This window comes from Cervus elaphus, chromosome 16, assembly GCF_910594005.1.
Source record: "Cervus elaphus chromosome 16, mCerEla1.1, whole genome shotgun sequence".
In the NCBI taxonomy this organism is placed as follows: domain Eukaryota; kingdom Metazoa; phylum Chordata; class Mammalia; order Artiodactyla; family Cervidae; genus Cervus; species Cervus elaphus.
The window spans coordinates 12,012,671-12,113,843 of NC_057830.1; the positions used below are offsets into that span (position 1 = coordinate 12,012,671).

A 101,173-nucleotide genomic window follows, 5' to 3' on the forward strand; every position below is an offset into this window, starting at 1 on the left:
GAAATCTACCCAATAGAAAAATAACAGTAGAAGGCAAATCACAGAGTAAATCAACTATCCTCAAAACACTGAGAAAATGTTCAATCTTATTTTATTTAAAGAAATGTAAGCATAAGTTACAAAAAAAAAAAAGAGAACAACTTCAACTATTATACTGGAAATTATTAAAATGCTCACGCTCAGTATTGTTGAAATTGAAAGAAAAAGACTGTCATCTAGCTGGAGGATTGTATAGTGATAATTCAGGAAGGTAGCTGGTCAGTGTACTAAAAGCATTGAAAGTATATCCTTTGATTTAGAAATTCTATTTATAGGAGTTATATATAAGGAAATCACTTAAAAAAAAAAAAAAGAAATCACTTGAGCTGGATGCTCACAAAATTTAACTATAGGATTATAAAAATACTGTATTTTATAATGAAAAACAGAAATAAACCAAATGTCCAACCTTGGAATAATAGTTAAGTAAGTTGTAACTTCATATAACAGAATATTATTTCATCATCAGAAGTGATGTTACACATGAATATTTGTTGATATTGAAGTTGTTTGATACACTCTGAGAAAAACAAAGCTTTAACCAATACAACAGTATGATCTTGTTTTCATTTAAAGTAGTTATCTGTCTCTTTATATCTCTTTCATCTACTCATCTACCTTCTTACCTACATGAAAAAGACTGGAATAATATTTATCATGAGTTAATGTTAGTTACCACTAATGGTGTTTTTTCATTTTCTTTATTTGTATATTATTGCTTATTTTTTCAAAAAATAAATATGCTTTTGCAATAATAAAGCAAATGCTATTTTAAAATAAAAGTTATGTACATATTTTTCTGTTTTGTGCAAAGTATAACAAAGGTTTACTATTTATTAAATAAAATGACTTACAAATCAAACAGAAGATGAACTATGCCATAGAAAAATGACTTATACATGATTCCCAAAATAAGAACTATAAAATGATCTAGAAACAAGGAAAATGCAATCTCATTAGTAATTTAAAAATAAAATGAGATCATCTTTATTTATAATCAAGTAGACAAAAGCCTTCTAAAAAACAGAGAATTAATTCTCTATGTATGACAGCATATGTTTAGGGCTATGACATCCCCTGTACAATGCAGAGATGGGAACAATGTTTCTAGAGAATATGACAACACATAACAAAAGCCTCAATTTTGTGCATGCCATTTGGCTGGGATATTCTCTTTCTCAGAATTTCTATAAGGAAATATTTATGGCATGTGCAAATGAGGATGACCAATGCAGTATTGTTTGTAATAGTGAAAATTGAAGAAAACTCAAATGTTTTCAGTTCAAAAACCCAAATGTTTTAAAAATAGGAAAATAACTAAATTATGGTACATCCAAAGAAAGGAATATTATTCAGAAATTAAATTGTACTCTTAGAAATACAGTGAATGACATAGAACAGGTTTATAATATCCTGCAGACTGGAAGGAGGGCGCCTTTCCTGCTCAATTGTGATACTAGCAAATGCATTCTTTTGGCACTATGCGCAGTCCCTGGAACTCGTCATATTTAATATTCTGCCACTTAATATCACTTGCGGGTGCTTTACTGATGCCGGTCCTGTCCGTTGGTGACAACAGCCCTGTAAATGTCTCTCCTGATCTCTCTTTTTTAATTTATACACTGATTTTACAATGGAAAAAGAAATCTGTATTTACAAAAGAAAACAATACTGGTAAATCCTGGGCCCTTGTCCCTGAGATACAGAACCTTGGGATGAGCACCAAGGAAGTAAGACAGTGATCTTGACATAGCCTAAAAATGCATTTAGAGCTCAAAATATACACATTCCATCAGTTGGATTTTTTTTTTATAAAATCAACAATGCTAAAATATACTTTTTTGTTATTCAATGAAAAGAATTGGGTAGGAAATCAGTAGTAGAAGGGATATACTATATGCTTTGAAACCAGATGCAAATTATAAATCACCTCTGCAGAGTCATCGAGCTTCAGTTGTTTCCTCTGGAATCATTAGAAGCACCTTGCTATGGTGACTGAGAGTTCAACCTCTTGTCACAACCTAGGATCTGCTGCTCTGTGTGGTTAGGCCAGTTATACAACCTCTCTGTGCCTATGTCCTCACCTAAAAAAGGGCATAATGACACTACGAACATCACAGGGATGTTGTGTTTTAAGTTAATACATTTACTTTAATTGAAATAAATATATATATTTAGAGACTTAGAATATACGTGGTAAGTATTCAAGAAATGCTAGCTGATAGTATTGCTGAGGTTTCTAGCTGCTATTTTAGTTTTCAGTTCCTTTAAATATTTAATAAAATTGGATGGGTTCTGTAATAGTTACTTGCTTGTCCACTTATTCACTATATTAGCCGATATATCTATGATTATTTTTGCTTTGAGATCTTGAACACTAGCGCCTAAAGGGCACACAGACTGAGAATCTGTGAGGCTGGGGAAGCCATGAGGAAGAGACAGGAAAGTAAGGGCAGTTATCCTGCAGTGGGGAGGGAAGCAAAGCAAGCTCAAAGCGGCAGACAACAGAACAGGCCAGTGGAAACCTGGCTCTTAAGGGCAACACGATCTCAGCTGCACCAGCCCCATGGCAGGTCCTCCAAGTAACTCTCACTACCCTGACTCTGCTTTTCTTTTCTTTGTTTCAAATTTATTTTTATTTATTTCATTTGGCTATGCCATATTTCAGCTGCAGCAAAAGGGATTTTTAGTTATGGCATGTGGGATCTAGTGCCCTGACCAGGTATTGAACCTGGGGGCTCTGCATTGGGAGCTTGGAGTCCAGCCACTGGACCAGCAGGGAAGTCCCCCTGCTTTTCAATAGAGTAGCTTTTCTGATTGGCCTGACTTCATGTCTTTCTTTTATAATAAAACTCTGACAGCTGAGGAAAAAGATGTCTTTGAAGTTTTCAGAGCCTATATGACATACATGTGTCATGCCATGAATGTCTACAGGAAAGTTCCAGACTTGATGGTGGTCCACTCCAAGTTTTCTGCTTTGCTGGCCTCTTGACCTTCTGTCTTAGACTCATATTGCAACCTCATTCCTCATCTAGCTCTTTGATGACTGTCTCAAATCACTATTTGAATCTAAGGCACCTCTCAAGGTCTCAGTCCTAACTCCTGACTTCCTTATTTGTAAATCTGAATTGTGAGTCAGCTTGTATTGTCATAGCCCATGGAATCTTATCTGGCCTGAAATGGGAGAAAGATGAGAGAAGAGATAGCAATAGAGTTTGAACAGTGGGTGGTTGCTTTGAAGGGGAGGTGGTGTGCGCAGGAGGGTTTTAAGAAAGTAAAATTGATAGGGTTTTCATGGGTGAAAGAGGGAAAACTGTGTTTTTGTCTTGGTTACCTGGAGTGACTATGAACAAGGCATGGCAGATTTTCTAGCAAAGATGACAAAGTTGTTGTGTGCAGGTGCAATTGGAGATATCAGGTAGAGCCCTCTGGAGGACGGACCGAAAGTACCAGAAAATCTACTTTCAAGAATTCAGACCATTTCTCCACTGTCTTTACTACCAATTAGGTTGAATGAAAGTAAACTGGCCATAGAGTAGACTGCTATTTTCTCTTTCCCGTTTATTTGATTTTCAGGAGAATCTGTGTTATATAATATCAGGAAGAGACGCATATCATCCATGTTGGCCTCAGATAAAGATATATTGTGTATACTCCACTGGGAAATCTTGTGCACCAAGAATCTGAGTTTTAGATGGTTTTGTTTTGTCTTGTTTTTTTCTTTTAAGAATCATAAGATGTAACAAGACAGGTGAATAGTCATGCAGAAAGTTGGTGAATAGTTCTATATTAATCCTACTACCTATCAAATTGGTTTCTAGAAGGGAAAAAAAATGTCAGAATTAACAAAAGTAGTTTGAAATAACTCAGTCACAAGACCATCTTGTGAATTCCCATGTTATAAACTGTGAAATAGTCTGTGGCAATAACATTAATGAATGACAACTTTGAAATGGGTAATTTCAAAAGCAGGTGCAGAAGAAAATAGTAATAGTGATATACTCTGCAAAAGGTATATATGTAACAGTCCACAATGTTACTTAGAAAATTATTATTTCTGCCAAGGTGTTTGTTGTATAGGTGAAATAAAAGGAAAAAATAGCCAAATAACCAAAAAGGAACCAAGTCCTAAATAAAGAAAGATGAGGCAAAGAAAAAGATACCAATAAAATTTTCAAAAAAAGGTAAATAGACACAAAAGACATTTTCAGAAAAAAAAAACCTGTAAGAATAAAGTAAGCAGATTAAATTCATGACATGTGCGCACAAAGGAAAACTTCTAAAGAAGAAACAAGGAAAAAGAGAACTAAAAATCACAGTAAGAATATAACCTTGCTGATTATCACTTTATTCCTTGGAAACCCTCTATCAATAAAGTAAACCACAACTTTGTCGAATACAAACAAATATAAAAGTGTGCATTAAACTCGAGAAAGAAATTGAATAAGAAACCAACACCCATCTTTGGGTGAGGAGACAATGAGCGGTTTTTCCTTCTTTGGAGTATTCTGTGCTTGAGCTAAATATCTTACGGGAAGATACACTACTTTCCTAATGGACAGGAATGAACTCTATTAAAAATGAAGCTCTCAACCGCAGTTCATATTAAAATTTAATACAGCAGAGCCTTATTCTGCTGCCAGCTAATTCAGGGACTGAGCAGGATGGCATTCTTTCTGGTACAATTGTAATACAAACTCTCCCCGTGAGGAAGAGTAGTTACCTCCGGTTATCTGACATGTTTTCTCGCCTGCCTTTCGCTTCACCCAATTTCCACCCACTCCAGGAGTTCTGCCCAGTCTTTTTTTTTTTTTTTTTTTTTCTGAGAAGCAAGCAGCATAGTACCCACGTCTGCTACTGTTCTTTGCTATCTGGGTCTCCTGGGGGCTCAGGCATTGCACTCCTCGGGCTCCCAGAGTCTGAGAAGAGACTGGCGATTTCTCTTCGCCCATCTTGGACCTCAGATCCCCCCACTGCCCTCCGCCCGCTCACACATGCGTTCCAGGATTCGGTGGATGCTGCTGAAACTGGGTCTGTCTGCAGGCACCTTGCTCCAACACAGACGCATGAGATTGTACAGTTCCAGGGGGCAGTCCTCGGGGCAGGAGAGGATGTTGCCATCCCGCACGTAGTAGATGACCTCCTCGTGGGCCATCCCGTAGTAGGGCTGCAGGCCGTAGGAGAAGATCTCCCAAAGGACCACCCCGTAGGCCCACACGTCAGACTCCGTGGTGTAGCGGTTGTAGAAGATGGACTCGGGGGGCATCCAACGGATGGGTATGGCGTCGTTTTCATTGGCTTTGTAGTAGTCCGCCGAGTAGATGTTTCTAGAAAGGCCGAAGTCGGCGATTTTCACCACCATGTTCTCACCCACCAGGCAGTTCCTGGTGGCCAAATCGCGGTGGACGAACTTGCGCTCGGAGAGGTAGGCCATGCCCGCGGCCACCTGCCTGGCGATGCACAGCTGCTCCGCGCAGGAGAGCGGCGGGGGGCCGGGGCTGGAGGCCTGTGACCCGGGGGATAGGTCGCTGGGACTGAGGCCACGGCCGGGGTGCGGGGCCATGCTGCGGAGGAACTCATTTAGGTCCCCGTAGGCCATGTATTCGAAGAGCAAGCACATGGGCTTCCCCACCGCGCACACTCCTGCAACCAAAATAGGCCCCTTGTTAGAGGTGTGTTTCTAAAGTACACATTGGAAAACATTGTCCAAAAGCAAATGACCGGATCAGAAGAAGTGGGGCCTTGGTTTTCTATTGACAGCATCATAGTCGAACCCTGACCCCCCCTTTTTTTGTGTAAACATCTACTTCTCTTTTAAGATTCAGTTGATTTATCCCTCCTCTGAGGGGGCCTCTGTTCCTGACCTTTCCTGGATCAGATTCCTTCCATCATTCTTTATCCTTAATCCTGCATCCTACCTACCAGCCTGTTATAATTATCCATTCAGCTGAGGCTTTTCCCCCCAACATTTTAGCCCTTTAAAAATAGAGATTATATCTTAAGTCTTCTTTCAATTCCACATGCCTACCACGTTTCTGGTGAGCAAGTAGTCCATAAATATTAAGCAAATGAATTTATGAATGGATGTTTGCTTTGAGTATGTAATACAATTGCTCTGTTTTTCTGCTTCCTTTCTGAAGAAGGATGATAAGGAAACTATTTTGTGAAATTTTAAAAAGAGGAGAAAAACAGTCAAAGATCTTAGATGAAATATTCCGGTTACTGCAGTTAAACATTTAGGTAAATTTACAAATGTTTATTTTCCAGAAAGAAAAAAAAAAGTTAATATAAATAGAACCTTGGATTTAGTATAAGAAAGGCATTTGTTGATTCTAAAATTTTTCTGTATTTGAGAGGGAAACTGGACAACTTGAAATATTAGATGGTTACAATTTCACACCAGCATTAAAAATAGCTTATTAACTCCATTATTTTTTCAGGCAAAAATTAGAAGTCTCTGTTCAAAAAGGAAAGGAAATGAGAATACTATTATCTTGGCTTGCTTCTTTTGGGGTTAGCTTTTAATTCCAGGGACTTTACTGATTGGTATATTTATATGAACTATATAAAATAAATGAACAATTAAAATATAAAATTGGTAAAAGAAAGTTAATGAAGTGACAAAACATTTCTCTGAGAAATTTTTTTTTTTTTTTTTTGCAAATAACCTCATGTGTGACTGACAAGTGACGGGTAACAGCAGCCTGGCCTCACCTAAGCAGCACTCCACGTGACAGGCTCCCCCCGGGCCATGCATCTGGGCTCCACGCCCTTCGCTTCACCTGCCCCGTTTAGGTTCTTCCTTGTAAACCGCATACTTCTCTTGCTGTTCAGTCACTAAATTGTATTCGACTCTTTGCGACCCCAAGGACTGTAGCCCACCAGGCTCCTCTGTCCATGGGATTCTCTAGGCAAGAATACTGGAGTGGGTTGCCATGTCCTTCTCCTGAGAAAATTTTTAAAACTCCAATTTTTTGAACTTAGGTGATTTAAGGAAATATTCTACTCCCTGGTACAGAAAATATTCTATGGAGAGGAACAGAGACATCTCTCTGATTGAGGAATGAAAGAAAAAACAGAAGTGAAGGTTAAAGGAGAAAGAACTTGCCAGTCTCTGTTTTCTGATGCATACATTTCTCCACTTGTACCTACGAGTTTCATACCTAAGAGTTTCACAATATTAGGATTATCAAATTCTGCCATGAGGGCTGCCTCCCTCTGAAAGTCTGCTTGCATATCTGCTGAGGCTTCTTCTTTGAGCATCTTCACTGCCACCATTGTGAAAGGTTCATAGGGAAGTAAGCCTGGAGCCCTGAGAGACACAGTTATTGAGCAAGAAATCAAAGATCAGGAGTATTACACATAGTCACATGATAACTACCCATGTTTGTACACATCCCCCCACTCATGCAGCCTTTCCCAGAGCCACAGAACCAAAGAAAGATGCCAACGGCAGGTCACACTTAAAACTTCTTGACTCCAATTAAAAATTACTAGTGTTATTTTCAACACAGATTAAGGTTGAAGATGCATTATTTACAAATAACAGGAAATCAGAAGTGCCCAGATGATCATTACCATTGTAATCCCTTAATATCTGGCTAGAATCTAAATTCCTAGAAGGCAGGAACCGTGACTTTTTCATCTTTATATTTAAAGGTCTCAAAGTGTGCCTTTCAGTTTTTTGCATTCATGCTAAGTAGTTTCAGTCGTGTCCAATTTTTTGCGACCCAATGGATTGTAGCCCTCCAGGCTCCCCTGTCCATGGGATTCTTCAGGCAGGAATACTGGGGTGGGTTGCCATGCCCTCCTCCAGGGGATCTTCCTGACCCAAGGATTGAACCTGCGTCTCTTAGTCTCCTGCATTGGCAAGTAGGTTCTTTATCACTAGCGCCACCTGGGGAGCCCTTCTTTTTTTTTTTTTTTTGGTTCCCAATATTTGTGTGAGATTTTCATTAATCATGTAACCTCCATACTAGGGCCATTATGTATAGAGGTAATGTTGTGTCCTGCCCAAGAGCAACAGGCCAAAGTGAACAATCGGTGATTAAAACCAAGTCTACATTCTGTAGCCTAGCTGTGTTTCTGTGGAGCTATGTGAAGAGAAGTTATTTTATTCCAACTCACACAAAGACATTAATTGGGTTAGCATTTGCCTTAATACATACTCCTTTCTTGAGCACATTGTTATCTGCCATTTTTACGTTATTTTTTTCCTTTTCTGTCTTGCCATTCTGTGAACATCTATTTGATATCTACGCATGTCAGGCTGAGTTCTTAAACTGAAACATTAGTTCAAAGAAAATTTTAAATGAAGTGAAGACTATAGCAATTGAAAATGGAAGCGATTTTAGAAATATTACTAAAAGCAATGCAAGAAATTGATTTAAAATGTCTGACAAAAGTCTCTTCTGAAAAATATTCAATTTTACAAATTGCTTATCATCAGAACACTTTATAAAGATTCTCTCCATATATATAACCCTATTTTCCAGCAAAGAGGGAAAATTATCAAGACTCAAACTACAGTACCCAAAACAATAAGGTGAATAAGGTGAATAAGGTGAAGATTTAGCTAATTTGATAATAAATATTATACATAATTACATAGACATCACAATGTGTTTTAGTGGATAAATTTTTTTTTGATGTGGGCAACTTTACCTTGCTTGAAAGACCCTTCCAAATGCTCCCTCTCCAATATCTCTCACATATTCAATGTTATTCCTGGGATACTCCAGACTGAGCAATTTGGGATTCAAAAGGAGTGGCATCCTCTGGTACATCGGGTTGGGATGAAGTCTGTCTAGCAAGAGCTCAGAAGGAAGCGTAGTGAGGGTTACTGCTGCTGATTCTCTGCAGGTAAGACAGGTAAGATCAGTAATGAGCTGAGGACCAGGTGAGGGCTTTGTACTCAGGTTTGACAGAGACATAGGTGTTTAGGAGGAAGCAAAACAAATTATGCTAAGTTTATGAAAGATCCTTCTGTTTTAGAGCAACAAATAATTTTGGATTGGAGTCTAAAGACACTTTTTTTTTTTCTTCAGGAATTTTGTCACCATCCAATCTGGTAGTGGCAGTGGGGCTGAGGGGGCTAACGGGGAGCAGGAACAACCATATTTTTCCAAATTGTGGTTTAGATTCTATCTGCTGCAAGAAACTAACCACAGGACAAGGGATCCTATGCAAAAAGTCATTGACATTTTTAAAGATCATGATGGGGGTGCTTAACTTTAAAACACAGCAGTGGGTGTCGTAGGAGACTGTATATATCCTTCCTCCCATCTCCAGCTTCAATGTGAAATAAATAAAAATTTTAAACTGTTAAGTGATCAACTTAAACTAGAATCTCACCTTTTCTTATTTTTCCATTGTTTTCGTCTTCGGCAGCAATAAAGAGTTGTTATGGTAAGAAGCACAAATATGGCAAAGCTGGACATGATGGAGATTATTACAGTCATAGAGTACGTCGGTGAGACAGAGAAGGAGGGCGAGGAGGAGGAAGGCGCATTTGGAATGTCCACACTCGGCTTTGAGGACGTCATTGGCGGGAATGCTGTAAGTCAACAACAGTGTTTTCATTCATTCTTAAACTTTTAAGAAGCAACTTTTGTATTCAAGCAATCAGTAAAGTAAATTTAAGACCATGTGTTTATGTATCAGGTTCTCCCTGGTTTTATATCTATAAAGTGCAATTGTAAGAATCCAGTGAGGTCCAGTTGTAAGTAAATCCAGCTTATGTGTGTTAGCCATTCAGTCATGGCCAACTCTTTGTAACCCTACAAACTGTAGTTCCCCTGACTCCTCTGTCCTTGGGATTCTCCAGGCAAGAATACTGGATTGGGTTGCCATTACCTTCTCCAAGGGATCTCCCCAACCTAGGAATCAAACCCAGGTCTCCTGCATTGCAGGGAGATTTTTTACTGTCTGAGTTATTCAGCTTATAGACTCATAGAATTTTAAAGATGAGACACAGAGAAAGAACATGTTTTTTCCAAGAAAAATGCAGATCCTGAGCTAGTGTTCTTTACACGCATCATATTGTTTATGACCTGACAGCAATCATGGAAATTGTTATTAAGTAAAATATTTTTATGAAATTAAAGTCAGGATTGTCTGAGCTTTTATATGTATGTATTGTTGATTTACAAAAACAAATGGAAGAATGTGGCAAATGGAAATAATAGGACTCAATGAGAAAGCTGGTTCATCTAACAGTCAAACTCATTTCAAACTCCTTTTAAAAAGGTCAGTGCAATGTACAAATAAGGTAAAATCTGTATTACTGCTGGGAACCAAAAATATGTGTGTTAGTCACTCAGTCGTGTCCAACTCTTTGCGACTCCATGGACTGTACCCCACCCCACCAGGCTCCTCTGTCCATGGGATTCTCCAGGCAAGAATACTGTAGTGGGTTGCCATTCCCCTTCTCCAGTGGATCTTCCCCACCCAGGGATCGAACCTGGGTCTCCCGAGCATTGCAGGCAAATTCTTTAACATGTGAACCACTGGGAAAACCCCTGATATCATACTAACTCTCACTAAATCTCTTTTCCATCTGAGCCACCAGGGAAACCAAGAGATGTCATACTAAATCTCTCTGTTCGTGGGGTGCAAAGTCCACTGTATATCTGTTAAAACCACACTATGAATTATATTTTAAATCCTTTCGTTTGATTGTCTAAGGACAACATGTATAGAAAATATCTTCATAATCAACAAGAATGTCTTAATAGTAAAGAATGAACTTTGTACCCTAAAAAGAGGGAGAAACTTTATTTTCAAATATTTGTGGGATACCACAAAGACATAATCTTTTTTGTCTTTTTTGTCAGATCATAATTACTAAGATTATGAATCCAAGTGAATTTCAAAAGAAGAAATCATGCAGATCTATTCTTGGATCAAAATGCAATTAATAGTAGATTAAATAAAATCCAATAGGACATTAAACAAAAGAAAAAAATTGATAACCTTTCAATCAAAGAGTAGAAATTAATCATAGTTACAGATTACAAAATAACTTCCTAACAGTGTTTATGAGATTTGGTCAAAGATGTGCTCAGTGATAAACTCATAGCATTATCTCCTTCCATTAGATTAAAAGAATGAAAGTGAATGAGCTGAACAGTTAATTCAAGATGGAAAAGAAACAAAATCGGCAGAAAACAAAGAAAAACAGGTAATAAAGTAACAGCCATGTACAAGCAGAAATTAATAAGTTAGATAGACACAAATGATAGACTTAGAAATAGGTCAATAATCTTATAAATATTTATAAAGTAGTCTAATCAGTGACATCTTAATTTTAAAAGAAAAATAAAGGCACAAACATACGAAATTAGGAATGATAAAGTCATTTTAACAATAGATTCAAATGTCAATAAAAATGAAGTAATATGTAACTATGGAGTTACATTTAAAAAATCTTGAGGGAAATGATGGAAACATATTAATTACCAAATTGAAGAATTAAAAAATCTGAAAATAGTCATAACCAGGAAATTTAAGTCATTATAGTATTATGATTACATTCTTTCAGTCTTAGAAGAGATACAATTTCTACAGTTTTATAATATGTTCCAGTAAAAGAAAAATCTTTCAGGTTGTTTTAGGAAGTTATAATACTTATATCACAACCTGACAATGTTAGCATAGAAGAAAAGTGCAGACATAGATTATAGAACATAGATTTAAAAGATCCTAAATGAAATATTAACAATTAACTGCAATATAGTAAAACACACACACACACACACACACAATGATTTCATAGAAGGAGCTATATTAATATAACACGTCACAAAGTCAAAGGAAAACTTTCCTTGCTGTCAATGCTTGAAGCCATTTGAAATAGGATACTTGTAAAAGCAGAGATTATAAGGGATGCCCATGTATGACTTTTAGTCTAGTTGTGGACACAGTGATTTTGCCCTGAGCACCAACAGCTAAATAAGTGGATTTTAAAGCCTATGGAGACTGAGTTTGGTCACCCCTGTGACTCCAGCAGGCACCTGGAACTAGAAGGAACTCAGCACAGCAATAAAATATCTGTGCAGGACCAATGATAGCATTTCTCATCAAGCGTCACAGCAGTGATGGATATTACAGACTTCCCAGGTTCCTCTGTGATGGTTTGAAAGCTGCTGTGACTTTCTTTGGACTGAGACATTCAAAGATTTAAAAAATCAACCCAAGATGAGTGGGAGTGAAGTGTGACTGAAAGTTGCTCGGTTATGTCTGACTCTTGGCGACCCCATGAACTATACAGTCCATGGAATTTTCCGGGCCAGAATACTGGAGTGGGTAGCCTTTCCTTCTCCAGGGGATCTTCCCAACCCAGTGGTCTAACCCAGGTGTCCCACATTGCAGGCAGATTCTTTACCAGCTGAGCCACCAGATGAGTGGGAAGGGGGATTTAAATTGGAGAGCTAATCTTTCTGCTAATAAGAAAGCAGGAACAATCATTAAAAGAGAGAGGGGACTATTATTGTATCTGCATTTCACCAGAGCCATTCATACCATATTTAACATGTGAAGGAATGTAATTAAATTTATTAAATTGGCAGTGCAACCCTATTAGTATATATAAAGGGTGATTTGTTTATCAATACTATCAGAAAATGAGAATAAGCCATGATGATTTAGTAAGTTTTTTTTTCAAAATGAAAAATTGGCACAGGTTCAACAAGAATTTTATGCATTTAATTGTTTATGGGTTTAATTGTTTCTTCTTTCAGGAGAGTTTTACTTTCTCAGCTCTTGTTTATTGTTTCTGATCGATTTGCCCTCATCTTCCCTAGAGCAATATCAATTATCTCTTTGGGTCCACATTATCAATTTGCGTCTCCAGTTTCTTTCCTTTTAATCTTTTTCTTCTCTCTGCGATTTTATCTTTTTATCCTTTGCCTTTGAACATCAGAGGAGTCTTATTCACTCATTCATCCACATATTAATGGACTTATTAAATGAATATTGATTGTTAAGTGTCAAGGACACTGTGGTGGACATGACAACTCTCTATGTTAAAGTACTTAGAAGCAATTAGAAAACAAATAATTACAATAAAATATAAAGAGTGTTACAAGAGTGGTGAGAACAAGGATGCTTGTGAGAATCCAGGGGTATTCTTGGGCTCAAGTCCAGGTTTCAGCATTCTAGCTAGGTTTTCTAGAGTAACTTTAGGTTAAATATTAAGAGTGAGTAGGTGTAACTGGTGGAAGGTATATGTGTGGGTGTGGCCATGGAGGAAGGGGGTGGGGGAAGTCAGGAGAGAGAATATTTCACAAAGAAGGAATAACATGTGCCAGAGCCTGAATCAAGCAGTCCCCCTGCTTTTCTAAAAGGGTACCTACAAGTTTCATTCTTGAGTTGGGGAAGGTCTGTAGATAAGACTGCAGAATTCTTTCCTAGAGATTTTGAGATGACTCCTTTAAAACCATTTGATTTGACCCTGTAAAGTATATACTGAAAACTAGCTGTTTTAAAAGACACCTATCTTCCAAAAGAAGGATCAGTTGTCACAAAGGAAGAGCATGAATTGGCTCAATGAAGAGAGACTGTACTTTAAGAGAAACTATACTTCTGTCCTAGACATCATGAAATATGGATGTAAATACACATGCATGAATCCAGTTACATACACATAAGGTTTCAAGGGCACAAAACACTTTTTCCTCTATAAAGAATTAGGTGATATAAAAATCATGAATGTGAAATCAAAAGGTGATAATTTAAATTGGCTTATTTTATAGCCATAGAAGGGACAATGCTGCTCAATAACTTTGGGATGGAAATAGGATTTATATCATTCATTAAATATGGTGCTCTCCATGGCCTAATTAGGAGCTATAAACTGGGATCTCTAATGATCTGCCTTTGTATTCTACCCTGAATGAGTATAGTGAAAAGCCTTTAAGAGAGAGACTGTACTTTGTCCTAGACATCATCATGAAATATGGGTGTAAATACGCATGCATGAATCCAGTTACATACATATAAGGTTTCAAGGGCACAAACAAAAATACTTACTTGTTAGGTTTTCTTTTTTATAATCTGAAGGGGAAAGGATAAAAATTTGTTTTAGGAACATCCAGATAGCTCCTATGTTCTGTGAGAGAGTGCTAAGAAATGCAGGTTCTCTTTCAGCTTTTTAATATACAACGGGAAAACATTTTTTGCATTCAAATGTGAAAGGATTGCGTCTTTGGAATGAATCCAGCTGTTAGGGCTAACCACATAGTTCCTTACAAATGAAGTTCATTAAAGCAACATGCAGCCATTCAGCTTTGTTTCGTGAGATCAGCATTTTCAAACATGTGGCTTATTTTTGCATGCTGAAAAATCTGCTTCCTTGGCTAAGAAAGAGGACTTTATTTCTTTATTCCACTTCTCTGACAAAATATGAGATGTTTCTTAGCCATTGCTTTGCACATTCCAAAAAATGGTATAAGCTGTCATCAGATCTGCTTAAGAAGTAAGGTAAGATCTTCAACAGCTCTGAAAAGTACTGTTTAATTTCTTTTAGAACAAATGGAATAAATCCTTATGCTAACTGGTGCAATTAGGATAGCAGTAGGATTCTGTTATTAGGTATGGAAGGAAGGCAGAAAAAAAAAAGTAGAAATGCCTAGAAATGTTAGGAGATTTAAATTCACACCTTAGTTTCCTCAAAATAGTAAATTTCTCTGAACCTCCAGCGTCTCACGAGAACTCTGTTACCTAAGTATGGCAGTCTGGTGCAGGCCATGGGGTCCCAGTGCATGCTAGGGAGTTTGTTGCAGTCTGGCGTGGAGAACAGAAGCATCCCAAATCTGTAGAGTCCCCTGTGGGTCTTTTCTTCCACCACCAGCCATTCTTTTGCACAGAAGAGCTCCTTTACTGCCAAGCAGTATTCTCTAAAATGATTTAGGGAGAACAAAATTTAATGAATCATAGCACGCTGAAGCCAAATTGGAGCCTACATCCTGTATTTTCAGAGCATCGTTGTAGTACACTGTCTGCTCTTGCAGAAGTGTCTTTGTATGGATCCTTTTGTAAATAACATGAGACTTGATGAAATATACAGTATATTATCCTGTGAGATGAAATACTATCTTGTTTTTAAAATATCACTAATGCTACTGGCGGAAAGAACTTTCAAGTTCAAAAGGTAAAAAAGATTAGAAATCCCCGGTATGTTTTCTCTCAACTTCATATTAAAATTACCACAAAGGTTCAGAAACAGGTTATACAGAACTTTAAAAGCACACACACTGAAGTCATGGATCAAGCAGTCTCCAGCCTGAGAGGTTTTTCTATAATCTCAGGGCTGATGGGCAGGGCTTGAGGAACACAGTCAGTGTTTCTGTGTGCTTTGGTCTCTGAAACAGAATACCCTCACCTTCATGGAGGGTTATAGAAGAGCTTGGGGGTCCATACCCTGCCCTGTGCTTGGAGAAGCTGAGTCCTGCCCCACTGCTGTGCTTTCATCTGAGAGAGCTAGAGTGATGTCTATGTGAAAATGGAGCTGTACCTGTCATCTCTATGTGGTACTATGAGTGGACACTCTGGAGAAGGAAATGACTACCCACTCCAGTACCCTTGCCTGGAGAATTACATGGACAGAAGAGCCTGGAGGGCTACAGTCCATGGGATCTCAAAGAGTCAGACACGACTAAGAGACTAACTCACACACATGAGTGAAGAGGCTGCCGAAAGACTAGGTAGACTAGTTGGATTATGTAGAATTTTGTGGATTAATATTTGTTCAAGTTTATCTTATAGAAAATAAGATAGACTACACAGGAGAAACCAGGTTAGTTCCAAATTAAGATATTTGGGATGCATAATAAGAGGATATTAAAGATTAAAGAAATTAAGGATAATAGCAATGTTATTCATTCAATATTTGAAGTATAGAGTAGGAAAGTGTGTGTCCATACGTGTGTATGTGTACCTACATATACATATGTGCTTTTCAATACTCATGCCTACACTCCCACTTTTCTAGGCAACCACTTACCAATATGGGCCAAATGAACATGTGTAAAATGACTGGGCTGTGCATACAGATGTGATGGGATACAATGAGGGTCATGAGTGTAACAATGAGTTGTAGATTCTTAATGTGTCTGCAAGGGAAGGGGAAGCAATAGGGCTTTCAGCCTTCTGAGAAGCTGAACTGTAGAAATTATTGCTTGGCTTGCTTCTAACTATGCTTGGTTCCATCCTTGAGTCACATAAGCACACCTTTTTGCATTCAGATGTTATAATTGAACTGTGCAAAAGCAACATGGGACATATGAGAAAACTAGCCCCACATTATGTGAAGAAAGCAAATACCTGGGAAAGTTGTTTTTTATTATAAGTTAAAAACACACTAGAGAATTAAAAAATGTTTTTTGTTTTCATTGACCTGAAGCCTTTCACTGAAGCATGGCCTTTACAGAAGAGTTTTTCAACAGGAAAAAAATCAAAATGAAAAGGAAATAGACTGAAAACTAGGTTAAGTTAAACATGACAGTGACTGAAGAAAATGAAGACTACAAAAAAGTGAAAACAACTTTGTTCCACTGAAACATGTGAAATCTCCATTGAAAAAGAAAGACTTGGCAAGATATTGAACAAATGATAGAGGAAAACTTTAGAAGTTCTAAACTGAATGCAGAAAGAAAGAATGAAAGATAAAAATGGTGGGTAAGGTGATAAGGAGAGGAAGAATCAAGCAAGAAATTCAAAGTACAAATTAACAATGTATCCCAACAAGAAAGTAGAACACATAAAGAAGATAGAAAAATAATCAGAGATACACTATAAGAAAATATTCTTTAAAAGGATATAAATCTGATGAGGAAAATATATTAGCCATTATTTTTATATTACTTATAAGAAAGAAATCTCCTCCCAGGTGAATTTTACAAGTATTTTGGGTCTCAGGAATTAAAGACATAATCTTACTATTATCTGGCAAGAGAAAAATATTCCCACAAAGGAACAAAATTCAGGATTGCCTTATATGGTCTTCATTATAGCACAGCCCCCGCAACTGGTCAGTATGCAAGAATTTTAAGGAAAACTGAAGGTAGCACAAGACTTAAGTTGCAAACACACGTATATGTAATATTATAAAAAATAGTTTTTTACATGTAATATGTAAAACCTCTGTTCTGGCTGAACAAGAGGTGAATTAAAGTTGAGAACTTAACAACGACAAGATTTTTCTATGGAACAAATGACAGATCAGGGAGAACAAATAACAGAGAACTCTTCCAGGTACTTGCAATGTACGTGACTGTGCAGTTATATCAAAGCTAACTAACACTAACCTGGTTTATAATTCCACAAAAAGTTTCAAAAAGCAAGAATGGAGGATTCAGTACAGTTACCCTAACTAATTAGGATTACCTATAGCACTCTTTTTAAATTTACTTTTGGCACTTCTTAAATATGACTTTTGGCACTTCTGGTGCACTTTTCCCCTTTCCTATGACACTTAATACCTTCTAAGGTAATATATAAATGGTTTATTTATCATGTATCTTGCTCACTGACTTCTGCTGCTGCAATATACACCCCATGGACAAATGCCCTAGAATAGTGCTTAGAGCTCAGCAGGAGCTCAACAAATGTTTACTGAATAAATGAAGTTCCTTATCATCCATCGAAAGAGGCACAAGTGATCAAGTTATTATTTATGATTAGAAAACCGTGACGAATAGTATGTGTTTAAAAGTCTTACAAATAAGTAGCAGTAAAATATAACATGGTTGGAGACTTTTGAACCACCCTGAAATATCAAGGCAAACAGAAACTATTATAAAAGATATAATACAAATGCAAGGGGACAAAATGAGAATATCTGAAGAGCAACCTTACTAGTTATTTACAATGAGCTGAATTTTAATCCTAATGTTATTGGAACAAAAAGCAGACGTTACCAGGACTGCAGGAAAATTAAGAGATAATTACGCTATTCTAATAAATTTGACATCTCAATGAAAGAGATTTTTTTTTTCTTAAAAGGAACAAATTTTTTTTTCTAAAAAAAATTTAAATTATCTTCAATCCTGAGAAAGGACATCTGTGGCCTATGCATGTAAACTGGTCTAGGGTGTAAATGTTGAAAAGTTACTCAATAAATTTATTTTGTGCTAGAGTACGAAGGACACTTCAGTTTAATTCTGGTTGTTCACCAAGAGATATCTAGATGTCATACCTGATTAAAACATACTCTTAACTGAAGAAATAACAAATTATATTAGTCTTAAAATGTCTCCAAACCTTCAAAATCCGCAGTAAGTTGAAGAATGGAGCACTGTGTTTTAATAACCTCCCCATAGTCCTTGTATGCTAAATAGAGCACTTAAAAACTATTTCAGTATTTAAAAAAAAAAAAACTATTTCAGTATTTAAATAGTTCCTGGTTTTACTGAAACAGATGGAAATGTTCTATGTTGATAGTCTTCCTGTTTCCTTGAAAAGTAAACAGCATCTATCCAGTTCTAATATATGCCATGGATGCAGTTTATCTTTTAATCTTGTCAACTCTATTTTGCAAATGAGGAAACTGAATTTAGCCCAGATCATATACATCTAGAAAGTAGTATAAACAGTATTTGAACTTTATTCTAATTAGCTCAAAATTCATATTGATTCCTATCTTTGCTATATAAAAAGTAAATAGAGGCAAAGATAGTTCTATTGAACTTGGATTTATAAATTTCAATGCTTACAGGGTATGGGGGATTTAAGGAAATATTTATAACTACTTCCACCCCTCCATGAGACCAGAGTGTCAGTACTTAAATTAGGATATTGAGTGGAATGTATCTTAATATTCTGAAATGCTCACCAAGATCTCATGTTTATTGGCAAATAATGTTGAAACACTTTATATAGTCTATTTTCTCTATCTTAGTTTACCAATGAAATCCATGTTAGTTTGGGATTTTGTTTTTTACTTCCTAGAAAGCTGGGATATCTATGAATATGAAAATAATGTAAACAATAACAAATAGAATATTATACCTTTTGTGACATTTTCTAGCTCAGTGTTAAAGCATTAGTTGCTCAGTCGTGTCCGACTCTTTGTGACCCCATGGACTGTAGCCCGCCAGGCTACTGTTTCCATGGAATTCTCCAGGCAAGAATACTGGAATGGGTTGCCATTCCCTTCTCCAGGGGATCTTCCTGACCCAGGGGTCAAACCCAGGTCTCCTGCATTGCAGGTGGATTCTTTGCCATCTGAGCCACCAGGGAAGCCCCATGTATAATAATGTATCATCCATCAGGGATTTACAGGGTAAGAATTTTGTCCAGTTAATTACCTTGTAGTCTGCACAAAAGCCAGCTTTTGCCTTTACTCCTGTACCTGACAACTTCCTCTTTTGAAAACTTTCCCTGTTTGCAGACAAACAGAATTTCCCCATTTATTTATTTTTTAATTTTACCTGCAAATGGGTATAGGAGTAGGTACCACCCCAGGGTTGCATTCTTGGAAGATGTGGTTACAGAGCAAAGCTTCAGCAGCTGGCCGGCAGAATGGGCTCACTGCTTTCAGTTCATTCCAGGCAGTATGAACCAGTAGTTCTTGGGCCTCCTCAGGGTCTGCGTAGGAGTTGTTGAAGAAAACAAGAGCGTCTTTTGCCAGGACAGCATTACACACCTCCCCTCTGTACTGGGCGCAGTAGCCTTTGTTATCTTTTTGTGGCTTGCTGAAAGAAGCAGTGAACAACATTCCAGATCACATGCTGTTCTGAGCATTCAATCTGCCTTTTTGTTTATTTTCCATTTCCACATCTGCATCACAGAAATAGAAGATTGTACTGGCAAATTGGTTGAAATGTTCCATCTGAATATTGTCATTTCCAGCAGCAGTTATATTACCTCTAGCTACTCCAGAGGTTATGATGAAGATCCAAATTGATAACCATGTGGAAAGCTTTAGAAACTCAAGGCCAGAATGTGTGGGAGTATTTTTTATTATTTTCATCATAAATAAAATTTGACTCCACATTTCTTACAAACAAGCTGACGTAGCAATAAATACATCTACAAAACACATTCATCATGATGATTAATAAGTGACTAAGTGTAGTAACTGGTCTGATCCAAAAACTTGCAGCTTTATAAACATGAAAAGTGAAAAGTGAAAGTCACTCAATTGTTTCTCTTTGTGACCCCATGGACTGTACCCTGCCACACTCCTCTGTCCATGGGATTCTCCAGACAAGAATACTGGAGCAGGTTGCCATTCCCTTCTCCAGGGAATCTTCCCAACCCAGGGTTTGAACCCAGATCTCCTGCATTACAGGCAGACTCTTTACCAACTGAGCCTCTAGGGAAGCAAAGCGTTGGTTGCTCAGTCATGTCCAGTTCTTTGGGACCCCATGGACTGTAGTCCTCCAGGCTCCTCTGTCCATTGAATTCTCCCATAGTTTATTTAAATGTTATGATAGGTAAGCATTTGAATTTTGTGGCACACATCTTCAATACTCAGATCCTACCACCCACACATGTTCCCAACAGTCCATTAAAGAATAAGAAGAAAGGCACATAGGGAGAAGAAAGCATTGGACTCTCAGATGAGAGTCTCTATGACTCTCAGAGGAGCTAAGTAACATCTTCAGTTTTGCTATTTTCTCGCCACATGTCTTAGGGAAAGTCATCTGTTCACTTTAGATGCCATACTCTGTAAAGTGATGTAAATACTTATCCTGAACCCAGGTTATTGTGTATTCATGGGTAATAAAAGTACTGGCATAAAAATAAGATTAAAAGCTTATAATGATTGAAAAGGACAACAAGGAAAATGAAGATACTGCTGGTACTCTCTCCACATATCCACTGTTCCCTTAACACAGTGCTGAGAATTATAGCTCCTCTACTCACTTGACAAATATTTATTGAGCACTTATTATGTGCAGGCACTGTAATAGTCTCAATATATCTTTATGCCTTCCATAAGATACTGTTAACAGGGATGGAAAATTCAAGTTGCTTTATCATTTAGATCATCTGTTGGAATTTAGCATTTCATTATCTTTATATAAAAGATTTCAAGAAGAAATTAAACAACTGGAATTTGTTTAATTGAAGTGTTTTAACTGCTAACAGACCTCATCTGAATTTGAAAAATTGATTAGAAATTATCATTGACTTGTCTTTGAAGCAAATTTATTAAATGAGATACAACTCATTCAGGTAAAGCAATGAACTTCCATGAAATACTATATTTTAAAATGATGTTTTCTAATATAGAATAATTTTCTAATTCATATGAGCATTTTACTAATTAGTTAACATGAATTTTATTGTATTACTTGTAGTTTATTGGGGGTTTTAAAAATGAAGGTTTTGAATAAGGGAACACAAAACTCCCAAGAAAACGTGGGCCCTATAAGGTTGAGAAAACACCAGAAATAGCTCATGACTCAACTTCTGAGGAAACCCAAGGTAGGATGACACTAAGAAAGTTCGAGAGAAGCAAGGATACTGTGCTTTAAGAAACTGAGTAATAATACCTAATAACTGGAAGTAACTCAAACTGTTTTACAAAATGGTCATACATATTGATAATCCTTCCTTAAAAAGAGAGGAAGAGTGACTGTTTTCACTTAGAAAAAAATATATCATGTAAAAGTTAAATATTTCTCCTGGTCTGTCTGAGTTGAGAATTAATCATCTGTGTTTCATTGTCATATGATAACTATTAAATAATATTTCTTTAGTTTTCCACTAATATTTTTAAATAAAAAGTTCATGATTTTGTTCTTTAATTACATAAGCAAAAACCATTTTTTGAAAAAAACATTGGAAACTTAGAAAAATTACACAAAGGAAAAGTTAATGAAAGTAGCCTTAGAGATAAGGGTTATTAATAATGAATTAACCAATTCTTTTCTCTGAATTTCTGTTGCTTTTCTTTTAAAAAGCCCTAGAGAAATCTTTAGAACAACCTCAGTGTGAATTAATAGTACTGAGTCCTCATTGATTTGTGAGCATTAGCTACATAATGCAAAAGAAAAAAAAGAAAAAGCAGAATAGGCTTTTAATAGAAGGAGAAGATCTTGGTTTTAATTTTGGTTTGTCTTCATACCAGCTTGACGATAAGTAGCCTGTGAAAACCGTTTGCATCCTGGAAAAAACCATACGAAGTGTATGGTTCTTGCTTATTTTCTGTGTCTTGCTGATGTTTTGGGAGCATTAAAGACAGCTTTCGTAGATTATCATTGCTTGATTGGCCCACAAGGCAAGGGATATTTAGCATCAAATATATACAAATGTGTGTGTGTGTGTGTATCCTATGTAATATATCTCCCTTATTTTGGCAACTTATAAACCTCAAATTTTATGTGATGATCAAATTTCAGAGGCCAGATATGGAAGCCAATTGGGCCATTTTTTCCCCTTCAACCTCCTAACCTTATCACTTAAAAATTTATTTTAAGGAGCTCACAGCAAAACCTGGGGAAACAGATGAATGCAAAAAATTTCCACTGGTGCCTTCTGACTTTTGCAAGTGATGAGTCCCCTTTCTGTCCCACTGAAGTCATGTTTCTCCACATGTAGCTCTTGAGACTGCAGATGGAGTAACAGCAGAGGCCTGTTGCTCATTCAGCAATGGGACAGAGGTTGCAGGGATCTGTTCACAGAGTGCTGGTTATTTCGGAATAATCTGCCAAACTTCCTCCAAAAATTCTAGTTAATATGGCACTTGCAGTCAGTCCCTCTCTTGCCTCCTGACAAACTCAACCTGACTGACCTCTCTTTCTGTATAGTTTCTTTTTTGGAATCAACAACTGATGTTTGATCCCAGCCTTTCCCAGCCTTTCCAGTTTCTCTTGTAACAGACAGCTCTCCTTGGTCAAAAGAAACATTTGAAGGATTCTTACTGCATCTTCACTTTTATTTTCTCTCTGCTTTAGCATGTCTGAATCCCTTTCAGTAGAATACAGTTGACCCTTGAGCAATACAGGTTTGAATTACTTGGATTCCACTTATACGCAGTTCTTTTCAATAAATACTACACTTCTATACCATCCCATGCGTGGTTAGATGAATCCAAGGATGAAAAATGTGGATATGGAGGAACCACATAAATATAGCACCAAATATAAGATACTTATTGGTGCCCCTGACCACTGAATTGTTCAAGGGTCCACTGTTTTAAAATGTGATGCTCCAGTTTCTATGAGAGAGACATCTACTCCCTTTGAACACGTAATACGTTGTCCAAGGGCACATTCAGATGACCAGCCATGCCATGGTTGGTGGGGACAACCCCACCACCTCAGTGGAAATGCCACACCTTCTTTTCCTGCCCTCCCATGTGAGAACTGTACCTCTCCTTCGATAGTGACACTCTTTTGTTATACAGTAACTGCCCGGCCTCTCACTGTACTTATGTGATGGTCAAGGCTGTACATCGCTCTCAGTCTCCAAAGCAAACTGGAATTGTTTTTATCCTTTAACGTCTAGTGTCTTTGTGTATGATTGTGTGGCTCAGAGGTAAAGAATCTGCCTGCAATGCAGGAGCGGCAGGAGACGTGAGTTGGGTCCCTGGGTCAGGAAGACACCCTGGAAGAGGGCATGGCAACCCACTCCAGTATTCTTGCCTAGAGAACACCATGGATGGAGGAGCCTGGCGGGCTACAGTCCATAGGGTTGTGAAGGGTTGGACACTTGGCACACACACATGCACATTCTCTAAGACGGGAGTCAGCAAATAGAACCCACAGGTCAGATTTGGCGCTCTGCCTCTTTTTATATCACCTGTGAGTTATTTATTTTTTTGAATGGTCAAAGAAATCAAAAGGAGTGAAAATTATATGAAATTCAAATTTCGGTGTCCAGAAGTAAAGTTTTACTGGAACACAGCCCAGTTCATCCATTTCCAAGTTGTCTATGGTTGCTTTTGTGCTGCCATAGCAGAGCTGAGTAGCTGCAACAGTGACTGTTTGGCCCACAAATCCCTATACTTACTGTCTTGTCCTTTGCAGAAAACCAAAGGTCCTTGAGTTATCACAAGCGAAAAATGGTATGGGAGTTTCTTTAGTTAGCATTTATTTGACTATAATCAGTTAAAGATTTTCATTTGCATATAGCTCTATGTGAATGATTTCTGTCCTTGAGCCCTTAGGGTTTCTGCATGCTTCCATCATTATGTGGTTCTGTAATATGTGTAGGGGTGTGAGTGTGTGTGTGTGTGTGTGTGTGTGTGTGTGTGATGTCCGACTCTTTGCAGCCATTTGACTGTAGCCCACCTGGGTCTTCTGTCCATGTGATTTTCTGGGCAAGAGTCCTGGAGTGGGTTGCCATTTCCTTCCCTAGAGGATCTTCCAGACCCAGCGTGTGTATGTTTATGTCCCCTAGTAAAATGTCAATTCCTTGGGTGCAGAGAATTAATAAAATTTCTTTTGTTTCTCTACTTTCCAATATAGCACCAGAATTAGTGTTGTTTTTTTTTAATAGCATAATAGTATTTATTTATATTTGGCCACATCAGGTCTTAGTTGTGGCATGTGGGATCTTCATTGCATCGTGTGCAATCTTTCATTGTGGTGCCCGAAACTCTCTAGTTGTGTCACGTGGGTTCCAGAGCACGTGGGCTCAATAGTTGCAGCATGTGGGTTTAATTGCTCTGCGGCATGTGGGATCTTAGTTCTCCAACCAGAAATCAAACTTGTGTCTCTTGCATTGCAAGGTGGGTTTTTAACCACTGGACCACAAGGGAAGTTTCCTAGGGTGAGTGGCTTAAAGATGCATAGAGAAGACAGGCGTGCTGAAGGGATGAATGAGTGAAAGATGACATCTCTTCTATGGGTGACCTGCATTTCAATTTACATTTTTCCATGTATATGCCATATATCTCTTCAGTAAATATTCAGCTTCTCTGTTGTATCCTTCAGGTCAGTATGCTGTCTCTTAGAACTGTGATAGCCACCTAATTCTCAAATAGGTGAAGCCACCTAATTCTCAAATACCTGATAAATTTATTTACCAGGTAAACAAATGCATCAAAGCTATATGAATTGGGAAAAAGATTGAGAACACACTAAATTTTCTTAGGCTATGAATTATTATTTATACTATGAATTATTTCATTCCATGGAATTACAATCAATGGCTTGAGTTGTAGGTCCTGTTTAGTTGCTCTGTTAACTGGGTTAGCATTATAGTTATGAATGTGTGTTTTTGACTCTGACTATCCGAGCCCAGATTGAGGTTCTGTAGTTAGCTATGTGGTCTGGACAGCTCTTTGTGCCTCAGGTTCCTCATATAAAGAAAGAGGAATGATAGTTCTTGTCCTACAAAGTTGCTGAAATGTTAGTATAAGAAAAGTGGTACTCAAAATGTCTGCAGAACTTAACTATTATTATTATTTTAGTTAACCATTTTGATGAGGGCTTTCCAGGTGGCACAGTGGTAAAGAATCCACCTGCCAATGCAGGGGACTCAAGAGACGCAGGTTCTATCCCTGGACTGGGAAGATCCACTGAAGTAGGAGATGGCAACTTGCTCCAGTATTCTTTCCTGAAAAATTCCATGGACAGAGGAGCCTTGTAGGCTAGAATCCATGGAGTGGAGTACAATCCAAAGAGTAGGACATCACTGAGCAACTGCATACACGCATCCATTCTGAATCTTGATTTCATCATTTGTAAAACTAGGTTAAAATAGTTACCACACATCATAGAATTTTTATGAAAGTGAATTTATGCAAATAAAACATTGTAAATTTCGGAATGTTATAAGGTCTTACTTTCTTATCTGCAGGATAAAGCTGTGAGGGAGAGTTTGGGAGTCAGTGCTGTGTCTCTTTTCCAAGCCTATCATTTACTTGATGTGTGAGTCACTTGGAGTCTCCAGTTCCAAGTAACTCTCTTAATTTCTTTTCCATACAATAGGGATAATAACAGTACCTATTTCATAGGGATGTCCCAAGGATAAATTTTTTTAATGTATATAAAACTCCTAGCATAGTGCCTGACACATAGTAAGTATTCAATAGATACTACCTATCTTCATCATCATCTTTTTGTGAAAGTATTTAAAGGATTAGAAATTAGAGAGTTTCTGAAAGATTACAGTGCTCAACAAATAATAGATAAAAAATGGCATGTCAAACAAAGCAAAACAAAACATTGGTGCAATAACAATACCTTACCTCCATTCTAGTACCAGGAAAGGAAGTTTCCACAGGAAATCAAAGTAAAAGAGAAAAGAAACAAAGGTTAGTACATTTTCATCTCAAGGCTTATAAGAGATAATTTTGATACCTCTAGCTCTAAGGTTCTGAAAAGTTCTCTGCATCTGCCGGGAGGCCAGATCCTACATTAGCAGGCATATTTGGAGAAGGAAAGTAAGAAAATATTAAATGTCTCTAGGAACTGAATTCTTTTTAAGAGGAGTCAACCATGGCATCATTAGGCTAGGCAGGATCGTAGTCTGATTTTCCCTCTGTTGGCTACCCAGGGACTTTTCAACAGGAAAGCAAGGAGTGGAGGGCTGAACAGGAAAAGGAAAGAGGGGATGGGTGGTGGAGCTGTTATTTTCGCAGACCCACTGGCCTCACGTGGTCATACCGGGTCTCACAATCAGAAGGGCTCCATCCTTAGTTTAGTGTTTTGCTGTGATCATCTTGAAACACTTAATAATTTTCTAACAAGGGGCCCCACATTTTCTGGATAGAACAGATGGAAGAAACATGAGGAAATTCTTAAAGAGAAAATGGTATACAGTTCAGAAGGGGTAAATACAGAATCTAATAGCAGCTGGACAAGGAAACCTGTTGAAACATGAAAAGACCAAGGTTTTGTATATGAAAAAGCCCTCAATTTAAGAAGTAAAAGAGAGGATTCTATACCATGGAGATGAACCAACACCAAAGAGAATCCAGCCATAGAACTTGGGAAGAGATAATAAACTTAGATAGGCTTCTATTTCAATGGCAAGTGAGAGGACAAAAAAATCAAGGTTGTTTAAAGGTGCTCAGTCTTTTCAAGAATATTAAGAGAATCAAAGGATGATTCACTAGACTTCTGTGTGTCTTCTCTCCAGTCACGTTTTCTTTCTTGGGGGCGGGGGGTGGAGCAGGGAAGGGCTTCAAGAACCTGGCAATTATAAACAAGTGCTTTTATCTCAAAACTAGTTATTTGTAAAATTCTAAAAATTTCCAACAGTCATCAGTATTTGTAGTATCTTTTCAATTATCTGGAAAAGCCAATAAAACTTTGGCTGTCTTCTAAAACACACAGCCAATCTAAAATGAAAAAGCTGCGTGATTATAAAAAGAATGCTTACCTCTTGGTACTAGTTGTGGGACAGCTGGTAGCAATTTAGTGCAGCTACTGGCTGTTACTCATTTATTCTTTTCTCTTTTATTAAAAGCAAACACCTTTAATCAGTTGGAAACCAGATGTAACCACCATGAAATGCTGAGGGGTGGGGTCTGTTTTGTTGATAAAAACACTCTCTGCCTATGGTGGGTGAAGCACTGGGTGGTAGAGAGAGTTGTGTGCTCCTGCCACATTATCCCAGGTCTCACAATTGTGGAGAACATTGCAAGGGACCCAGCAGTGTGGCTATGAGACATGACAGAGAATGTGAAACATGATGGTGTGTTCAATTAGCTATGGTTATTATGAAACAGAGTCCAAAGTTATATTTGCTCTGTAATAATGTGAATCATCAGCTCAGAATATAGAAAATAAAAATATGAAATGAATGGATAAAGATGTCTCATATATATATATATATATATATATATATATATATATATATATACACACACACATATATAATGGAATAATAGCCATAAAAAAGACTGAAATAATGCCATTTTGCAGCAACATGGATGAACCTAGAGATTATCCTACTAACTGATTAAGTCAGATAAAGACAAATATCATATGGTACTTATATGTGGAATCTAAATTCTGATACAAAGGAACTTATTTACAGAACAGAAATAGAATCTTTTGCACATGGTTATCTGGTTTTCCCAACACCATGCATGGAAAAAACTGTCTTTTCCCCATTGTATATTCTTGGCTCTTTTGTCATAAATTAATTGACCATATATGTGTGAGTTTATTTCTGGGCTCTTGATTCATTTCCACTTGTCTAGGTGTCTGGTTAATGCCAGTTCCATGCTGTTTTGGTTACCATAGCTTTGTAATATAGTTTGAAACCAGGACGTGTGTTGCCTTCAGTGTGTGCTTTCTTAGTTACTTGACTATTGGGGATCTTTTTTGATTCCATACAGTTTTAGAATTGTTTGTTATATTTTTGTGAAAAAATGTCATAGGAATTTTAATAGGAGTATATGAAATCCACAGATAGCTTTGGGTGGCGTAGACATTTTAACAATATTAATTCTTCTCATCTGTGAACACAGGATGTTATGTTAAGTCACTTTAGTTGTGTCTAACTCTTTACGACCCCATGGACTATAACTTGCCAGGCTCCTTTGTCCTTGGGATTCTCCAGGCAAGAATACTGGAGTGAGTTGCCATTTCCTCCTCAAGGGGAATACAGGATATCTTCTATTTATTTGTATATTTAATTTCTGTCATCAGTGCCTTGTAATTTTCAGTGTACAGATCTTTCTATTCCCAAGTTAAATTTATTACTAAGTACTTTTTTTGTTTCTGGTGCTATTGTAAATGGGATAGTTTTCTTTATTTCTTCTTCAGATGTCAGTATATCAAAAAAACAACTGATTTCCATATGTTGATTTTATATGTAGAACTTACTTAATTCATTGATTAGTTCTAACAGATTTTGGTGGAGTTTTTAGGATTTTCTATGTATAAGATTGTGTCATCTGCAAATAGGGACAATTTTACTTCTTCCATTCCAATTTGGATACCTTTTATTTCTTTTAATTGACTGATTGCTTGGGCTAGGACTTCCAGTACTATGTTGAATACAAATGGTGAGAATGGGCACTCTTGTCATGTTCCTGATCTTAGAGGAAAAGTGTGTAATGTTTTGCTATTGAGTATGATATTGGCTGTGGGTTTGTTATATGTGGCCCTTACTGGGTTGGAGTGCATTGCTTATATCCAATTTGCTGAGAGTTTTTATTTTTAATGTATATTGAATTTTGTTAAATGCTTTTTCCACACCTACTGAGAGGATCATATTTTTATCCTTAAAAATATGGATATATGTACATACATATATATATATATGTACACACATTATATATGTACATACATACATATATAATGGAATAATACTCAGCCATAAAAAAGACTGAAATAATGCGATTTTGCAACAACATGGATGAACCTAGATTATCATACCAACTGAATTAAGTCAGATAAAGACAAATATTAACTGATTTGTGTATGTTGAACCATTCTTGCATCCCAGAGATAAATCCCACTTGATCATGAAGCATGATTCTGTTAATGTCAGTACATTTAAATTTGGTTTGCTAGGATTTTATTGAGAATTTTTTCAACTATATCCATCAGGAATATTGGTCTTTAGTTTTCTTGTATTGCCCTTATCTGGCATTGGTATCAGGGTAATAAAGACTGCTGTTAATGCTTCTTTAAATGTTTGATAGAATTAATACCTGTGTCTATTTTGATGGCCTTTGGCTCTTCCAGGGCTATGCTCATTACAGGGATCATAGAATGTCTTGCTGGTCTCTGTCACAGGGCTGAGGGTTCTGAGGAAAAAGAGAAGGCATCTTGCCAATAACATGGCATCCTGGTGAGTTTAAATGGCAACTTGAGCCTTTCGAGGTGGTGACTGAAGGGGAAATGGAACTTCCTGGTTCATAGGGAGAGGATCCAAAAGTTTTTCTGGCTCCTTTTGATGACTAGCAGCAAATGTAAATGAGTCAGGAAAAGTGTATCAAGTTTCTCAAATAATACATATGAATCTGGGCATATGCATGGAAGAGTTTTGGGAAAATGAAGGATGATCTTTATTTTTGTTGTTGTTGTCTTTCAAACATTAGAAATATCATTAGACATAATCCTGAGCCCTAGAACAGATTTTTCCATTTCCAGTTTTCCTGCTGGGATGAGTAAATAAACAGATGGAGTAAAAGCTTCAAAGTGAAACACAGAGAATGTGACAAAAAGTACCGTTGACTGCAAAACACCAGGGGAGGATGGGGGTGGCTGAAATGGGAGAAAGGAGAGTTTGAGGTAAGGAAGTGTGCCAGAGTGTCAAGGGGAAGCATCAGGCTCTGGACCTCTGAGGCTAATGGAGAAAAGAAAGAAAGTGAAGTCATTCAGTTGTGTCTGACTCTTTGCGACCCCATGGACTGTAGCCTACCAGGGTCCTGTAGCCAGGGTCTTGCCTGGCTTCTCCAGGCAAGAATAGTGGAGTGGGTTGCCATTTCCTTCTCCAAGGGATCTTCCCAACTCAGGGATCGAACCCGGGTCTCCCTCACTGCGGGCAGACGCTTTACCATCTGAGTCACCAGGGAAGCCCTAATGAGGCTAATGGAGAGAGATGCCAAAAACAGAAATGGAGAGAGCAGGTGTCATAGCTAAGCTCTGAGAGATCTGGGAAGTGTAAGACCATGCTTTGACGTGATTCTGAATTAATGTGGTTCCGTGCATCCCTTTTATACCAGAGTGGCCTCACTTTCCTGGAATATTGGTTCCCTATTTCCTGAAATAGGGAGCACCCCAGAGTTGAGATGTAGTTTCCTCAATAATGACAAGGGGAGACTTATGAGGCATCTAGCAACTTTGACTGGAAAGAACAGGTTCAGTTCAGTTCAGTCGCTCAGTCATGTCTGACTCTTTGAGACCCCATGGATGGACTGCAGCACACCAGACCTCACTGTCCATCACCAACTCCCGGAGTTTACCCAAACTCATGTCCATTAAGTCAGTGAAGCCATTCAACAATCTCAGCCTCTGTCATCCCCTTCTCCTCCTGCCCTCAATCTTTCCCAACATCAGGGTCTTTTCAAATGAGTCAGCTCTTCGCATCAGGTGGCCAAAGTACTGGAGTTTCAGCTTCAACATCAGTCCTTCCAATGAACACTCAGGACTGATCTCCTTTAGGATGGACTGGTTGGATCTCCTTGCAGTCCAAGGGACTCTCAAGAGTCTTCTCCAACACCACAGTTCAAAAGCATCCATTCTTTGGTGCTCAGCTTTCTTTATAGTCCAACTCTCACATCTATACATGACTACTGGAAAAACCATAGTCTCGACTAGATGGACCTTTATTGGCAAAGTAATGTCTCTGCTTTTTATATGCTGTCTAGATTGGTCATAACTTCCTTTCCAAGGAGTAAGCGTCTTTTAATTTCATGGCTGCAGTCACCATCTGCAGTGATTTTGGAGCCCCCAGAAAATAAATTCTGCCACTGTTTCCATGTTTTCCCATCTATTTGCCATGAAGTGATGGGACTGCATGCCATGATCTTAGTTTTCTGAATGTTGAGCTTTAAGACAACTTTTCGCTCTTCTCTTTCACTTTCATCAAGAGGCTCTTTAGTTCTTTTTTACTTTCTGCCATAAGGGTGGTTTCATCTGCATATCTGAGGGTATTGATATTTCTCCCAGAAAGCTTGATTCCCGCTTGTGCTTCACCCAGTCCAGCATTTCTCATGATGTACTCTACATATAAGTTAAATAAGCATGGTGACGATATACATCCTTGACATACTCCTTCTTCTATTTGGAACAAGTCTGTTGTTCCATGTCCAGTTCAAACTGTTGCTTCCTGACCTACATATAGGTTTCTCAAGAGGCAGGTCAGGTGGTCTGGTATTTCCATCTCTTTCAAAATTTTCCACAGTTTATTGTGATCCACACAGTTAAAGGCTTTGGCATAGTCAATACAGCAGAAATAAATGTTTTTCTGAAACTCTCTTGCTTTTTCAATGATCCAGTGGATGTTGGCAATTTGATCTCTGGTTCCTCTGCCTTTTCTAAAAACAGCTTGAACATCTGGAATTTCATGGTTCATGTATTGTTGAAGCCTGGCTTGGAGAATTTTGAGCATTACTTTACTAGCGTGTGAGATGAGTGCAATTGTGCGGTAGTTTGAGCATTCTTTGGCATTGCCTTTCTTTGGGATTCGAATGAAAACTGACCTTTTCCAGTCCTGTGGCCTCTGCTGAGTTTTCCAAATTTGCTGGCATATTGAGTACAGCACTTTCACAGCATCATCTTTCATGATTTGAAATAGCTCAACAGGTATTCCATCACCTCTACTAGCTTTGTTCGTAGTGATGTTTCCTAAGGCCCACTTGACTTCACATTCCAGGATGTCTGGCTCTAGGTGAGTGATCACACCGTCGTGATTATCTGGGTCATGAAGATTTTTTTTTTGTACAGTTCTTCTGTGTATTCTTGCCACCTCTTCTTAATATCTTCTGCTTCTGTCAGGTCCATACCATTTCTGTCCTTTATTGTGCCCATCTTTGCATGAAATGTTTCCTTGGTATCTCTAATTTTCTTGAAGAGATCTCGAGTCTTTCCCATTCTGTTGTTTTCCTCTATTTCTTTGCACTGATCACTGAGGAAGGCTTTCTTATCTCTCCTCGATATTCTTTGGAATTCTGCATTCAAATGGGTATATCTTTCCTTTTCTCCATTGCATTTCGCTTCTTTTATTTTCACAGCTATTTGTAAAGCCTCCTCAGACAAATATTTTGCTTTTTTGCATTTCTTTTACTTGTGGATGGTCTTGATCCCTGCCTCCTGTACAGTGTCATGAACCTCTGTCTGTAGTTCATCAGGCACTCTGTCTATCAGATCTAGTCCCTTAAATCTATTTCTCACTTCCACTGTATAATTGTAAGGGATTTAATTTAGGTTATACCTGAATGGTCTAGTGGTTTTCCCTGCTTTCTTCAATTTAAGTCTGAATTTGGCAATAAGGAGTTCTTGATCTGACCCATAGTCAGCTCCCAGTCTTGTTTTTGCTGACTGTATAGAGCTTCTCCATCTTTAGCTGCAAATAATATTATCAATCTGATTTCAGTGTTGACCATCTGGTGATGTCCATGTGAACAGGTTAAGGAGAGAAATAAAAATGGCAGGTGTCTCATGGGGTTCAGATGTCTTATTCCATTGCACTCATGAGATACCCTTTTAAAATGTGCATGAGGAAATTTTAGGAAAAGTAGAGGAGCTTCAAGTCTCATAGTAAGTGTGATGCAACAGGAAAAACAGATCAGGGGATGAACGAAAGGGTCTTGTGGCTTTTTATGAATTAGCTATGTAAGGGAGTCTTATTCAAAAATGGTACCTCATACTTTCCAAACCCATTGACTAAAGTCAAATCATTGCTGGTTTCATTCTACATAAAATTACAGAAAGGTGAAGATAGGGGAATTAAGGTACACATTTTATAGGTTCCTTTCTCTGGACCAAAATCCTAGAAGAGAGGTATATTGATAAATTACACAAAGATAAATCAGGAGTTTTTCCTACTTCTTATTTGGAACTCCAGAAGCAGAGACTCTTATAAGGGCCCTTTAACCTGACATGAGATCGGCCACATTAGTGCGAAAATAGTAGTATGACACAGTTGGGTAGACAGCAGGACTGAGTCAGTGGTCTAAATCTTCTTTGGATTTTTTATAACATGAAAATGATTCCGAAGTTGCTACAGTCCTCAAGAGGGATAAGGAAGGAGCTGACTTGAGGTTTAGCATGTATGGCATTGCAGAGAGAGCCAAGGTGACTAGGGGAAAAGGTTGCATAATAGACTCTAGAGAGGGAATTGATGAAGGATTTGACCAAGATGTAGAGGATTGTACTGCTACAGGAAGAGCCTCAATGGGGCTGAGCCAGACAGGGAGGTCCTCTGGGTTCCAACCAAGCCAAGAGATGAGATCACTAGTTCTCCAGCTGTAGACTTTACCAAAGACCAGGGTGGTCCAGAGGACACCACTGCATAAATCCAAGACTCCTTCTCTCTTTCCATGTAAGGAAGAGATAGAAGGAGGAAGGAGGGGAAGAGACATGGCAGGGAATTGATCTTTGAATGCCTGAATAATGACCAGAAATGAAACTTTCTTCATATTAGCAACATTTATTTTCTCCTCCAACCAGTGGATATGTAGGTTAAGCTAGGTTAGATCAGTTTATTTTCTTGGATTTGAGTATTCATATGTAATTATTTCTCTCCGTCTCTCTGCACATACATATGTTATCAACATATAGATATAGTTATATAAATATATATTTACTGAACACTGGCTCCTGATCAACTATCAAATAAAACATAAGATAGTGAGACTAGAATCATTCCAAGTAATTTAAAGGCATCAAAAATGTAATCATTTTGTTATCTCTTGAACCTTCTCATGTTCTTTTGTTTTATCTGTTATTGTTTGTCCTAGACATTTTCCTTAAAATCTCAGACACATCTAAACTCCTTGTACCACATTCAGACACTTTCAAACCTTATCTTTTCTCTCCTGACCTGCCATCTATGTAATAGTTTTCATGCGTCTCTCCTCTTCTCTCTTCACCAATTGTTGCTGTTGTTGTCCAGAACTTCATAACTCTTCCAGACTCCTGGAATAACCTAACTGCATGCCATGCCCCTCATCTTTTGACACCTGACATCTGTTGATTTGATAAAGAATATATCTGACCATATTCACTTGTCTCCTCTAAAAAAATTAAATGACTTCCCATTGATTAAAGAGTACAGTCAGCCTACTCAGCCTCTTCATAATACAGCTAGATCTCACGTTTCAAACCTTTCTTCCTCTCCTCTACCTCATCGCAGTCTCCATCATGACTTGCTATTTTCTGGACTCACTTTGACCTTGTCATCTCTAACTCTAATGGTACCTCTTTTCGAAGGATTCCCTTAAACTCTCTTTTTTCCTGCTGTTGTACTTTGTGCTTCTGCATAGAACATAGTCTGTGTCATGATGTCTGTGACTAATGGGCTTCCTTTTTAGATTGAGAGTCCCTGGAAGACTTGGACTCCATTATTGATCCCATTCATAAATTAAGTTTGCATCCTTTACCTAATGCAATGGACTGAACCTAGTGTATTTAATAAATGCATGTAAGAGTGCTTCATGGACAACAAATGGTATGTGAAGAGTAATCAGTTTATTATTATTTGTTAAATTGAGTTGAATTTACTTTTAAGAGTCTCACCCTTCTCTGGGAATATGACTTCCCATCAGTGGAAATTCTTGAATAATTGATGTGATATCTCAAGATACAGATATATTCTTGGAGGAGAAGGCAGAAAGAATCTGGTTTTGAAATCTCTTTCCTTCGTGGGCATGCCTCAGAGGGCCAGCCTTGTTCAATGCTCCCTATGTATTTCTCTGTGTCCTTATTCACCTCATGCTAAAAATCACAAGCATTACTAGAAATTTCCTCATCAAGGAAGATCAAAGAAGTGACACTGTAATAAGAAATATCAGACTCTGGGGAACTGGCTCTGGATACAGGTTCTACCAGTGCTTACCTTACATGTGAGGCCAAGCATCTCTCTGCTGACCCTTGGACGGTAGGCATGCTATGAATATTATCATGCCTGGCATTTCCTGATACAGGGATTATTTCCATCTCTAGGAATTCCACAGATGTTCTCAGAAGCCTTTGGGACATTTAAGTTTTAAAAATAAACCTTTATAACTCAACACAAATATCCTAGAAATCCATGTGTCAGCCCTTTTCCTTGAAAATATCTGTGGATCCTGCTATCACTTGCATGAAACAAGAAGGGGAAAGGCCACGAGGTAGATAATATATTTATAAGTAAAAATGCCCTAAAATATAGTCAATTAGAAATTGGCACAAGCATGTTAAATGTCTGCCAACTTACTCTTTGGGAGCCTTGGAAAACTTGATTAACCCCCAGAAAGAAAGAGGAGGAAGAGAAAAAAGAGGAGGGGAAGGAAAGAAAAAGAAAGGGAGGGAGGGAAGAAGGAAGGAAGGAGGGGAGGAAAGAAGTAGGGAGAGAGGGAGAGAGGGGAGAATAAAAAAAAGAAAGGGAAGAAAAGAACATGAAAGAGAAAGATATTGAAAGAAATGAACTCCTGGAAGCTGTTTCATATCACTTAGGCAGGCATTTAAGAATTTAATTTTTGAAGCAATGAATTTCCCAAAATCAATTATTTTGGTCAACCTTTGGAGGAAGAAATATCCCAAGTGGGCCTGGAGTAAGAGATTTAAAAGAAAAAAAGGTGTTCCCTAGTGAAGGATGCTGTGGAATAGTACCGACTTTCTCTTCTCCTCAGTCAGTCAGTTCAGTTGCTCAGTCATGTCCAACTCTTTGCGACCCCGTGGACTGCAGCACTCTAGGCTTCCCTGTCCATCACCAACTCCCAGAGCTTGCTCAAACTCATGTCTATCGAGTCAGAGATGCCATCAAACCATCTCATCCTCTGTCGTTCCCTTCTCCTCTCCTGAAACAGTGCAGTTGTGAACAGCCATCCTACCTGCTATGCTGATGGTGGCTGCAGCCTTTGCAGTGCTGAATTTCTCTCCATGCTTATTAGTAGCTATGCATGTGTAGAGTCCTGGCTTGGTGATAAACAGCTGCAGTCTTGAGTCAATTACTCTGTCTTTCACACTTTCTTGAATAGACCCAGAAGAAACCTGGTGGAGTCGGCGGGGGAAAGAAGATAGAATTAGGTCAAGAATTTCTAATATGCTGTGTAAAGTAGACTGGAAAGAAAAAGGATTAGGATTAGGATCAAAAGGCATATGGTAGATTGCAAAAATTGCCAACAACTTTTGTCTCCCAACGCCCATGACCTTACAATGTGACTTTGTTGCTCTTCCTTTCGGAGGTGGCTTCTTTCTTCATGCTTTGAGTCTTGATTGGCTTGTGACATGTTTTCAAAAGATACAGACACTTGCAATGTTCTTGCACACTGTGGCTTGCTTTCTTATTTCACTTAGAACCTGTGACCTCCTGTGAACAAGCCAGAGTGGGCCTGATAGAGGTTGAGGCACTTATGGCCCAGTTATACTCACTGATCCAGCTGGCAGCCAATAATAACCCCCAGATATATGAATAAGGCCATTCTACACCCACTAGCTCCTACTCAACCTGCCAATCACAGGAGCTAGATCAGTAAGATCAGGCAATCCTCGCCCAAATCAGCAAAACCACCCAGTCGAGCCACAGACTTGTGAGCATTAATAAATGGCTCTTGTTTTAAGTGATCAGGCTTGGGACGTCTGTGATGTGACAGTAGATAACTAACATGAGCTAGAAAAGATACCCTGTGTGTATCCTCCAAGATACATCTCTATGTCTTAAAGTTAGAGACAGTCAATCATGACGGGTAATAGAGTTTTGGACTTATTTTCATAATTCTTTTCCAGTTCCCCCCCTAAATGCACAACAAGTAGTGGATGGTTAACAAGAAAAAAACAGTTATGAAGTCAGTCCTGTTTCTGCATCATGACCTATATCAGAAAATCAAGTATCCTGGAAGAGCCAGGCTACCAATGCCATATTAGCACATAATTGACAGGTTAATATACCTAAATGCTCTTGAGTCATCAGCATGCCAACTCTAAGAAAGACAGCTCCCAGTACATTCTTTTGGGTTGCAGAGTTCCAATTTACACACTAGTGTGTCTGACCCCCAAAGTCTGTGCTTTTAATCTTTATGTTTTACTGCCTTGCCTAGTCCTAAAACTGCATAGTCATTAGAAAAGAAGAGCAGTAACAACAAAACCTCAAATCAACCATAAACAAAATAAACATCTGACTTAAATGTCATTGTTAAGGTGGTGACATTTCTTAAACTGGTGATTCTTTCTTCACTGCTTTCTTAAGCATTCTGCCATTTTTTCAATTTTTTTTTCTTCATCATCATTGCTTATCTGAGGGGGAAATTGCTAGTTTGAGAGAATTGTGAATGGACTGACAATCAAGGAATCAGCTAATGGTTTACCTTGAGCAGGAGTAGGAGTGGGTACCTTGGTGGCCTTGAAAAAGATCTTTCTGTCTAGTAGTAGAGAAGGAAACTAGGAGTAAGAAACTTGGAGCCAAGATATTTTACTGTTTCTCATTTAGATCTGCAAGGGGGAGGGAAGCCCTGAGGTGAGACCAACTTTCCATGCTTCTGCTGCCAGGTAGCTGGGTGGCCCCAGAAGCAAGCACTCTCTGTTGCAGTTAGGCAGTGAAAGTTTGTCCAGTTAGCTCCTGTCTTTTTGTTCTTTATCTGCACTATGAGTCTCCATTCTTTTAGAAACACTGGTTTATGTGAGCATCAATTTACCTTAACTGGGTAAACTTCCCAGGTCAGATCAAGTATTGTGGCATTTTCCCCAGATAAGCAGCCTAGACTCTATGAGAAATTGACAAGGCAGAGAGGAAAATATATTTGAGAGACACACATGCAGTTGGGAATTCTGAATGCATCATTATCATATTTATCAGAGATTCAAGTTCCTATGGATTTGAATGTCCAAGTTAGATGGAAAGGACTGAACAATTTGAAATACAATTTGAAAAGATTATTGGGGGATAGTTGATTTATAACATTGTATTAGTTTCAGGTGTATAGGAAAGTGATTCCGTTATACATATTCATAGATCCATTTTTTCCAGATTCTTTCCCATAAAGGTTATTGCAGAATATTGAGTAGAGTTCACTGTGCTCTATAGTAGATCTTTGTTGGTGAAATACAATTTTGGACTCTCCCCAGATTTTAATACAAAGCAACAATGAGAAAAAAGCTAAAGACCTCAAATCTCTGTCAGTTAGTATGTTTTATGCTCTGAGGATATTTTGTTTTTAAATATAATCCCTTCCCAGTTTATATATGTGAAATCTGTAGAACAGTTACCTTCCTCCTTTGCAAGTTTGTTTCTTCTTTCAAGAAGTAGGTCTGTACAGTGGATGCCTAAGAGACAACTCAGAAATGAGTAATCCCCTCAATGCTGACTAAACTTGCACTATTTTCATGTTCACACCTAAGAAAGTCACTCCTCAAGGTCACTGAAAACATTCTTGGGAGGAAAGCGAAATGAGCTTTAAGCCGCCTGACCTCTGTCCTCCTGGACATCATCCAGGTGCTGACATAGTCCAGTGGGTAGACCGTCAAGTTCCAAGGCTCATTGCCTGATGATGATGTGGTTCCTAAGTGCTTTTCCTCCTGTTTCCAGAGGCCTGGCTTGATTCAGTTTGTGACTCATGCACAGCAGGCCTTGTTAGTCATCATTTGAATTTGTTTTTCTTTCTTCATGGAGCAATCTGACCAACAGTTTAGTATTTTTCATGACCTAAAATTCAGAACATCCCTTTGCCCTGCATTTTGATCATTTTGCCTTTCAGATTTAAAAGCTCAAAAGGATGAGTTCAGATTATGCCTGGGAGCTTTAAGCAAGGTATGCTGAGGCAACGGTAAGGACTTCATTGAGGTGACTTTATCTGGTATTACAGTAAATATGTTTTTTCTCCAAGTCACCCAGGCATACTGACCTGAAAGCACTGGATAAACAGTTCTCTGTTCTGTGTGTGGGGGTGAGACTGTGACGTCAGATGAGGCCATCGAACAGGCACTCTATTAAATAGGCATATTAGTTTACACCTGATAAAATGTATGTAAAAGTCTTCTGAAGGAGACAACATAGGTGGAAAACTTTTTACATATCATTAATAATGCTGTTTGGAGAGAATTTACCCCCAGTTATGGATAATCCTATAACTTCATCATAATTTGGCCTCTGAATGGTATTCTGGCTTCTATGACCTTGTCATGCAGCAAACAGTCCCAGTTGGCTAGAACTATCTCACGGAATTTTAGGATATGGCCTAATATGGTCCATGTCTAGGGAGTTGTAAAAATGTCTGTTTATGCATCATAGAAAAAGGAACAGGCTGGCTGAGAAAATTTCCCATTCTGTTTCTGATCAACATAGCCATGAATATTGACCTCTTTCAGTCTGGCTGCTGAGACAGTCCACATAACATATTCCACTTGATATATGTAATTATCTTGGGTTTACACAGTCAGTAAGAAAAGATGATTCCATAGCTCATGTCCTTTAAACCAAAAAACTGCCTCTTAAAAATATGTATAAAATATAAGTGAGCTTCCCTTTAAGGAAATTCAAAAACCACAATCTTCAACACAGATTTGGCTGTTCATTTTGAAAACTCTTCTAATAAATTTAAATGATTGAACTTTTAACATGTTTTAGGAGTTATAAATATATCTTTTGGACAAAGCAAGAGAGATGTGCAAATTTTTTATTTGAATGCCAAAATAATAGAGTTGGATTTAACTTTAAGTAAATCTGGTTATCAAAATATGAGGATATTTTCTTTTAGAAAAGTAATCTCTGCTGTAGCCATAAGTAGTAATAAGTAATAATACCAAAGTATTATTTCCAATGTTGTAAAACAAAAGGGATATTACTGCTCACTCTGAGTTCATCTAAGACTACAAATTTTCATGAAAGATGAGTGATGTCTCCATAGGAAGAAAGCAAAAGAATTTTTTATCACTTTGGCGCAATTTCCTTGCCTTTCTCTTATTCTTTGGCTGTAAGCATTCAGGGTTTAAGTTTACTGGCATGTTCATGTATGAGGATGAAGGAGCATTCACACCTTTTAAAGTACTTATTATACTTTAATACTTTAGTGTGTTAGTGAAGTTAGTTCACTGCCTTATAGTTAGTTAAAGGACACAGTTCGAATTCTGTCTTATTCTGTGCCAAATTGCTCCCGGCTCTGCATTTGTCTTAATCCTGCCCACCCAAAATGATCCCAGGTCTGTGGACTCTTCCCTGTTCTCAATAGACTTCTCTGGCTGGCTACTTGTCCGACATTAAGTACCTAAGATTGCCTCCATTTCCTGTGATTTGCATCAGCACAGGGCAGTCATCTCAATTTCTAGTTGGACTTGGATAGTAGCACCAAGAACAAAACTTGGCTGTAAGAGCAAACCCTCTCTGACCATGAGAACTGCAGATGTCCTTTTGCTTTCTTTCTGGAGGAAAGTCACTGTTCATTTATTTTATTCCTGTTTTAGAATCTCCAGCAAAGAATCTATTTTGCTTTCTGGTTTTTTTTTTTGTGTGTGTGTGAATCACATCTTAAAAGATGAAGTTGGAGTCTCAGTAAGACCAAAACTAACTCAAACCATCTGGCTTTTAAAAATTACTCCTCAACTCCAACAGAGAATAATCATATATCTTCCAGTTCTAAAGCCCTACAAGCCTTTTGAAGAGTGAGACAAATTAGTAAAGTCATATTGTCAGTTCCCCAGTTTTCTTAGGGCATCTCTTTATACTACTTTAAAAGGCTTAAGACAGCTCCTACAGCTTCATAGAAAAGCCACAAAATGTACTGTCAAATAAGATTTGAGTTGTAAATGATACCTGAAGTTTAATTAGAGAACTAAAGAAGAACAAGATTACAAGTTACTTTAACAAGTTTAAGCCAATCAAAGATTAGTAGTAGCCCTTGGTCCCTAGCAGAAACAAACAAAAATTCTCTGGAGAAAAGAACCTTTATCTAGACCTCAAATTAACCTCTGACATTTTTTTTTTTCTCAAAACAATGAACAGCAGGTAGTCAAAGATAACTAGGCACACAAGGAAACAAAACACAATGAAAGAAAGTCAGCAGTAAAACAGACAGCAGAAACAGACCTACAGAGGCATTCCATTTCATCCAAATGAAGTCAAATGTATCCATGACCTATGTAAGCCTGTAGGATCTACAATCCCTATACACACCCCTTACCTCTTTCCTCTAGCCACACTGACCTACTTGCTGTTCCTCTGACATTCCAGGTGTACGCTTATCTCAGAGACTGTGCCTGGTTGTAATCCCCCTGTTATCTACACAGCCTCCTCCTTCAGCTCTTTGCTTAAATATCTTCATCTTAATAAAGCTTCTCTGACCACTTTATTGAAAACAGAGTCTTCCTCCTGAGGTTGTACTTTCTCACTTTCCCGCTTTATTTTTCTCCATGGCATTGGACACTATTCACACAGGGTATAGATTCTACTGTCTGCTTATTTTATTGTTTGTTTTTTTCCAGTGTTAGTGTAAGAAACTTGAGGATAGGAAACTTTACTTGTTCTGGTTGCGCCTGTATGTACAATGTCTAGAATAATGCCTGATGCCCAGGAGATGCTCAGTATTTGTAGAATGAATAAGTGAATGCTTTTATGTAAACTGCTTAGAACAGGGCCTAGTCATAGCAATCACATACTATATACTAGCTACTATTACCAGTATTAGAAATGAAAATAAAATGTTGCACTAACAGACACGTATTCTAATTCTGGATTGCTTTTCATCAAAGTAGGCTCTAGCAGTGAACTAATCCTTCAGCTGATGATTTTTGTGTGGGCAGGAATTATTACCACTTCTCTTTTACACAAAAGTGTAAAGAATAAACTTGGTTTTCTACTATTCCCTATGATATAAGGAAAAAAGTAAACCTATGGAGTTCAGTTTCTAGACAGTGACTTCTAGAATGAAAATATTGGAAGATTTTGAAAAATGGAGACGCAGGTGAGACCTATGACAGAGATCATGGTAACTCTACAAATATGTTCTCAGCCCTCAAATTCAACACTGGTGGGTCTTCCCCAGACAAGTCCCCATACAGATGGAACTCACAGCAATTCCGTTTTCAATCCAGGTGATGGTGGGGACAGGGATGCCTGTGGCTGTACAGCGCAGGGTCACAAAGGAGCCAAAGGTGACATTGTGGGATTCAGGAGCCCGCAGGATTCTGGCAAAAACTGTTAGGAAAAGAGAAGTGGTGAGCGACTCTCCCACTGGGAATGGTCAAGCTGGAGTAGTCTTGAAGAAATGCAAATGAGATCATGGTCTCCTGTGAAGGATCCTCCACGTGCCTTCTATCTTAAGGATAATACCAAATGCTGTGCCCTGGCTTCTCAGCCATTTATGCTGTGACCCTATGCTTCACACCACTCCAGGGTACACCAAGCTTGCTCCCAACTTAGATGATGCCCATGCCATCCCTCATTCTAGAGCACTCACTCACCCCGTACATCTTGTGGCAGTTTTCTTATATCATCTAAGTCTCCATTTAAGTGATACTTTCAGAGAAAGGCCCTCTTTGACTGCCCACTGTAAAGTCTAACCTTTCTCCCATTCACTTTTTCATCATACTATTTCATTGTCTTTATAGACCTCACCACGATCTGAAGTTATTTATTTTTATCTATTGTCTGTCTCCCTGCAGTAGATTGTGAGTCATCAGCAACCAAAAACCTTGCCTGTTTTATTCAGTACCTAGGAGAGTGCCTACCAAAGTAATAATATTTAGTTGAATTAATGAAGTAATTAATTAATGTTTTACATCTTCAACTATATCATGGTAGAATGACAGACAAAATCTGTTAAACTTTTATGAAAATGAGATGAGCATGCAGGGTCAAAATGAAAAGGAATATTTTAGACAAAGATGGACAGGATAGGGAATAATTTTATTCTTTTCTAAGGCTGAATGCCCTTCCTCAGCGATCAATGCAAAGAAATAGAGGAAGACAATAGAATGGGAAAGACTAGAGATCTATTCAAGAAAATTAGAGATACCAAGGAAACATTTCATGCAAAGATGGGCACAATAAAGGACAGAAACGGTATGGATCTAACAGAAGCAGAAGATATTAAGAAGAGGTGGCAAAAATACATAAAACTGAACAAAAAAGATCTTCAAGACCTAGATAATCACAATGGTGTGATCACTCACCTAGAGCCAGACATCCTGGAATGTGAAGTCAAGTGGGCCTTAGGAAACATCACTACGAACAAAGCTAGTAGAGGTGATAGAATACCAGTTGAGCTATTTCAAATCCTGAAAGATGATGCTGTGAAAGTGCTGCACTCAATATGCTAGCAAATTTGGAAAACTCAGCAGAGGCCACAGGACTGGAAAAGGTCAGTTTTCATTCGAATCCCAAAGAAAGGCAATGCCAAAGAATGCTCAAACTACCACACAATTGCACGCATCTCACACGCTAGTAAAGTACTGCTTAAAATTCTCCAAGTCAGGCTTTAGCAATATGTGAACTGTGAACTTCCAGATGTTCAACCTGGTTTTAGAAAAGGCAGAGGAACCAGGGATCAAATTGCCAACATCCGCTGGATCATCGAAAAAGCAAGAGAGTTCCAGAAAAACATCTATTTCTGCTTTATTAACTATGCCAAAGCCTTTGACTGTGTGGATTACAATAAACTGGAAAATTCTAAAAGAGATGGAAATACCAGACCACCTGACCTGCCTCTTGAGAAACCTGTATGCAGGTCAGGAAGCAACAGTTAGAACTGGACATGGAACAATAGACTGGTTCCAAATAGGAAAAGGAGTATGTCAAGGCTGTATATTGTCACCCTGCTTATTTAACTTATATGCAGAGTACATCATGAGAAATGCTGGACTGGATGAAGCACAAGCTGGAATCAAGATTGCCGGGAGAAATATCAATACCCTCAGATATGCAAATGACACCACCCTTATGGCAGAAAGTAAAAAAGAACTAAAGAGCCTCTTGATGAAAGTGAAAGAAAAGAGTGAAAAAGTTGGCTTAAAGCTCAACATTCAGAAAACTAAGATCATGGCATCCAGTCCCATCTCTTCATGGCAAATAGATGGGGAAACAGTGGAAACAGTGGCTGACTTTATTTTTCTGGGCTCCAAAATCATTGCAGATGGTGATTGCAGCCATGAAATTAAAAGACGCTTACTCCTTGGAAGGAAAGTTATGACCAACCTAGACAGCTTATTAAAAAGCAGAGACATTACTTTGCCAACAAAGGTCCATCTAGTCAAGGCTATGGTTTTTCCAGTGGTCATGTGTGGATGTGAGAGGTGGACTATAAAGAAAGCTGGACGCCAAAGAATTGATGCTTTTGAACTGCAGTGTTGGAGAAGACTCTTGAGAGCCCTTTGGACTGCAAGGAGATGCAACCAGTCCATCCTAAAGATCAGTCCTGGGTGTTCATTGGAAGGACTGATGTTGAAGCTGAGACTCCAGTGCTTTGGCCACCTGATGTGAAGAGTTGACTCATGTGAAAAGACCCTGATGCTGGGAAAGATGGAGGGCAGGAAGAGAAGGGGACGGCAGAGGATGAGATGGTTGGATGGCATCACCAACTCGATGGACATGGGTTTGGGTGAACTCCAGGAATTGGTGATGGACAGGGTGGCCTGGCGTGCTGTGGTTCATGGGTTTGCAGAGAGTCGGACACGACTGAGTGACTGAACTGAACTGAGCTGAAGGTTGAATGCCCACTAACTAGATAAGAGGAAGAAGTTCTTTCGGTGTGAAAAGAATTTTACCTTTGATTAAAGAGTGGAGATGAGGTTCAGAATGTACAATAAATTGAGGAATATTAGAAGCACAGAATCACTCATCTTGAGAGACTTCAGAAATCAGCTAATTTCTGCTCTTATTAAATAGATGTAGAAATAAAATCCCAGTTAATTAGTTTCTCCAAAGTAATAAAACTTATGAGTGAGAAACCGGAACTCAAGTCTTCTGACTTCAAATCCAGTGTTCTCTAGATCATTATGTAATCCTTTTAATTACCCATTGATTGCAAATATAAAGGGGTTTTTTTGCACTGGCCTTTTGTTTTCTAGGACTTAAGTACAAGACATAATATTAGACTATGAAATTCCCATTAATACAATGCTTTGATGCTTAGTTCTAAAAGTGTAAAATTTGTGGCTTTTGTATTCTAAAGGAAGGTACATACTTTAGTATATACTAAACAGAAGATGTACAGGACAAAGAAAGATCAAATTCAACTGTATTAAAAGTTGGTCTGAGTTTTGAATAGCTCTTTAAAAGGATTGCATAATTCGAAGAGATATGGGAGGACATAATTTGTTTGACAATTGCATGCTTTATGCAGGTTCTAATTTCAGATTTGCCTGCTCAGATTAACTCACTTTCCTGTCTTTTGATATGGAGGACCCTGAGAGATGAAGTCTGAAAGAGCATGCTAGAAATACAAACATTGAACCCAGAATGCCAGGAGAAAGAGAAAGCAAGGAAGGTGCCAACTTCAATGCAAAAGTGCCAACTTTGGCACCTTCAATGCAAAGGTGCCAACTTCAATTAAAACATTAAAAAGAGTGGATTTAATGTTTAAAATGAAGCTGAATCTTTCCCTTGTGCCCCACGTGAAAACGAAATTGAGCCTGATTTTAAGTACAGGGGTCTAATTACTAATATACAAAAGAAGAGAGGGTTGAGGAACATGTTATACAGCATTATGAGAGGACTTCCCTGGTGGTTCAGTGGTTAGGACTTGGTATTCCCAATACAGGGGGCACAGATACCTTCCCTGGTCGAGGAAGATCCTGCAAATCCCATGTCGTGTGACGCAGCCATAAATAAAGTAAATAGAAAGAGTATTTAGTTCTCTTAAAAAAGCCATTATGAAGATACAATTCAATCATATCCCAAATATGGACAGTTGAACAGGGCAAGATATTTTGTTTCCCAAAAAAACAAATAACACTGGAAGGGAAAAAAAAATGAGGGGACTATTATAGATTGAGAAGGACTTAAGAAGCATAGCCCCGATTGTAATGTGTGGATCCTTGTTTGGATTCTTATTCAACAGATCAGATATAAAAAGACATTTTAGAGACAACCTGATAAAAATTGCACAATCCTGGTAGTAAATGGTATTAAGAAATGAGTGCTAATTGGGGATAGATGGTAATGTGACTGTGTTAAAAATCCTTAAAAGTACATGTGCACTGATTGAATTTATGTCTGAGATTTGCTTTAAAATAAACTAGCAGCCATAAAATGGTACTTGCTTAGATAAAATGGTAGACTATTGATCACTGTTGCAGTTGGATAATGGTACTGTGATTACTGTGTCTACTTTTTTAGAAGATTAAAAAACTTTTTAACATTAAAATTTTTTAAAGCTGCAGTGGAGCCTGCCCCACACCTCCAGAGAAACATGTCAGGGGACACATACTTCTTCTGCCATTGAAATAATGTAAGTTACTAGAAAACCTAAAACCTGAAGAAGGGTAGGGTTCTGGGGAGAAACCCTGGACACAGACCTCAGTCCTGAGAGTTCAGAAATAACCACAACAGCTTTTCTTTTTTAATTGGAGGATAATTGCTTTACAGTGTTGTGGTGCTCTCTGCCACGCATCAACAAGAATCAGTTATAATTATATATATATATATGTATATGTATATATATATATATATATCTCCCCTCCCTCCTGGGGCTTCCCAAGTGGCTCAGTGGTAAAGCACCCACTTGCCAATGCAGGAGCCACAGTGAATTCAGTCCCTGAATCAGGAAGATCCCCTGGAGGAGGAAATGGCAACCCACTCCAGCATTCTTGCCTGGAAAATTCCATGGACAGAGGAGCTGGGCAGACTATAATCCATGGGGTCACAAAGAGTCAGACAAGCCTGCGTGACTGGTCACACACATGGTCCCCCCCTCCTGAGTCCTCCTTCCCCCTACCATCCCTCTCCGTTGTCACAGGGCGCAGGGCCGGGCTTCCTGTGTTACACAGCAGCTTCCTGCTAGCTATCCGTTTTCCATGCGATCGTGTGTATATGTCAGTGCTACTTTCTCACTTTGTCTGAGCCTCCCCTTCCGCTGCTGTATCCTCAGTCCATTCTGTATATCTGAGTCTCCTTTTCTTTTTTTTTTTTTATTTTTTTAATATTTTTATTAGTTGGAGGCTAATTACTTTACAACATTTCAGTGGGTTTTTTCATACATTGATATGAATCAGCCATAGATTTACACTTATTCCCCATCCCGATCCCCCCTCCCACCTCCCTCTCCACCCGACTCCTCTGGGTCTTCCCAGTGCACCAGGCCCGAGTACTTGTCTCATGCATCCCACCTGGGCTGGTGACCTGTTTCACCATAGATAGTATACATGCTGTTCTTTTGAAACATCCCACCCTCACATTCTCCCACAGAGTTCAAAAGTCTGTTCTGTATTTCTGTGTCTCTTTTTCTGTTTTGCATATAGGGCTATCGTTACCATCTTTCTAAATTCCATATATATGTGTTAGTATGCTGTAATGTTCTTTATCTTTCTGGCTTACTTCACTCTGTATAATGGGCTCCAGTTTCATCCATCTCATTAGGACTGATTCAAATGAATTCTTTTTAACGGCTGAGTAATATTCCATGGTGTATATGTACCACAGCTTCCTTATCCATTCATCTGCTGATGGGCATCTAGGTTGCTTCCATGTCCTGGCTATTATAAACAGTGCTGCGATGAACATTGGGGTGCACGTGTCTCTTTCAGATCTGGTTTCCTCAGTGTGTATGCCCAAAAGTGGGATTGCTGGGTCATATGGCAATTCTATTTCCAGTTTTTTAAGGAATCTCCACACTGTTTTCCATAGTGGCTGTACTAGTTTGCATTCCCACCAACAGTGTAAGAGGGTTCCCTTTTCTCCACACCCTCTCCAGCATTTATTGCTTGTAGTCTTTTGGATAGCAGCCATCCTGACCGGCGTGTAATGGTACCTCATTGTGGTTTTGATTTGCATTTCTCTAATAATGAGTGATGTTGAGCACCTTTTTGTGTGTTTGTGAGTCTCCTTTTCTATAAATAGGTTCATCAGTACTGTTTTTCTAGATTCCATATATATGAGTTAATATATGATATTTATTTTTCTCTTTCTAACTTACTTCACTCTGTATAACAGGGTCTAGTTTCATCCACCTCACTACAACTGACTCAAATGTGTTTCTTCTTATGGCTGAGTAATATTCTATTTTATATAAATATATATATATACAACTTCTTATTCATCTGTTGATGGACACCTAGGTTGCTTCCATGCCCTGCCTATTGTAAATAGTGCTGCAGGGAACACTGGGGTACTTGTATCTTTTAGAATCGTGGTTTTCTCAGGGTATATGCCCAGTAACCACAACAGTTTTAGATCAGAGCTCTGTGACAGATGATTACAAGTTAAAACAAAATGTAGGCTTGAATTTTTTTTTTTTTTGCTAGGAGGCAGTATTTACAACCTGAAAAATTCCATAGCAAGAGGAGTAGCAGTCATCATGGTGGTCAGTAGGGTCAGTTTCAAGAACGAGTCACCTGTATACTCTCCCAGGGTTCTATGCTTAGAGGGCCCCATGCTTGGTTTATTTTTCTTCTGCCTGTGTCTTTAAAAATTATAAGTGGTTTTTGAATGAGGGGCCCTGTATTGTCGTTTGCAACCAGTCCACAAATTATGGAGCCAGTTCTGAGAGCCTGGTAGTCAGGGCTAAAACTGCTTGCTTAAAATAGGGAGTGAAGACTGCACTTCTGCTGGAGTTCCAGAAACACAAGGCTGTAAGGTGAAATGGAAAATTTAAAAATTGCAACTATGCTGGATAGGTTTATAGGAAGTGTCAATCAAGACTAGATGACAGAGGCTATACCCACTAGAAAGTCTAAATATCCCAAGAGGACAAGCCAGCTGGGAGGCCATGTACATTGCCTTCAGAGTGACAACAGTGTACTCCATCTGAGCACCTGATTGAGATTCCTCCCAGCTTAGTCCTAATTCACAGGTTGTGGACCCCTGACAACTAATACAGAGTGACGGGCATCTGAACGAGAGTCCACCCAGGGATTCTCTTCCTTTCTGATGTTTTCACAAAGATAATGGAGACTTAGATTACACAACATAATTGAGTCCACATTCATCATTTGGCTGAAATAGCTCTTGTAGAGCTTAGGGCTAAACTTGTGTGTCCAGAATTTTGTGAGTGTGAGACTGCTGTGATTATCATTTTATAGGTTCCATTGCCTCTGAGAATCTGGAAAGAAAAAAGGCAGGATCCTTGAGAGATTCAGAGTAGGATTATTTCAATTCCATGAATGCTGGGAAAGAGTGGACAGCAGCTGCTAAAGATGACACTAGTCAGTGTACCCTTGAACCTGAGTGAGAAGCTTCTGACTGAAGATGAGAAGCATAAGAAACTGGAAAAGTATGAAATTTAGATTTTTTTCTGCTTTAATTTTCAAAGGCAAGAATTTTCATCTGGGACTTTAGTTTCTTCCTGGAAATTTAGTAATAAGGGAAGGTTTATTTATTTATTTATTTATTTTGTAATTTATTGCTTTTGCTTTTATTTTTGGCTGGCATTACATTATTTGGAATATCATTCAGGCTCATTGCAAAACCTCTGAAGACCTATATTGCACAACACAGCTAAGAATTATGTGAGATGGTAAATAAAACAGTCCATTATCATTCTAGAGGTCAACATAGCCTTGGAGCTCATTTAATTAATGTGCTGCCTACCCCATATCAGAAACTTCTGGTCCAGTGAGGCACAGGAGGGTACAGAAAAGACCACTGCTGGTACTGCAAGTGGCTTCATGAATGTAGGATTGTGTTGACAAACTGTTGGTCTCCCTCTCCACGGGGACAGATAGACCTTGGTTGACCATGGGTTTCATTGTTAAGCCTTATGGGATAAGAGGAGGGGAAAAGGCCAGGAAATAAAGGGAAACTGGTCTCTCCTCTACTCCCACCGTCTTGCCAAAAGATAAAATAGAATGAAAGTGAAGTCGCTCAGTCGTGTCCGACTCTTTGCGACGCCATGGACTGTAGCCTACAAGGCTCCTCCGTCCATGGGATTTTCCAGGTAAGAGTACTGGAGTGGGTTAACATTTCCTTCTCCAAGGGATCTTCCCAAGCCTGGGATCCTACCCGGGTCTCCCGCATTACAGGGAGATGCTTTATCATCTGAGCTACCAAGGAAGTCCAAGGAAGCCCCTGAAAGTCATTCAGTCGTGTCCGACTCTTTGAGACCCCATGGACTATACAGTCCATGGAATTCTCCAGGCCAGAATACTGGAGTGGGTAGCCTTTCTCTTCTCCAGGGGATCTTCCCAACCCAGGGGTCGAACCCAGGTCTCCTGCATTGCATGTGGATTCTTTACCAGCTGAGCCACAAGGGAAGCCCAAGAATACTGGAGTGGGTAGCCTATCCCTTCTCCAGCGAATCTTCCCAACCCAGGGGTTGAACCAGGGTCTCCTGCATTGCAGGCAGATTCTTTACCAACTGAGCCATCAGGGAAGCCCATATAAAATAGAAACTTGCCTCTTTTTTCAGTATTGAAGGATAGCTTTCGCGTTTCTTCCGAGTTTACCTCTCAAAGAAGACGGCAAACAGCTTTTGGGTTTTGACCCAACTGTCTTCTTCTCATAATGTTGTCTTGACCCATCCCCCTCACACCACATCATAATTTGTTTTGTTTTGTTTTTTTCTGTTTTACAGTCTTTTTGCTTTTATTTTAGCTTTTAAAAAATATTTATTTTTAATTGATTGATGATTGGTTTACAATATTGGTTTGATTTCTGTCATACATCAACATGAATTAACCATAGGTGTACATATATCCCCTCCCTCTTGAATCTCCCTCCCACCTCCTGCCCATTCCCATCCCTCTAGGTTATCACAGAGCCCCAGTTTGAGTTCCCTGAGACATATAACAAATTCCCCTTACCTGTCTCTTTACATATGTTAATGTATATGTATCCATGCTACTCTCTCCATTTATCTCACCCTCTCCCTCTTCTCCCCAACCCTTGTCCATAAGTCTGTTCTCTATGTCTGCATCTCAATTGCATAATTTGTGTTTTGGCTGTCTCTTCTCATGGAATGTAAGCATCAGAAGGGTGGAGCTTGCTTTATTCATTAACACAAGCTGATTGATAGATAATTGACTGATTGATTCATTGATCAATCGATCCTGAACTCTGTATGGTACATGCTGCTGCTGCTAAGTCGCTTCAGTCGTGTCCGACTCTGTGCGACCCCATAGATGGCAGCCCACTGGGCTCCTCTGTCCCTGGGATTCTCCAGGCAAGAACAATGGAGTGGGTTGCCATTTCCTTCTCAAGTGCATGAAAGTGAAAAGTGAAAGTGAAATCGCTCAGTCGTGCCCGACTCTTAGCGACCCGAAGGACTGCAGCCTACCAGGCTCCTCCATCCTTGGGATTTTTCAGGCAAGAGTGGGTTGCTGTTGCCTTCTCCGTGTGGTACATGGTGAGCACTCAATAGATATTTGTTGAATGAATGAATAAATGAGTGATTCCTCTGATTAGCAAGATTGGGAAAAGGGACTTGTCTACGTGATGGATATCTCAGTCTTCTTTGGGCCATCTTTCTTCCAGCTATCCAGGGAACAAAAAGGGTATGGGGTTAATGTCCTACAGGTAAGCTCCCCAGGTCGGGGTTTCTCCATCCTACAACTCCAGGTGAAAGGTGGAGGGTGTGGGGAGGAATTAGAAGTTACATGAATCTAATTTTTGGATGAAGGGAGAGAAAGCTTTCTTTTTCAACCTAGCTTTATCAGCAATAAAGCTGATATTTTTATACCCATCAGTATTTGTTACCAGTTCCAAGCATAAAAAGTAATGGGACGGGGAAAGAAATTTCACCACATTTATCAAACATAAAAAACAAAAAGCCAGTTGCCATTAAAAATAAATGTCAAACTGCTCCATGGATAACAATACACCTGTAATAATAAACTTAAACATGGTTCAATAATAAACTCCCATTGCTTAAGCAGTAGCCACTAGCTGAAAATTCATTTTAAGTCATCCATTTTAAAAGTAATGTGATAGGTTTCATATCAAATAAATGCCCCCCTGAATATCCCTATTTCACCTTTTCTTTAAATGAAAGACAATATAAAAATGCTTTGTTACACAAACAAGCTGTTTAGTAGAAAGGGCATGGAATTACTTGGTCATTTGGAAAATGCTGATAATTGTTTGGATATGGATTTTTAAAGAAAAAATTATTCAACTCTTCTTTCTATAGATAGTCTCATCTTTCTATAGATAGTCTTATCATCATTCTCCAATTTCACTGAGCTTTTTCCCACTTGCTTTCCTGTGGGCAAGCACATTACTATTCATCTGCAACATGTAAAATAGACATGGGCAATCTATTTATCCCTGGGTTTTCTTTCATGGTGTCTAGTCCTGAGTTTGGGGCTTTACTTTCTCCTGGATAAGTTTACTTTAATAACTCCAGGTTGCAAATCCTGTATTCAAAATTGGACTTAAGCAGCCAGTGATTCCAAGTCCTTTATAACATAACCATATTGTATTCTCATTTCCTTTATCTCTCTGTTTCTTTTTTTCCTCCCTCCCTCTGTCTTGCCCTCCCTCCTTCTACCCTGCTTCCTCTTTCTTGTTCCATTTTTCAAAATACTTTCAGGTATATAATAAATTTTATCTTTGGTTGTCATTTTAAGGGGTAATCTGAATTTGTAATAAGGAGATGGAACATTATTCACTCTGAAATTTCACTGGTGGTGTAATGGAAAGCCTAACAGGCAGGGGACCCGAATTAAATCTTGAAATTAATAAGCAGTTTGGCTTGAAATGAATTGCTTCTCTTTTCTTGGAAAGGGAGTGGGACCAGAAGAATATTTAAGTCCCTTGTAAATTGTATTTCTGAGTAATTACTTCAAAGGATGTAATGAGCTTGCATGGATTTGCATGGTTTTTCTTTTTTTTTCATTCTTTTCTTTCTTTCTTATTTTTCTAGCCTCTCTTAAAGAGATCTTTTGTTACTTGATTCAAACCAGCACTGAGAAGAGTAAGTTGAAAATAAACAAAAACTGAAACTAAAAATAAACAAAAAAACCTCTCAGAATCATATAGATGCAGGTGAAATGATTTTATCTAGATTTAGTTATAAGCAGCATGATGTTTAAATAGGAAAACATCTCAGATACCTTATTTGAAATACTTAGATAAGGAGGGGCTGTTTCAAAAAATACCAGCCTAGGGTTTATTCCTAAAGCCAAACTGTATTATATGAGAACTTGTGAATTTCGTCCAAAATATACAAAAGTTAGAACAGTTTGATTGATTTGGTTTGGTTTGGAGCAGTTATATAATACTTGTCCACTTGAAGTAATAACAATAAAAATCTAAGCTGGCACCTTGACATTTTTACAAGTCTCCAAAGGTTGTAACTCCCTCACCTCCTGTCCCCCCACCCCTAAGGCTTTTGGTCAGAGGAACTTTCTGTTCTAGTCTGTGTGACATTTATATTCTCATGCTGATTTATGTCATTTCATTTTGTTTGCATTTTCAGAGTCTAGGATATAAAGTTTATTTCTGTTCATTCAAGCTTCATACATGTAAATCCTCAATAACTGTATTATATATAAGGCAGCCCATCTAATAACACTGTTAAATGCTGAATTAATATTCCCCATACATCGTTTGTTATTTCCTTATAAAATCATGGCACTCAGAGTTGTTTGTAAGGTCAGAGAAATAAACAGTTGAATAAAACCATATGTTTATAAAAGAAGCAGTGCAGAAAGAAAAAAAAATACCTTTCGTATCTTGCTCAGGTTCACTCTCTTCTATTAATAGGAACAAGACAAACAAACACACAAACAAAAACAACACGTCATGAAAAGGAAAATCTTTGAGCACAGAAATGTTACTGTACAAGATGAATCAGAATCTGCTTGTTTCTTATTTCAATAAGAAACAAATGCAATGAAGGGAAACCACTGACCTTTTAAAAGCAAACTATTAAAGGACATAAACTTTCAAACTATTGCGTTTAGTCAGGCAGTACCACACAGAAAATGAACTACAGCATACCCAACAACATAGCTCATTCATGCATTTTAATTTCATCGTTGACAATTACCCCTTCTTTCAAGGCAACAAACTGCCTACTATTCTGATAATAGTAGTAGTGATTGTGTTTCTCCTTGTTAGTATGGCTTCTCCTCTTATGAGGCCCTGCTGTGAAGGCAGTGATGTTGAATCTGGGATCTCAGCTATCATTTCTATGGCAATAGACTCCTGTTGTGGTAAACAGAGGATTAGGCGGTTTCTGCAGAACAGAGCCTACAACCAAAAGAGATTCTCTCCTCTGTATTGATTCCCAGAGGCTGCCCAGAGAGCAGAGAGGAGCTCATCGTTATCTTTCAGGGAAAAAGAACAGTAAAGCAAGCTACAAAGAAAAATATAAAAATGTCTAAATTGGGTATATGGAATTGAGAATTTTTCAATTTTTAAAAATCATAGAAAAGAGACAACCACCAAATTAATTGTTCCAAAGTGTTTAATACAGCAAAATCAAAGATAGATCCCATACGAAGTTCTATCTTTCTATCATGAAGATATATTTTGTGTCAATTTAGACTTTTTTTTTTTAAATTGATGTGTAGTTAGAATAGACCTTTCTTTGATTTAGTGATAAGCTGAGTGCAATATTTGTTTATAGTATAAAATAGCAATGCTCTTGTTAATCTACTTTTAGAAATAAGAATACATTGGTATGGTTCCTTACAGGTTATGGGTATTTTCACACATGTTGTACATTATCTCATTTAATGCTAGCTGTTTCCCTGTGATGATACATACCTGATATTATTCAGCCCATTTTTCAGACAAGGAATCTGAAACTCACAGATTTGCTACAGATGCAAAGCCAGAAATGCCTCTCCAGCTTTCAGACACAAAGTTTTCTGTTCTACCTAGCATCACAGTGAGAAAGCTTCATTTTTATACTTAATGCCCAATACTCTTAAATTTAGGTGAACTTATAATTTCCCAGTTAGATTTTACTCTATCGGTCAAGTCCATGACACATTCTTATTTTATTTTTTTTTTAAATATCAAGGTCATATTGGATAAAAATGAGATTTTTCCATACTAAAAACTGGTCCATCTGGACACTAGAAAACTGCAGAGAGTCCCTGCTTAGAGCAAAGACCTTAATCAGAAGAAATAAATGAAGGTCCATAGTTGGACCAGATTGGGCCTGAAAAATTATACCTGAATGTCTTTGGGCTGAGCATGTCTCTCTAGTTCCTTAGCACAATTGCACTTATTTCTAAGCTTGCAGGGGTTGGTGGTAGGGGGAAACAACCGTTTTTTTGGAACCAGCAAAATAACGATGAGTGCCTGAGATGGGCAGGGGACTTAGATGGGAACATTAAGTATCTGTGCTATTTGACTGCTGTATCTCCAAAATTTTGCTCCACTAAAGTTGAAGGACCTCAGTAGGTTTTGAGAACCTTATTTACTCATCATCTCTTACACTACTCTTTTTAGGGTTCTAGAGCAAAGTGCAGGTAGACCCTCAGCCTCTTTGAAATTTTACACCAATGGTCTTTTACTCGACTGGACTATATTTTGAAGTAGATTCTGAGGGCAATGCTGAGTTTTCCTTTGCTGCCTTTCACTTTGTTGCTGTTACTGTTATTATTGCTCATTTTGCTTGAATTGTTTGGAATTGGAAGCAGCCTTAAATGAATGCGCCCATTTCCTCCACTGCAGATATATAGAACCAACTCAGGGAATCACAGAAGCTCTAAGATTTGCCATTTTCCTGAAAGGAAGTCTGGAAGTCCCACCAGAAATTAAACTTTCATATATCGATTCTCAAAATTTCTTTTTACACACAAATTCAAACATGCATCTTATGTGTTGTTCTGGTCGTGTCCAACTCTTTTGTGACCCCGTGGACTGTAGCCTGCTAGGCTCCCCTATCCATGGGATTTCCGAGGCAAGAATATTGGAGTGAGTTGCCATTTCCTTCTCCAGGGGTTCTTCCCAACCCAGTGATTGGATCTGCGTCCTCTGCACTGCGGGCAGATTCTTTATGTATATAAATATATACATATTTATATACGCTATGTATTAATATGTACACATGTACACACATTCACACACGTGCATACACAATTGAGGTTACTTTAAATTAGAGAAAAATATGCAAGGGTATTGCAGACTATTTAAGTTTGCACACACTCACCCAGTGTATGAGGTTATTTGTTATTTCAAGGTCAGACTGTAGTCCTGGTTTTACTGTGTAGCCTACTCGCCTATCCTACCACCATCCCTCTTGACTTCTGAACTGACTGTTTTACCTTTTATCAATTGTACATGTATTCTGTTTCATGGTCTTTATTTCTACTTAACTGATAAATTCTCTTTGAATTACTTTATGTGTAATGCATTGGTCTTGTCTTCCAACGTGATTTGTAATGTTTGTGGGGTGGAGGAGGGAGCAACATAGCATACTTTACATTTGTTGTGTCATTTTTTTCCCCTAAAGTCCAGCACAGCCTCTTGTACAAATACTTTGAAGAAAGTGTTGGATAGTGATTCATTTTCCTTCTCTGCTTTCTTGGGATTGTTCAGTAAATGGAGAGTCTGAGATTTCTTATGTTGGAATAATCTGAGATATCATCAACATCCAAGTTAAACAGTATATCCATCATTTTCTTGAATAGTTTGATTTATGGAGAACTTAGTTTCATCATATCAACCCATTTTAAACAGCTGTGTTTAAAAAATAGGTACATATACATCCTGAATCAAACCAAAATCCGTCTCCTTATAATTACTACCCACAAGACCTAGTTCCTACTTCTACCTACTGGACAGAAATGAAAATAAAATCCATCAAATATTTTCATTTTTCCAACATGCTAACCCCAGTTTACCGTCCTGACTTCTCAATTTTGAACTGCTTAGCTTTCCTTCTTTTCATAAGTTATCCTCTTATCTGTGGTACCTGAAACTAAAACTAACACACCTAGAGTCTCACAAATTCAGTGAATAGTATGACTCTTTCTAAATACTCTACCTCTGTGAATATAAATTTGCACAAGCTTTTATTTGCATTTCATATAATGATGCAGTTAGGTCATTGATTCCACTGAAAGTCAAGAGTATCCAATACTCATTTTTATATTTGCTCTTATTAAAGTCTATCTCCTCAAGTCAAGAGTATCCAATACTCATTTTTATATTTGCCCTTATTAAAGTCTGTCTCCTCAGTTTTGAATATGTATCTGTGTGAATATGACTTGATTCTAAGGTAAATTAAGTTTTTCCTACTCAGTTCACTGTATTAGTTGATGGGAGAAGAAAGCCGGCAGCGGGGGAATGTGTTGTTATATGGGAGGAGGGAAGGCCATCAAAGTTCTCCAGATAAAAGGAATACATTTAGTGAATTAATACAGGTCATGTAGATCTTACAGAAAGAAAGAAATGAAACCAGAAGAGAAAACAGGCACACGCGTGAGACGATTTCCATCCTTCTGACTGCAAGAATGAGGAAAGTCAAGAAATAACGGGAATTTGGCCACCTAGACTTGAAGTCTCAATGGAGGCTGAAACAGTACATTATTTGCTTTTTGTAGCATGACATTTATAATTTTCTTCTTGGGCAATATCCTAAGAAAATCTCTGACCATCTGGTACTATAAGAATACCATTCTAGGACTTTTTCTAAGAACATAATCAGAAATTGGGAAATCAAAATAATATTTCCTTTCAGTTGTGTCCGGTACCCCTTATAGGAAACCAGGCAGGCGGTTCTGAGTTTGGGTCCTCACTCTACTGCTTAGTAGCTGTTTGATCTGTGCTATTGCTCAACTCTGAACTTCAGTCTCTTCTTGCAGAAAATGCAGAACATGTCAACTCCCAACTTGTAGGATTATGGAGAAGATTAAGTAAAATGATCCGTACAAAGAAGTTAATATAGCAACTGACACATAGCTAGAAAGTATTGAAGGCTGACTTTGAAGCCATCTCCTCTTGCTCTTCCTCCCTCCCTTCTTCCCTCCCTCCTTCCCTTCCTTCCTTCCTGTTTCAGCCTCTGTGGTGTCTTCCTGACTGATGACAGCTGTTCTTCCAACTGACTTCAAAGGTAGAAGGCTATTTTATCTTATTTTAAATTTCAGCCTTCCTTAGCAGGCGGCATCCCATATATTGTAGGTGTTAAAAGCATGAGCTTAAATCCTTTCCTCAATTGTCTGAGAAGAATCACTCTAGAAAGAGAAATTCATTCTTCAGATCCTATTATTAAAACATAGATGCTAATTGATATTAGACTATTTGAATTTATTCTTAAATAGGTTAGATATCTCATCTAGCATTGTATTTTCAGAATTATGGAGTCAGAGATGCCTGCTAGTAGACAACCACCACAAAGAACAAGAAAGGTAATTTTAATTCTTAATTTTTTTACTTAGAGAAAAGTGGCTCAAGGGTGGTTGAAACTAATCATAGTGAGACTCTGTGGTACTTTGTTTCTGAACAGATTCCTCTTTTGTCTTCCAATCATTAAAAGAAAGCTTGATAATAGTAATGATAAACCTAAGTAAATACCTGATTTTCCTTTCCTGACTTCTTGGTGGCTAAAGCAAAGAAACTTGATCCTGGTGTGCTGCCGCTGTTTACATTTCTGTCCCCTTTGAAGCTGAGTAATGCATAAAGAGGTTTATCCACTGTGGCTCCATCTCTGAAGAATTAGAGCACAAGTTCCTTTAAAAAAACATACACAGTACCCTCACCAACAGCGACTCCCTCCTCATAATCAGGCTGGCCTGCCTCTGTGACATTCCTATTCTCTAAAGTGGCTTGGGTCGGGAACATTTCTGTGGCCTTTGAGATAATAACATTTTCTTAGCTTGTAAATATGGATGGTGAATAAATGACTGTGAGTAAGACGTGTTTACCAAGGAAATCAGGCAAGAGCCACATGAAGTTAACTTGTTTTGATTTCAGTCCTAGATGTAACGAGAGCAGCTATTAAGAATATTTTTGTTAAAATGGTCCTGAAAATATATTACAAGTTTAACTGTAAGCCAAGAAAGAAAGTTGACTTTCGGCTCCGATTCACTTTTTTCTTTCTTAAAATAATTATTTTCTGCTTTTAATGGGAGGAGATGCTGAACTGCTTAATGATGAGGACAGAAGCCTATTTTAGTTTACCCTTTCCAAAGGTTTTTATTTGGGAATAAATTTAGATTTACACAAGAGTTGTAAAGGAAGTGAAAGAAAGTCCCCAGGTACTTTTCACTCAGTTTCCTCGACTGTTAACATCTTACATAGTGTGTGCACACTCAGTTGTGTCTGACTTGTAGCGACTCCATGGACTGTAACCTGCCAGGCTCTTCTGTCCATGGAATTTTCCAGGCAAGAATGCTGGAGTGGAGTGCCATTTCCTACTCCAAAGGATCTTCCCAACCCAGGGAGTGAACCCAAATCTCTTGCATCTCCTGCATTGGCAGGCAGGTTCTTTGCCGCTGGTGCCACCCGGAAGCCCCATTAACATCTTATAAAACCACAGTGTATGGATCAAAATCTTAGTTTACTTTTAAATAACATTTTGACCTAATCTTATGAAAAGGAAGATACCTGAGCTCTGACAGCAGGCAAAGAAGGTGAAGTTTAATAAGAACCAGAATTTTCAAAACAGTTATTTACTTATTAGCTAACCAGAAATTTTAAATGGGAAAAGAAACAGTAGTTATAACCTTAATCTTAAGTGACACCATAATATCCTGGTTGTCTCAACTGGCTCGGTTTGGGAACATTTTGATAGGCTTTGAAATAGAATTCTGGATACCCCTATAGGACCATAGAACCTCCAAACTGTAGGTTCCCATGCCAATGAGATGGTAGATATAGACTCATTTTAAAATTATATCCAACCAAAGATGACAGGGAGTATAAACTCGAATAGCTTGTGAGTCAAACTGTAGCTCATTCTAGTTTTCATAGCACCTCTGGTAGGTACTAACCAAACTCTCTAGACCATCTTCAAATTCCTGGTTAGGAGTTGGTGTCAGCCTGTGATTGCATGATAAATCTGCATTTTTTTCCTCTCTCACTGGTGTATGGTCTGTAGCATGAGCTGCTGTTCATTCATCAAAGCCCTATTGGACCTCATCTCTCTGTTTTCCCTGACCTCTCTCTGTCTCCCCTGTCCTGTGTGTGTATCTTGCCCAAACTTCTTTTTTTTTCCCATTTATTTTTATTAGTTGGAGGCTAATTACTTTACAATATTGTAGTGGTTTTTGTCCCAAACTTCTGTTGTTGCAAATATATTGAACTCTAATTATTGTAGTTCCTTGCTTGCATGTCCATATTTCTCTCTAAATTTGGACACTTTTCAAGAAATGAACCATGTCTTATTTATCCTGTATCCTTGTGCTGTGTTTTTAGTCACTCAGCTGTGTCTGACTCTTTGTGACCCCATGGACTGTAGCCTGCCAGGCTCCTCTGTCCATGGGGATTCTCCAGGCAAGAATACTGGAGTGGGTTGCCATGCCTTCCTCCAGGGGATCTTCCCAACCCAAGGATTGAACCCAGGTCTCCTTTGCAGGTGGATCCTTTATAAGCTGAGCCACTAGGGAAGCCCAAGAATACTGGAGTGGGTAGCCTATCCCTTCTCCAGGGGATCTTGCTAACCCAGGAATTGCAGGCAGATTCTTTACCAGCTGAGCTACCAGGGAAGCCCCTGTATCCTTGGATTCACCTCATTTCATGGAATATAGTAGGCACTCAACAAAAGAATAAATTTGAAGCTATCCTAATATTTATCATGAAATGGTGAATAAGCTAACTCTATCCTTGAATTGTTAAGCTTTCATCTGGAATAAAGACATTCCAGGTAGAAATTCTTAAACCAATGTTTCTTGAAGTGTGGTTCATAGACTACCCATGTAAGGATCATCTGGGAGGTTGTTAAGAGGCCCTAACAGAGACCCATCAGGTCTGAATCTCTGGGGAATCTCTACCTAGAGCTGTGCCTTTTAATAAAACATGCGGTTGCTTCTCATGTGCACTGATGCTTGAAAACCACTACCTTCAAGAGTTCCATTAGTCCATCAACTTAGTTATTTCCATCTCTTTCCATAGAGGTTTTTGAAGTGAGCATAATCAATGATGTGACAGTAAATTAAATAACAACTCGTTCGTCTCAAGAAAAGGAGACCACTTGTTGGTTTAGTGGAACAAATATTATGACCAAGTATACAGTTCTCACTACGGGAAAGAGAGCAAAATGCCAGTTTCTCAAGAGAGACCTTTTTTTTCCCCTCCCAAGCCACTAAATTTTTAAAGCAGTTTCTCACTTAAGATGTTTTTCAGAGCAGTGAGTGATGGAATGATCAATATTTTCAAGAAGGTTTTTGGCAAACAGCTGTAGTGAGCAAAATATGATGTAAGCTTGGGATATTGCACTAAGCCTGCCTTGACTTTCATGTTGTTATATTATTTGGGTAGGGGACATGCTGATTCTATACAGCCTCTTCCCAGTTTGCTGGTAAAGGCATATCTTCATATAGCACCTTAGATAAGCATCCTTATGTCACTTGTCACAATAGGGCTAAACCAAAGTTATTAATCTCTAACAAGTATCAAGAATGCAGGGACAAAGCATTGCTGGTTGAGAGTAGATTTATATTCTTTGGAAGCAAGAGAAGCAGTTGGTAATGTTGACATTCTATTTCTGAAACTTGAGAAGACTAACCAGCAATATTCTCTGGTCAGAAGTCATCCAGCTTCATAACAATGTAAACAAAAGACAACAATACCAACAGCAGTCAGTATTTATCAAAGAGCTGGTAGATGCATACAGTATCTATATGGTATCCCAGCTCCTTTTAAGAACTCTATGCTCCGAGTCATATTGCACCCATTTCACACAGAGGAAACAGACTCAAAGAGGTGACATAAATTATCCAACTTCACGTAACCAGTAAGTGGTAGAGTCAGGATTAACACTTCAGTCTATCTGATGCTAAGGCATGTCAATGCTCCAGAATTCTCATTTATGTAACATAAACATAGAGAAAGAAAAGACTCAAGAACGGGGTTGTAAAAGATGTCCTGGTTTAGGGGTTAAGCCATCCATGTTCTTGGCTAACTTGAGCAAAGTTATCATTTTTCTGGTCTCAAGTTTCGTTAACTGAAAATTAAAGGATTGAGCTATAACTTCTAGGGCCCCTTTCTAGGTTTTAAAGTGTATGGTTACTCTTCTGATAAAACCAAAGTTAATAAAACATCAACTGTATCTTAAGTAAAAATTTAGTTTTTGCAATTGAACTTGACTGCTTCTACCTCAAAGATAAAGATGGCATGTGAAATAAAGAGCTGTAAATGTCTTCCCAAGTGCTTAAGTCATTGCTTTTGTTGTACCAAAGTTTCATTAGTCCTATAACTGCATTGATGGCTATTATTTGAGTGATTACTCTGTGCCAAGCACTCTTATAAGAGCTTTAAATGTAGTATTTGGGTTTATCCTTTCGCAACTTATGAGATAGGACATAGTATTCACCTTATTTTACACATAGGGAAACTGAGGTACTATAAAAGGAAGTAACCTATCTGAAGTCACAGAAGTGGTGAATGCTGGAGCCAGGATATGAACTTAAGCAGCTGGCTCTAGACTCTGGAGCCCAGACAGTTTTCTACAATCTAAAGCCCATGTTATTAGCCAGTATACTAAGTTCCTTAACTTTTCAATTTCATTTCAAACAATATACTGTCAACATTATATCAGTTCTATTATCTTAGACAACTGAAGAAAAATCTTTGCAGCACATTTTTTCTTCAGAGCAATTGAAGAGATTCTAACTGTTCTTTACCTTGAAGTATTATATGTTCAGTGCATAATCATACAAGTCTTTTTATCCTTAGAGAACATTACTGACAACTCTTCAAATAAAAGACCACGTTACCATTGTTTCTTGAACACACTACAGAACTTTTCAGATGAGAATGCAGCGTGATCTCCCCTAAAGTGGAAATCAATGGGTCAAACCCTTCTCTGAGAGCAAGCACCCTATGAATCATGCAGATTTAATTTTCCCTATGATAGCCCCCAGGAATATCGAAGGTTTATGCCTCTTGCTTTTCTTTGGTTTTTAATTACACAGTGTAATCATGACAGCAAATCAAACCCGTTAGTGCCATCAAACAGGTAGAACTGATGCCGGGAACAGGGCCACTGCAAATTTTATTAAAACTGCAATCATTGAGAGCACAGCACACACTGGGGTTTAAATACCTCTCTCTGTGGCATTTGTCATATTAAGAGCTGCAGCGTAAACAAAGGAGAAAGTCAATCAAATGTGTGTAAACATTACATGTTCACTTCTACTTTTCTAGATGCAGTAAGGAAATCTGATCTCTGGGAAAGAAGATGGACAGAAGTCTAACATTTCTGAAAACAGTCCTGATCTCTTAGATCTCTTCACATTTGCCTCGGGGGTCATCCTATGTACATACGTATTTGTTTGGTCTTTTAGAATTCTACTTATTTTATATACTGTGTATGTCTGCAAAAAATCAACAACAGAAGCCTCCCACAGAGCAAGTTATTCCTAAGGATATCTGGTGAAGCTTTTCAGATTGCAGAGAAAGGGACTGACAGGAGCAATAAGGACCCTGACCAGTGTTGGGAACGCTTGCACGGGAGCCAATTAAATTTGCCAGGTGGCTCACCTTTCCTCCTTACTCCCCAAAATGCCTCTCCCAGGTGTGGAGACATGGGTCTATTTTTGAGGCCTCCTGCAAACAAGGAGTTGTTTAAATATTAGAGGAGCCCACAATAACCCTCTACCTAGAAGGGTTCTGTTCTCTTCTAGATCTGCTTCTTGGGCTCTCATCTTGGGCTTTGTGCTGGTGCCGGGTACCCTCTTCCCACTGGTGGCCATTGACTGAAAACGCTTGGTGTTAGCCTCCCTTCTGCCCAACCTTTTCCTTAATGCCTTAAAGCTCCAAGGGAAAATGAGGTAGTAATAGAACATGCCATCACCAGGAAGCCCAGTCCATTCCAATATCCATCTATTTTAACTGGGGTCTCAAGTCTTCTACACTCAACCAGTTTCTACCCACAAAGCTTGATTTGTCTGGATGTTATATTCACAGAAGGCATAAGATCAGTGCTCATCTCCAAATAAGTAAATCATTTCATAATAATTAAATTGAAGGATATAAGGGAAGTCTAAGGGAAATATGTAAGAATGTAAGGGAAATATAAGAAAATTAGCTATTTGTAATTTTTAAAATAGATCTTTCCCAATGATTAAAAAAATCTCAAAACAATAACCTTTCAGTCTATATAAAGCCTACATTATCATCTTAAACATATTTAATTTCTATGATGTTTATGAAACACATTTTTTAAAGGAAGAATATCCCTCAGGTCAAAATCAGGAAAGTAAAACAAGACTCTGGTATTTCAGAGGTCATTGATAGCCTCCCTTGATGGCAGCCTCTCCTTGATAACGCCAGCTCTATCATTCAAATCATCATAATTCAAGGTGGTATTGCTCTGCCACTGAGTGCTCTGGAGTACTTGGGAGTACTCAGGGGAAATCTGTTTCAGTTAGACACATAAGAGAAATGATATGAATCATTCTTTGGATGCTCATGTGCCTGAGGTAGAACATGAAGTAGGTTAGAAAGAGACAAGGCTGTCTCTTGACTTATAAGGTAATTCTTTCTATAGGGCCCTGAGAAGTTACTTTGTCCATTTTCAATCAAAGAAAACTAATGCAGTAAGAATCCTTGTTCAGATGTGGTGAGTGGGGGTGAGGCTACATGGAATTATGCTGCTGAAAAAGATATTTTTACCTCTGTGAGGAACTAATTAAAAGAAGTGATCTCAACAGAAGCAATATTTGAAGTTAAATATAAGGAAATCTTTCTGGGAAATATGATTTATCTTTGTTCTATAATTGTATATTCATTCTCATATTTGGGAACAGCTAAAGAATCTTCTTAGCTGAAGGGCAGGAGCCACAAATGAGGTAGGATTGCCTTTAAGCTGGGTAAGACAAATTTCAATTCCTGATATATTGAAACGCATGATAAAGAAACAAGAAATTAGCCAATGCTTGTTGTAAGAAACCAATGACTGGGAATTCACTCCAAATATGGTAAAGTATTTTAAAATGAGCACTTAGAAAGTGAAACTTTCTATGAAACATGATATGTTTCATATTTCTCTGGCCCTTATCTATCCGGCCATGAGGCCTGTCCTAAAGCCCGTTATCACAGAGGTACCTGAGAGAGGGGTTAACGTTTCCAGGGGAAGATCCTCCATAGTTGTGAGGTTGACATCTCTTTTCTGCCTTCCAGGTGAATATGGGATCTGGAAACCAAAGACTTCCCTAGCAAGGGCAAGTCAACATACCTATATAGTTCTCACCCAGAAGTGCTTCACTTTTCTGTGGAAACTTACCTTTATTTTACCTATGAATCAATAACACCTAACCAAGTGTAGAAGATGTTCATTGAGAAATCAGAACCCAAATGGAATTTTAGTTGGGATCCTCCAAGCCACTGTAGAATCATAAATTTTAGGTTTCTGCTCATAAGTAAGAAAGAAGAGTCAAATGAGAAGAGAATTCACCACAGCTGCCACTCTCTGAAACTTTTCACTTCCCACTCCATCTAATTGGCTCCCTTACTTTCTCAGCTTACTGTCTTTACGGATTAATTCCTCCCCTAAGGAAATGGCAGTTTCTATGTTCTGTTTCTTATGACCCCTCCCTGAACATTCTTTGGTTCAATACCCCAGTGTAGTGAATATCTAATCAATATAGGAATCAATTGCCTTTGACAAAACTTTTTCCATCCCTGTATTTGTTCTAAAGCAGAATGGAGCAACAGAAATACAAAAATAGTATATCAAACCAATGAACAGAAAGGTTGATGTCACTTGATTAAAATAGTATATTTGGAAGAAGTAGTTTTTTCCAAAGCATAAATACAGGCTTTCATTCTTTCTAATTATAAAGGTCTCTATATAAAAGTTCAGAAAGTCTAAAGCTTTATAAAGTGTATGATGGAAGGTAACCACCTTCATGTAATTTTGTATGCAGAGATGATGACAGTTAACAATCTGCTATTCTATTCCAATGTGTGAAAGCGAAAGTCGCTCAGTCATGTCTGACTCATTTGCAACCCCAAGGACTATACAGTCCATGGAATTCTCCAGGCCAGAATACTGGAGTGGGTAGCCGTTCCCTTCTCCAGGGAATCTTCCCAACCCAGGGATCGAACCCAGGTTTCCCACATTGCAGGCAGATTCTTTACCAGCTGAACCACCAGGGAAGCCCAATGTATAATATATAACATACTGTTCTTTGACTTACTTTTTTACTTATGAAAACATTAATATTTCTAATGGTTAATATTTCTAAAGAAATAGGATAGTGCCTTGATATGGTCACAAAGAGTCGGACATGACTGAGCAACTTTCATTTTCTCTTTCACTTGCACATGGTAAGCACTATATAAATATTAATGGTTAGTAATAAAGACAGCTGATAATTATATCATGCTTTCTGTGTGCCAGTAATAATTCATGTAGTCACTACAACGACCTAAGAGGTAGGTGCTATTTTTATCCCTGTTTTAGAGATGAGGAAACTGAAATTTCAGATAGGAAACATACCCAAGTTACATATATGGTGGATAGTTATAGAAGTTACTACTTATAGATTGATCTCATCCTTTTTAATGGTTCACACGAATTTCATCACATAATGTCAGCCTCTTATTGATGCAAATTTAAATTATATTTAAAAATTTGCTGTTATAAACAACTTTGTGATAATCTTACTTTGGGTAATATACCATTATCCATCCACTGAATTTTAACTTTAGTCTTTGTATTTTTCACTTGTTAAAATTATATTTAATTCTTTATCAGGCTCGCCTTTCTTCCTCCTGATGTATTTTTCTTTTTTGTCATTCCTCCTTTTGTGTGTTTCACTTTAACATATTCATTTGAGAATATTTATTATATTGTGTTGTTAATTGGATTTCCTGGGGCTTAAATCTCTTTATTTATTGTGGTAGCTACCTCTCACGCAAGGCAGGTTGTTTCCTGTGGATGTGATAATTCTGCACTGTGAATTCATGCTCAGTGTGGCTTTATCTAAACCCTACCCTGTGCAACGTGTTTTGTTTTTCAGCTTTTTTGTTGTTAAAAGTTTTGACCTGAGACTAATTTTTTCCTTTAAATTATAGTTTATTTACAATATTGTATTAGTTTAAGGTGTACGGCAAAGTGATTCAGTTATTTTTTTCAGATTATATTCCATTGTAGGTTAAAGATATCGAGTGTAATTCCCCTGTGCAATACAGTGAATCCTTGTTGCTTATCTATTTTATGTAGTTTGTTAATCCCACATTCCTTATTTGTCCCTCCCTCCCTTCTCCCTTTTATTTAACAATAAGTTTGTTTTCTGTGTCAGTGCATCTGTTTCTGTTTGTATGTAGATTCATTTGTATTATATTTTAGATTTCACATATGACTCTTATAGTGTTTGTCTTTCTCTGTCTGACTTAACCTCACTAAGTATAATATTCTCTAGATCCGTGTTACTGCAAATGACAATTATTTCATTCTTTTTTATAGTCAGGTAATATGCCGGTGTATATATACCACATTTTCTTAAGCCAGTTGTTTGTTGATGGGCGCTTGGGTTGCTTCCAGGTCTTGGCTATTGTAAACAGTGCTGCTATGAATGTTGGGGTGCATGTGTCTTTTCAAATTCGAGTTTTCATTTTTTCTGGATACATGCCCTGGAGTGGGATTGCTGGATCATATAGTAGTTCTATTTTTAGCTTTTTTAAGGAACCTCCATACTCTTTCTCCATAGTAGCTGCAGCAATTTACATTTCCCTCAACAGCATAGTAGAGTTCACTTTTCTCCACACCTACTCTAGAATTAATTATTTGTAGACCTTCTGATAATAGACATTCTGACCAATGTGAGGTGGTACCTCATTGTGGTTTTGATTTGTGTTTCTGTATTAATTAGCAATGTTGAGCATCTTTTCATGTGCCTGTTGGCCATCTCTATGTCTTTGGAAGACCTAGGACTAGTTTATATGTTAATTTCTCTAGCTGGGGATTCCTAAACTGGCTGTGCTGGCAGCATGAATTCAAAATCAAGTATAATTGAGATATAGTCCTGAGTGTTGGATATTCATTAATAAGAAAACTCCTTTTTTCTTCTTATGGAGAGATAGACAAGCCTCTGTATTGCCTTTCCTTGCTGATGGGTAGAACTTTGCTGGCCTACCTTTTTACTTCTGTGGTTCTCAGCTTTATATAAGGGTATCAATGCCAGCTTCCACTTCACAGGGGCAAAAGACTGACTTCTGTCCCTTTAAGAGTCTTAAAAACTGACCTTACCCATTAAAGAAATGGGCACCTGTCTTATTACATGGAGGACAATGTCCAACCGCCCCATGATCTTACGGCTCTGCTTTGCAAATTTCTGTTCATTCTTGACTTCAGAAAATGTTCTTTCCTTATGAGTTATACAACTAACCTGGCATTTCTGAATGTTTGTAGTAGAAAGATTTTCATGTTATCTTGTCTATCATGTTGCTTGAGCTCTGTGTTTGATCCCACGTTTGTGTATTTAGTACATAAAGATTCCATGAGTCATCATTTCAAGCATTCTCTCATAATATTCTCAACTTTCTTGCCCTCTTTTCCTTCCTGGCAAAGCTCCAATGCTTATATCTTGCCTTTGGATTTGGCTTTCTACTTTTTCTGACTTATACCTATACTGTTGTGCCACCCTGCAGGAGAAACCTAGAATGAAGCAAATTGCTGCCAGTCTGTATTCCTAGTCCTGTTCTCTGCTGAAACCTGCATGTTGCCCAGCAAGCCTGGTTTTCCTGTGAGTCATCGCCCCCATCCTCCACAGCTATTTAAAAACCTCCTCATCCCTCTGCCCCCCTTTATAGGAGTATTTTCAGAAGATAATCTTACTTCCTACTTCCTACAGGAAGCAGAGCCCATCAGAACAGAGCTTTCTCAAATTCCATCCACTTAATTTATGAACTCATTTATACCGGAATACACCCCCTTTCTCCTTTCTCCCTATTACAAGGAAGAAAGTTTCTTTTTCCTGTGTACGTACAATAATCATGCAATTTACCATTGAAGCCAGGATATTTTTGAAAGTAAAAGAGGGACTCTATTAATAATTATTCTAGGATGACAGGTGTAAACCAGAACAGGGTAAACTGGGTCATGTGGTCACCCCCATAAAAAGTTTGTTGCTGAATTCATCTCTTTTACCTTCTCCAGTACCACAGTCCCTTGAATATTCAGCCTCTCTCCTGTATATTCAAATTTTTCTTCTCTCTGGGTTCCTTCTCATTAATATTTTAACATTGCCAATTTTTTAAAAAAACATTTCAATCTTTTTTAAAAGAGAAATTATGCAAAACCACACTACTTGTGTGCCAACAAGGCTTCCAACTACTGCTCACTTTTTGGACTCATCTCTTTTTTCTGCCAAATTTATTGGGAAAAAATAAATCTACATCTATTATCTCTCTTCTTCTACTCCCATTCTCCTTCATTCACAGAATTCTGGCTTCTTCCCCCATCCCCATTCTGACCCTAATCTTGACAATGTCACACATGATTCTCCTGTTATTTAACAGAACAGACTGTACTCGGCATTACTCCATTACTTAGGTACCTCTATCTGTGGAGCCTTGAGTGAGTTAGTTACCCTTTGTGTTCCTCGGTTTCCTAAAATGATACAATGATAGGCCCTTCCTCACTGACTGCTAGTGAAAATTAAATAAAATAATCCCTGTAAGGCATTTAGTGTTTTAAAATGTTAGACATCACATTGTTCATCCTTTTATAAATATATCCATGTTTGGTCATGGTTAAATTGGATTGTTCCATCAGTAATTTTGCATGTCACCCTTTGAACCTTTTAAGGCAAGGCGGAAAGGTAGAATCTTTTTTCATAAGCTAGGATAGCAAAGAGCCTGTTTTGTTTTAATTTATTTGACTATGCTTGGTCTTAGTTGCTGCATGTGCAATGTAGTTCCCTGACCAGGGATCAAACCCAGGCCCTTACATGGGGAGCACAGAGTCTTAACTTCTGAACCACCAGGGAAGTCCCCTAAAATATCTTTATATTACCATTCCAGTGACCCAGCAGCCTGAGGATGGCAATCTGGAGAGGGAACTTCACTTCCGTGTCCAAGGGTATTTCTTTCACCTTTGTTATGGCTGCTAAGGTTTAGTGAACACACTGTACCAAATCTATATAAACTGGCAAGGTTAACCTCATTAGACGCTCACGACAGCAGACAAACCCTGTCTTCCCCTGGCATACCTGTTTGCCGTAGATATAGCCCAGCATCATATAGCACTGACAGGGCTCTCGTTCTGATTTGCTCAAACTAATTTGCAGCGTTACTGACACAATACGTAACAAACGCTCATCTGTCCTGAGTGACCCTGCTTCATCTTCAGCCCTCATGGCTGCCAAGACAGCAGGCATTTGCAGGCATATTGGGATTCTTCCAGTGACTTCTTAGTTGCCTTTTTTATCTCCTCTGTGTTGTTGGTTTAATTGACCCTTCTTTTAAATAGGTTGTGTCTGTGTTATATCTTGTGGACAAGCCTCAACTATTTATTTAAGTGGAAGCCCAAATGGAGCTTCAAGAGCCCAAACAGATTTGCTGCAATATTTATGTTCTAATAGTAATAATTTTAGCTGATGCTATTTACTAAATGCATAGTATATACCAGCAGTTGTGCTAAGCATGTTACATGTTTTTGTGTATATTGACTACTTTAATAGGGACTAGAATGAAGTAGAAATAGACATGTGTGCTAAAATGAGCTTAAAGTACCTTTAAATGATATTATGAGCTTTCAGTACTAGCAACTTGAATAAATGTCTTATATATATTAATTGTTAACACAATGAACATGACTGTTTAAATATTAGGAAGGAGAGTGTTCAGTTTTACTGATAGGCATGATACAAAACTAAATGGCAAGGCAAAACTAAGTGTGTAATTGAGCTCCAACTAGTGAGATTTGTGATAATTTTCTCTAGGCCGAAACTAAAGCAAATTGTTCCATTATCTTTGAAGACAGTAACCTAAACAATCAATGTTTTATGTTATGAATCAGAGGGCTCATATTTCATGCCTTGAAGAGAAAAATCTTCATGGTATTGTTTATAAATGGCTAACATTTATTCTGTATCCCTCCATGCATAGTTCAAGGAAACACTGAATCCAGGCAGACATTCGTTGTGTCTGAAAGTGTGACCAAATGTGTTTGTATGTTTATTTAATTTTCACTGATGTGAGTTACATCAGGTGGTGGTTGCATTCTGAGCTTTAAATAGCATTAATCATTTAAAAGATATTAAATTCTAGCAGCTGTGCTAAAAATATGTCCTTTTTATGTCTGACAACCACAATTTCCTCTAATTTCATTCCTTTCCATGAACAGTTAATAGAAGTAAGATCATTAAAGCTGTGAGAATATCTAGCTAGGCAATAAAGATAATCTTACAGGAGCTAATAGAAAACTGTGATTGGGAAGGAAGAAATGTAGGAAGGGGTCAATTTTGGCTTAAGAGAAAGGTGACATCAAAGCAAGCTAGGGGAAACTGTGAAACCTTTCCCAATTGAAATGTAATTTGTGTCAATGTGTGATAATCACTTTATTGATCAGATAACAGTAAAGCAGAAAAGGAAGTGATAATTCTTATAGTCAACATTTGTTGAGTGTTTATAAAGGGCCAGACATTGTGCTAAATACTACCAGTAACTTATCTCACTGAATACTCACAATAAACCCCACTTTGCAGATAAGAAAATTGAGAACCAGAGAGGTTAATTCTAAGACTTATAACAGGAAAAGGTGGAAAGAGTTTTGCACTCAGTTTCCTCACCTAATATAGGCAAGCTGAAAGTTTCTATTTTTAAGCAAAATTGATATAATTTCAGGTCAAGAGGGAGCTGATGACCAAATGGATAGAATCCCTAGCTCAATCTGGATTCTGATTTCTCAGTGAAGATCTTTTACAGCCAGCTGTTGAATTAATTGACTTCAAGGAACATTTTAAAAAATGTAAAATATCTTGACAGTATAACTCATAGAAATAGGACCATTTGGAGTTATACATTTTGAGTCAGTACTTTATTTTTCTTAACCTTTGTGACAGAATACAATCTGGAAAGAAGTTACATTTTTCTTTTGATACATTTTTAAGACACATCTTTTATGCTGTGAAAGATGAGTATCTTCAAATTGGTAAACAAGGGAGTGTTGTCCAAGCCAGGAAGATATTCTAAAATGGTATTCTATTGTTTTAGTACTATAGTCTATTTCAGTCAATTGATGGAATATAGATGGAGTATGACCTATTAAACAAAGGAACTTTTTTTCCCTCCTTTCAGTTTTTGAGTGTTGACTTGATGGTCTAATATCTGGAATAATTGAGGGCACTAAACTCCTTACTGCCTCTCTGTTTTACAAGATGAAGTACAGCCTTCACAGTAGAGCGTGAGGCCTTCTGCTAGCACTGTCATCAGAAGAAACACAGCTCCTTACCCTCCACTTCCAGCTTCACCAGTTTGGAATATGCCGTCCCAAGGCTGTTTTTTGCCACGCATCGATAATGTCCTGCGTCTTCCTTTTGTACATTATGAATCCTTAAGCTCCCAGATTCAAGAACCGCAGTTCGGGAATTTTCCTGCCAGAGATAGGTACATGAATTTTGCATGAACATGAGTCTGTCAAGGATACATTTGCAATATTTCATCAAGTCATCATTATCACTCATCAGAAATACTATTTTAACATTTGACATTTATTATGGATAACATACAATAACAAATGAGATAGTATAAGATTCCCTTATAAAAATAAATTTTAATAACAGTGCCATAAGATATAGTTATTTTTATTTTCTTTCAATACATGAGGACCCCAAGGCTTATTGGATGTCCTAAACCAACAAGTCTTATTTTAGAATTTGATATCTAAAAAAACTTTGTTTGATTAAAAGCATTGCTCTTAACAAGCATACTTACTGCCTATATGGGATCTTTAGGGGAATACATGACCTTTTAAAAGTTAGAAAACTCTACAGAAATTACAAAAACTGGTCTTTATAATTAAAATATTATATCTGTATTCTCCTTGGGGATCTAAATTCACTAGTATATATAGGGCCACTCCTTCTTTTACTGTAGAAAATATAACAAAAGAAAGCCAGAAAATTATATAGATTATCATAAAAATGAAAACTATTCATTTTATTTTAAATAAAGCAAAGCTAATTGATATTATGTTGTATTTCAGTTAATTGAGATCAACATCTATGTATCCCCCCATGGAATACTCTGAGTATAGTAATACGAAAAACGCATTGTCTGTGACCTCACTGAGTTCATAGTAGGTTATACAAGGATGGAAGGAGACAATGATGATGCAGAATAGTAATTTATCAATAAATGTAGGTATAAGATACAAAAGCAGTACAAAATAAGGATGTGAATAATGTATTTCAAGTTTGACTACTGTATATGATTGAGGTCATTGTCAAGGTCACCAGTCTTGAGTCTTAATGCTCTAACTTCACTCCAGAATGTTCTCATTCCTTTTCTTCCAAATCTTATTTCTTTCTCTCTCCTTCTAGAAGCTATTTGTCAGGTCTAAAGCTTAAAGCTTAGTTCCTTTTTTTAAAAAAATCTGTTGAGTCTCAAAGATTCAATGTTTAAAAAAAAAAACGATTCAAATACCAACCAACTGACCACCAACAAAGAAGACTCTAGCTTAGCTCTGCTCTGCCTCTTTTATCATCCTTAACACTACTGGTCCCTATCTCTTTTCTCTCCTACTCAGCCCCAACCAGAATGCCTTATATCTATCTATCTATCTATAGATAGATATAGATATAGGTTTGGTTATAGTGTTGTACATGGAAAATATTTAGATTTGGTTAAAATATTTAGGTTTGGTTAAAATGTTGTGCATGGAAAACATTTTATACTAGAAGTTTGTAAGTGTGTGACTGAATTTGCAAAGGATTGTTGTATTTGAAAATACGTTGTGTATACATGTTTTAACATAATCATCACTTACCCTGAGAGCGCTGTCCCCCTTGATCCATGACACTGATGGTTTGGGATTGCCCATTGTAGTACATGGTAGAACTGCCTTTAATCCTTCTATTATTTTTACATTTATGGGAGGACGAGTTATTTTAGGTTCTAAAGGAAAATAAAGGAAAAAATTAAAAAGGCAATTTGGATTTACTAAACTTAGAATTTCTAACTTTATGCTTAATTCTTAATATCCTTTAAAAATATTCTTAGGTGTATTATAATACAGAACTCACCAAGTGCTAAGCCATGTTTTTAGTGGATATCAAACAAATAATTTTTTAAAATTTAGATTAGCTCTGTTTTATCTTATTTGAAAAAAGATCAATTCATAAACATATTAGGAGTGTGAAATTATCATAGTGGTCTTCACTTTTAAAAATAGTTAATAAAAAGTTGATTAAAATAAGCTGTTGCTGTAACAACTCACATTAATTCATAGTAACAGACATGAAAACATATGAAAATAAAGGTTTGATATGTTTACATTTGTATACAATTCTGAGTTATGACCTACTGTCCCTTTAGTTTCCATCTTAATTTGACCATTAAATTTGATGATTAAAAATTAGATACATTTGTCCTCTAGAAAATAAATCAGATATTACTATATTTATGATCAGAGGAATTCTGTAATACAATTCAGAGTAACTCTACTCTGCAAAGCAAACTTGTATATACTGTGAAACACTCCTAAATTAATTTTTTCAGAAGAAATAGTTTATGTCAGTTAATTTTTATTCTCCAGTACTGAGCTTTCAGAGGAAGAAGTTATTAAATCTATGTATAGAAGAATTGACAAGTTCAGGATGTCACTTATTTTACTATGTGAAGCATTCATAAAATAATGAAAACTAAATTTATTTCCTTAGGAATTTTATGTTACAGATATCAAATAGAGAACTATCAAATAGAGTCTGTCTAGCAGGACAGACTACTGAGAAATGGATGCATTTTACTTCTTTCAGGTCATGTGCCATAATCAATGTGTTGCTTTGACAAAGAAGAGTAGGAAATAAGGACTTTTTCCCCCTTCTACTTCAACTGTGTGTGTCTGTGTTTGTGTGTGTGTTGAGTGTTGAGGGGACATGGTTTTGTTGGATTTTTAATCTAGTTATTTATTGCCATTTACAGGTGGTATGATCCTGCACTCTGGCAAAAGTACAAGACAAGCTTTAAACATGTTATAGGAAAATATCAACTTTGTCGCTGTGCCTGCTATGTAAAGCATACAATCCTCCTTCTTATCAATGACGATGAATATGTACATTTAGATAATGACTAGGCACCTTGATTGTGGGTAGAGTTGTCATGCAGCTACTGATCAAAGCCTAGCTTAGGAGTTGATATGCCTGTGATGTAATCAAAGACAGTATTATTCATTCCTCTCATTGGGCTCCCTGAACTGATCCCTATGGCAAACCTGAGTCACAGATAATGTCTTAGGCAGAAAACCTTTGTTTAAAGCAAATAACTCCTATCTTCTCAGTGAAAATGATATCTTTGCCACCTACTGATGAGAAGTCAGGAGAACTTTGTGAGTAGTTGATGATGAAGTAAACTAGGAATGAATTGAGTACTGATGCGAAGTGACGGATTCCCCACTCTGAGGGAGCATGATTCAGGTGGAGCCGTGAGCATTGACTAATCAGAACTGGTTATTCTGTTGAGGTTGGATCCTGGAGGTGTCCTGCTATGCCAAAATTCAGCCTTTAGTTGTTGGACCATAAAGAATCTGGGGGAAGGAGCTCCCTAAGGAGGTCCTAGGTAGCAATGTGGGTAGGGACCTTGAAAGTCTCAGGAAACAGCTCTTTAGCAAGCAGTGTGGCAGTGTTAACAGCTGGGATGGCCACACCAGTGTGTACCCACACTAGCTGAGCTTTCCTAAAGAGAAAGTGGAGAAAAGAAGAGGAGAGAAGAAGAAAAGGGGATTTAAGATAGAACCAAAATCAAGAACATTTAGTGCCAGCATGAATACGAACAATATTCGAAGGAAGATTATCACAAAGCAGTAAAGTACTTAAACATGCTCTGTCTTTGGAATCACTCTTTCATTCATCAGCAAAATAGATCCTTCTTCCTTACTTGGTGTTCTTACTGCCCCATATGCTGAAAGAAAGCCTATTTGTGGGTACATCCTGACCTACTTACTCTCAGAATCTCCAGATCAGCTTTTCCCATGATGTCCTCACAACTTACCTATTACAGTTAATCTCGGACATCATCTCTAGGTGTGATAAACATAAAAGATTAACAGATATCTGAGAAAGACCATGAACATGAAGGAAAAGAACCAAAATAAAATCAAAATTTAGCATGAAGAAAAACAGAAGCAAAGCAGAGGGACGAACAGGTTTTAAAAATGTGTAAATAGTATCCTTAGATAAGTGAATACTGCACCATGCAACACATAGAGTTGGCTATGAAAAACAGAGCAACCAGGGAAGAAAGAACACCTGGAAATTTAAAATATGGGTCTTAAAAAAAAAAATATGGGTCTTTAGGTCAAAGTACTGAAGATAACATCAGAATAGCAGCATGGTTATATTGAAGACCAAATACATGAAATAGAAGGAAAAGTCAAGCAAATCTCCTAGAACGTAGAATATCAAGATAGATATGTAGAAAATATGAGGATAAACTTGGAGTTATAAAAAAACAAAAAAAGAAACCTAATATTGGTTGATTAAAAGTTTAAGAATGAGGTCAAATGAAGAGGAAGAAAATAGACAAAAAGTGTAGCTCACTTGGGGGGAAAAAAACCTTTGGTTTTTAGAGTAAATTGGCTCACCTAAGACTAAGTAGAAATAACAAAAGAAAACACAGCCTGTTGTATTCTTGTCAGTTTGAAACATTAAGAATTCTAGAAATAGAAAAATCCAAAAAAAGTTAGGATAAATATCAGATTTATGTGTAAACAAATAAGAGAAAGATTTCTTATCTTCAACCTAAAATGTCATATGGCAATGAATAATTGTCTATTAAAACCTAAAGGAAAAGCCTTTTAAAACTCCCATGTGGCTCAGATGGTAAAGCGTCTGCCTACAATGCAGGAGACTCGGGTTCTATCCCTGGGTCAGGAAGATCTCCTGGAGAAGGAAGTAGCAACCTACTCCACTTATTCCTGCCTGGAAAATCCCAAGGATGGAGGAACCTGGTAGGCTACAGTCCATGGGGTCGCAAAGAGTCGGACACGACTAAGTGACTTCACTTCACTTCTGTATTGAGACAAATTATTTACTCAATATGGGGGGCAAAATAAAGACTTTCAGCCATTCAAACATTCACAAAATACATCTCATGTGTTCACACCGAAAAGAAGCAGTGAGTGACTTCCTCCAGCAAAACAATAATAACAAAACTGAAAGATAAAAGATGAAAGAAATAGTGATGAAAATCAACAACAAAAATTTACAATAAAGGTCGCAGGCAGAACTGGATTCCACCATGCTTGGTATGGTGCTAATATGCGTATTTCTGTGATTTTTCCCATCAATAGTGTGATGTCAGAGAGGAGAAAATAAAGGTTATGTCATTATAAGGTTGAGAGTTTACAAGCATTAGGTGCTGGGGCACAAGGGTTCATGAGATTTGAGGATGCTAGTAAGGTCCGCGTGATGATGCCAGGTAGGAGAGAGAATGAAGTGAAGAGAGAACTGAATGATGTGCCCATTGCGGGGTCAATGAAACAGAGAACAGAGAGGAGGTAAGAGCAGGAGCGTGACCATGATGGTGATGGTTTGGCGTGGGAAGAAGGGCATGAGGGAGCTGGACTCTGTCCTTAGCTGAGAAAGAGACCGATAAAGTTGGTTCCTCTGTTTGGAGGCAAGTCCGGAATGTGAGAAACCATTTCACTCATCAGACAGAGCTGGAAATAGAAATGTCTATGTTCAGGATGTGACCTAATGGGGTTTAATATTTGAAATACAGTCTGTTTCCTGGGGTACCAAGATCGTAGATTGGATAGACTGATAAAGAGTTAAGGTTAAGATCACTGGACTTGTGAAGGTCAAAGGGGCTATAGGATGAAGTGAATAGTGGTTCTGTTTCATGGCTGTTAAAATCTCTTAGGATAATGGCAGGAGTAGGAGTGGATAGAAAGATAATAAATCTGGAATCAAAATCTTTGAGAAATATGGGAGAAGACCTAGAAGTGAGTAGATGATGAATAGAGTTAGAGAGATTGGTCAAAATGGTATAAGCCTTCATGAGAGGAAAGGTTTTGCACAGGAATGCAAAATATAATGGCTTAAAAGCAGCAGTGAACCATTAGTACCTGCTAGTCTTGTTGACTTGAAGTGGATAAGAAGTAAACAGCCTCCCTTTAAACAGAAAAGTCACTCAAGTTTGAAAAGTCACTCAAAAGCTTTTAAGTTTCATTAGGTCCCATTTGTTTAGTTTTGCTTTTATTTCCAGTATTCTGGGAGGTGGGTCATAGAGGATCCTGCTGTGATTTATGTCGGAGAGTGTTTTGCCTATGTTCTCCCCTAGGAGTTTTATAGTTTCTGGTCTTACATTTAGATCTTTAATCCATTTTGAGTTTATTTTTGTGTATGGTGTTAGAAAGTGTTCTAGTTTCATTCTTTTACAAGTGGTTGACCAGTTTTCCCAGCACCACTTGTTAAAGAGGTTGTCTTTTTTCCATTGTATATCCTTGCCTCCTTTGTCAAAGATAAGGTGTCCATAGGTTCGTGGATTTATCTCTGGGCTTTCTATTCTGTTCCATTGATCTATATTTCTGTCTTTGTGCCAGTACCATACTGTCTTGATGACTGTGGCTTTGTAGTAGAGTCTGAAGTCAGGCAGGTTGATTCCTCCAGTTCCATTCTTCTTTCTCAAGCTTACTTTGGCTATTCGAGGTTTTTTGTATTTCCATACAAATTGTGAAATTATTTGTTCTAGTTCTGTGAAAAATACTGTTGGTAGCTTGATAGGGATTGCATTGAATCCATAGATTGCTTTGGGTAGAATAGCCATTTTGACAATATTGATTCTTCCAATCCATGAACACGGTATGTTTCTCCATCTGTTTGTGTCCTCTTTGATTTCTTTCATCAGTGTTTTATAGTTTTCTATGTATAGGTCTTTTGTTTCTTTAGGTAGATATACTCTTAAGTATTTTATTCTTTTTGTTGCAATGGTGAATGGTATTGTTTCCTTAATTTCTCTTTCTATTTTTTCATTGTTAGTATATAGGAATGCAAGGGATTTCTGTGTGTTAATTTTATATCCTGCAACTTTACTACATTCATTGATTAGCTCTAGTAATTTTCTGGAAGAGTCTTTAGGGTTTTCTATGTAGAGGATCATGTCATCTGCAAACAGTGAGAGTTTCACTTCTTCTTTTCCTATCTGGATTCCTTTTACTTCTTTTTCTGCTCTGATTGCTGTGGCCAAAACTTCCAACACTATGTTGAATAGTAGTGGTGAGAGTGGGCACCCTTGTCTTGTTCCTGATTTCAGGGGAAATGCCTTCAATTTTTCACCATTGAGGGTGATGCTTGCTGTGGGTTTGTCATATATAGCTTTTATTATGTTGAGGTATGTTCCTTCTATTCCTGCTTTCTGGACAGTTTTAATCATAAATGAGTGTTGAATTTTGTCAAAGGCTTTCTCTGCATCTATTGAGATAATCATATGGTTTTTATCTCTCATTTTGTTAATGTGGTGTATTACATTGATTGATTTGCGGGTATTAAAGAATCCTTGCATTCCTGGGATAAAGCCCACTTGGTCATGGTGTATGATTCTTTTAATATGTTGTTGGATTCTGTTTGCTAGAATTTTGTTAAGGATTTTTGCATCTATGTTCATCAGTGATATTGGCCTGTAGTTTTCTTTTTTTGTGGCATCTTTGTCTGGTTTTGGAATTGGGGTGATGGTGGCCTCATAGAATGAGTTTGGAAGTTTACCTTCTGCAATTTTCTGTAAGAGTTTGAGTAAGATAGGTGTTAGCTTTTCTCTAAATTTTTGGTAGAATTCAGCTGTGAAGCCATCTGGTCCTGGGCTTTTGTTTGCTGGAAGATTTTTGATTACAGTTTCGATTTCCTTGCTTGTGATGGGTCTGTTAAGATCTTCTATTTCTTCCTGGTTCAGTTTTGGAAAGTTATACTTTTCTAAGAATTTGTCCATTTTGCACTACAAAGGAAACTATAAGTAAGGTGAAAAGACAGCCCTCAGATTGGGAGAAAATAATAGCAAATGAAGAAACAGACAAAGGATTAATCTCAAAAATATACAAGCAACTCCTGAAGCTCAATTCCAGAAAAATAAATGACCCAATCAAAAAATGGGCCAAAGAACTAAACAGACATTTCTCCAAAGAAGACATACAGATGGCTAACAAACACATGAAAAGATGCTCAACATCACTCATTATTAGAGAAATGCAAATCAAAACCACAATGAGGTACCATTACACGCCAGTCAGGATGGCTGCTATCCAAAAGTCTACAAGCAATAAATGCTGGAGAGGGTGTGGAGAAAAGGGAACCCTCTTACACTGTTGGTGGGAATGCAGACTAGTACAGCCGCTATGGAAAACAGTGTGGAGATTTCTTAAAAAACTGGAAATAGAACTGCCATATGACCCAGCAATCCCACTTCTGGGCATACACACTGAGGAAACCAGATCTGAAAGAGACACGTGCACCCCAATGTTCATCGCAGCACTGTTTATAATAGCCAGGACATGGAAGCAACCTAGATGCCCATCAGCAGATGAATGGATAAGGAAGCTGTGGTACATATACACCGTGGAATATTACTCAGCCGTTAAAAAGAATTCATTTGAATCAGTCCTAATGAGATGGATGAAACTGGAGCCCATTATACAGAGTGAAGTAAGCCAGAAAGATAAAGAACATTACAGCATACTAACACATATATATGGAATTTAGAAAGATGGTAATGATAACCCTATATTCAAAACAGAAAAAGAGACACAGAAGTACAGAACAGACTTTTGAACTCTGTGGGAGAAGGTGAGGGTGGGATGTTTCGAAAGAACAGCATGTATATATGTATATATGGTGAAACAGATCACCAGCCCAGGTGGGATGCATGAGACAAGTGCTCGGGCCTGGTGCACTGGGAAGACCCAGAGGAATCGGGTGGAGAGGGAGGTGGGAGGGGGGGTCAGGATGGGGAATACGTGTAACTCTATGGCTGATTCATGTCAATGTATGACAAAACCCACTGAAATGTTGTGAAGTAATTAGCCTCCAACTAATAAAAAAAAAAAAAAGAAAAGTCACTCAAGAAATTCAGGTTTGAAATGAGGCAAAAGGGTAGAATAAGTGTCTGCAAAGAGGTTAGAGATTAAAAGGGTGTCTGGTTGTAATGAAACTGTTTTAAACTAAAGGTACATGGTAAAGATTTTAAAGGGGAGTTCCTGGTGAAAGATTTCCTGGTGGTGCAAATAAAGAGCCATAATAAAGGCTAGAAAATGGGAGGAGGCAGAAAAGGATGAGGCTTGCCTGTAGGGTGGTGGGTGATGGCAGGAATAAAAGGTGTGGAACTGTCTCAAGGTTGTGATTTGAACTTGAACTTCTCTGGCTGCCCAACCTCCAGATATGCAAGAGGCTCTGTTTACTGTCTGCTTCAAAGTGTACCAAGTCAGCTTAGAAATCAATGGATGATTCTCTTTCCCACTCACTCATCTTCACTTGTAGAGCTCCACAGCTCTCGGCAGCTCCTCCCACACCATTGTTGGCAATGCAGCAGTAAATGCCGTCGTCACTGTCTTCCACGCTCAGGATGGTGAGGAGCTGACCATTCTCCCGAATGCTGTACCGAGTATCAAAGAGCCTGTGGGTCACAGACGATGATGGCAGGTTAGGGCCCCATCTGTGAATTGTTTTGACTATGATTATATGATCCAGCAGATGATTTACCAATGGATGAAGCAGATTAAAGGGAAGAGGAAACTCGAGTAAGTTATGAATAAAAGAATAAGCTTATTTGGGAGGAGAAAACTAACATTTTCTAATCTTTCCTAGGCTTCAATAATCAAAGCAGTGCTGAGTCCTTCAAAAATAATTTCGAAAGGTGATGTCTATTGATAGGACCCACCCAACATAAAATTTACTTTATTTAGGAAAGTATATCATTACCCAAGGTATGAGTCCTCTCCCATATTTACTGGGAATAGCAGCTAGATAATGAACACACACACACACACACACACACACACACACATGTGACTAGCAGAAAGGGATTAACAGATACACACTACTATATATAAAATTGATAAACGGCAAGGACTTGTTGTATAGCACAAGGATATATAATATATTCAGTATATTATAATAACCTATCATGGAAAAGAATCTGAAAAAGAGTATACACACACATACACGCACACACCTGAATCACTTTGCTATACACCTGAAACTAACGCAACATTTAATCAACTAGGTATGTGCTGCCCTCAGTAGCTCAATCATGTCCAGCTCTTTGTGACCCCCTGGACAATAGCCCCCCAGGCTCCTCTGTCCATGGAATTTTCCAGGCAAGAATTCTGGAGCAGGTTGCCATTTCCTGCTCCGGGGGATCTTCCTGACCCAGGGATTGAACCTGCATCTCTGTGTCTCCTGCATTGGCAGGAAGATTCTTTACCACTGTGCCACCTGGTAAGTCCCAAATCAATTATACTTCAATTTAAAAAATGGAAAAAAAGGGAAGGGTTAAATATATATATTGGATTAACTAGCAGTTGACTAAGTATTTGTTCATTTATTAATCAAATGTTTGTTGAGTGCCTAACAAGTGCCAGGCACAGTTCTAGTTCCATGGGATACATAGGGAGCAAAACAGGCTCAAACTGTAAAAAATATGTTTTACATATATTATCTCACTAAATGGCATGCAGCCTGAATGTTAAGAAGGGAGTTAGGACAATGGAAAGAAATATGAGGGGAAATGTCAACCTAAAAGTGAGTTTTATGACCAAATAAAAATGCTTTATGCAACAAGTATAAATTAGGCAGAGTAAACCGCCACCTCAAAGATTCATGTCTTAATCCCCAGAACCTGTGAATATGTTACCTTACATGGCAAAAGGGATTTTGCAGATGTCAAGAATCTTGAAATGGAGTATCATGAATTATCCAGATGGGCCCTATGTAATCATGCATGCTTGCCTGCTGTGTCACTTCAGTCGTGTCTGACTCTTTGCAACCTATCGACCAGGACTGTAGCCTGCCAGGCTTCTCTGTCCGTGGGATTCACCAGGCAAGAATACTGGAGTGGGTGGCCATACCCTCTTCCAGGGGAATCTTCCTGACCCAGAGATCAAACCCACATCTCTTACGTCTCCTGCATTGGCAGGCAGATTCTTTACCACTAGCACCACCTAATAGTGAGGGTCCTTAAAAGATTGGAGAGGGAAGCAGGAGGATCAGAGAATGAGATGTGATGAGGCTGGAGTGATGCAGTTGCTGGCTTTCAAAATGGAGCAAAGGGCCAAGAAATGCAGGCAAGAAATCGGATTTTCCTCTAGTGGCTCCAGAAAGAATGCAGCCTTGTCAACACCTTGATTTTAGCCCAAAGAGACTGGTTTCAGATTCCTGAACTCCAAAATTGTAAGATAATAAATTTATGTTGTGTCAAACCACTAATTTTATGGTAATTTGTTACAGTAGAAATGGAAAGATAATACAACCCGAAAATAAAAGATTTAAAGGAAATGGATTCTTGATTTCAAATTCGATGGATGGCCCCCATCACGCACTGATCTTAAAGAAGAAAAAAGATATAGTAATTTTTGATCTATGTGACTAAGGATGATATAATCACTGGGTAGTTCATTAAATCACATTAAATAACTAGGGATAGCCATGATACTGACTCTCACGTAATTTTTGCTTTGCTTTTGTTTTTTGCTATGTTTAAGTTTGCATGGAAAATGTGAATATTGAAATATTTTACAGATGTGCTTGTGGACTAACAGTCAAACCACTCTGTGAAATAGAAACTTTCAAGATTTATAATCTGCTGTATCATTGCTGCTTAAAGTATATAAATCACTTGTAGATTGTGAGGGACACAAGTATTTATAATTTTCAAAATATAAACTGTTTTCCTCTTTCTTACTGAAGTATAGTTGATTTACAATATTATATTGGTTTCAGGTGTACATAGCCTAGTGATTCATTATGTCTACAGATTGTACTCCATTGAAAGTTATTACAAGATAATGGCTGTAGTTTCCTGTGCTATACGATATATCCTGTTGCTCATTTATTTTCTACATAGTAGTCCCAGGTGGCGCTAGAGCAAAGAAGCTGCCTGCCAATGCGGGAGCTGTAAGAGGTGCAGGTTGGATCCCTGGGTCAGGAAGATCCCCTGGAGAAGAAAATGGCAAACCACTCCAGTAACCTTGCTTGGAGAATCTCACGGACAGAGGAGCCTGGAGGGCTGCAGTCCATGGAGTTGCAAAGAGTTGGACATGACTGAAGTGACAGTACACACACACACGCAGCTCTTAAACCCATACCCCTAATTTGCATTCCCCTTCCCCTCCCGTCTCCCCTTTGGTAACCATTAGTTTATTTTCTATGTGAGTCTGTTTCCGTTTTGCATATACATTCATTTGTATTACTTTTTAGATTCCATCTGTGGGTGGTAGCATACAGTCTTTGTTGTTTTCTGACTTATTTCATTAAGCATAATATTCTCTTAAGTCCATACACCCTGGTGCAAATGACAGAATGTCATTATTTTTTATGGCTGAGTAAGACTCCATTGTAAATATATCCCACATCTTCTTTACCTATTCATCTGTTACGGACACTTGGGTTTTTTCCAAATCTTGGCCATTGGAAATAGTACTGCTATGAATTTGGGGTGCATATACTTATTCAAATTAGTGTTTTCAGTTTTTTCTGGGTATATACCCTGGAGTAGAATTACTAGATCTTACAGTACGTGTATTATTAGCTTTCTGAGATGCCTCCATACTGTTTTCCATAGAGGCCACACCGACTTGCATTCTCATCAATAGCGTGTAAGGGTTTTGTTTTCTCCACATCCTCTTCAACATTTGTTATTTGTAGCCTTTTTGATGATAGTTGACCCAGCTGGTGTGAGGCGATATATCATTGTTGTTTCTCTAATAACTAGTGATGTTGAGCATCTTTTTATGTGCCTGTTGGCCATCTGTACATCTTTGTGAAGGATGTCTAGTCAGCTCTTTTGCCCATTTTTTGAGTGGGTTGTTTTTATTTTTGGATATTGAGTTGTAGGAGCAGTTTATGTATTTTGGATATTAACTCCTTATTGGTTATATAATTTGCAAATATTTTCTCCCATTCTGTAGGTTGTCTTTTTGTTTCATTGGGTATTTTAAATTGATTTAATAAACTGTATTTCAAGCATCTTAATTTGGTTTATAAGCCTTCCTATTCCAGGATTTCTGAGATAGCTTGCCTGATAGAGTACTTGAAGGCTTCATAGCCCAGGGTAATTTCCCACATTACAGCACATATAATAGAAGGAAATACAAAATTTCAATTAGAGTTTAGTGAAAACAAACACATAATGTTTCCCTATCCAAGTTCATGGACCCCAGCCTATGGAGCAGTTAAACACTAGCCCTAACTCAAGGTATGTGGCCTTCTAGAAAGCTAGTGGTTCCCTTTGTTATAAATATTTTGGAGTATTTTTGGTCAGATAGCTATTTAATGAGGAAAGGATAGCATAACCTTTATATGCCAAGTAGAAATTTTACTGTTTGAGAGGTTACCTCACTATATACATCAGGAGTCTTTTCTGATTTTCAAAAGAAACAGTAATAGTTACCTAGAGGTCAGATTCCTAGAGAATATGCATGACTTGATTGGGATATTGAAAGTACAGGAAATGAGGCTGGTCCCTATTAACTCCCCAGGATGTCCTGGAACATGTACCCCCAGAATTAGGATACCATGGTGTTTTCTAATTACTGTGAAATTTCCTCTAGGACCTAACCTGGATCTAGGAAACAGCCCTGACTCTGCCATATCAGTTAAATCACTTTACATTGGACAATTCCCTTAACCTCACTGAAGTTCAGATCTTACATTTATGAAATGTGGGAGTTACATTTTAAATATTCTAGAAGGTGAACTTTAGTACTGCCAAGAGCTGTGATTGCATTTACAACAAAGATAAATCCCAAGGCAGCCTTGGTCATTCTTGGTGGAAAAAGGCAGAATACTTACTTAATGAGAATTTTATTTCTGGTCCAGGAAATTTCAGGCTGAGGGTAGGATTCCACCGCACACATGAAAGTAGCGACTTCTTCAACTAAGGCGTCCACTGTTTCGAGAGGAGTGGTGATGACAGGGGCTGAAAGGAGAGGAGAAGTGAAAGGAGAGCATTCTACAGTACTGTTTCCTAGCCCTTCTGTAAGCAGTCGGGCTTCCCTTATGGCTCAGCTGTAAAGAATCTGCCTGCAATGCGGGAGACCTGGGTTCGAACCCTGGGTTGGGAAGATCTCCTGGAGAAGAGAACGGCTACCCATTCCAATATTCTAACCTGGAGAATTCCATGGTCGTATAGTCCACGGGATCACAAAGAGTCAGATACGACCGAGCAAATTTCACTTTCACTGTCAGCAGTCAGAGGCCACAGTGAACCTAAATAAGAATGATGTTGCCCCAAAGCAAAAATTTGCCAAAAGGGAGGAAGAATTTTATGCAGAGGATTTTGTTTCTACTTTCAAACTAGGCATTTGAGAATCAAAAGAGGAGGCTCTCGGGAGAGATGGACTTAGAATTTATTATATATGAGTGGAGGCAGAGCCTGGTTTTGTGAAGCCCAAAGTTATATAATTTAGATATCCTTTTAAGGAAAAAAACATAAAATTATGGATACAAATGTCTATTGCCTTCCTCACATCAGTCAACAGTGTGGAAGGAAAGTGTCACTGATGGGAATTTAGTGTGAAAAGAGGAAGCCATCTTGACAATTCCTGTATAAAAATATTTTTTCCCTAATTTCAATAAAACACGTTGATGTATTTTATTCATATTGCATTTTATTGAATAAAATGCAATATGAACACTTTGCTAGAGACCATTGGAGGTCTTCAAAGGGGGCTCCTGCAAATGAGAGGCTTTGAAGCTGAAGCTTCATTAGATTTATAGAGGATCCACACAGCTACAAATAGCTTAGGAAAAGACTCAATAATTTAAAGGCAAATAATCCAAAATAACCCAAACAACAACAACAACAAAATGATCAAAGAAACTGAATCAACCTGTCTCCAAAGAATATATACAGATGGACAACAAGCACATAAAAAGATACTCAACATTATTAGCCTTTATGGAAATGCAAATCAAAACCGCTCTAAGATACTACTTTACATACTGTAGAATGGTTATAAATAAAGAAAATGCATAACAATAAATGTTGGCAAGGATGTGGAAACATTAGAACCTGTGTGCATTGTTGGTGGGAAAGTAAATTGGCGCAGCCACTTGTGTAAAGCAGGATGGTGGTTCCTCAAATAATTAAGCAGAGAATTAATATGTGTGTTAGTCACTCAGTTGTATTTGACTCTTTGTGACCCCATGGACTGTAGCCCGCCAGGCTCCTCTGTTCATGGAATGAATGTATGATCCAGAAATTTCACTGCTGGGTATATATATGTCCAAAAGAATTGAAAGCAGTAACTCAAATAGTTGGGGCTTCCCAGGTGGCACTAGTGGTAAAGAATGTAGGAGATGTAAAAGATGAGGGTTCGATTCCTAGGTCGGGAAGATCCCCTGGAGGAGGGAATAGCAACCCACTCTAGTATTCTTGCCTGGAGAAAACCATGGACAGTGGAACGTGGCAGGCTACAGTCCTTTTAGGGTCACACAGAGTTGGACACGACTGAAATGACTTAGCACGCATGCACTCAAATAGATATTTGTACACTCATGTTCAGGTGGCGCTAGTGGTAAAGAGCCTGTCTGCCAATGCAGGAGACATAAGAGATGCAGGTTGATCCCTGAGGCGGGAAGATCCCCTGAAGGAGGGCATGGCAACCCACTCCAGTATTCTTGCCTGGAGAATCCCATGGACAGAGGAGCCTGGAGGGCTACAGTCCATAGGGTCGCACAGAGTCAGACATGACTGAGGTGACTTAGCATACACGCAGAGGTGAAAACTCCATGAAATAAGAGCAAACTGTCACACCGGCCGTAGAAAATGCATCCATCGTGGCTGTATCAATTTACATTCTCACCAACAGTGCAAGAGGGTTCCCTTTTCTCCACATCCTCTCCAGCATTTATTGTTTGATTTTTTTCGACAATGGGCGTCCTGACTAGTGTGAGGTGGTACATCATTGGAGGGGGGAATAATGCATTCGGTTTCTAAATGAAACTTATCTTTTCAGTAAACTCAGAGGCTGAGGGTCCCATTTAACCCATATCTCTTTTGTGGGTGTTAATTTTTTCACAAAGTCCAGTTCAAGTATCATCTCCTCCCGATCTCCCTGACTTGCTAGATAGAACCAAATGCCCTTTTGTTTAACCTGAGGTCATCCCATTTATGTCACGCTTATAGCACTTGCCACACATATGCTCTTAGAATGCTTTGTTTATGTTTCTGTCCCATGCTAAGTTATAAAAACCGTGACCTTTGGGTCAAGAACCATGTCTCAGACCTCTCTATCTGGAGGGCTGGCACATTGACTAATGTATTGTTTAAATGAACCAAACTCCATTTCTGAGACCTTTATAAAATGCATAAATTTTCTTTAGAGATTGAGAAGAGAATAGCTGAAAGAAGAGGGCAGAATTTTTAGGTGAGATGACATCTTTTATATTTTATATCTAGGCATTCAGGCCCTCCAACTTTGCACTAAAATAACTGTTAAAATATACAGAATGCAGTACAAAGAAATAAAGAGTGAAAAGTATTAATAGTTAAGAGACATAGATGGAGAAAAATTAATAAACTTCTAATAGAGGTCCAGAAAAATAAAATTGAAGAAATAGCGTGGAAGTAATATGTAAAGGGGTAAGTTGCAGATTATTTTTCAAACTTGAAAAATAAAGCAGAATATTCAGGTTGAAAGTTTCCACCAAGCATAAAGCCAGATAAACAAAAATTAATTCATTCTTAGATACACTAAATTAAAACTTCAGAAAAAGATAAAGAAAATCTTAACCTTACTAGAAAGAAAAGAAGGCAATTAGGCTCACTTGGTATTATTTGGCAACAACTGATACCAAAAGGCATTGGAGTAATAGTTTTAAAAGGCTGAGAAAAAAAATAACTGCTAGCCTGGAATTCTATAGGCAGCTTAGATAATCATTTTTTTAAATGAAGACAAAATAAACATGCAGACAAGTGTTTACCACTGAGACCCTCTCTGAAACAATTACCAAAAGTATATAATCTCTGTAAGAAATAACTTGTACCCAAAAGAAAGGGGCAGGGGACAAGAAACTATAGTAAGCATTTGTTGTTGTTCAGTCATTAAGTCATGTCTGATTCTTTTGCGACCCCATGGACTGTAATCTGCCAGGCTCCTCTGTCCATGGAATTTTCTAGGCAAGAATACTGGAGTAGGTTGCCATTCCTTCTTCAGGGGTCTTCCAGACCCATGGATCGAACCTGCATCTCCTGGATTGGCAGGAGAATTATTTACCATTGAGCCACTATAGTAAGCAAAGATGGTGGTAAAATGTAACTGCAGTTTTAGATATTGTGGAATATATTTTTTTTAAAAGCTCAATAATTTTTCTGTTTAAAAAAAGTGGAACTAGAATTCTAGATAAACAATTATAAGATGAAAGTATAGGGAAGAAGTTCAGCATATTGTTAAAACACTCTGAGCTCTTTACTGTATGCAGGAAGATGACAAATACTGAATAACTACAAACATGGGAAGATAATATAAAGTTAGAGGCATACTGTTAAAATTTCATTAATTCTTACCACCAAAATAATAGATTAAAAATCAAAATTTCCGAAACAGCAGGAGAACAAAAGGAACTAAAACTGTATCAATTTTAAAAAAATAAAGAAACAGAAAAGGAGGATAAATGAGCCAAGAACAGGTATGGCTAACAGAAGATTAAATTAACAAGTTAATTTGGAATAAACATGCCCAAATACATCCGAAATCACAGTAAACACCCATGGTATAAACTGATCTGTAGAAAGACAGATACATGATTTAAAAACACAAAAGACATATCTAATTATTTTAAAACAAATGTTGCAAATAAAGAGAGTGGAAAATACATACGAAGTAAACACTACTCAAAGTGATAATGAAATAGAGTAATAGTAGTAGTATAAGATGAACTTCAATATAAAGTGATAAGTAAGCATTTGAAGAGTGAAGAAAGACTTCTTAACGATAAAAGAAACAATCCATCAACAAGATAACAATCATGACATTTAATTATTTAAAAATATAGACTCAGGACCTCTGGTGGTCCAGTGGTTAAAGAATCTGCTTTGCAATGCAGGGGATGCAGGTTCAATCCCTGGTCCAGGAACTAAGATCCCACATGCTGCTGGGCAACTGAAGCCCATGCGTACCACAATTGCACTGAGCCTGCAACCCCACAGCTAGAGAGTCCATGGGCTGCAATGAAAGGTCCCAAGTGCCACAGCTAAGACCCGGCACAGCCAAATTAAGTAAGTAAATAAGTAATGTAATAAATATAGACTCAAATAAACAAATCAAACTTAAGTTAGTATTACCAGGAGATATTATAATGGAGTAATAGGCGCCAAAAATTTTAAAGAAAATTATACACACATACACACATAGAAGAGAATGGAAAAATGGATGAATTCCAAGATGTTATTATCATTTATCTTCTAGTTGTGAGCATGATGTATAATTTTTTGTCTTTGTCTTGCTATATCTTACAGCAAAATATTACAAGACATACTATATAATATTAAAATATATAAAATTAGTATATATTATCAGGCTTCCCTGGTGGCTCAATAATAAAAACCCAACTGCCAGTGCAGGAGATGCAGGCTCAAATCCCTGGGTCGGGAAGATCCCCTGGAGAAGGAAATGGCAACCCACTCCAGTATTGGATATTCCCTTGCCTGGGAAATGCCATGAACAGAGGAGCCTAGCAGGCTAAAGTCCTTGGGGTTGCAAAGAGTTGAACATGACTGAGCATGGACATGAATATGTATTATCTTCATAATAAAAATTATAGGACATAATCAGAATGCCACAGAAATGTTAATTTTCCAATGCAATGGAAGCAAATTTGTAATTGATAAGTTTTAGAAAGTCAACCTCTTTAAAAAGGTAGATTTTTCTAAACAACTGATGAACAAAATAAATGGTCAATTGCATAATCACATACATAGTGATTAAAAACATCATATGATAATAAGGTTGCAGGTAATGATGGGTCCAAAAGATAATGGATAATATTGAATGCTTTCATTGTTTAAAAAGAAAGACAGACTACTGAGGAATTACTTCCCTGGTGGCTCAGTGGTAAAGAACCCACCTGCCAGTGCAGGAGATGGGGGTTTGATCCCTAAGTGAGGAAGATCCCCTGGAGAAGGAAATGGCAACCCACTCCAGTATTCTTGCCTGGGAAACCCCACAGACAAAGGAGCCTGGCAGGTTACCGTCTATGGGGTTGCAAAAGAGTTAGACATGACTTAGTGACTAAATAGCAACAACAAAACTGAGGAATTAGACAGTGAGAAGCTCTAGCCCAGGGGTTGAATCCAAATCTCTGCTCCATCACTTCCCATCTCCACTGAGTCACTTAACTAGTTGCCTTGGCATCTTTAGCTGTAGGCAGAGATAACAATAAAACCATTACATAAGCTTGACATCAAGAGCCTCGATAAAAGTGAAAGAGGAGAGTGAAAAAGTTGGCTTAAAACTCAACATTCAGAAAACTAAGATCATGGCATCCAGCCCCATCACTTCATGGCAAATAGGTGGGGAAACAATGGAAACAGTGACAGGCTTTATTTTCTTGGGCTCCAAAATCACTGCATATGGTGACTGCAGCTGTGAAATTAAAAGATATTTGCTGCTTGGAAGAAAAGCTATGACAAACCTAGACAGCATATTAAAAAGCGAGACATTACTTTGCCAACAAAGGTCTGTCTAATGAAGGCTATGGTTTTTCTAGCAGTCATGTATGGAAGTGAGAGTTGGACTGTAAAGAAAGCTGAGCACCGAAGAACTGATGCTTTTGAACTGTGGTGTTGGAGAAGACTCTTGAGAGTCCCTTGGACTGCAAGATCAAACCAGTCAATCCGTAAGGAAATCAACCCTGAATATTCATTGGAAGGACTGATGCTGAAGCTGAAACTCCAATACTTTGGCCACCTGATGCGAAGAACTGACTCATTGAAAAAGACCCTGATGCTGGGAAAGATTGAAGGCAGGAGGAGAAGAGGACAACGGAGGATGAGATGGTTGGATGGCATCACTGACTCAATAGACGTGAATTTGAGCAAGCTCTAGGAGTTGGTGATGGACAGGGAAGCCTGGCGTGCTGCAGTCCATGGGGTCGCAAAGAGTCAGACATGACTGAGCAACTGGACTGACTAAAGCTTGACATGATGATTACATATGGTAAATAAATGTACACAAAGCATTTGACATTGTTCTTGGACTATAGGGAGTAGTCTATGTTATTTTATTCCATAATTTAGAGACAGAAACCTGAACTATTGAGTTATTCTCCTGGTTTCTGTGGCTCAGCGGGTAGAGAATCCATGTACAATGCAGGAGACACAAGAGATGCAGGTTCTATCCCTGCATCAGGAAGATCCCCTGGAGGAGGAAATGCTAACCCACTCCAGTACTCTTGCCTGAAAAACCTCATGGACAGAGAAGCCTGATGGGCTACAGTCCAAAGGGTGGCAAAGAGTCAGACATGACGGAGCACCTAAGCATCCCCCCCGGCAAAAAATCTCAAAGTGGAAAGGCATATAGATGAATTTCACTGCACAAAACAAAATAATTGCACTACTACCTGTACAAAAGTGGAAAAAGAGGCCCACAGCTTTGTCTTCTGTGGTGTGCTGGAACTGGCTTATACTGGCTTGCAAGTGTCGAGTGTTAACTTTTCAGAAATGTAACAAGGCAATTGAATAGAGCCATTATTTAAAACTAAATTATCTAAATTTCTGTTTAAAACAACTATGTTAAAAACAAAAAAGTAATACTCAACATTTATCACTTCCTGATTATTTTACTGCGTTTTTCTATTATCGGTGTTATTGGAGTTATTTACACCTAATGTCTGTAGAAATTGCAGACACAGCTGTGCCACCGCACATCTCCTCCCAGCTCAGCCTTTATTGGTACCTTGAAGTCGGCTAAGATTGAAGCATTTGCACTACAGCGGTCAACAGATGCCACATATCAGGGCCTTTTTTTTCCCTCAGAGAGGCACTAGCTCATGAGCATATTCTATATTATCAATACCTTCAAATCTTACCATTTAAGGGTGTATAAATAGCACCCTGTTTATGTAACAGTTCCTGGTAGGCAGCAGAATTGCATAAACAATCTTATTATACCCATTTTTTAGGGTATTAATGTGTTAATAGTCCTGAAAGTGTGGGTGACTTTCTCTCTTAGACTTTTGCAGATCTTGTGTTTTCAGTTATCATTCTTAATGCCAGGTATTATTTTTACTAAAACCCCCAAATTGATTCATTAGTTTCTTCTCATTCGATATGCAGATCCAGAAGTGACAGAGGAAGCATATATACTATTGATGTTATCTTTCCAGGGAGGTGGTACAAACTCTGTTGAGGTCAGTTAAAATCAGAGAAATAAATCTTGGAATGTCTTGACAAGCTTAAACATGGAGAAATGCATGAGTTGTCACTGAGAACAGCTTCCCTTAGTGTTCAGTGGCATGACGGTTTCTTGTGAGGTTTGATTGTGTTTTTAATAAGGTTAACATTTAAAATTGATTAAGAACCTGCCATCAGCCACGAGTTATACTTTTCATTCATGATCTTAGTTATTTATCACAATAAACATAAAAGCAGATACTATTATTATTCTCATTTGCAGTTGAGGAATGAAGGCTATGCAAGGTTCAGTAACTTATCTAAACAAAATAAGAGCAGGAAGTGATAGAACTGAATTTCATCGGTAAGGTTGATTTAAAGTTCTTATCTTTTAACTCTAAGTATACCAGGTCTTCGGTGTAGTACTAGTTACTCACAGACAAGGGAAAAAAATAAGACTGACGTTAATATCAATTTCTATAGGCAAAAGATTGTTGGTTAAGCCCACCTTGCTCACAGTCCAAAATTATCCAAACAAATCGCTTTTAAATTTTTACTGACACAATCACATAGTTGTATTTAATGATGTTTATAGAATCAGCAGACTGTCTCTGTTTGTTTTCTTTCTACTGTCCAGCTTTCATCTCAGCCAGGGCCTATTTAAACTGGGACACTATTTCTCCCCTCTTTCCAAGGACCACATGAACAACAAATACATAAAAATGAACACAGTGCTTTTCAAAGAGTAACTGAACTTGAATACTGGCTGCTGGATGAGACGATTCTAATGTTATCCTTTTATGGACTGTAACACACGGTCATTGGCATACCAACTTCGGATCGACCGTTTGCTGATTGACATAACCAAATAACTGAGTAAGCAGTCGGTGTATTTGCTCCTTTCTGTTCTAGTAAAATTAAGCTCATACTTGGAACATATTCATGCTTTTCTAGCATCATGAATACAGTATTGCTTTTTCAGTATGAAAAAACACATGGGTATTAGAAATTTTTCAAATCCCCCAAAGAAAGAGGTATTCAGTATTGCTCATCATTTGTCATATTTTAGAAACTGACACATACTTCTGGTGATGTAATCAAATATGTTATTTTTTTTTATTATGAAGTCTCTGGAACTTATATAAGGTTCATTGATAATCTCAATAGTTACTGTGCTGTGTTTAGTCACTTATTAATGCCATATCATTAATTCTTTGTCACAGAACATACTCTTGGTCTTTGCCTTCAGAAATGACACTGAGGACGGGAAGATAGGAATTCTGGGTCAGTCTGTTGGAATTTCTGAAATCACCTCTCCTAGGGGCATCCCTTAGGTATTAAGGTGTGATTTCATAGGGACTCATCTAAAATGTGCCTGTTCCCCAGGAGGGGTCATTTCACCAGTCATTGACAGTCTTCAGCATAGCATATAACATTGTAAGCTGAACACTAGTAGGTACTTCATCTTAGGAGAAAACTGAGGCTCACAGTGAAGACCTGCTTTTCTGAAAGGCAAACAAAAAGGCACTGGGGACTAGAAAAAGGAAGTTGATCTTAACATTCTTTTCCAGGCCTGAAGTATCCTCCTTCCACTTTCTTCATTTTTTGGCCTAGACTGCATGCTTTGTTGCCATATAATCCCAGCTGCCTTACCCTGCAGTCCTTTAGCTGCACTGACCCTGGAAAGTACCAGTCTTGAACTAATCCAACCAGCTGTCCTCACTGCTCCTGTGTTCACAGAGTTATTGTTGAATAAAGTCATACAAGGGTGAAGATCAGGACCACTTATGGGGGTGCAGTCCTCAACCCCAGCATGGACATGTGGTCCTTCTACATTCTCTGGCCCGCTTCTCTCATCTCTCTGAATGGGATCACTTCCTTTAGGTCCTCTCCTCATCCCTCACTTATCACTTTCCCCCAGTAACCTCATGTCCTATTTCACCGAGAAGTTGCCTACTTCACCACTGGATTTGTGGTAAAAAATCTTGCCATTTCTGCACTTTGTCTGTTCTTTAAAGTCAATAATATTTAAAGCAACTGTTGTTTCCCCAAATATGGAATGAGTTACTCTTTCAGTATACGTCAATATAAAACATTCATCCAGTACTCGGTGTCCCGGATTTCAGTGACAGCTGCGAATGACTTAGTCATATGTCTAATCTGTGAATCCTATCCCTGTATATGTATGATTTAGAAGAAGTTACTAACATATTTCTAAAGATAAATCACTTAAGGCTCAGAACCTCTAGGTATGATAGTAATGGGATAATTTTAAGAGTGGAGTTTGGACAGGAGTTCTTTGTGCATAGAACAGATTCATAGCTGTTTCATGAACTCCCATCCTCCTACAGAAAATCCCACTGTACACTTAGTACTCCCTGATAAAGTGTTAAATATTTTTGAAGAATGTGGTTAAGGCGAATGTTCAATGAAATGTTGGCTATTTTCATACATGCCTGTTGATAAAATTCTCCTCCTTGTGGTTTGATACTGAGCTCATGATTGAAAGTATCACCAGGTGAAATGATTCAGAAAGATAGTGACCTTTCCCTTTGTCTTTGAACATTAGGAATCTCAATTAAACTAAAACTATAATGATAAGTTATTCTACAAAGTTGGTTATTAATTTTATTGAAGAAATAATATGCTGATGATTGGAAAATAATCCATGGACTATTCTTGCACTATTTTAACTGTGTCGGTTCACTTTATGATATATTATTGTGCAGATGCCTTGATTCATTCACAATAAAGGACTTAGGAAAAAGGTGTACCATCGAAAAAACCTCTTGCCACTATTGCCTTCTGCCAAGAATAGAGAAAACAACTAGAGATATTTGTGTAGCATAATTTCATTACTGTTAATAGTATTAAAATAATCACATATTAATGTGTTTTTGTACCAACATATTCCATGCATTTCAACATGTAAAATGTTAAGGATTATATTTTCATAATAGTGTTTATTCTCAGAACTGGTAAGTGTAGTTAATGAATGTTTGCTCTTTCAGACCAGGTGTTTTGGCTAAGGCTGATGTTAAACCCATATTAATTTAGAGTTTTCAATAATACTCAAATACTCTGAGTAGGATAGGCAAAAATATTGCTTTAATTTTTTGAGTTTACAATCTAATTAAAGCAATAAATAAACTATAAACAAATAAACGAAGTTGGGGTAACAATTTGGTTATTTTCTTTAGAGGTCAGGATTTTGGCTTTGTTACATTTATGCCACTATATTTTGTGAAGTTTTCAGTATAGAAACAGTGTGCTTTACCTGTAAAGTTTGGAAACTACAAATCATCTCTTTCTAGATAGAAATTAAAAGGTTGGGCTTGGTTTTTCTCATTCATGGGATTCTAATTTGAATCAGAAAATCAATTGTCATGTTCCTTGTAAGCCTGGATTTCAGTACATTTTAGCATCTAACCATGTCATTTTTATGTAACTTCATGGTTTAGAATAGCACAAATAATTTTACAACAATCCATAAGTCCAAACATCCAGGTGCTGCCCTTCTGGATATCCGTTGTATGATCAGGAAGTATTAAAATAATCTAAAGCCAATGTTAAGTCTTTCTGGCTATTATTAGCTATTTGAAAAGATATAGATTCTCTCTTATCTGGAGGTACCTTAAAGTATTAGTTGACAAAAGTTTAAATGCATTGAAAGATACCCTTCTGTGCACATAAAATAGAAAAAGAAAGCAATGAAACAATATAAATCTATGAAATCAGACTGTTGGCAAAGAAAGCTCTATCTTCTTAGTATGTGAATTTTGACCGTATGGTTCCAGAAATTCTAGTGAACCACAAAATCTACGCTATGTTTTTGATCTAACATACACTATAACTGCGTTCACTTGTCTACACAATACAAACCCATTCAGTTCTTTGGTAAAGTAATATGAAAGGAAAATAATCCATTTGAATGTGTCATAAATTCACAGAACTCTTTTTACTCTACTGTAATGTGTTCAATTCCCTGGTGGCTCAATGGTAAAGAATCTGCCTACCAATGCAAGAGACGGGGTTCAGTCCCTGGGTTGGGAAGATTCCCTGGAGAAGAAAATGGCAACCCGCTCCAGTATTCTTGCCTGGAGAATCCCATGGACAGAGGAGCCTGACGGGCTACAGCTCATGGGTTCGCAAAAGAGCTGGACATGACTGAGCTACTAAACAACAGTCCATTTAATCAGAAAACTTTTTTATGTTATTCTATTTGCTTTCTCATGTCTTTGTAAAAAGACTTCAATGAAGCCCTCGGTCAGTTCGCAAATCACCTATTTTCCTGTCTTTCTTCCTGATTTGAAATACACTAGTCTCAGTTTCATAATACGCTGGCCAGAAACTGTGGACATTCTTGCTACTGCAACAGGTGTTTGTCAGTTTCTTAAGTTGCTTTCCTTTCCCCTGAGGTGGTGTTATTTCCGGTACATTCCAAAGCCTCTGGAAAAAAAAACCTTTCACAGTCTCTTGCCAAACCAAATCATGACTCCAGCCTCCTATGGAGAACCCGTTGTTCTTCAGAGTTTTATAGGCAACTTGTGTGCATCTTTCTCTAATTTTTATTTGGGAGGAACTCAAGTATTGGTTAAGAGTTTTGCAAAGCTGAAACTGAAAATGGAAGTGATTTTTGCTCAGAGGCAAACACTCTGGATGTCTGGGAGTGGGATTGATACATTCCTGGCAAACCTGATGTAAAAAGGTTTTCATCATCCATTTAGACCACCCTGAAGTTTGACATACGCATAAACAAACTGACCTCAATAACTTGCAGTCTACCTGTTAATGTTTCGCGTACAAGTTAAGCAGGGGACGGATAGCAGTAGAATGAAGACCATCCATCAATTGCTTATTTATATAGCTTTCTCCCTGTCCATATACTGCACCCCCACTTCACCAAGTAAAACCCAAACCTGCCATCATGAATTAGTCATGATCGGAACACACGCATGCACTTTCAAACTGTCACAAGGCAACAGGAGACAAGAGTGCTAAAACCAACCTTTTGGAAGTTTCTCAGTCCCGCTGAAGGCAACCAAAGTAAGAATATGTACCAGTGGAATGTTGACGAACTCTCTCATGATTAATCCAGGCTCAGGCAGCAGAAAGTTCTTTCTGGACAACGCAAGGAAAAGGCCTCCACCGTTTACATTTTAACGCATAGTTTGTTCCAAAAGGGTCGTCTGCTAATGACTGTTTGTGTCAGCAGCTCCACTGGCTCTAAGTATAATCAGGAATTCTCAGACTTGGCTGTAATGATAGACACGGCCAGCTGGTGAGTATCCCCTTAGGCCAGTAATGCAAGTGTAGGGCTGGAGGAACAAGGGAAAGAAAATCCCTCTAGAATCCCTTTTAAGACAGTAGCAGAAGGACAATACCAGATGCCTTTTGTAACCATCATTGTATTCCCTGAGATATAGTTTTCCTGATCTTCTGAGTCAGCTCATCATCTCTCCTGCACTTATCTCAGAACTCTGGATGTATCTGAGCATGGATTCCTCCCCATCTCTCACTCCCCACCCGCATCCATCCCATATTTAATTCCTACGGATTGTACCAACTTGATATGCCTTGATTTCCTCCGCTCCTTTGACTGTCACTAGTCTCAGCCTGTCCCAGCCTCCCTTTCAGACATTCATCTTCTTGGAATGATGGTGGTAACCTCCCATCTGTTCTCTCTGCCTTGTGTCTTACTGTCCTCTAGGGTTACCCTGGTGACTCAGACGGTAGAGTCCGCCTGCAATGTAGGAGACCCGGGTTTGATCTCTGGGTCGGGAAGATCCCCTGGAGAAGGGAATGGTTACCCGCTCCAGTACTCTTGCCTGGAGAATTCCATAGACAGAGGAGCCTGGTGGGCTACAGTCCATGGGGTCACAAGGAGTTAGACACGACTGAGTGACTAACACTTTCACTAATCTCTTTTTAGATCACCTGTCCTACTCAAACGTCTTCAGTGGCTCTTCATCACATAAAAAAAAATTCAAATCTCTCTAATATGATGAAAGAAAACCTGATGGACTCTACCTACCTGTTTAGCCCCATCTGTTATAATCCCTGTCTCTATTTTAATATGTAGCAACCTACTGATGGTTCACTGAATACAGCTTTCAAGCCTCCATGAATTGTTCCTACTGTTTCCTCATCTTGGAGTGCTTTCTCCTCCTCTCCAACTGGTTCCCACCTATCTCAGACTTGATCACTGTCTCCTGGGAGCTATTCCAGACTACAACTCCCACATCTTCCCAAAGTTGCCTTAGGCTTGCCTCCTCTGGGCTTCTCTGTTCTATTGTGCATTTCTCTATCATTGCACTTATCACATGGTTTTAAGAGTTTTTTCTGCTTGTGTTGGTGTGTCCCTTATTCTTCGGTCTCATGAATCCACTGAGTCAGCAGTCATGAACTGTCAGTTGGAGCAGATTCTTCCAAAACATTCTCCTAGGCAAATGGCCTTTTCCCACTGAACAGTATGTCTTGGAGACTTTTACGTGGTTAATATACAGCACTATCTCATTGCTTCTATTGGCTATGTAGATTTCTAAATCATGGATGTATAATGGTATATGTAACCACACCTCAGGCTCAGACAGTAAAGAATCTGCCTGCAATTGGGGAGACCTGGGTTCAGTCCCTGGATTGGGAAGATCCCCTGGAGAAGGGA

The 101,173-nt window shown here is 38.1% G+C and overlaps 1 protein-coding gene across 2 annotated transcripts; it reads right to left on the reverse strand.

The window, feature by feature from the left end:
* Window positions 1-4,304: 4,304 nt before the first annotated feature.
* Window positions 4,305-99,817, reverse strand: MUSK (muscle associated receptor tyrosine kinase). Of its 2 annotated transcripts, XM_043870537.1 has the most exons (17): window positions 99,518-99,817; window positions 86,967-87,093; window positions 82,421-82,572; window positions 74,744-74,871; window positions 73,208-73,349; window positions 63,851-63,880; window positions 54,351-54,380; window positions 42,605-42,729; window positions 36,440-36,599; window positions 26,189-26,195; window positions 19,470-19,733; window positions 14,761-14,936; window positions 14,071-14,094; window positions 9,394-9,595; window positions 8,704-8,895; window positions 7,203-7,351; window positions 4,305-5,682 (listed from the first exon to the last, which is right to left on the reverse strand). In XM_043870537.1, exons 1-17 carry the CDS (start codon window positions 99,594-99,596, stop codon window positions 5,000-5,002), a joined length of 2,670 nt encoding a protein of 889 aa, XP_043726472.1. In that variant the 5' UTR covers window positions 99,597-99,817; the 3' UTR covers window positions 4,305-4,999. The 2 variants fall into 2 exon arrangements, with proteins under 2 accessions (XP_043726472.1, XP_043726473.1); XM_043870538.1 differs by lacking the exon at window positions 14,071-14,094.
* Between the last annotated feature and the right edge of the window lie 1,356 nt (window positions 99,818-101,173).

Excerpts from the sequence above, each read along its gene's own strand:
- MUSK (XM_043870537.1), bottom strand. The coding sequence starts at position 99,596 with ATGAGAGAGTTCGTCAACATTCCACTGGTACATATTCTTACTTTGGTT. Across the intron at positions 87,094-99,517 it reads GACTGAGAAACTTCCAAAAG|CCCCTGTCATCACCACTCCT; the intron begins GTTGGTTTTAGC and ends CTCTCCTTTCAG. Across the intron at positions 74,872-82,420 it reads AGCTCTACAAGTGAAGATGA|AACCTAAAATAACTCGTCCT; the intron begins GTGAGTGGGAAA and ends ATTTTCCTTTAG.